Genomic DNA, 144,179 nt, shown 5'->3' on the forward strand with positions numbered 1-144,179 from the left:
GTGTGTGTCTAGGCATGGGCCATGTGGTAACTATGCACGGCTCTTCCAGGACTTGTCAAGCAGTTTGCCAAGATGCTGCTTCACTTGGCATCCCTGTCGGTGGTGCATAAGCACCCTGATCATTTCAAGGCCCAGCCAACATTTGCCATTGTTGCCTACGGATGACAGCTTCCCCAGTGGGTGGGAAGTGATAGCTCATGATTTTGATCTGGATTTCCCTAAAAGCAAGGAATCTTTTTATGTGCTTACTGGTGATTTGCATGTCTTCTTGGGGGAATGTATATTCAAGTATTTTTTTTTCCTTAAAAACAGCAAACAAACAACAATAACAAAAATGGGGCTGGAGAAATGGTTCAGTGGTTAAGAACATTTGCTGCTCTTCCAGAGGACCTGGGTTCAATTCCTAGCACCCATATGATGACTCAATAGTTACATGGGATCTGACACTCTCTTCTGACCTCCATGGCATGTATGTTATACACATGTATATATTGCAGGGAAAAGACCAATGCATATAAAATATAAAATTAAAAAAACAGGCAATTTTTCTTTGTGGTATTGAATTGTAAATTCAGTAACAATTATTCACAAAATCTGGACAGGAGATACTTAACAGAGACACAGTTTAAATTTTTTTTAAGATTTATTATTTTATGTGCTTGAGTATTTTGTGGAATGTATGTGTGTGCACCACATACGTGCCTGGTGCCTGTAGAGGTCAGAAGAGGGCATCGAATCCTCTGGATCTGAAGCTATGGATGGCTGTGAGCTTCTATTTGGTGCTGCAAACTGAGCTTGAGTTCTCTGGAAGAGCACCCAGAGTTCTTAAGTGCTGAGCCATCTCTCCTGACCCATAGAGACATATATTATAAATATTTCTGTCATTGGGTAGCCTTGGCTGTCTTGATGGCTTTATTTATTACTGGGTTTTTAACTTGGTAAGATCCAAGTCATCTTTCCCTCTAACTGCTCCTGAGCTTATCATGTCGGAAAGTCCCTGCCTACCCAAGGTCGTGGAAATTTATTCCCGTGACTTGTACAGGTATTATCACTGTAGCTCTCTGGTGATTGAAAGTCAAGGTTGATGACTTGGGAATGCCTTGACCTCCAGGCGAGATATACCGTGGCTTCTAAAGCCCGTCGTAAATCCCAGTCCTGTGAGGACCCAGGTGTGTCAGCTCACATTCCTTCTCCCATCCCCTGCGTGTTGCTCTGTAAAGCCATGACGAATGAACAGATAGATGCACGTGGACAGGCTAAACTCCAGGCGGGTTTACTGACGCAAAGGAGTTTTTCTTCTACCCAGTGCTGGCATGTTCATCTAACGAGCAGCTCAGTAAAGAGAGATGGAGAGGACCAGAGGATGGCTCTATGGATAAAGGGGCCTGCCACCAAGCCCGACGATCTGAGTTCAGTCCCCGGAACCCACAGTTGAAGGACAGAATACTCATTATGTAGCCCAGGCTGGCCTTGTACTTGTAACAATTCTCCTGCCTCAACCTCCTGAGCACTGGGATTTCGTAGGTGTTCACCACCACAACACCTGGTCAGAATAGTGACTTCTATATACAATGACACATACATTTTTTATTAAATATATTTTGTTATTTCAGACTATGTCTTATGTATGTTGGTATCATGTAATTTCTATGATATACTCATATACATACATTTATATAGTCTATATTTTATACAATATTGATTTTGGAATTTGTCACTGGAAAAAACTCCCATTAATCACAAATATTGAACTCCATAGTGATGTAAGAGAATAAGCATCAGGTTATACAATAGCACGCTCTTTATTTGTTTTGAATGTTGTGTGTAATGGGTGATGACTTGTATATTTTTTTACTTAAATAGTTGTCATTGCTAAAAATGTGGAAAATTTTATAAAAACAATGTACATAATTTGGGGAATTTGGAAATTTTGTTTTGTATTAAGAATGGAGAATTGTTACGTGGCCCAAACTGGCCTCCAATCTTCCCGACTTTGTTTCCAGAGCACTGGAATTATGGGTGGTCACTGTCTGGTTAGAACATCTATGATTTCAGAAGATTTTTATTTAATTTTATTTTATGTTTGTAAGCATTTGCCTAAATTATGGATATGTACCACAGGAATGCAGTACCTGCAGAGGCTAGAAGAGGGAGTCAGATCCCCTGGAGCAGGAGTTACAGGGGGCTGTGAACACCAGGTCCTTTGCAAGGGTGACTGTGATCTTACCTGCTGACCGTCTCTCCAGCCCATAATATTGATTTTTTTAGAGCATCCAAGACATAAACTATTTGTATTTCAAAATACCTCTCATCAATTATGGCTGCTCTTAGTGCTCAGATGTGAAAGTGCCCTGGAGAAATGCGTATAAATGCAACCAGAACCAAAACCTTTTTAGAACTAGATGGAACCTTAGGGGCTTGGTTTTAACCCTTTTATTTTACAGACTTAATATAAAACAGACCCAGGGATATTAGGCGCCACCACTAAGGTTGTCCAAATGCCGAAACCACGAACACTCAGAAACAAAGACCAAAGCACCGGCGTTTATGATGGCTAAAATAAATACTTTACAAAGAGGCGCACTAGTTCCATTTTACACTTCAGCACTCTTTGGGAATCTCACACAGGAGACGACTTCCCTGCTGAAATGTTTGTTTGCCCTCCTGTGAGGACAGTCGTGGTATTTCATCACCGTCAATCATAAGAAGCAGCGGAGGACCTGTGACTTGTGATGACAGCCCCACGGTGGATTCAAAACCCAATCCATAGGCATGCCTATTGTGAGTGTTAATCATGGCAGAAGACGCGGAGCTTGAGCCTCATGGCCCAGGGCAGCTGCTTCCTCCGCTTTGCTCTGTCTGTCTGCTGGAAAGCAGTCTGCATCCCGGTGGCTAAGGGGATGCTAATGAGCTGTCAATCTTGCCTGTAAATTGTTTTGACAACTGCTCCTGGAGAAGAATGCATAAGGGGGTGTTCTGTGCATCCAGCTCTTCCAGCACTGTGCCCGCCCTGCCATTTTCCTGCATGAGACACCCCAAGTTAGGGACTGTCCCTCTCCAGTCCTACTGGAGCTTCAGTGAGGGGATATTTTTAGATCCAATCACCACAGTGCTGGGCTGTGAAGCTTCAGTCTTCTCGGTGCTGAGAGGCCCCTTTGGCATGCTGCCTCTTTGGGCTTGCCAAGCACAGGCCTTACATATCTTAGAACAGAAAACTATGCCACTTGAACGTGCTCAGCCTTAAAAATAACCAGACAAAAGGATACAATTTAGACAAATAAAATGGCAATACTCGTACGTGACTAACTCATTTATGTTTTTGGTTTTTGCAACAAGGGTCTAACAGTAGCCCTGACTGGCTCAGAACTGGCCATGTAGGCCAGGTTGGCTTCCAGTCTCATGGAGATCCACCTGCCTCTGCTTCCTGAATGCTGGGGTGACACATGCATACCCGTCCCTATACACACATGCGTGCACGCACACGTACACACATACCCCTAAAGAAAACTGACTCTCTCTCCCAGCAGCCACCAACTGTCAATAACCCCTTAGCTCTGGCGGGAGCTCCTGAGCCTTTTTCCTCTCCATGCCGGAACGCTGGCTGGCTTGCTCTCGTGCAGGTCTTGTGCGGGCAGCCACAGCGGCTCTGGGGTCAGGGGTGCAGCAAGTGGAAGACAGTGTTTCACTCTGGTCCTTCCTAATCCCTAGCTCTTAACGATATTTCCATACCCTCTTCCGCGATGGTCCCTGAGCCCCGAGGGGAGAGGGTGTGATGTAGATGTGCCACTTGGGGTCGAGCTACACGTATTCTCTGTACTTCAGTTGATTCTGCTTTAACTGCTGTCTGCTGCACAAAGATGCTCCTCTGATGAGGTCTGAGAGCTGTACTAATCTGGGGTATAGAGAGATGAGTTTAGAGGGCAGTTTGATAATATGCTCATTAAGCAAAATAATAGTGGTTTCACCCCTATTAATAATAGTCCCATTATCTCCCCAGGCCTGATTTACAGTAGCAAACTTGTGTTTCCGTCTATGGATCAGGCCTTAAGCCAACTAAAGAGTGATTGGCTCCCCCCCCCCCCCAACATTTATAGCACTATCGCACCCACGGGTGTGTATCACCAGATTGGTCAGTATTGTAGCACATGGAATTCTCAGCTAGGTAAGAATGTTGATTCCGCTCCCACCCGGAGGTACTATAGCACTCTCTGGCACTATGACATCTATCTAGAATTGAGGAAGCTTCTTGGTCAGGATCAGCTAGATGCCTCCATGGCCCATGACAAAAGTATGTGATGTTTTTACAATAGAGTTTTACCATTAAGTGCCCATGGGCAATCAAGAGTAAGAGCAATAGTTTATATTGTTGGGAGGTCTCCAGGGCACGGCTGACTAGCAGTTTAAGGAGAGGTATTCCACACCTGGCCCAGGGCTTTTGATTTAGCAACTCATGGCTTCTGAAAAGAGTATTATCCTATGAGTAGGCTACCTCAATTAAACTCGTTTATATCATCTATCTATCTAACATCTAGTCATCTATTATCTATCTATCACCTATCTATCTACAAAAATACTAGGTTTCTATATGCCTTTTTTCAAACACCCTTAGTTATCTGTATCCCAAATCCCTACTCTTCTGTATTATTCCATCCCTCTTCGCCCCTTCCAGCCCTCTCTCTCCATCTCCCCCTTTCTCCTTTATAGACCATTTAAAAAAAAATAGTCTCACTATGTTGACCAGGCTGGCCTTGAACTCCAAGTTCAAATAATCCTCCCAGCCTCCTTAGTAGCTGAGATTACAGGCAAGCACCACCACGCCAGGCTCAGATAATTTTTTTTCCCTTGCTAGAGATTAAATCCAGGGCTTCCTGCACACTAATCAGGTGGTATACCCCTGACCCACACCCTTAGTCCCTGTGATTATTTTCACCAAAGCTCACTGTGGTCTTACATACAAGATTTGCTTATTCTTGAGTATTCAGTGTAGAAATGTTGGTACAGTGTATAAGCGAGCATGTTTGTGATATTGACGTTTCACAAAGGGCAGCAGAAAAGCAACTTACTGAAGGGTTTGATTGAGCATTTGATTTTAGGATGAATCTCTCCTGGCAGGGAGGCATAGTGGCCAGCAGCAGGCACAACAGCAGGAGTGGGAAGCTGTGAGCTCACATTCTCAAGTCCAAGCAGGAAGCAGAGAGAGCTAAACTAGATGTGGCAAGAGGCTTTTTAACCTCAAAGCCAAACCGTTCCCAGTGACGTACTTCCTCCAACAAGAAAGTAACTCCTAAACCTCCCCAGACAGTGCCACCAATTGAGGACCAAGTTTTCAAATGCCCGAGACCATGGAGAACATTCCTTATTCAAACTACCACAGGAATGGATTAATAAAAAAAAAATCTGAAAGAGCTCTTGGGATGGAAAAAAATAATAGAAAATGGACAATATCCCTTCTTAATTTTTTTTGTATGAGCCTGGGCTCATATTCCAGTCAAAGAGAAATGTATCTCAAGGTGAGGTTGGAAAATCAAATGCAGAGTTATCCAGCACAGCTTTGTGAACAGTTGTGGTATTTGCAGCCAGATATTCCTTTGATATGGAAGATATTTTCCTGTACCAAGTAGAATGATTAGCAGCCTGTCTGACCAGGACCGACTAAAGGCCAGGCCTGCTCTCAAGTCAATAATGATACTGGGGCTGCCTTGCAAAATGGATCCTGAAGGTAGAATGCCTTATTCAGTTTCACAATTAAAGTTAGTCGCAGCTGACTTACAGAGGCCTGTGTCAGTGCTTTCAAAGCCCTGACAGGTCATCGCCCAGCCTAGGACACCTGTATGGTTGCCTCATATTGTTGAAACAACCTTTGTGACAAAGGAATGCAATGCACTCTTATCATGAGTGCAAAAGAATTGATATTTCTGTTGGTAGTTCAAGGATGTTATGAGGAAATCAGAGTTTCAATCCCCTGGGCAGGACAGAGGAGGGAAGAAATGAGAATTTAAGGCATAGTCTTCCCAATGTGGAGGACAGAATCTAGGGCCTGCCTCCAGCTAATCCAGCACTCTGAGTCCCAGCCTTGGCCGTGGATAATATTTCTATTTTAGAGATGATATTTAAATGACCAAAGAGAGCATTATATTTCTTATTCAACAGTATTTATTTATGAGGAAGACACCTGTCTGTCACTGAAACACAAGGGTTAGTTTCTCTCTCATGAGGCTTAAGATACTTTTGGGGTATAAACCACACATGTTCAGGCGTTGCACTGCAGGAGGCAGTACCATGTAGTTGCAGATACAGGTTGTGATGAGACCCATAGAAAGAGGAAACGACCCATGTGGGCTCTGCTTTAGGACTGGAAAATGTCTTCCAACACTCATGTACTCTGAGACCTCAGAATGCCACCTTTCAATGGCATCTTTGCAGATGCAATTCGTTGAGACCATCCTGGTCTAGGGTGACTCTCAAAAACAGTGACTAGAGCCGGGTGGTGGTGGCGCACGCCTTTAATCCCAGCACTCGGGAGGCAGAGGCAGGCGGATCTCTTGTGAGTTCGAGGCCAGCCTGGTCTACAAGAGCTAGTTCCAGGACAGGCTCTAAAAAAGCTGCAGAGAAACCCTGTCTCGAAAAACAAAAAAAAAAAAAAAAAAAAACAAAAAAAAAAAAAAAAAACCAAAAAAAAAAAAAAAACAGTGACTAGTATTCTTCCCAAGAGGCTTGTGAAGGCAGAGGCTGCTGAAGGGATATGGTCTACAAGCTGCGGGGAGTACAGAGGCAAACCCAGAATGCGGAGAGAGACGTGCTATGCTCCTGGGCCCTCAGGATAAACCGACCCCACCCATACCCGCAGGCCGCTGAGAATGCCTGTGTGTTGTTTTAACCCATCGACTTTGCGATGCGCTGTTTTCTCCAGAAGCCACATAACTAAGGAAGGGCTCATCCAAAAGCTGGCTTCTAAAGGAAGACCATCTATGGGTGCAGAATAGAAAGGGTGATGGGAGACTCTCAGCCGAACAGCAAAAGAAGCAGCCCTGCATTTCCCATATAGAGATGGTTTATGCTGAGAATGTGTACAAAATGAGCAGTAGTCTACGGAGGAGGATGGCTCATCCTGTCTGCAGTTACCCCCGCAAAGGCAGAGCGAGCGACTTCTAACCGATTCACCTCCCAGTGTGGCCACCTCAGCGTAGCCTGTGGATTTCTGCACCTGATTCATCTTCGGTTCCCTCCCACACTGCTGCTGCTGCCTGCTGAAAAACATTTCACTTTGTCTTTGTTGCCGGTTGGATATGTTTTATTCATACCATCGTGGTGGTTGGTTAGCGAATTAATTCTGCCTTCGAGGACCGCGGAGATGGAACCTTCCCTTTGTGTTCTTGGGAACAAACCATGTAGGCTTTTGAGCCCGGCACACTGGAGCTTCTGAGAAAGGAGCGAATCCGGCTACTGAGGGGCAGCTGTGTGGGAAAGGCTGGACCTCTTACCTCATTCATTAACATGTTTGGCTCGGCTCACAGAATGCCAAGGAAAAATGAAGAATTTGTCATCTGTGTCTCATTTGGGATGGAATAAAGTTATCCTTGCTAGAATTGCTATTTTATCATTTGGAAGTTGCTCTTTTTTTTCTCCTTTTAAAATTCTATTTTTAAAATGTATTTATGTATTTTATGTGTATGGGTATTTTTCCTGCTTGCATGTCTGTGCACCACATGCATGCCAGGTGCCTGCAGAGGCAAGAAGAGGGCATCGAATCCCTTGGGACTAGAGTTATTGTGAGCTGCCATGTGAGTGCTGGAAAGAAAAGCCAGTGCTCTAAACTGCGGAGCCATCTCTCTAGCCCTCTTTCCCTTCTTTTTAAAAAATACTGTTTAATTTTTTTCGCAGGGGAGAGGGCCTGCCTGTGGGTTTGGGTATGGTGGCACATGCCTAGAATTCTGGGAAGCAGAGGCTGGAGTGGTAGCACTTCAAGGTTATTTCCAGTCACTTGGCAAGGTCAAGACAAGCTTGGGCAAAAGGAGCCTGTCTCAAACAAAACAAAATAAAACAAAACACCTGTGGCAGGCAGGAGCGACGACCCAAAGGATAAAATACTTGCTGTATAAGTTGAAAAATAAGTTTGGATCCCCAGCATGCGTGGAAGTGGTGGGTGAGGGTGGTGGTGGCACACACCTTTAATCCCAGCACTCAGGAGGCAGAGACAGGCAGATCTCTAAGTTCAAGACCAGCCTGGTCTACAGAACAAGTTCCAGGACAACCAGGACTACACTGAGACACCCTGTCTCAGAAAATAAGATTTACATCATTTGGTTGCTCGTGTGATTAAGATGTCATTCTTTGTTTGGGTGAATGATGTGCCGAGGGATGGAGGATAAGAAAGAAGGGCAAAGGGACCAAGCCAAGGAGAAACTGCTTCCTATTGAAAAATAATGTGTCGTCATAAGGAAAGAGACTTTGTTTCGTTTCCATTTTGTTGTTTTTAAGGTGAACAGTGCATTGTCTGAATAAGCAAGGTTATGAGGCAGGTTCCTTACTGTTGGGGCTACTTACTGTGACTGCACCTTTTTCAGAGCTGTTCTTGCCTGACAGTTCAGGGGGAATATTTAGGATGTGTGCTATATTTTTTTATGCAGCTCCTGTTTCATTCTTTCCCACACTGGGGATTGAACCTAGGACCTTGAACTTGCTAGGTAGGGGCTCACTAGATTGCCCAGTCTGTCCTTGTCCTTACTCAGGAGCCTGACAAGCACTTGAACTCAGGATCTTCCTGCTTCAGCCTCCCAAACAGATAGGGTGGCAGGCTTCTGTTATCAGGCCTAGCTCTCTTTATGCACACATAGACATGCTCTTCCCTTTACCTACTTACTCCAAGTCATGGTTCTCTTGAATGTGCTGACAGCTGGTAACTGTGGATTGGCCACCATGACAGCATTTACACTAGAATTAATGCTTGAGAGCATATATATATATATATATATATATATATGCTCTCAAGCATTAATATATATATATATTATATATATATATATATATATATATACCTGGTCTCATTCCTTAGATTTATTTATATAGATGAATACTTTGTATACACTTACATCTGCACATGAGATGACAGCATCCATCAGAAAATTGTGAGCTGCCATGTGGGTGCTGGGAATTGAACTCAGGACCTTTGGAAGAGCAGTGAGTGCTCTTAACCACTGAGCCATCTCTCCAGCCCCCTTGGTCTCTTTTAGTAGCTGGGCAATGTCTTCATCGCTGTTGGTGTTAGTTCCCACAGCTGGCTGTGAGCTCATCACCCCTGGCTCTGATGAGCATAAGTCATGCAGAGTAGCAGAACCTAGCAGAGAGCGAGGGCTGTCAGCATTCAGGGAGTCTGACGTTCGCTCGCACTGCCACTGAAGAGCAGTCTGAATTCTCCGACCTTAGGTATAAAGGATTTAATCTTTTGGGAGGGGGCTCTGTAAATATTGCTGTGGTTCTAATTACAACCACATGCTTTTAAAAGAAATATACAATGTCTGGGCTAATATGTATCTGCTTTAGTCCATTCGTGTCGAGAGTCAGGGAGACGCCATTTAGCCCCTTATAAAAACGATCTATTTGTGTTTAGGCATTGTTCTGGTCTTTGAGATCCTGCTCTGAAGAATGAGCCCTGAGCAGCATTGCCGTGTTAATGCACAAGGTCAAAAACTGACTAGAGCTGGGCCAGTTGACCTAAGCAGCATGACATTTCATTCATGTTGCAGATTTTGATAATGAGTGCATCTCATACTTCCATTTCCTAATACACAGACGTGAGTTGCTGTTGGGAGCTGCAGATCCTTGCTCTCACCACCATCCCCGACTTTCTTTGCCTGCCTAGACCCTTTGCCTGCTGAAGTGAATTGAGCAAAACACCCAAGCCTACAGCTGCTCTGAGCAGGAGACCTTGATTGCAGGCTGGTGGGCCTGCAGCTGAACGATCCTGAGAGCTGGGCGTGGCTAAGGATCCTTGTATACACTTCCCCTGAGCACAATAAAGTGGGCATTGGCATTCTTGTGTCAAGGATGACCTATGCCCGTGTCTCTCTCTGTGTGTCTCTGTCTATGTGTTTTTAAGTCTCCAGCCCAGTTCCTGGTTTGCGTACCGTCTTGTAGCAGCACTGGCAACTACAGGACCCCTTCGGGTTTTTACAGGTTGTGATGAAAGGGTCTCGATTCCTTCCCTGATTCATGGGCAACACATCTCACCATTTCAAAGAGGAAAACAACAGTACTTAACATACCACACAGGAAATCATCACTAATGAAATTATGCTACATTCTCAATAGCGTTCGTTTTTTTGGATTAAATAGTATTATTCATTCTGAAAAGTATCACAGGTTAAAGAATTGAGATGTGTCCAAACGGAGTACTCAGATCAAAAGTGCATGATGGCTGATTTAGAAACACCTAAGATACAGTCAGTGTAGTAGACTAAATAAACATCCCTTAACATCACACTGCATCTAAATCCTGGGAATTTTCAAGCATTGCCTTGTACGGAACTTCTGTGCCTATGACTATGCAACGAAGAGATTAACTGTGGCTTATCTGGGGATCCTCAGGGCAACTGTATGTCTTCTTTTAAAGAAAGAGCAGAGGGAAGTCTGACTACCTACAAAAGAGAAAGTGATGCGAAGGCAGAGCAGAGAGTGTGAAGATGCTGGCCTTGAAGTGTTGGGTGCCATGGTCACAAGCCAAGGAGTGCTGACAGTCTCCAGAAGCTGGAAGAAGGAAACGGTCTCCTCTAGTGGCCTCAGAGGAAGTATGGTCCTGCTGACACTTTAGCTTTGGCCTACTGATAATGATTTTGAACTCCAGCCTCTACATTTGTAAAAGGTTAAATTTCTGTTGTTTTTAAGACATCAAATCTGAAACAGTAGCCCCAGGAAAAAAATAATATCGTCATTTTAGATTAAAGACAGAAAGGACAGCCATTGACTTCTTTGTCAACCTTCTCCTGGAATGACGCTCCCTGGTTTCACAACGTCGCTTTTGACTTGATAGTTCCCTATTTTCCTTTTGGCAGTGGCATGTAGGTTTTCTTTTAAAATGATGACATCTGTGGCAATTTGGTGGTAGATAAGATGGTGGTCTCCCTTTTACTCCCACACATGATAACTCAGATGGTTTTGATGCATGGGTTAAGTTGTAAGGCATTGATCAAGTAAAGAGTCCAGCGCTGGCCCATATCATAATCCTATATACTCTAGTGACATGCTCGCACATATTTTTTTAGGTTTACAGACTCTTCCTTGAATAGTGAAATAAGCAAACCCTTGATGTTTTATTTCATTTTTCCATAGTCTCTATGGTGACCCAGTCATTTTTCAAGACCTTGACATGGGACATTATCTTCACTTGTCAATAATACTGATGAAACGATCAGCTACATTGCTCTTATTTACAGTAAGCGTATCCCAAGATCCATGCTGAGTGACATGTTTTCCAAATTCCAAGTACATTTCATGAACGTGTCTGTGTGGTGGGATATTTGCACACGGTGTGAAGATGTATTTGCTGTGGCTGGTGTAACAAAAAGCTGAATGGCCAAATAGCTAGGCAGGAAGAGGTTAGATGTGATACCTTTATCTTTCATCTCTGGCTGCATTTTTCTACAACTTAGGCAGCTGGGTTCCTGTCAGATATCTTTTCTGGGGAATGTGCAGAAGCGATCTCTAGTTCAACCCAGTCTATTTCCATCACCACAGTCCAGACATCTATTTGCTATCTTGTCTGTAAATATTGACTCAGTTCCCAAGGGCAAGGGTTGAGGTGTCACAGCTCCCTGGCATCAACCTAGGACCATGGCTGACAAATGCCCCCTGGTAAGGGATGAACGCAGCCACCCAGTTGCATCTGTCTCGCTGGAGTTTCATTTTAGTGCATGTGGCTGCCCTGCTCCTTTGCACACAACCTAAGTGGTCTATTTGCCAGACAGGTATAATGAATGGCCTTCACGGTGGACCCTTTCTTCTGCTCTTATTTTGCCTGAGACATGATCTCATGGTGTGGTCCTGGATGTCACTATGCAGATCAGCCTGGCCTTGAACTCACAGAAGTCTGCCTGCTTCTGCCTCAATGAATTTTGGCATTAAAGTGTGCGCCACCGTGCCCAGCAGCCCTGACCATGTGGACGGTGGTGGATTCTCTGAGGAGCTAAGAATCCCTCAGCCATAACTCTTCCGTGGTCAGCCTGGCCCAGCAATGGCGACGCGGGCTTCTCTCCGAGGGTGACGCTCTAGGGTCCGCAGTGAACCAGTGATTGACAGCGAGGCCAACACAGCCCGTCAGGGTCACTCCGCGGAGCCCCGTCGGGGCCCCGAGGGGTCGCGAGCCACGAGCTCCGCTTCGGGTCGGTGTCTGGGCGGCGGGCGCCCCGCCGACGTCACTTCCGGCCGGAGCCAAGATGGCAGCGGCGGGGCCGCGGACGCCGGAGCGACGGCGGCGGTGCCGTCGTCTCTGGGCTCGCTGAGGTGCTGGCACGTCGCTTTCTGGTGAGGGGCGGCGGAGCCTGGGCGGGCGGGCCTCGGGGGACGCCGCTCGGTGTCGGTGAGGAGCGTGGGCCACCGCGGCGGGGGCGACCGGGCCGGGCGCTAAGGGGACTGCGGGGCGGGCTGACGCGCCCCCTCCGAGCTTCCGCGGAACCGCTGGGGACCGGTGGCGAAAGCTGACCGACGCCTACGGGCGGCGGCGCGCGGCTCCCGCCCTGCGGCTCTCGAGTCCCCCGCGGCCAAGTTTGGGGTCCGCTTTGTGGCGGCGCGGCGGAGTCGGGGTGCGTGGCTTGCGGGCTTGGCGGAGTCCGCACGTGGGCCTCGGGCGGTCCCCATCGGCGGGGCTGTGCGCTCGGCTCTGCTCTTTTGTGTCCCGCCCGAGTGTCTGGGCGCATCTGCATCCCCCGACTTGGTTCTGTGCCTCGAGCCTTTGTGTTTTCCCGTATAGTTTTTGTGTGGCGTGAACCGGGCAGTGGTCCCCTTGAGTGTTTCCCATCGACCCACTGGTGCGTATGTGCGTGTGTCACAGGTGTGCACTAACATACGTATGACTGATTTCGTTTAGTCAAAAGATTGGTCTACCATGTCTCTGACTGAGGATGACAAGTGAGACACGAAATTCACCTAACAGGTCAGTGTTCTTCCACGATCCACGCGTGAAGCACCAGCCCACGGCCTGGTACCATTGGGTCGGACCTCTTGAGCATTGGGAACAATCCCACCGAGAACCGGGAAGCCCCGTTGTCCCTTACTATGCAGTTAGAATTTGCACCTAGAGAAATGGGGTTCCTCACACCCCCCATGTTTCATATTTTGAGGGTTTGGGTGTATTTGACCTGTGCACTTGCTTTTTGCTGAATCCCAGTGTCTTGCCCTTAGAACCCTTTAGCAAGACCCTGGAATGTTTCTGTCTGGAACAAAATGTCTCCAGAGCATGACTTAAGATGTATCTCAAAGTTTTTGTTTACTTCGGGATTATTGTTTAAAGTAACATTTTACAGCAAAGGGAATTTACCAATGGTTCTTTTACCTACAATAGCACAGACTACGGCTTCATCCGTCCTGCCCACGGTGGTATTTAAAAAGGGATAGGAAGTTTGCATCCAGATATTAAGGAGGAACTAAGAGTCATTATTTTGTTTTCTTCTCGGTAGAGTTCTGTTTTTGAGACCAAATGTAGCTGCTACCTTCCAGGCTTTCTTACAAACACCTTACTCGATAACAAAAATCTTTCCCATGTGAAATTTCAGCTTAGCTTTGAAGACCTTTATAGATCATTTTATAAGTCTCCTTTCTTTCAAGCCCTGGGAATAGAGCTGTAAACCCATTGTTGGAAGCAACACCCGATTGCATTTGGTGTTATTTTAGGGATCTATTATTTTGTTTTAGGCCGTTGATGCATTTAGGAAAGTTCCTAGACCCAGGGATAGAATGGCAGCGCTAAACGAATGTTTGCTGTTTGTTGATGGAAGAGCTGGCTTCATTTGGGTTTGTTTTGTATTTTTACACAGTGCTCAAGATACTAAGGGGCAACTTTGTAATAATGTATTGGATCTGTAAGCACAAAACAGCAAAGTAGTCTCACTGTATGACAGTTAGAAAACAGAAAAGCACAAAGAAGGAATAGAAACCAGGCATAACCTTCCGCCTCCACAGATAGCCATTGTTAACATTGTAGCAGATTGTCACCAGCCCCTCATGGTGTGCCTGCTTGCATTTCTTTATGCACACATATTCATTTATAGAAGCATTCGCGTCTGTATTACATCTTATACAGAATTGATATGTTGTGTGTATTGATGTAGCTTGTCTTCCATGATGCTGTTATAAGTGCATATCTGTCTTTAACTGTTCTTCAATTTGATGTTTAATGGCTGTCTGATATGTGGATGGGCTGTCATTTATCAACCAATTCCACATTGATCTGTAAGGCTTCTAAAGCCTGACATTTTTTTTTCATTAAAATTTGTATGTTTTTTTCTCTATGATGAACTTTAAAATTCTGTAGTTACCTAAGATGTGAAAACTGAAAAATCTGCTTTCATCTGTCTACACGTTTTTTTGTTCCAGCTACCTTTCTAAGAAGTAACAGTCCATTTCAGCTCCCTGTTTTCTCTGCTGCATCTGTGTAGCTCTCATGCATGTGCACGTAGTTTCTTTTGATGATTATTTTACATTGATTAGTTATTTATTCATGGGACTATTTCTTCAGAATGCTGCGATCTTTTCAAGTTTAGATCTGACTCAGACACCTTTCAGGGTCTGTTAAATAACAGTTGCCAGGGTGGAAAGCACCTTGGATTATTCACTGTCTTCTGACTAGCTCCATGTTAGTTTTAATATATGTACCAGAGGAAAAAAGCCCAGCGGCAAATCTGCAGCATTCTCTAGAAAGCTCCATAGTGGAAAACGGCAGAGTGTGTGGACATCGAGGAGGATATGTCAAACCTGCATGCAGAGACCATCTACAGGAACTTCTGGGTGTGAAGGGGAAAGTACCTGCCGAGCATGGCTTCTGCTCCTGCTGACGTGTATTTAGTGCCTTCATAATTTGTGTGCTGGCCATCAGCAATTACAGTGCCTGGTGCCATGGCCTCATGCTTGCCTTTTGAAGTTAGGAATTTTTAGTTAGAACTATAAAACATGGTTTTCATAGAGCAGGCTGGGGAAAGCCACTGAGTCTGTCAGTAGGGATAGCATATTTAGTTCCAATAAAACTTTATTTTTCAGCTACTGTACTGTTGACATTTGGACTGTGTATTTTACTGTGTCTTTGTTGGAGGTATCTCTCTTGTCCATGATGGACAAACCCACCCCATAAAGTGCCAGTGGTTCCTCGCTCAGTTGTGACAAGCCATGAAGTAAGTCACCAGACATTGCCAGGTGACCACTGGGGAGACAAAAATTGCATGATTCTCACTGCCTCATTGACTGAAAGTCCCTTGGCTGGGTGGTTGAATCATGGCAGCAGTTAAGGCTTCTCAAAGAGCTCTAAGAATAGATGCTATGGTTTATACCTTGAAGGAGGGAATGGGCTTCCTATCCAAATTCCTTTCAGCGTTGGCTTTTGTGATTACAGAGTAGCTCACTCTCTGCAGTTGAACATTGGCATCGTTTCGTGGCAAGAGATATGGTAGTGTGAGATAGCCTGGAGATTATGAAGTTTTCATGACATGGGATTGGCAGTCCCAGTATGCAGATTAAATTATTATGAAATTTAAATAAATTTGCATAGAGTTGATGGATGGTGAATAATTTAAGCATTTGGTCTATTATGCTGAATAGCATAGAAATAACTCTTTTCTTCTAGAAAATGAGACTTGAACCAACTCCTTGAAGATTGATAATGAAAGCCAAATTGTGCTTTTTCTAAATTCTCCTTTTTTCCCTTTCCTTAAAAACAAACAAACAAACAAAAAACCCAACCAGTGTGGGGTTATGCACAGAAACTTGTCCTAAGGAAGGAAAGCTTTCTTTTGGAATGCTTACCTGACTTCAATGCATTACATTTTAATAATAGGTAATTGATCTTCATGGGAAATGTGTCATTAATGCACTTTCCACTGGGGGAGAAAATGTCTCCAAATCTTTATTCTTAGTCATTCTAAGTAAAAATTGTATTGCTTGTGGTTCTTATTTATTTATTTATTTATTTATTTATGGTTTTGAAATGATATTTAGTCAGAATGCACCATTAAATAAAATATATGAAAAACCCCCCTGCCTTTGGAGCCGTATTTGATAATGAATGGTTTTTCTGAATTACAGAAATATCTGAAAAATTCCAGGGCAGTGAATGCATGTATCATTTAAGTATTTTTTCTTAAAGGGAATGGTCTTCTTCTCCACCTCCCCCAAGAGTGAGTTAGAGTCATTGTATATAGTCCACCTGGTTACTACAATGATAAATCCTTATTTCTTTCCTTACTTATACTATGTAAGTAGTAGTTATTCTTCAAATCTTGGCTCACGTCATACCCATATTATGTTCATATTTCTAGCCCCTTGGAATGTGCAATAAGAAGTTTTATTGAGTCTATATTTTCCAACTATTTTGGTGAAAAGAATATTTTATAATCCTTGCAATAAATCATATTAGGCTTTGCTTTAAAAGAGCTGAATTACTTCTTGGCACAGTGTGTCCGAAATATGGAAAGCTAAATGGAAACGTTAGCTTGATTACTGTGGGCAGCTCATCTGGAAATTGGTAAAACCTACATATTTTATATGTACTTACATGTAGGTTTTCTAAGACTGTCTCATGGGAAATTAATTTAAATGATACTTTCAAAAATGGAAAGGAATTGTGAGGTTTCCCAAACCTGTATGTACTTGAGCATGAATTCTGTATGTTTCCTAAGACTGTATTCAGACAATGTATATTAAGCATATTTTGGAGACCATAAAAATGACATTTAAATTGGTTCTCTGAGGCTTAAAGACTTTGCCATAATTCAACAAGTTCTTGGCTTGCAAGATACACTTGCAAGTAGAGGTTTTGAAAAGGAAGGCTCTTGGGGGTAAATTTAGATGCTTAATTGTGAAGCCCTGTTCCCAGGGTTAGAAGATAAGGGGAATATTGTATGCATATAGCCTCTGTAGCTTTGGAGCCTCTCCTGGATCTAGCTAGCTCTTACAGGCCCGGCTGGCCTCAAACTCATAGAGATCCGCCTGCTTCTGCTTCCCAAGTACTGGGATTAAAGGTGTGCACCACCACCGCCCGGCTTTCTTTTCTCTTCTTAATGTTTGCAAAGTGGGGACAGATAATACTTTTTACTCCTGGGGTATTTTGAGTTGAATAGGTAAAGAATCTGCAAGCAGGGCCATTAAGATGGCTCAGCATGTTAAGGCTCTTCAGGACCCAGTAGTAGAAAGGAGAAACCCAGGGGTTGTCCTTTGACCTGTGATGCCTTCACACACACACACACACACACTGTGATTTAAGAACACTTTAAAACCCGGGCCGTGGTGTCATGTGCCTTCAGTTCCAGCACTCGGGAGATAGAGGCAGGCGCATCTCTGTGAGTTTGAGGCCAGCCTGGTCTACAAGAGCTAGTTCCAGGCCAAGCTCCAAAACTACAGAGAAACCCTGTCTCAAAAAACCAAAAAAAAAAAAAAAAAAAAAAAATCACTTTAAAAGATGCAAGCAGTTTATTGTTTTTGAAAAACCAATATTATTGCTTTTGAAAACCAACATTTTCCTTAAATATTCCAGTGCAGTATGTCTTGAGAGATAATGTGACTATTGTTGAGAGAATTGTCCTTAGGCTTTTCGACCCCCATCCCTACACACACACACAACGCGCGCACACACACACACACACACACACACACACACACACACACACACACACACACCGGACATAGCACAAGAGGCGACTGTTCCACTCAATTCCATGCTTCCCACAAAGTCAAATCTGTGTCTTCTCCCTACGGAACATTTTCTCTGTTGACAGTCCTCTCTCTCGAGGCACCCCAGTGAGACTAAAAATATCTGCATCTCCATCTCTGACCTCCATGCTAGTCTGCAAGGAGACCAGTTTTCTCCTCTGACTGGTATAGCTTTCTTTGGGAATGTCCGCCCTCTTCTGAGCATCAGATGCCGACATGGAGCTCACCACTTTCCACTTCAGTCCATCCCTGTTCCCGACTGCTCTGTTTTTAAATGTCTTCACAGCCTCCCTGTTAGTCACCTTCTTTCCACACTAGATTATTTCCACCACTTCTTGTTTCCTGTTAACTGTAGTGTGGAGACTCTTTTTGTGTATGTGTCTTTCCAGTTATCTTGTGTGATTCAGGCTCTAATAGCTTACTAGCTTTGGTCTCTTTGCTTAAATTTTCCTTAGATATCAGACTATATTTTGTTTATGGTGTCTCCTCAGTTAGAAAGGCTCCCTTGCTCCTCCCAGGTGAATAAGGCCTTCCTAACAGACTGCCCTGAGACCATCTGCCTCCTGCAGGTGACCTGGCCTTTGCCTTTCAGCAATCCCGTTTCTAACTTAGCCTGCAGACCAACCTCCAGGGGTTGGGAGCAGGCTGAGAAGGCAACAGTATCTGGAGAGCCCTACTGTGCTGGGTTGTTTCAAGCTAGGGACATCTGGGAATGTCAACTGAGAAAGTACCTCTGCCAGACTGTTCTGTGGGCACGTCTGTGGGGCACTCTCTTGATTGTTAATTGATGTGGGAGGGTCCAGTCCACTGTGGACAGTGCCAGCCTGCGAAGAAAGCAGGCTGAGCAAGGTAGTAAGTAGCTTGCCTACATGATCTCTGTTTAAGTTCCTATCCTGACTTCTCTCAGTGATGGGCATAAGCGTAAGATGGAATGACTCCTTTGTCTCCAAGTTGCTCTTGATCAGCAACAGAAAGCAAACTAAGACATACCACAAGGTCAAGTTCAGATTTGCCCTGGAATGCAAAGCCCCCTGGAACTGTCCTCATCTTTTTTGTTCTTTCTATCTATACCTTTGCATGCAGGGCACTATTATACTGAACATAGCCGACCAATGTCAAGAGATTTCATGTTTTTATCAACTCCTAGACATTTATGTTGAATTGAGAACTATTGCCGGGTGGTAGTGGTGCACGCCTTTAATGCCAGCACTTGGGAGGCAGAGGCAGGTGGCTCTTTGTGAGTTCGAGGCCAGCCTGGTAAGTTATTTTGAGGAAATGTACCTATCTTAAAACAGTAACAACAATAAAACAACTTCTGTGTATTCAATCCTTAAGCTGTAGATAGATCATTGTATCCACTTTGTGGACCGTAGGTATTGCTGCTGTTTTTTAAGTGGTCTTGAGAACAGTGGTTGCCCATTTAGAGTGTAAACCCCAAACCTCAGATTATACAAACTAGCTTTCACTTTGAATAAAAAATCCCTCACTGAAGTGGCAGATGAATCCTGTGATGTCCATGTGGCCAGCACCGTGATCAAGCACAGTGCCAGCAGCAATAGTGGCCGATGTAGGTCACAGTTCTCGGCTTCTCACCTGTAGTCTCAGGAAACCCAGTGTGGGTCTGAGTTCTGTACTCGTTTAGTTTTCCTGTGTTCTGCAGTGTGTGGGGAAAACCTTGAGAGCTGCAAGCTGCCTCCGAAGCACGAGAGGATGAAACCTTTGGGGGTCTCCGAGGTAAATGTGCACCGGGGAGGACACACTCACCGTGTCCACATCGCTGCAGCCCTGGCTGCTTTCCAGTGTTTAACCACAAAAGCAGTGCTGTATTGGGAACTCTCGTGGGAAAAGTCACTTGAGGCAATCGGCTGAGACTTCGTAGGGTAACTGGAATGAGTGGTCACATTCCCTCCTCACTTTAGACATTTTTCATGAGGCTTGTCTTTGGAGGGTTAGTGAAGAATTGATTTTACTTCCTTTTCCAATAATTACAACTTTTTATACAACTAAGAAAATATCAGGAATCTTTTAATTGAAACTTCTTTATGCTGGTGCTGTTTTGCAGAATGTGCAGTTAGCAGTGGGTGGCAGTCCTTTGGGAGCCCTTGTAGCTCTGGATCTGTAGAGCCCCGGCAGAGCGCAGGGTTTGAGCAGAAAGCACAAGTGCTCCTGCCCCGTTCCCACCTCTATGCTCATCTTTACATCTGCAGTGTTTTTGACAGTTAGTTGTTAAAATAAGGAAAATTTTGGTTCAAGGATGTTTTGGTGGGGTAGGATTATTTCTCCCAGGAAAACTGACACTGATCTTGTTCTTGGTCCAGTTGATATCTGCTGCTGCAGTGAGAGCTAAGATAACCCATGGTGTAGTAGGCTGGACACCCACGGAGGAGGAAATCCCATGTCCAGTGACGTCCGCCATAGGTATATGATGAAGGGAGAATACTAATAGATGTCTTGACTCTCCATGGCAGATGATAATCTACAGTGGCCAACATTTATCTCTAAGCTTAGCTCTGTTAGTGGGTGCTAGGACCTTTTTTCCCCTTTGCAGTGCTGGGGCTTGGACCCATTATTTCATGCATGCTAGGCAAGTACTCTTCCACTGATCCACATCCCCAGCTTGGGAGTAATCTTTTGTGAAGAATTTCCCATTGTTTCTTTTAATCTTTATTATTTATTCTTTTTTCCTACCCAATTTTCTTTTTTTGTTTTTATTTTTTTTTGTTTTTACATCCAAACCAAAGTTCCCTCTACCTGTTTTCCTCTCAGCGTCCCTCCCCCCATCCTCTCCTCCTCTGTTTCTCTTCAGATACTGGTGAGCCTCCCATGGATATCAGCCAGCCATGGTATATCAAGCTACAGTGAGACTAGGAGCCTCCTGTTCTCTTAAGGCCAAATAAAGCAATCTGGTAGGAGGTGTGGGTCTTAAAAGCAGGTAGTGGAATCAGAGACAGCCCCCGCTCTCACTTAGGGGTCTCCCGCAAAGATCAAGCTACACAGCTGTAGCATATATGCAGAGGGCCCAGGTCAGTCCCATGCAGGCTCCCCGGTTGTCGTCCATTCGGTCTCTTTGAACTCATGTGAGCCAGGTTAGTTGTTGATTCAGTGAGTTTTCTTGTGTGCTCTTGATCCTTCTGGCTCTTACAATCCATTTTCCCCTCTTCTGCAGGATTCCCCAAGTTCCCCCTAATATTTGGCTGTGGGTCTCTACTTGTGTTTCCATCAGTTGCTGGGTAAAGTCTGATAACAGTTGACTGAGGCACCAGTCTATGAATATAGCAGAATATCATCAGGACTCCTTTCATTGACTTTTGCCAGTTGTATTTGGTTCTCTCCTAGGTCTCTGGGGTGTCTCACCTCTGGGTCCTTGCCCTCAGGGGTGAGCTTCCTTTTAGGATAAGTGTCTCCAGCTGGGCCAGTCATCAATTGGTCACTCCCACATTTTCTGCACCATCTTTACCCCAGCACATCTTGTAATTTCTTTTACCTACCTTCTTTCTTTTTTATTTGTGTGCGTGTGTGTGTGCGTGCGTGTGTGTGCACTTGTGTTCATAAGTGTATGCATATGGGCACAGAAGGAAGTGAGAGGACGACTTTGGTGTTGGTCCTCACCTTCTATCTTGTCTGAGGCAGGATTTCTTACTCGTTGCTGTGTATGCCAGGCTAGCTGGCTCGTGAGCTTCCCAGGACTCAATCTATCTCCACGTCCTGTCTCTGAGCAGGGATTACAGACAAGCATGCTAGCTATTGTGCCCAACTTTTAAAAGGGTTCTAGGAATTCAAACTCAGTTCCTCACATCTGCATGACAAGTAAGTATTTTACTCATTGAGCCATTTCCTCAGCCCACTCTATATTTCGAGAGAAGGTCTCTCACTTACAGGAGCTTGTTGATGGGTGAGGCAGTTCCCATACTTATTCAGCAAGCACTTTTATCAGTTGAGTTATTTACCCAGCCCCTTTTGTTTTAAAGCAGTGGTTCTCAGCCTTCCTAATGCTGCAACCCTTTAATACAGTTCCTCATGTTGTGGTGACCCCACCATAAAATTATTTTTGTTGCTATTTCATAACTGCAGTTTTGCTACTGTTATGGATTGTAGTGTAAGTATTTGTGTTTTTGGATGGTCTTAGGTCACCACTGTGAAGGGGTCATTTAACCCCCAAAGGGGTCATGACCCTACCGGATGAGAATCACTGTTATAGAGTAAAAAATTCCATTTGGTTGGAAAGCCCCTGGGTGCCTGCAGTCTAAATGCAGATTTATATTACTTTCTTAGGATGTCAACTGGTCTCTTAATTGACATTTTAATATGATGGTGTTTAATTGCTTAAGGCCCTCTAGAGTCGAGGGCTGTTGACCTCAGAGCTCTGTAACTTACATATTTTCAACAGAGCTCTTAATCAGCCCCATTTTCTCATTTGTGTCTGTAGCTCTGGGAAGAGGAGGCGGGGTTTTCAGTCTGCTGCATGGAAACAGTGTTCACCTGTATCAGCTCTCTAAGCCCCATGTCCTAAATCAGGTTTGTGTCTCAGAATACTCTGCTGTGCACAGTGAAGGATCCGGAGCCTGGGGCAGTTGCTGGTGCTCTGGGCCACGTGATAGAAATCAGTGTACTGCAGTGTGAGAACACTTGAGGGCTCTCTGTTACCAGCCTGTCCCCAGCCTCTGCACACGCTTGCTCTGTAGGCTGAGCAAGGGATCTGCTGCTGTCTCTGTGATCTCTACCACCTCTCTCTTTGGTATTGGGTGGAAGTCCTGGGGAGGGGGAGAAACAGGTTTCAGCAGAGGCCACACCCAGTCAGTCAGCTTTTGCTCAATCTTCGTGCTTTCCTGATCTACACACAAACACACAAGTCTCCCTGTTCTTAAAGCACTACACATTTCATTATAGTCCCTGCTGCAGTTTATGTAACCTGGAATACTGTCTGCATTTTCTTCTGTTTTGGCAGTACTGCTTTGTACATGCTCTGCAAACATGCCATCAACAAGCCACTCATATAATTTCTCTCTTCAAGAAAAAATTGGGGCTTTGTATTTTTAGGGTGAAACTTAAGTGATCTGTGAAATTATATTATTTTGGGAAAGGAAAATGGATGCGTTTTTCTCTGAGCAGGTGTAGCAGGTGAGTAGTGCCTGTTTCCTTCGTGGCCTGCTGGTGCCACCCTCATGGTAGGGATCCTGACGATTCTGGTGGTGTTTGTAAATTGATAAAATCTGGTTTTGAGAAGTCAGCATGGTTTTAATTTTTCATTTTTAAGTTTCTGGGTTGTGAGAGTGTTTTGGTCAGAGTAAACCAGTTAGGAAATCTGCTAGGCTAAAAGCTCCGTCTCCATATTGTTTGCTGCCATGATGTTTACTTGCCAAAAGAACTACTTTGTAGTGATTAGACTGTTTTATAATAATTTGTTATTATTAGACTTGTGAGACTCCTTTCACAAAGTGCTGTTTCCAGACCTTTCCCTTGTCCTACCTTGTCTGTGTTTATGGCAGTTCTGGCCTAGCTCTAGCAGTGTTTTAGTTCCTTGCACCTCATCTGTCTTCACTGCATTTTGGTCTAACTCTGGCACAGCATGCTGGCTCCTGTGCTGATGTCTGTTTTATTCTTTGCCTATGAGCTTCCGGAGTCTTACAACTCAGTAATCGCTACTGATTCTGGATGTTACTATGTGGGAAAAATTAGGCCAATGAGATGGCCTAGCAAGTAACAGCATTTGCCAGTAAGCCAGGTGACTGAACTTTGGTCCCTGGAAGTTTCTGGAAGGAAAGACTCTACTGACTCCCGCAGGTTGTCCTCTGACCCCTACATGCACACAGTGGCAAGCACACACATGCAGTAAATGAATGCAATTTAAAATGGCAGCCTTGAAGTTACAGTAGTTTTCAAATAAGAATAAAAGAGCTAAAGCGACCCAGAAATAACTACAATGAGGGATTTGTGGGTGAGCGCACTTTCATCATTTTTCCTTTCTTCTAGACTTTGAGTTTTTAAAAATGATTGCTTTTCCTCTAGCTTTGTAAAACTCCTAAGTTTGCAGATGTGCACAAAGTTAGCATAAGCAGTGTCACATGTGTTTGGTTTGTGCTGGCGTGTCTGACCTTAGATAGACTCTGCTCTGTTGCAGAGGACGCTGAGTGGCTATGGGTCTGTGCACACACCCAGGGGCTGGAATGTCACTTATCACTCCATTTTCAGGTCTCTGGAGCATGCTGCCAGTTGTTCAGATTGTTTTGTTACTGTGAGAAACCAGTAATTTTTAGTTTAGTTTTTTTGCTACTGAACCTTAATACTCAAGTCACCTTTATATATTAACAAGTTAATATTGGTAAGGATGATTTGCTCCGGAATTTGAAAGTAGTACTTTGAAAAGTATAGTTGGATGTGTCCAATCATAGTCTTTGCCTAGCATGCCAGAAGTCCTGGGTTTTATCCCTAGCACTTTATAAACTAGGCATGGCAGCACACATTATAATCCCAAATCTCCAAAGGCAGAGGTAGGAGGATCATTTTTTTTTTAAATATGTATATTGTCTCTTGTAGTCCAGGCCAGATACTGTTTTAAAAAAAGTTGCCGGCGAGATGGTTTGGTGATCAAGATCACTTGTTGCTTTTTCAGAGGACCCAGATTTAGCTCCCAACACCCATATGGTGGTTCACAACCATCCGTAACTCCAGCTTTAAAGGATTTGACATTCTTTTCTGATCTCTGTGGACACCAGGCACCTACTTACATGATGTGTGTGTGTGTGTGTGTGTGTGTGTATGTGTAACACACACATACATACATACTTAATATGTACACACATTTATTTATTCAGACAGAACACCCATATTCCTAAAGCAAAATAAATAAATCTAAGAAGGAAATAAGTGCATGCATGTGATTAGAACTTCAGAAACACAAGGTGGAGCTGAAGTGCAGGCCTTTTCAGAGGTCCCTGCTATTTGTGACTGACTGATTCACAGGCTCAGACTAATGCATCTGCCTATTGTACTTTTTCTACCTCTTTTCAGTATGTAGTAGTATTATGTAGAAAGTCAGAAGCACTGAAACTTTTAGTATTAAAAAAGAATTTGCTGGCCTGGAGAGCTGGCTCAGCAGCTCAGTACACTTGTTCTTATGAAGGACAGGAGCTGGTTCCCAGCACCTACGTGGTAGCTCACAATGGCTCTAACTCCACTTGCAGGAAATCCTGCTTCTAACCTCTGTGGGCACCAGGCATTCATGTGGTGTACATACCTACAAACTAAATCTTAAAAAAGTTACAAAAAAGCATTTGCTGGATTTTTTTTGTTTGTTTATTTGTTTTTTTTTTTTTTTTTTTTTTTTGAGACAGGGTTTCTCTGTGTAACACACTCTGACTGTTCTGAAACTTGCTCTGTAGATCATGCTGGCCTTGAACTCACAGTGATCCACCTGCTTCTACCTCCCAAGTGCTGGGATTAAAAGTGTGTGCCTCCACACCCTGTGCTGGAATGGTTTTGAAGATATATGTGAGAAGATTCTTCCCTGCCTCCGCACTGACAGGATCCATTGTGGACCTCTCATGGATAAACTTTGTCTTTGAGATGCCGTACATTAGCTAAGCAGGGATGGGCAAGTGGTGCTGTCCCAGTCAGTGCTAAGGTCAAAGTTCTGCCAGGGCTTTGGGGTTTTTGAGCAGTGCTGGTGGGTCCTTAAGAAAGTTACTTCAGAGTAGTGTTTGGACTTTGTCATTACTACAGATAGCACATGTGCTCCTATTCCACTAGTCACGTGATTCCTACAGACCCTTGTTCTCAGTTCCTTAGCTTATGTTTGGGAAGGTATGCAGGTTTTAAGTTGTGAAAATGACTGTGGCACCACTGGCATTGATGGGCCAGGGTAGTGCTAAATGCCTATAATGAAAGACAGTCTCAGGCCAGGGGCTGTTCAGTTCAGTACACAGTGATACTTATAGAGAGACTGCCCAAGTCTCCCTTTTGGTGTTATTAGAGATAGGGTCTTGCTAGATTGTTCAAACTTGTCTTTACCTTCTTAGACTCAAGAGTGATCCTCCTACCTGGTTTCCTGTGTAGCTAGGGTGACAGGCACACACTACAGTACATGCCTTTACTTTAGCATATTTTAGAGAGAATTTATTTGTATACATTTATGTGTGGGTGCATGCATGCCTGCCTCTCTCTCTCTCTCTCTCTCTCTCTCTCTCTCTCTCTCTCTCTCTCTCTCTCTCTCTCTGTGTGTGTGTGTGTGTGTGTGTGTGTGTGTGTGTAGGTCAAGACAACTGGAGGGATTAGGTCTTTCTGTTCACATGTGTTCCGGGGATTGAACTGAGGATATCAGGTCAGGCTTGGCAGTAAGTGCCTTTACCTACAGATCCATCTCCCTGGGTTTTGAAGTTTTAGGTATGTAATTTATCGTGTTGGGAATCAAGAGGGGAAAACGAGAAAAAAAAAGGATGCGTCTTTTAGCAGTTAGGATTAGAAGTGACAGAGAAGGGAGTCCCTTGAACTTATGTATGTAGTAAACTTTTAATAGAAGGTGTTAAGATCCTTATATTTTCCAGCAAGAAATTATGAGTGGGTATAGGTGGATATGGCTCTTTTGTTTCCTGGCCTCTCAGACCTGAATAATCTCACAGAAACTCTGTTAATTATAACACTGTTTGGCCTATTAGCTCAGGCTTCTTATTAACTAACTCTTACATCTTAAATTAACCCATTTCTATTATTTTATGTTTTACCACGAGGCTTGTGGTTTGTTATGTCTCATTTCTTAGGTGACTATGTGGCGTCTCCTTGACTCCATGTACTCTATATCTCTGTTCAGATTTCCTGCCTGGCTTTACTCTGCTAAGCCATTGACCAAAACAGCTTTATTCATCAACCAATAAAACAACCACATATACAGAAGGACATCCCACATCATCTCCCCTTTCCTGTCTAATTAAAAAGGTTTTAACTTTAACATAGTAAAATTACATATACAAAACAGTTATCAAGCAAGAATTATAGCTACAATATTTAGTCCAGTTACATTTGGCAAATTAAGGAAAATACTTTATGCTATCTTTGTGAGTCTAAAGTTTTATGTCTAATTTATCTTTTGTCATGACAAAGAAAACTATAACTATATGTCTTCAGCTCTTCAGTGACCCCAGAAAGATATATTACCTAAGTAAACAGGAAGTGTTTACTTTTCAAACACTTTCAAAACTCTAGAATTGACAAGAGACATCTTGCTGTCTGGACAGCTATCCAAAGTTCTTCTGTCACATTGGGGCATCCATCTTTAGTCTATTGGTCCATAGTATCCGGCAGACTTTTCCATGAAGCAGGAAATTTGAAAGTCTCTTTGGTTTATCTTGGCAGTGAGTCTGTCACTTTCTTCTGTATCCTGCACAATGTCTGACAATTTTTTCTGTGAAGCGGGAACACTGAAGGACCATCCCCTCTTCCAATTTTTTTTGGGGGGGGTTTTCGAGACAGGGTTTCTCTGTGGCTTTGGAGCCTGTCCTGGAACTAGCTCTGTAGACCAGGCTGGTCTCGAACTCACAGAGATCCGCCTGCCTCTGCCTCCCGAGTGCTGGGATTAAAGGCGTGCGCCATCATCGCCCGGCAGGACCATCCCATCTTTTGGTAAGTTCAGCAGTCATTTTTTGTGGGTCCTGCATGTCCAGTTTATATAGCATACCATAAAACAGTCCAGGCAAGAGCAGTTTCTTGCCCAAATGGCTAACAAACTCCATAAGGACCCTTTTTGATGCCCATCTTCCTCTTGAAGTAATTGGTGCTGCCAAAAGCAGACATGTCTCACTGTCCAGAAAAGTCTAAGTTCTTAAAAATTTTAAATGCCATATTCTGTAGGTCTTTGAAGCATTGAAGATTATTTATCTAACTGAAATATATCTCTTTATATCTGGAAAACCTAACATGACTAAGAATTTATTATAAATTACTATCTACTAAGCTGTATTTTTAAATTATATATTGCATTTTTAAATGAGCTGTACAAATACAATGCCTTAAAGAAAAGTAGAAATATGCATATAACTAAATTGACCTTAGATTTGTATCAATACACCAAAGTCCATACCAATGTAAAGTACTTATCTCTATATCATATTCCCCTTTAAATGAAAACAAACAAAACATTTATAAACAATCATTTTGGAAATTTGGGCATAATTTTCTCTAAACTGCTTCCTGCGTTTTGTTGAGCTAAGTATTTTTAGGATTTACAGAGAACTTTCAGGGGGTCTTGTTCTATCAAACCACATTAGCCTGGAAGGAATCTACAGGTTCTCATCTTTTGTGGAAACAAAAGCAGAACCTCTTTTCAAAGCAACATACCCTTAGCGTCAAATTTTGCAGTTAGGATACCTTTATGTTGGTTTAACTTAGCAGCCCCCTGAATCAAATGTGTCTCTGTAGTCAAAAAATTCAAAGAAAACACAATAATATACATTTCCAGACTCTGTATATTTTCCATCTTTACATGGCTTATTTTTCTTTACTCCTTTCTATACTCTTTTTCTTCTCTCTCCCAAGCCTATGTACTTTTAAAAAACATACTGTGACCCATTCAGAGGTTTATTTTTGTCTGAATCTGTCTTTATTGCACATCTTTTTTGACAAGGGGCATTTTAAAATGGTAAGAAGTGTGGTTGCAGTGGCCCTGGATGCTGACTGCCTCCCTTTATGTCAGCTCTGGGACCACTGGGTAGGAGCCACACTCATCACCTCAACTCTGGAAAGGAACATGCAGCACATAAGCCCCTTTTGTCTGAGTAAAAGCTAAATCTATCATGCAGTGTGCTACGTGGCCTGGACATGTCTTCATGTATGGCAGAGGGAATCCGCCATGCATTTATGCCTGGGTACACCTAGCAGACCCAATCCAGCTGCTTGCCCAGGCAGGGGTGCTTAGCGCCAGGCATGCTCTCAGCTACTTTCCTCCTAACACTGAGTGGGCACACAAGCACTGGGACCCAAAGTGTGTTGCTGGCCATGCATATTAGCCCCAAATGTATGGACTCCATTTGTAGATGGAGGCTGCTCTTTTGTTTCCTGGCTTTCTGGACCCAAATAAACACACTGAAGCTATATTAATTACAATACAGTAATTAATACTGATGTAATTAATACCGATGATGACTCAAGCATATGTCTCTTACACCTTGAATTAACCCATTTCTGTTAATTTGTGGATTGCCACAAGGCTGTGACTTACCAGAAAGGTTCTGGGTCTTTCTCCTTCGGCAGCTACATGGCATCTCCTTGTCTCTACCTGCTTTCTCTGTATATCTCTGTTCAGATTTCTTGCCTGGCTTTGCTCTGCTAAGCCATTGGCTGAAACAGCTTTATTCATTAACCAATGATAATAAAACATATCCACAGCATACAGAGGGGAATCCCACATCAAGTGGGCTTTTGTTTGGGCAAGGAGGAAGCAGGTAGTGTGGGAAGTCTTCATCATGTAACAATTTGAGTTACATAGTAGGTTTTTTTCCCCATTAGAAAAAGTTCCCACTTATTAAGTTAACGCATCAAAGAATGAAATGTTTTAAGTGCTGCACTGTCTTATCTGTCGAGTGTCAGATAGCAGATAACTTCTGTTCGGATTGTGCCTGTGAGCTAGCAACAAAGACTGAGGAAAAGGAAAGAAGAAAAATGTGAAATAGATAGGGAAAACCAGCTGCAAAGCAGATGGGAGGGGAACCCTAGGAAGCAGTACCCTCCCACCCCCAGTTTTGGGAGGATAGGGACCTAGGCTTCATCCCGACTTGCTCCTTCTTTCATAGTTCAACTTGCTATGCTGGCAGCTGAAGTTAGAGGCTCTAGTTTGCAACTGTACCCAGGATCCAGCCTCTTCTTTCTCTTTTTCCACCACGCCAAACCAGCATTGTCCTTTGCCTGACATTGCCGCTGTAGGCTGTTCACCTTGGTGCCCAAGCACCCAGATTTGCCGACTGTAGACTTCCAGCTCATTCTAGCTTCCTTGGTGCCCATTCTCTTCCTTCTTTTACCTTCTTGGTCACAGCTCTTCTTCCTCTCCCTAGACCAGCTTATTGGTTTGGCAGGTGTAGAGACAGGAGACTGCTCTCCATCTTCTTGACAAACCTCTTCTTGCTTTTTTGTATAGCACTTTCTTCATATTGCAGGTATTTCTGTATTTGCTCATTGTGGGCCTCTCCCTTAGAGGTTAGGGATGTTCCTTGTTTATGGCCCATGAGCAGTGCCTGACACATTGTCGGTGCTCAAGGTGGGAGGAGTGACAGGCTAGTGAAGACATACTCTCTTTTTTTTTTTTATAATTTTTAAAATTTATTTATTATGTATACAATATTCTGTCTGCGTCTATGTCTGCAGGCCAGAAAAGGGCACCAGATCTCATTACAGATGGCTGTGAGCCACCATGTGGTTGCTGGGAATTGAACTCAGGACCTTTGGAAGAGCAGGCAATGCTCTTAACCACTGAGCCATCTCTCCAGCCCCCAAGACATACTCTCTTGTATGGAATGAAGTGCTGCCTAATTTCTGGAATGTAAAACAAATCCCGCCAAGGTCTTTCATTGTCTTTTTTTTCTCTTTACAAAATACAGTGTTCAGAATTGGCAAATCTATATGACAAGAAGTGGTTTAGATGTTGCTGAGTGCTGCATGCTGAGGAGTAAGAGTTGGGGTGGATGTTGTCACTGCTAAGGTTTCCTTTTGTGCTGACAAAAATGTCCCATGAGTGATTGTGGTGATGGTTGCACAACTCTGTCAGCATGGCAAACACACACACACACACACACACACACTCTTCCCTTCCCCTTCTCTCTCTTTGAAGATTTATTTATTTCTTTTTATGTGGTTGAATGTTTTGCCTACATGTATGTTTGTGTACATACATTCATGTATGTGCATGCCTGATGCCTGCAGAGGTCAGAGGGGGTATTGGATTTCTTGAGTTACAGAAGGTTGTGAGCCGCTATTAGGTATTTGGAGTGGAAATTGGATCCTTTGCAAAAGCAACAAGTACTTTTAACTACTGAGGCATCGTCTCTTCAGTCTGGTAAATACTCTTGATCTGTGCGTTGTAATTGAGTTAGTTACATGATACACGAATAGCCCAGTAAAACTGTTAAATTGCAACACAAACCCAAACAAAATCAAATAGTAGCAAGCACCATACCATTAAGTAGTAGGAGAAACCAGGTTTGCATAGCATGACCGAGTTTTCTCAGTCAGCCCAAAGCTAGGTCTTGTTAGCTGAAGATGCCAGTGCTTCCCTCCAAACATCATCAGAGTAAGTATGTGAAGGCAGCAGGGGCCGCTGACCCTGGAAGAAGCTCCATATATAATTGTTACAGTGATGCTGTTGAGTCTTCAGAGAAGGAAAAACCAAACTGGGGGAAATGGCATGGAAGTCCAGTCCCTTCCACACATCTCCCATGGCCATATTCATAAACTCACATATAAAAGCTTGAAGAAGATAAGAGAAACCCGGAGCATGAGATATCACATAGGCCTAGAGGAGCTGATAGTTGCTAGTAAACCTTGTATGGGGGCCAGGTATGCATGTCTAAGAGACAATTAGTAACTCTTCATACCCCAGAGCCACTATTCAGAATAGCAGATTAAGTCTCAGGCAATAGGGTTAGTTCTGTTTACTGTATTGTATGTATCCTGGGGGAGGTCATATTGAATATCTATGAGAAACATGCTAAGTGTTAAACTTGAACGTAGTGATTCTCAACCTGTGGGTCAAGACCCTTTTGGGAGTTGAATCACCCTTTCATGTGGGTTGCCTAAGACCTTAAAAAACACATTGTGATTCATAATACTAGCAAAATTAGCGTTATGAAGTCGCAACAAAATAACTTTATGGTTGGGGTCACCACAAGGTGAGGAACTGTATTAAAGGGTCACAACATTAGAAGGTTGAGAACCACTTTGAAGGAACTGACACCATGGGTTGCCCTTCATTTACTTTAACATTTTCTCTATCAAATATACTGAGAGTTTATATTGGCTTGGCCACTGACCTGTGTAACAAGACGAATGCTGTGGAGGACATTCCTGGGATACAGTATACATAAAAATTAATTGATGAGCAGGGCCAGATTTAAATATAATACCTCGTTGTTAAATGTCATCAGGTAAGTATGGTCCAGCAGCTCAAGGAAAGGACAGAAAGTCAGCTCATCCTAGAAAACCTGCCAAGAATGGAGCCCATTAAAACACCATTGCTTCTGATGGGGCAGGCATTTGTCTGTCCTGTCTGGTGTGTGCTTTACATCACATACCCTTGTATTATTGACAGTCAGATCAGACAATTACCATATATATACTGTGGATCAAGGAAGTGCATGAGAAATAAGAGAACTACACACCATGGTGCGTGTGCGTGTGCTTTACTGGGGACGTTAATAATGCTACAGTGGAAGGGCTGCTGAAAGTGCCAGGATTTGTGTACATGAATGGCACTAACTGACTTGGGACATACATTGTATCTATATCTATATACTTTTAATTTACTTTTAAATCTCTAACAAATTAATTTTTTGGGGGGGGGGATACTATCTAATGTAATGTAGCTCAGGGTAGCCTTGAACTCCTGATTTTCCTGCCTCTAGTTTTCAAGTTCTGGGATTACAGTCATGAGCCACCAACATGAGCATACATTATATAGAAAGAACTATTTGCATAGACTTTTAAAAAGATAGTATAATGCAGTTTTAAAGTAGTGTTAATGTAACTCAGGCTGACCTTGAACTCCCAAGTCCTCCTGTCTCCACCTTTTCAAGTGCTGGAATTACAGTGTGACACCACACTTGGCTAGTAGATTATTATTTAGAAGTGAATGCAGTCACACACCATTTAAGGGTATGATCTGACATTGTATTATTGGGCAGTTTTATTTTTGAATGTCATAAATGTACTGGGACGACATTGCTGAGACCAGTGCTCACCACGAGGCAGCAGTTGTTGACTGCACTAGTGTAAGAGGTGTGTGACTGTGTGCCGTCTGTATTTACAGAAGAGCTTGTGTTGTCATGTCTCTCTATGCCGTGACTGTGTCAAACACAACACTGTAGCGAGGCATAATTGTCATTCTTTCCAGACCTCTTTTAAAAGCTTTGCATGATGCCTGCTTTTTATTCTTCCCTTTGAAGAGAATTTCATGTGGCCCTTTTTAGTCAGTCCACCTTTCTGCTTCAGGAGCTTGAAAAACAGAGTAATGGAGTCTAATTGTGTTTGCATGCAGCAAATACTGAAGCAAAAGAAGGACGCCTGAGTTGCACGCCACTTACTCCTCTAGGCTTTGTGCTTCTGACTATTAACAAAGCCAATTTATTTCTCCTTGGGAGTGATGCAATTCTTAACCAAAAATATGTCATTCTGATGGTTCTGCTTTGTTTGTAGAGTACAGTGAAGCCCTAGTAAGGTTTAGTGAGAAATGTATTTATTTTATTTTATTTTTTAAAGATTTATTTATATATTATATATACAATATTCTGCCTGCATGTATCCCTGTGGGACAGAAGAGGGCACCAGATCTCATTACAGATGGTTGTGAGCCACCATGTGGTCACTGGGAATTGAACTCAGGACCTCTGGAAAAACAGCCAGTGCTCTTAACCTCTAAGCCATTTCACCAGCGCCAGAAATGTATTTATTATGATAATGAATCTGAGAAGTTAGTTGTCCGTGTGGACTGAGGTTGACTGGCAGGGGTTGCTTTATGACTAGCTCTTGGAGCACTCTCTCTCTCTCTCTATATATATATATATATATAGTTCATATGTGGTTTTAAATCACTGTAAACTTGTAGGCAGGTGCATATTACAATTGTCTGTTTTTCTTTTTAGGGCTCATGTAATCAAAGAAGTTTCTTTGTTGTGTGTGTCTTTACAGAACACAACAGGAACTGAAAATGTATCAGGTGAGTTTAACAATAAAAATTTGTACAAATTCATGACCTAGATGTTAGTCCAGCTATTTGATTTTAAAACATAGAAACACACACACCCTCATTCCTTCCCCTTGGATGTTTGTGTTTGTTTCTAACACCATTATCCGTCCACTGCTTTCATAGTGTGAGTTTGTGTGTGGCATGGCATGTGTTGTGCATTGCTTGGTGTGGGTTGGTGTTTCTTTGGTTCCTGAGGAGACTGACTCTTAGGAACTCTAGCTCAGCCTTCCTTTCTTTTTTTTTTTTTTTTTTTTTTTTTGGTTTTTCGAGACAGGGTTTCCCTGTAGTTTCTAGAGCCTGTCCTGGAACTAGCTCTTGTAGACCAGGCTGGCCTCGAACTCAGAGATCCGCCTGCCTCTGCCTCCCGAGTGCTGGGATTAAAGGCGTGTGCCACCACTGCCCGGCCCAGCCTTCCTTCCTTTCTTTTTTTTGGTTTTTTTTTTTGGTTTTTTTGAGACAGGGTTTCTCTGTAGCTTTGGAGCCTGTCCTGGAACTAGCTCTTGTAGACCAGGCTGGTCTCGAACTCACAGAGATCCGCCTGCCTCTGCCTCCCGAGTGCAGCCTTCCTTTCTTTAACCTCTCTTCTGCCACATTCACTGTGAAGGTTCAGTGTATCTTTGTTTGATATATATTAAGCTTTTTATTTTCTGAACTTTTTATTTTGTAGTTTTCCAAGATTAAAAATCATTTTTAGAGACCACAACTGATCAAACAGAAACTTTCAAGTATTTGTCCTTGAAAGTCCTTTGTATATAATACAGAAGGCAGATACTGAAATGTAAGGTGCTTTTCTCTTGCAGGAGGGTGTGTGATTGCTGGGAGATTAAACTATTCTGCTCTGGATATTTCTGTAACCTAAAGGATGTTCTGATAGGTAGTCCTAACTTTGTGATTTTAAAGCATTCTAGAGCAATAGTCTTATTTTTTGTCTCATTCTCATAGTTGCAGACATTTATGGATGCCAGAAATATTCTCCCAAATTTTTTTGTAAGCATTTCTTTAATTCCAGCACTTGGGAGATACAGGCAGGTGGGTCTGTATGAGTTCAAAGCTGGGCTGAGCTGCAGAGCAAATTTAGGACGGCAAGGACTATAAAATAGAGAGCCCCTCAAAGAGAGAGAGAGAAATAAATACATAAATAAATAATTTATGGTTGTCAGAAACATTCTCTTAACACTTTTCATAAGCAACCTTTAAAGAGATAAAAAGCAAAGCAAAGATGTAAAGTGTGTAAATATTTTTTACTTCACAGCTTAAAACTCTCAAGACTTGAAACCAGTTTGTGTCTTATCAATTGAAGCTTTAGACACCTGTTTGCCATTTCCAGGTGCTTCTAATTAGAAACCACAAGTATCATTTTGTGAGGTGATGAGGTTTAATACATTCTGTCCTGTGTTGCATTGAGAGAGGTGAAATTGTTGGAGTGGATCATTTTGATTTCTTTTCATTGCTTTTATTATCAGAAATAAGTTTATTTGAATACAGAGGACTATACCTCATAAACCCGAGTCTGGTGAGCACATGGGCACATGGTCTCTATTACAGTAATAGTTGAAGATTTACTGACATGCTTTTGAAGGCAGATTATATTTGAAATGGTGAGGGGGTAGGGAATATATACCTCATGCATCAGAGGTTATTTATGTATGCATTTCATTTATTTTCTTATTTTAAGATTGATTCTTAATGTGAACCTGGCCACTCAAAGGCAGTGGCCTTTCTGCAGTGTGGGGCTTGTTAGAGGAGTCAGTCCTGGGCTAGAGTGCTGGTGACTTTCCACGGCGGACTTTGTTCTTGCTGTGTGCTGTGTTCATTCATCTGAGGAGCTGACGGTTGCGCTTAGGCTGAGTCGTGCGTTGATTTTCATTCCCTACTGAGTTAGTAAGGTATCAAGTGTGCTTGGGCCTTATTATTATTATTTTCTGGTACTTTGCATTTTGTTTTAATGTCCCAATTGTGTCAAACAAAGAGTGTGATACTGTTCCAGAAGAGTTGTAACAATAACCATTTTGTTTTTTGCCTCTTTAACAATCTCATTTTACATGTGACAAGTTTAATAATAGATCTATACAGGGCTTCCTTTGATGCCAAGTGCCAGGCATCAGGAGGAAAGGAATCATGTGTGTTCTAATGGCCAGCAGATTTCAGATTTGTGAGTAACTTAAGTGGGCTGGCAGTGAGAAAGGTTTTATTTGGATTATAAAACCTTTCTACTTTTCCTGGCTAAAACTTTTAGCATTCTAAAGAAATTAATTTTCTTTATTATGCTAAAATATTATGTTCATTAGTATTTTCCACTATTGTTAGTATAATAAAGATTACAATTATTCAGATAGTTTATGGCTTTTGTTTTCGCATTTATCACTATCATTGCCAACCAGATTATACTAAATTTTTCCAAATAACTGTACAATAACATTCAGGAAGAGAAAAGTTTGAACTCGAACAAGACTGATTTGTAACTAAAATCCACAGTTATTTTACGATTGGCTGGGATTTCCTCTGGGAAATGACTGGCACCTCTGCTGTGTTTCAGCAGACAAAGCTTCTCGTAAGCCGTGACCCCAGAGACATTAGCGCAGACTCATCTCTCTCCCATGAACGAGCTATTTGACACAGGGATGATCTGGCTAGGGTCACGTTGTTTATGAGAACCCTTTAGGAGGAGCAACAGAGTCCAAAGCCTGTCCATATTGTACACAGACCCGTCACACTGCTGTGTTGGTGTGTCCCAGGTCCCTCCTAGAGAGGTAGTTTGCTAGGCTCTCCCTCTGAAGCCATTTCTGGGGCTCCACATGCCCCAGAACATGAGTTCTTTATTTTTCTTCCTTGTCCCTGTTTCCCGTTTAGTATTTACTCTCTTGCCATCTCTTTCATCTTTAGTGGGAGCGCAGCTTGCCATGCAGGTGAGTCCCTGCTCCTCCTCACAGTTGGCCTGGCTGGCAGTCGGGGCCACGTCTGCCCTCATGTTTTATTCTCCTCACAGTTTGGATCTGCACTGACGCTCTACGCAAACCCTCCACGGCTGCTCCACGGCTGCTCCTGGGCTCTCAGTACGGCACACCCTGCTAAACTCACTTCTCTTGTAGTTCAAACCGCTGTAAACTGGAGATCATCTCTGATGTGCTCCTGGCTCCTAGGTTGTTTACTGGCGCAATGTAAATAGGCTCAAAGGGGCCTAAGTTAGATATGCTGTAGAGTTTAATTCCATTTTGTGCCTATTGAATTCTTAGCACACTTTCCAAGTACTCTGTTAAGAATGTTTATGCCGGGCATGGTGGCACATGCCTTTAATCCCAGCTCTCAAGAGGCAAAGGCAAGTGAATCTTTGTGACTTTGTGGCCAGCCTGGTCACAAAGAGAGTTCCAGGACAGCCAGGGCTGATACAAAGAGAAACCCTGTCTCAAAAAACAAAACAAAATAAACAAATAAGCAAAAACCCAAAACAAAAGCAAACAAAAATGCACGCAGATTCCCCTGTTAATACAGTATTTGTAAAACCCTGTGCAGGCATTAGAATTCCCATTTTATTTCTAAAGACATTGACGGTCAGAGAGATGGCCATTCCAGGGAGAAAAGGAGCTTCCAGTCAGCAGCCCTTCAGATGTAAAGCCTGCTACTGTAGCAGCCAGAATACTCTTGGCTGTGCAGAGGTAGCAGACAGCTCCCCAGCTCAGTGGCTTAGCACAGCGCCTACTTACTTCCTTGTCTTTTCTACAAACCCTGTGGGTTAGTGTGCTGCTATGCTGCTATAGTTACACAAGAACAAGGGACAGTGGAGGCTTACTAATTTACTGAGTTACAAGCTCCCCCCTCCCCGGAGTTTTTGTATAGCTCAAATTATTATTAATATTTGCAATATAGTGACTCTATTGGCAATATAATGACTATAGTCACAGTGTCTCCCTGTTCTAAGCAGTGACCTACGTATGCTACTGCTGTTAACCAGGACAATTTAGCTCTCTGCTAGTTTTAAAAACCAGTAAAACAATAAAGAAGCTGTGCCCACTCAGCATCACACATTCAGCTCTGGGCACTGTTTTAAGTCCTCTGCAGTCCCCTTATCTTCTTGGCTGTCCTGGGTTTTTGCTTGTTCCCATGCACAAAATACTTCCCAGCATGCTGTGGGCACCGCAGTGAACCAAGTAGATGAGGTTCTGCAGATTAAATGCAGAAAGGCAGGCAAGGCAGTTTCCAGCAGATAGGGAAAGAAGGGTGACAATCGCAGCAGCAAGTGCCAGGAGGTTACAAAGAAGACTGTTCCGCCAGGTCACTGTCTTAGAACCAAGATAATAGGCAGACTGACACACATTAAATCCTCGGGATAGGGGATGAATGTAGTGACATTTCAATTGTATTTTAATAAATAAATCTTGCCTGGGATTGGGAGAGTAAAACAGCCCCCCAGTCAAGCAGTGATAACATGCACCTTTAATCCCAGTAGCCACACTAGTTGCCATAGAAACCAGGTGGTTCATGCCTTTAATCCCAGCCCTAGAGAGGATTGTAAAATGGGAGGAAACAGCTCTCAGATGGTTTCATTCTGAGATTCTTGGAGGCAGGATCGCCATTTCTGGACTGAGGTCGAGGTAAGAGCCAGTGGCTGGCTGCTTTGCTTTCGGATCTTCAGGTTGAACCCCAGTTTCTCCGAGTTTTTCTTCATCGTGCTTCAGATGAGTTTGTTTTAAGAAGATTGGTGCCATCAGAGACTCTAGTACAGGGTGACATTGGCATGAGAGAGTCTGATATGGAAGGCATTTGTGTTTTATTGCAAGTGCCATCTGATTTACTCTAGAGCCAAGGGCAGGTGGCAGGGATGTGCTAACAACCCTGTTCATTACAGAGACCTGCACCATATTGGGGCACGGGCTATTTAAGGGACCTGCCAGCTTTTGGGAAGTGGCTACTTTTTTTTGTACTGTACATTTAATTTGATTGCTGTTTTTTTTTTCAAGATGGCATATAAGAATATTCTGTCTGTGAACTGTTACTACAATCAGTTGTTCCCTAGTTAAATGCAATTAAGTGCTGCTTTAGTGCCTTGAAGCTTCCTTGTTTCTTTTTCTCCATTGATTGTCCTAGTATTAGCTTAGAGCACCCCCTCCTCCAGCCCCCTTTTAAGGAGACTGAGTTTAGCTATGTAGATTGGTCTGGCCTCAAAGCTCAGTCTTGTTTTTAAGTGTAAACAGGCAAGAATCATCTGGGCGTTGGGTGCCCTAAGACACATCCTTGGGTATGTTTTGCTTATGGCAATGACTGTGGTGATAATTATTACCCATTGCAACAGTGATGTGCAGCTTTGTGTGAAGGATTCTTCTTTCAAATTTTAATTTATTTTTATTTTATATGTATGAGTGTTTGCCTGATGACCATGGAAACCAGAAGAGGGTGCCAGCTCATCTAAAGTGGCATTGTTGGTCCTCTGCAAGAGCAGCAGGTACTTTCAACCACTGAGCCTCCCCATCTCCAGAATATTCTTTTTTATGGGTTTTGTTTGTTTCGTTTTTATTTTTGTTTTTTTGAGACGGTGTTTCTTTGTGTAGTCCCTGGCTCTCCTGGAACCCACTCTGTAGACCGTTTGAAACTCACAGAGATCCACTTGCCTCTGCCTCCTGAGTGTTAAGATTAAAGGTGTGCACTACAACCACTTGGCTCCAAAGTATTCTTAATGTTAAACCCTGCTGAGTAAAATCCCCTGTAACCCACTCTTCTCCTTCAGTGTCTAGATCAGATTCTTTAAGTGTTTTGGTGGGTTAAAATTGCTACAGTAATTTGTGCTTACTCTCTGGGTAAAGTATGTAAGTGGGATTACTTATTTGTATACATTCTGTGACAGGCTAATAAAATTTGCTTATTCATATGTATGTGTGGTGTTGTGTGTGAGTATGTATATATAAGATACAAACTTTTTGTTTTTTTGAGACAAAAAGTCTCTCTACATAGCCCTTGTCCTGGAATTCACTGTATAGATGAGGACAGCCTCAAACTCACAGAGATCCCCCTGCCTCTGCCTCTCAAGTGCTGGAATAAAGGTGTATACCACCATGCCCAATCCTTATTCTTTTATTTTTAAAAGTCAGAGCCATTAGTTCATATTGTTCATGTAAAATGGTGGACGGAGCCGTCTGCAGTGGCTACCATTTCAGCAGTTACTTTACTGCTGGCAGCTGGCAGAGGGTGGAGAGCGGGGCTGGTTCTGAGGCCACGTGGAACCATAGCAAGGAGGTATGAGGTCGCTTCCTTGGGCCTCGTAAAAGACTAGAGGGGATTTTGCCTGAGGAATGGAAGAGTTTTGAGTAGAGGAATGTTTGAATTGGGTTAATAAATAAATCTTAATTAATGTATTTTATATTCTATTATATTGGTATTCCTGTCCTTTAAGTATGATATCTTAACAGATAGTTTTGGTTTAATGATGATTTAAAGATTAATATGTATTTAGGATTATAAATTATGAAATCAGTTAGATTTTTATGTCTTTGCCTGTATATTGACTTTTCTATCTGTAAATATGCATTATTTAAAAACTTTATCTTAGTTTCATACATTTAAAAATACTTACTCTATTTATGTATGTGTGCATGTGTCTATATGAAGGTGCCCAGGGAGGCATTGCATTCTGTGGAGCTACAGGTCTCCCAGCGGGGATGCTGGGATCCAGACTCTAGTCCTTGAGTCTGAGCAGCAAGCATTCTTGACTGCTGGCTCTCCAACCCCTGGTCACTGTGTTCTTGCAAGGAGATGTTAATAAGCATACTTGGATTTCCTCTTTCAGGTTTTCTTTACTATAGACATGGTGTTTATTCCATTTGTTCAGTTTTTAAAGTCTGATACTATTTTGTGCTTTAAAATATTTTCCTATCATCTTCATCCTTTTTAAAATTTAGGGCTGCTGAAGTTTGTCCTCTGTATTACTGTTTTCTGCAGTGTTAGTTGAGCCCTTTGATGTTTGCCGTAGGTTTTTCCATTGCAGTTGTGTGCTGTTAGTGCTCTCCTGTTTTCTCAGTATCTCATTAACGTTTTACCTCAAGTATTTATCTCTGAGCTTAAATTTTAAATTGTTTGATGCTAAATGAGACTCCTGGGCCATTTTTTTTCTCTAGATTTTCTCCCCAGGTGTGACTTGTGTATAGCATAGTGTATCCATTTGACAGGCATCTGCACTCATGGAGTTATGGCCATTTCCTGGCTCCAGGACATTCTGTTTCTCCAGGCTTCTCTTGCCGACTAGTCCTTCACGCTAGCAGCTCCTGATCAGCTCTGTGTTTCCACGGAGTGGTTAGTCCTGTTCTCGAGTGTCACAGACATGTAGTCAAACAGAACGTGTTCTGTGTTTATGTTCTGATGGTTTTGCAATCTGTCCAGGTGGTTGCCTGCATTGCAGCTTCATTTCCTTTGCAGTTTTTTTTTTTTTTTTTTTTTGAGACCATCTGAGTATTTAGCCAAGTCTGCACATAGGTCTGAGTCTACCAGGTGGTTAGCTATGTGGTGGCTTCTTGCTTTCGTTTTCATTATCTTCTTCCCTCTTTGTTCTAATACTAAAATTAGTCACTTAGCATATGAGACAAGTGTTAATAATTATAAATACAAATTTAATCTTCAGCCTTAAAAAGACTTCCGTAAGGAAGACCTAAATAAATGTATAGTTTCAGAAATTTATATTCTAATGATGGCACTTAAATCTCATTTTAAATCCTGTGTTCTGCTAGATAGCAGTTTTTATAAAACATGGGTTTTATAAATGAAATGAATGAAACTATTAGATTATCTGAAAACCAGAAAAAAAAAAACCCAACAACTTGGATTGTGTTTTTAAGTAATTGGAAAATTTTGCTTTTTTGTGTTATCTGGACGTGGATGACGTGGTAGACAAGGGTAGTACAGTTTCACTGCACCTCATCGTCGTGGTCTTTAGTCATTACCCATGCTCAGCTCTGAGCGCCACTCGCTCTGTCACCTGCCTGACTTCTTGGCTTTAGCTTGCTACCTGATGGGTGAGGATGGGCCTGTGGTTACAGTCAGTGGTAAGAAGATTAGTGTAAGGCTGCTGCCTGGGAAGTGGGAACACTGGGTAAATGATTACTGCTACTTCAGCCAGCAGCCACACTGCTTCTGCCTTCTAGTGCCTCTGTTGTTGTTAGTCTAAATCTTCATTTATCATTACTTGGTATGAGTGTGTAATGTGTGCTTGCTTGGGGGGCACATATGTTCCAGGCCGCCAGAGGACTTTGGGGAGTCTGTTCTTTCTTTCCACTGTGGTTTCTGGGATTTGAACTCAGGTCATCATGCTTGCATGGCAAGTGCTTTTCCCTGCGGAGTTGTCTTGCTGGCCCTCTAATATCTCCTAATCCCTCTCATTGCCAACTTGAGCTCAGACCTTTGCTTGTTCCATTACAGCAACCTCATGGGCTGTAATTCTGGCAGCTTTTCCACCGACCTTGTGTCCTGTGAGTACACGACATAAACTGATAGGAGCTCAGAAGGAGTGCTCAGAGCGGGCTGTTTCTCTTCACGAATAAGCTGGGCTTCAGGGGACTCTGCTTGTTGGGAAGAATGGAGGCAGGAGGAGTAGCAGTGTGAAGGCCTGCCTTAAGACAGACCCCCCCCCCCCGATTCAGAGGGGGAAGAACACAGGCTATGCCTGCTGTTTGTCAGGGGCCAGGGCAAGATGGGACCTCCCCCGACCCCCAGAATTATGAGATTTTTGTTTATTTGTTTCTTTTTTGCCTTTAAAGCATTCAGTAGACCAGATAAACCCCATCTGACAGTCCATCTGTAGCCTGTTTGCTAGCCTTGATGGAAATAGTTTAAAAAGTGGCAATTTAAACCTTGGCTCCAGGGGGGCAGGACCTTAAATTTGTATGAGTGTGTGTGTGTGTGTGTGTGTGTGTGTGTGTGTGTGTGTGTGTGTAATGTAGGGAGGGAGTGGATATGTAATTAGTGATCAAACCTAAGACCCTACCCATGCTATACATGAGCTTTACCAGTGAACCACATCCCCAACTCGGTTTATGACTCTTGCTGTTGTTAATATTGCTGGAGATACCTGCATGTCTCACATAAGCCTGTGGGCAGCAGACAGATCAGACCTGCCCTACTTCATTGACCCACTGAACATTTGCTGTGCATGTGTGGGCCAAGTGGAGATGACTTTACCATTTCAGGCTTCAGGGCAGCAGAGGCTGTGCCATGGATAAGATCCTCCGATACCGTGGACTTCAAAGCCACAGTCATCCTGTTTGTAGCCCACATTCCTTACTGGAATTCCTTGCCGCTCTGCTGACATAAGCTCAGGGATCCCTCTGCCTCTGCTGTGACTTCTGACACAAGCATCCACTTCTCCCTTAACGTCTGCTTCACTCGGGGATAATGGCATCTTGAGTTCTCTGCTTCCCAGGAAGCCTCTTCTGCACTCTCCCAGGGATCCATGTACTCTTCATCTATCCCTTTGTGTCTCAGACCTTGTCTTCTTACTCAGGGTTTCTATTGTTGTGAAGAGACACCTTGACCATGGTAACTCTTATAAAGGAAAGCATTTAATTGAACTGGTAGCTTATAGTTCAGAGGTTCAATCCATTATCATCATGGTGGGACATGGCAGTATACAGGCAGACATGGTGCTGGAGAAGAATCTTGTAGGCAATAGGAAGAGGACTGTGATACTGAGTGAAGTTTAAACAAAAGAGACCTCAGAGCCTGCTCCCACAGTGACACACTTCATTTAACAAGGCCACACCTACTTCAACAAGGCCATGCTTCTCAATAGTGCCACTCCCTGTGAGTTTATGGGGGCTAAGTGCATTCAGACTATCACAGATCTCTTGGGCGTTGAAGCTAGACCTTTGCTTATTTGTTCATAGCCCTTACTTCTTTGTGTTTCCTCTTCTGGGCCAGACACCAGGAACCTGCTCTTGATTAATACACCAGCCAGTAAGGACTTGCTAAATGCCAGCCGCGGGAAGTCCTACAGGGGAGGAAAGTGAAGCCAGGCTTGAAGAAGCCTGGTGATCCTGGTGAAGTGCACAGGCCAATAGTACAAATGCAAATTGGGACCTTTAGGTACTAGTCCTGCTGTGGTGTGTGGTTCTCCCCTGGGCTTGACAGTGGAGGGGGAAACTGTTCTGTTGCTTTCTTGTCCCTCCTGGGTCTGACTGCAACACTGACGGCAGAGCACTGTGCTTAGGACTGTGGAACACTGCACCGCATCCCAGATTGTTCTAGTTTGGTCTCTCAGAGGTTGGCAACAGCACCTTGGAATGCTGCATCATCCCATGTCTTCTTCCTCAGCTTCTCCAGGGGTAGCATGCACATAGCTCTAGTGGAATATCAAAACTTTGATTGGTTTGGTATAATGTTAGAATACAGGGTCTAGTCACAGATCAGAAAAGCTTGAGGAATTAAGCATCCCCACATTTGTTAGAATGATGATCTCATCACAGTTACAGCCTACAGAAAATCTCACTCTCCACACCTTAGGGTAAAAATGACAGATGATTTTTTGGTGTCATTATAATAGTAGGTCTGACTTTGTGAACCCCAGAAAGGGACCATCTGGGTTTTATCTGACTGCAATATCATACTGTGTAGTGTGGAAGTGATTCTTCATGACTGCCCTATGGCCCACCCTAGCCTGACTGTCTGGCTTGGATCACTTAGTTCTGCCACACACTGGCTGTGACTGTGGGCAATTTTCACTTTCTTCTGTAAAATATGGGTCATAAAAGTTTCTTTCTTTTTTTCTTCAGGTTGTAGCACAGTGAGTGAGTGAGACATTTTGTGCTTGGGTTGTCCTGGAGTAGTGTTTGTTGAGTTCACTTTGACTGTGGTTGTTACAGTGACAAAATGAAGGGACATTCATACAGCACCGAGCACACATTTGCTCAGAGGGAACAGTGAATCTTAGCCTCTCTCAGGTCCCCATCCGTCTAGCACGAGAAAGACATCTAGGGTCAAGGGACAGATGGCAGGAGAAAGCATATGGTTCTTCACAGTTCCCACTAAGGTCAGACATGTACCATCACATCTTTAAGGTTTCTTGGTTAGGCAGTGGTAACAGAGGTTCCCTGATGGGTGGTGAGCTTCATGAGACAGAGGTCTTGATTGGTGCTATTAATCATTGTTTCCTTGCCATCCAACACAGTGCCAGCATGAAATTGGCCCTCTTTGATTTGAGGTAGTAGAAAGTTGAGGGCATCAGACAACAGAAATCAATGAATTAGTTAAGACTCAGTAACTCACTAACTTACTTTACAAAGTTTAGGTTGAAAATATGTGAAAGGCAAACTTGCCTCTGAATTGAACAAGTATAGGCTTTTCTTTCCTGTGTTCTTTAAATAATAAGGTTTAACATCTATTTACGTAGTGCTTATCTTATACTGGGTGGGTTTAAAGTATATGAGAGGCTGTGTGGAGGTCACACACACACAGCCTGTGCTATTTATATGAGGAACTTGAGCATTTGGGGATTTTGTTACTAGAGGAGTATGGGTGTGAGTGGGATCAGCCCCTAAGAGTATCTATCGCAAATTGAAGATATTCCCACATACATGGAGAAATGTATCCTGAGAGATGACTCTGCTGGTTCAGTTCTGTCCCTCCGAAGAGAGGTGGGGCGGTGCTGGGAGAGAAGCAGCTCCGTAGTTCACAGTTGCTCTTGGGGAGGGTCTGGGCTTGGGTTCCAGCACCCACATGGCAACTCATAAATTTTTGTAACTCTAGTTCTAAAGGATCTGGCATGAGGTACATGTGCATACATGCAGGCAAACATACACATACATAAATATTTTTTTAAAGATGTTACATTAGTTATCCTACAAAGAGTCAGACACTTATTCAACAGACACAAACAAGCACCCCCTGTGTCTACAGTCAACACAAAGCCAGTGCCGTGAAGCACAGTCCACACGACAGACAAGTAGTAGGGAAAATTGCCTGAGGACTTTAAAGGAAAAAGCAAGGCAAGTGGGGTGGTGGAGCCCGCCTTCTACATCCTAAGCTATTTCTTGAGAATCTAAGAATGTGCTGAGCAATTTGCAGCCATGAAGGTTTTCCAGCAGTTAGGCAGATGGAAGGGGGAAGCCATGATTGACAGGCTCTGGAGTGTTTTGCTGTGAATTTAGTTGAATCTTACTTTCATTGAAGAAAACTACAGTGGACAGCAAAGAGAGCTTCTCCTTGAAAATGAGCCCACATTACGAATCGTAGGTCCTCTGGTCGTGGCAGCTCATCCTTGTAATCCCAGTACTTCCGGGGCTGAGGCAGGAAGATCTTAAGTTTGAGTCCAGCCAGTTTGAGTTTTGCTGTTTAGCAAAACCAAAACCAAAACCAAACCAAAACATTCGACATACCCCAGGTAACAGGTTGACCCAAAACAGGCTTAACCTCTGGCAGCTCTGCTGAGACCTTCATATTCACAGGTACTTCAGGAGTTTTAGTACACATCTCCATTGAAGTGACACATTTCCTATGGAAGACCATCCCTGCCTTGGGCAATACCTCCTGTGGCTGTTCCCATGAGTCTGGAAATTGTGGGGCAGAGGATCGTAGATGGTTCCCATGAGTATTAATGGAAACCCACAGTGACTATGAATTTGGGTTTCAAAGTTAGACCAGGGTTCAGAGTCAACTGTGAGCAACTTAGGCCACTTTCCTAAGCCTCAGTTTCCTTGGTGTGTGTGTGTGTGTGTGTGTGTGTGTGTGTGTGTGTGAGAGAGAGAGAGAGAGAGAGAGAGAGAACACATATATATATATACATATATATATATATATATATATATATATGTGCTGTATGTGTGTGAATGGATTATGGATTACCTCTTGGGGAGGATAGGTGGACCACAGCTAGAAAGAGAAGAAGAACTCTCATTGGTTATTCTAAGTGGCCAGCTGCACCCACTCATGATTCTGGCTGGTATTTATTGATGTTATTTAGTTTATTGGAGCCTTAGAAAAAAATCAAATTATAGGATCCTATCAGGTCAGTATTTTTCTCCCTTCGGCAGAAAGCTTATTAATTTTTCCAAATGCCCAGCTTGTAGATTAAAACATTTTTAAATGGAAATACCATATGTAGAAGTGAAAAAATGTCTGCTAAGTTTATTCATATTTTTAGCTCATTAGAGGTACAGGAGGCTGTTTTCTGGGGCAGTTTGAAACTTCCATTTTTAGAAAGTGTGTTGAGTGATTTGTTGAAAAGGATCTAAGTCAGAGCAGAACAAATTATTTGTGCTTCTGAAGCAAGCACACTGGTAGTTTGGCCTTGTCCCAGAGGTGACCCATCTGTGGATACCCTCTTGGGCTTTCTGGCTCCAAGCAGGCCAGAGAGTAGTCTATGAGGACTGAAATCGATTTTTGTTAAAACAGCCCATTCTTTTTAGACTGAAACTCCAGGAGTTTTGAGTTTGGATGACTTTTTTTTTTTCTTCCTTTGGATAGGGGAGCTTGGTACCTAACATTTTGTTGTTTTTGAGAAAGGGTGTCTCTGTTACATTATTTTGTAGTTCTGGCTATTCTGGAACTCTGTATGTAGACCAGGCTGGCTTTGAACTCACAGAGACATTCTTGTTTCTGCTTTCCAGTGCTGGGATTAAAGGCATGCACTACCATGCTACAGGTCTTGTGGTGGTGGCCCTTTAACCCCAGCACTTGGAATGAGAGATGGTGGATCTCTGAGTTTAGAGCCAGCTTGGTCTACATACTGAGTTCTGGGACAGCCTGGGCTACCCTGAGAGACCCTGTCTCAAAAAACAAGCAAACAAACAAGCAAACAAAGAAGAATTACAGATGCTTCTTTGCTGTGGGAAATTAATCTTTTTAGTTTTCTATGATTATTTGATTGAATTGCAAGTTATTCTAAAAGTTATATCCTTGTTCTTCTCATTGACACTAGTCCCTTATTCTTTACATAAATATCTAATACTAATCTTATTTCTTATGATTTTGATGAATTCCAGTCTAAATTTTGAGAGGTAATTGTATAACATTCTTTATTTCCTGTCAACTCTGAGATGTTATGCCTTTGGTGTCTAGTGACTTAGGACATCAGCCATTGCTTCTTCTTGGAAAGCCCCAGCTTCACTTGACAGTAAAACGGTCACTCTCTGTGGAATGTCCAAACTGCTCAAGTTGCTGGAGGGATTCAGGAGGGGGCAGCATCTAATTGGTCAAGTGGCCTTCATACAGTGTGCCAAAATTATTCTTTTAAGGTTGTGGTGTGCTGCACCATTTAGAAACGGGGTGAGCTGTACTTTGCTGCCTGATTCTGTCCGAAGTTAAAGAGCAGTGCATCGCTAAGGACTTAGATATTTTGAAACTGGATATAGGTGGCTGGAGCAAGATAGATTCCGGTTTACAGGTTGCTGGAGTTTCGTTATGAGACTCAGTGAGTGGCAGAGTAGCTCCAGAGCGGCTTAACGGCCTGTTCCAGTCTGCTTTGTACCCAGTTTTAGTTAGTATTCATCATTTGCTTACTGGATGAGAAACTAAAAAGCAATGCAGAACAAAACAAAAAGCACTGCTGGTTTTTTTTCTCCCTTTTCCTATGATTCTTCTTCTGACTTACAGAATACGGAGTCTGTGGCCGCCACTGAGACTCTGGCTGAGGTACCTGAACACGTGCTGCGAGGACTTCCAGAGGAAGTGAGGCTTTTACCATCTGCTGTTGACAAGACCCGAATCGGTGAGTATGCTCATCATAGGAGTCAGGCAGCAAAGAGCAGGCTGCTTCCTTTGGGAGCAGGGATCGTGTTAGATAAACATGCCAATAAAGGAAAGGTTGACCCTTACTTAAATTCTGTGATGTATAGTACTTTCCACATCAGATTCCAGGATGGACTTGGGTTATAAAAGGGAAACTAGCAGGGTTGTGGTGCTGCAAACCTTTAGTCCAGCACTCAGGGCGTAGAGGCTGGCGGATCTCTGTGAGTTCCAGGCTGGCCTGGTCTACAGAGTGAGTTTCTGGACATCCAGGGCTATGCAGAGAAGCCCTGTTTAAAAAAAACCAGGGAAAAAAAAGGAAACTAGCTCCCCCCAACACACACTGAACCTACATATTCTGTCCTTGGTTGTGTGCCCCAGTGTGCCCTCCTCTGCATGCCCATGAACCTTGTTCCACATATTGGGCTTCCTCTGATTTGCTGTGCCTTTAAGTGTGATTATGTTATCAGATTTATTCCCCTTTTAGTTGACTTCATATATGTATATGTGTATGCATATATATATATACATACACACACACATATCCCTGTTGCTTTACCCATATATTTATACTTAGTAACCCTCTAGAGATAACTGAATAAACAACATAAACTGGCTAGAGTTTCTTGTTGAATACACAAGCTTGTATGTATTTGATTTTTGTTTTGTGATTTACATAGATAGTTTTAGAGAGAAGGCTAAGAGTAGGTTGTTAAAATCTTGTAAGAATGTACTCTTGAGTAGATCACGCTTCCACCCTCCTGTTTGTCTTCTAGATGCTCTTCTGATGCTCAGTCAGTGTGTAACCTGGCAAGCACGTTCTCTAATTCTCATTGGAAGTTTGCTTAGTGAGCACTGGGGATTTATTTTGTCTTGTTTGAACACAGTGATTATCTCACAGCTCAGGCAGCTGGTCGCTAGTGTTCACAGGTGCAGCTCCAAACTGACTTGGTGGGAGTGGAGAGTATACGTCCTAGTCACACACCGCAGGGCTAGCCTCCACCTCTCGTTCTATAAATGAAGGACCCTGTCCAGAATGTGTGCTTCTCTTGATTCCCGGTCTCCAGTCATTCCATTGACTATGTCTTTATCCTGTCTGTGTGCTTTATGATAGGTGACTAAGTGATGGAAATAATCCCAAGGGACGCCATGGGTGAGCATGTATGTTGACTGAACTCTGAAAGCAAGCTATCCCATGAGCTATGTTTCATGAAACTAATGAGAGGAAAGGATTTTCCATTCTAACTAGGCAGATCAACTTTGAAAGTATTTATTAATAAAAACCAAGTCCTAACCATTATAAGAACAGCTTGTCTTTAGTAGGGTCAGTTTGAAGCCCATAGGCAGACTATGAAGAATTTAAGATTTTGTAGTTTTACTCCATTTCTTTATTCTTATGTTAGGTTTCAAGTTTTGTAATTGTACTATATATGGTCTATTTTACATACAAAAGTTAATATGAACTTTTAAAAATGATAAAACAATGCAGATTCTTTACAGACTAGTTAGAGAAAACTGAGGCGCTACAGAAGAAAACCCAGAATCCCCTGGAGGACTCTATTTGGTTTGACTGAACTTACTCATAGTTATCTTGCTGTTAGGGGCATCCTTGCTTTTTAATTGTTTTGTAAAGTTGAATGACATTAATGCTTCCAATATTTAAAATAACCACATTATATTATAAAAATATTGGTTTTGTTTTTCTAGGTGTCTGGGCCACTAAACCAATTTTAAAAGGGAAAAAGTTTGGGCCATTTGTTGGTGATAAGAAGAAACGATCTCAAGTTAGGAATAATGTGTACATGTGGGAGGTAAGAGACTTTCAAACATTTTAAAGAGGCTGCTACCTGTTCTCATATAATTTGACATCTCAAACATATGTTTTAGTATGTTCTTTAAAAATCTTTAAAAATGACAATATTAATTTTTCTGGGTGACTTATTTGCCTATGTGTGTGTAGTTTGAAGCTGCTTGGATGTTCTTGATTGTAAATATCACATTTACTTTTTGTATTCCTTGTCCAGGGCATTTTGCCTTGTACCCTAAGACCTTGACTTCCTGTGTGGTGGCCTGTCATTTTACAAATGACATGGATATAACCACAAAATACACTTCATAGGCTGCCAAGAACATATTAGATTCCTTTTTGTATGTAAGAGAGTAGTTTCTATGTCCCTGAAATACTGTAAACATGTAGCATGTGACACATTTACATTTAATTTTAAATTTTTTAATGATATATTTATTTTATGTGCATTGGTGTTTTTGCCGCAAGTTTAAGGGTGTTGGATACCGTGAAAATGGAGCTACAGACGGCTGTGAGCTGCCCTGTGAGTGCTGGGAATTGAACCCAGGTCGTCTGGAAGAGCAGCTGGTGCTCTTAACTACTGAATTGTCTTTATAGCCCTGAACTTTTAATTTTGTAAAAGGTTTTCATTCTACTTCATATTTTTTCAACAGCCCTGGAGGACAAAGCAGAGCAGTGGCTGCCTTTTAATAGAAGCTTCCAGAAAAAGAGGAGGTGCCCTTGCTCTGCAGGCCCAGGCCTGAATGGGACAGATGTAGTCCGAGCCATGTCTCTGGGGAACAGTGGGACAGTTACACATGTTCTTCCAGATTGCCTGGGCCAGGTCCTGCTTCTACATCAGCTTCCTGACTTCCTTAACCTATGGGCTGTGAAGTTTTCTGTTTAAAAAACCAGTCACTAAAAACACTTCATTAAGATGCTTGTGACTACATGTATTGATCGTGTTCTGGGGTTTGAATGGGAATCTCAGGTCAGTGCCCTGGGGAAGCCCCTTAGGGCTTTACAAGATTCATTTTGGAAAGAGAAGGAATCACATCTGTTTTATTCTTGTTGACAGTCAAATGTGTGGCCACATACTTCCCTACTCCCCCCCCCCCCAAGCTCAGGGCATGGGGGGGCTCTTAAGGCTCTAAAGGTTATAGCTTGATCTGACAGTTTAATCATTTTGTGTTTGTGTCTTTGTGAGTCTTTTGTCTGTGATAGTGTCTGACAGTGAACCCTGGGGACTTTAGAAAACAAGGATTTACCAAAAGAATCTGACTGGAGGTGAAATAAATTTGTAATTGTAGAAAAACTGTCTGGTCACAAAAAGTCTTCATATTAAGGATAGTACTTGTGTCATTAAAAAATGTGTTGTCTGTATAATATTGCTCTCAAATAAATCACAGTTTTAATTTTAAAAGGTTCCAAAGGAAGCTAACAGGAGTGCTCGACTTTGCTAGTGTTAATCATAGTGGGGAATAGCAGGGAGTCACATGCTTACTCGACGTCCTGTGTATACAGTAGAATAAATGCCATTGCTGCTTAAGTGAAGTCATGGCACCTTCTCTCCACTGTAACAGTTGGACGTGGCTGTATGAACCATCACTCATGTCTTATGGGAGTTACCGTCTGCACTGAAATTCACACCTAGTGTGGCTTGAGAGTTACTTGCAACCACGAGATTGTAGGGACTCCCTTCCTCTAGACACACATCATCTTAGTGCTAATAATTTAAGGTTCTTTACATGCACATGCTTTAGTGTGTAACTCATTATGGAAGTACCACTTCTTTTTAGTCAAGTTCGAGTTCATCTTGTTCTTGTGAAGATTGACTTTTCTTTGCAAGAAAGAAAAGTCAGGATCTTATTTACTTATTCTCACATCTGAAAAGGTTTTTCATTTAAAAAATGTTAAAATAGGATATAGATGACAGGTATATACCCATGCATATGGCAAGGCATCAGGAATATTACTTACAATGGGCATATTTCTCATAAGTTGAAAATCAAGGTAAACTATTTTCTATTAATTGCTTCTAACCCTGGTCTTATCCTCACATTTGCATCAGAAAATCTCCTAATGTCACAGAAAGAGTTTATCATCAGAGCTCCAATTTGGTGTTTTTTCTTCCATCAAAGCCCCTTAAGACCTTTTTAGAACATCTAAGCAGTAGAATCTTACACCAACTAGCTAATCTAAGACGAAGTGTTAATTGCCTTTCTTGAGCCCTTGACTGTCTGACTTTGTAAATCCTCAAGCTTCACTGAAAGCATTCACATCCTTTAAATGCTCAGGGTGAGTGCACAGAGCAGGTTCCTACAGAAAAGCCAGCATGCTTTGATCTGCCCCTAGCAGAACCCTGGGGACCTGACATGCTGGATTGCCTGCAACACTTCTCTTGACCACCTGGTGTGTTGTGCAATATCAGAATTTTGAAACCATTCCTGATTATAAAAAACTGTCCTTCCCTTTAAAGGCAGAACCTTGCTTTGTAGTCGAGGTTGACTTTGAACTAGGATCCTTTTACCTCTACCTCCCATGTGCTAGGATTGCAAGCATGGGCTACTATATTCCTAGCTGATAAAAAGTCTTTCAAGTTTAGGCTCATATTGCTGCTAATAAACAGTGTTTTTGGAATTATCTGAGTAAAAATTATTATAATAATCCTTTAAAAATAGATTATTTTATTTTACTTGTATTGTTTTGAAATAGAGCCTTGCTTGTAGATTAGTCAAAAGCTCAAATTCCTCCTGTATTAACCTCCTGAGTGCTGTTAATACAGGTACGAACTAACTATTAATTATATAACTTTAAGTTTTTAGAAGAGTGTTAGATTCAGAGAAAATTGATTGGAAGGTGGAGATTGTTTCTGTCTTGTTTTGTGCTGCTCTGATAAAATACCATAGCCAGGGTAGAGTCCCAAAGCTTATTGTGAAAGCCAAGAAGTCCAAGATCAAAGAACTATACATACTTGGTGAGGGACTTCTTAATCTATCATAGCATCACTGAAAGCATTACAGATCAAGACAGAGCCAGAGATGGAAGTTGTGGCCTCAAACTCTTTTAGAACTTGTGTTTCTCCATTCAGCCAGCCAGAGCTGCCACAATCTGGACATCCCTTTAAGTCTGTGTCTGTACACGGTATGTGCATTTGGGAGCCATTCCTACTCTGTATAACCCTACCTCTGCATAACTGCAGATTTTCCAACCATCAGCCTTCCCCCTAGAGTGAGACATTGGTTATTTTTACTAAACCTGCACCCAAGGGCTGTTATCATGCAAAGTTCATAGCTCGTGTTAACTTTTTCTTGGTATGTATTCTGAGTATTTAAAAAATGTTTTCTTCTGAAACGGTCTATATAGCCTGGCTGCCCTGAAACTTGCTAGGTAGACCAGGTTGGATTTGAACATATAGAGATATTCCTGCTACTGCTCCTTCATTGTAGGGATTAAAGACATGTGCCACCCAACCCAGCATATAAGTTTTAAAATTTAAACAAGGCCAACAAGATGCCTCATTATGTGAAGGTGCTGCCACCAAGCCTGATGACATGAGTTCCATCACTGAACCCACATGGTGGAAGGAGAAAACTGACTTCCCCAGGTGTTCTCTGCCTTCACACACACACACACACACACACACACACACACACAAATAAATGTAATTAAAACAACACCAACACAAAACTATATGTTTACTACAAACTATAATAGTATGGACAGTACAGAAAAAAACTCATCAAAAATTAAAATTTACTTAAACTCCCAGTACCCAGACATCTCTATGAGCATTCATTTAATTCTACATTTAAAATATGCTAAATTAAAGGACTTATTTTGGTCACACCCTTGTGTGGTGCAGTCTCTTTTTTCTCTGCCTAAGGCCTCTGCCATCCTTGTTTCTCACCCTAGTTCCTGTCCTTGCACCGTGTATTATAGGAATGTAATATGCTTGCTTCCTACCAACGTCCCAAGGATGTGTCTGTCAAGTACTTGGCCTATGCCATTTCTTCTGTGGCTGCTTATAATTCTGTTTGTATACCATCCACAATTATCTTGTTTTGGATATTTAGATAACTTTAATCTTTTGCTGAGTATGTACAGTCCTTCAAAGCGTAAACTCACTATGCATGCAATATGCTGACTTGTCCGATGTTTTTCTGAAGATATATTCCTAAAAGTGTAATTATTAAATCAAAGGTTATGTAAATTTCTATACATTTTTGGTCAGTTTTGCCCTAAAGCCCTTATTTGTATTGTAGTGATTTGTATAGTCAGCAAGAGTATATTTTTTTCTAGGGCTTTGAAACCCAGTATTTTTTTTAATCACTTTAAGAATATCTATTCTCTCTGGGTGGTGGTGGCGCACGCCTTTAATCCAAGCACTCGGAGGCAGAGTCAGGTGGATCTCTGTGAATTCAAGGCCAGCCTGGGTTATAAGAGCTATTTCCAGGACAGGCTCCAAAGCTACGGAGAAACCCTCCGAAAAACCAAAAATAACAACAACAAAAACCAAAACAAAAACAATAACAAAAACCCCCAAACTGTTCTTTTAAGTAAACAATCACTACTTCTGTTTGTGTTTTGCTCTTCTTGAGTCTAGGGCTGGAGAGATGGCTCAGAGGTTAAGAGCACTGACTGTTCTTCCAGAGGTCCTGGGTTTAATTCCCAGCAACCACATGATGGCTCACAAACCATCTGTAATGAGACCTGGTGCCCTCTTCTGGCCTGCAGGCAGAATATAGGCAGCAGACCACTACATAAATAATAAATCTTAAAAAAAGTTTTAAAAAAAATTATACAAAATTTTTGAGTCTAGAAGACAGGGAAGAAGTAGAAGAGCTTATCAGTTGTAATAGATACAGAAATGCTCTCTGCATAGCTCCAAGATTTTACTATACTTTTTTAAAAAGAAGGAAGCCCTCTTTTTATGAGTTCCCTGCATTGCGAATAAAATACATGTTGGTGTGTGAGCGGGACAGTGCTTGTTGTGTCCTTGTAATTGGATGTCACTTGAAGTGATGGCTCCTGATTCCAGTGTCCTTTCTTGTACTTGGCTGTCAGTTGCAAGCTGCCAGCAGATTCTGCAGAGTCTGTTTTCAGCAAGTCCTAGTCATGCTCATTGCTGTTCTCTAGCTATAGAATTCTGTCAGGGGAACTGTAGGAAAGGTTGTCTTTAGATCCCAGCCTACAGCCTGTGTTTTAAAGCTCCAAGACTAAGAAGCACCTTTACAGTTTCAAACTTTGTGGCACATGAAGATACTATGAATTTGAAGTTTCAATTCATGAGGAAAGTTTTATTTTATTTATGCACAGTCACATTCATTTGACGAGTCGAACAGTGGCAACAGGCTGTATGACCTGTAAGGTCAAAAATACTTAAAAAATGTATGGGTATTTTGCTTACATATGTGTCTGTGCACCACATTTGTACAGTGCCTGTGGAGGCCAGAGGAGGGTGTCAGATCTTCTGGAACAGGAGTTACAGACGTTGTGAGCCATTATGTGGTTGCTAGGAATCGAACCTAGGTCTTCTGGAAGAGCAGTTGGTGCTCTTTAACTATAGAGCCATCTTTCCTGCCCTCCCAAATACTTTCTTCACATTACTCTTTATAGAAAGTTTGCTGTTCTTGGCTGTGTGGAGAAGAAGCCAGAGGAGTGAATATGGAGCTGTGTAATGTTTCGGGTTCCCCGAGACGGTGATAGCCGTTTGCAGAACTTGCTACTCCACCTATAGAGATGGTTTTTGTAGTAACAGCAGAGCCAATCATGAATCATGCTGTTTCAGGAGTTTCAAGATAAATGAGGGTGCTGAAGTACAGAGGATTAAGTAATCTTTTCAAACAGGTTAACTATTACTTAGATTAGCAGCTTGGTATGGTGTAGCCCCACCCCCGTTGGAAGTTCATTTAATGTCTCTCTGTCAAGCCTTTCCTGCGTGTTGATCTTGGCTTATACACACGCTTTATAAACTCGTGGCCTTGTCTCACAGAGGTTGTTGGTCTGGAGTACAAGTACAAGTAAGTAGATGATAGGTCTGGATACCAAGGGGCTTGCTTGAGGCCCTCAAGCTGTTTAACCTGGAGTCAGAACCAAACTAAGCATTTGCGTTTTTGTCAGTACTCTTCCTCTAGCAAAGGCCACAGACAGAGTATTTCGTGGTATGGAGCCTTGTGTGTCATCACTATGAATGGATGATAAAGACAGGTTATCTGAAGTATAGAAAGGTTTGGTTTTGGCTCACAGTTCTTTGTGTGACCATCCAAATAAGTGGTCATGCAGCTTGGGCCGTTGGTGACAGTGGCATATCCTGGCAGGAGTACACATAAGAGCCCAAGTTTTCTTTCTCAGACTGAAGCAGAAACAGAGGGCTAGGCAGGGCCCCACACACAGTCCCTTCTGAGGTTATGGTACCCGTGGCCTAAGGACCTTCCACCAGACCCCACATCTCAAATGTCCATTATTTCTCAGTAGCACCCCATAGAGGAGGTACAGCCAGACCACCCACCCTCTTGCAAGCCTCCCCAGAAAGTGTGGAACTGCATACTGGGAAAGATTGCTGCCACTTCTTGTGGTTTATGGAATTCTTACACATCCATAGTCATGGGTAGAAATTCTGATTTAAGAACAAGAATAAACTATTTTGCCTACCCACTAGAATTTGATTAGGGACTTGCTGGGAACCTGTTTATATTTTGTAGAGCATCTGTTATTGGATGATTTCCCACAAACATTTATACAGTTGTATAGCTGAGACCTATTCCCAGTAATTTCAAAACAGGGTCAGTCATGTAAGCATGCTCAGACGGGATGGACAGCGGCTGGGCTTTGAGGACCTGAGAAGCCAAGCTGTTGCTACATTTCTGTTTTAGACTTGCCAGTACAGACAGCCTGTATGCTAGGAATTGTCCTCTAACGAATGGGCCTTTTCTGTTAAGATGTGCCACCACCTGTTAGACTTTGTTTCTCTATTGTTCAATGTTTAGAACATTTTAGAAGCCCTTGAGCTTCTAAAGTAATATGAGGCATGGAGCAGATGATAGTGATGATCTATTTTGTCTGTACCTCCCAGAAAGTTTCTTCTGCAGGGTAGCAGTCTGCTTATCCTTAATGAAACCTGCAGGCAGCCAGCTCTGTCACTGAAGTGCCACTGGGGGCTGAAGATGTCACAAAGATATGATATTTTTGTGGGTAGTATTAGTAAAATCCTTTAAGATTTGCAAAGATACATTTATTACCTTTTCATACAAATTGAGGTTACCTTTCTCTTTTTTGTCTTCATGGCTTTATTTTCAGGTTTAATGATATTTATAAAATGAGTTGCTAGAGATTATTCTCACTCAGTAAGACGATTTGAACCTAAACAGTGAAGAAAAACATTTGATCTTGTAAAGGATAAAATCATTTCTAAAAACTGTAGCTTGTATAAGTGTAGAACAGTTTAGAACAGTGGTTCCCCACCTTCCTAATGCTGCTTCCCTTTAATACAGTTCCTTGTGTGTGGTGTATGAATGTCCCAACCATAAAATTATTTCATTGCTACTTCATAACTGTAATTTTGCTATTGTTATGAATCACAATGTAAATATCTGTGTTTTCTGATGGTCTTAGGTGATCCCTGTGAAAAGGTCATTTGACCCCCAAAGGGGTCTTGACCCACAGGTTGAGAATCGCTGGTGTAGATCTTCATGCTATGGTTCAGCAATGAATCCTCAGGGAAGATACAGAGGCATGGAAAGGAGCCTCTGACAGTGTAGGCTGACTGGGGCTCCTGATGTGAGCACCTGGCCTCCTAGAGAGGGTCTGTCTCTGTTGTGAAGTGTTAGCAATGCTTGGCACCTACGCTGTAGGACGTCCGAACAATAGCCCAGGGGCGTGGTTTTGTCACTGCAGGCTGTAATGTTAGAGAGCTGGTTTAATCAAGTGTAGTACTCAACTTGATATTAGAGTTGACCCAGCATGAGACTTTGTCATTGTCTTGTCTCAGTTTTAGCCTGTGATGTCTGTGGCAATTTGCTATTGTTATTATTATTATATTATTATTATTATTGTTATTATTATTATAGTGTTATTATGAGTTAGGATGTAGGTAAATAGTTTGATGTGGGAGTGTCATCTGTCTATCTGTTATTTCATTGGTTAATTAATAAAGAAAACTGCTTGGCCTGATAGGGCAAAATTTAGATAGGTGGAATAGACCGAACAGAATGCAGTTGCCATGCCTCCTCTCTCCGAGACAGACGCGGGTTAAGATCTCTCCTGGTAAGCCATCCCTGGTGGTGCTACACAGATTACTAAATAGGAGTTAAAGCAAGATGTGAGAATTAGCCAATAAGAGGCTGAAACTAATTGGCCAGGCAGTGTTTAAATGAATACAATTTGTGTGTTGTTATTTCGGGTGTAAAGCTAGTCGTGCGGGAGCTGGGCGGGCACGCAGCCTGCTGCTCCTACTACAGTAGTTGAGAATTTAAGTGATGTTATGTTTCATAAAGTGAATGAAAGTTTTGTCCTACACTTTCATCATTAACTGGCATGCTTACAGAGTAATAAATAATTAAGGAAGAGATGATGTAGTTTGTTCTTTGCAAATGGCATAGAGATGCGACTTTGAGTGTGTCGTGTTCAAAGGGGCATGTGCACTGCATTTGAATTTTGACTATTTTAGAAGTTTTTTTTAAATGACTGAATTATATAGAATGGAAATTAAGTTACAGGACATTTATGCTGTGCTTGAAGAAGAGTTAGCACCCTGTCTATTCAATGAGAAACAGGAATGGCTTCCACAACCCTAACCTGGAGGAGTCAGGAGTAGGAAGAAAGCTGTGTGCTTTTGTGTAGTGCTGCTGGAGGTGACAGCAGGAGCAGCCTCCTGGATAAGCACTTTACCATGAGTTACACCCTAGCCATCAGAAGAAGGATTATAAAGAGGGGTTTGAGGTAAAACTCTCCTTCCCTGCTCCCTGTCTGCTTATCGGTTTCATTTGGATGTAAGGAAGAAATGAGATGATCAAGTTTGAGTCCTGGTAGTACTTTTAGTGGCTTGGCTATTCTACTAAAATTGCCCATCTACTGTTTCTTCATATATATAAAAAAGGGACTTAATAACATTTCATAGGGACTGGAGAGATGGTTCAGTGGTTGAGAATACATATTGCTGTTGCAGAAGTCTTAGATTCTGTTCCATTAACTCCAGCTCCAGGGGACCTGACACTTTCTAGCGTCTTTGGGCACAAGCACTTATGTGCACAGCTTACACCTTCCCTATAAATACAAACACATACACATCTATAAAAATTTAAATGTCAAAGGCATAATATTTATAGATTATTTTGTAGACCTTTACAAAGATGGAACAAAAATAATTTGTAAAACAGCCAGCTTACCCAGAGTTGGCACACGATGCTCTCTTCAGTCCTCTTTTCAAGGTTGAGGATGGAAGTCAGTTTGTTCAAGCTGTTCTTATGAGGGTGTACTCCAGTTCCCTTGCTTGGTAGAGGAGGCTGCTTTATGGATTGCCTCAGGATAAAGCTTTTGATTCTGTGTGCTATTCCTCTTTGGAATCAGGTGAGCCTATTTCATAGTCGTTATGGAGATGTGGAAATAGACTTCTTCAGTGTCTCTTGTTGGGTTTGAGCTAGGGAAGGAGGGTTGCCTTCCTTGTGACTGATGGAGGCAGTGATCATAGTCGGTTGTCCCTGCCCTTCCACTACCATTGTCTGATGTTAAGTTGCACTTCTGTATCTTAGCAATTAGTAGTTAAGCAAAAATTAGAGATATTTCTGTCAAACGCTGAATTTAAAGTGATTAGAAATGGATGTTTGATGAGCAAACATGGGAATTGTATCAAATCATTTTCTCATCTTAGTTCCCCACTAACAAATTAAAGCTCAGGGATAAGAACACTGCACACCTTTTCAATGTTATTTAAGACAGGGTCTATGTAGCCTGTCTTATAAAGCCCTGGAACTTATCATGTAGACCAGGCTGGCAGCCAGTTCACAGACATCTGCCTGCTTCCGTTTCCCAAATGATGAGTGCCAGGATTAAAGGTGTGTGCCACCGTTTCCCTTGGCATCCAGCAGACCTTGGGCGCTTCATGCAGATGCAGATGTAGATCTTCAGGACAGTTAGTAGTTTGCCCATTTCCTCTATCCGCACCCCAGTGTAAATGCTATTCCAGTAGAGGAGAGGCAGAAAGTACAGACAAACAAAAGAAGGAATACTGAGTTAGCCCATTTTCTCAAAGAAAAACATTAATGACATTTTCTTACCTTTAGTTTTAGATTATTTTCTCTTCATATATTCTTATGTTTAGGCTAAAAATAAATAGTTCATTCTTTTAATATGACTTGTCCAATCAGCAATGTATTTGTATATGTCTGACACTATAGAGTGAGACCTTCTCTCAAAAAACAAAGCAAAAAAACTAAACAAAGCCCCCCCCCCCTCCATATACCCTTCCCCAATCCCCCTGTTATATTCATCTATCTCTATGGAACTCTTTTCTTTATGAACATCACTGCACTTAGAACATTCCCTATTTCCATTGAGATACAACAAGGAATGCATAAAGAAAGAATATACTCAACTGGAACACTTGATTTTGCAGAGGTTTATGTTGACTTAAGAGTTAGGAAGTTTCAGCAGTGCCCAAGTTGTTATTAAAGCAGATGGATAGTCAAGCTGCCATCTTTACATTCCATTTGGTGGGTTTTCCTATCAGCTGCTGCTGTCTCTGTAGTCACATTGATACCTGGTGATACTGCCAGTGCATTGGTGGTGATCCAGTAGGACCCTGATGTTTACCGATATACATTCAAGATAAAAGAGAGAAAAAGACTATCTCTGAGCCTGGGGCCTAACCAGAGGATTGGCGGTGTTCATTGATCATTCGCTTCACTTTTCTATTTGATTGTGGCGGCAGGTGGGACGATCATCGCTCTCAAACATTTTAAAGTAGCTTTTGTTGTTTTGTGTATTGTGTTTAACAATTTTTCGACTGTTTCTTCATAACATACCATTTGAGGAGTGTTCTGTTTTGAAAAGGAAAGAGTGTATGTTTGTATGTCTGACCTCCCTTAGAAGAACTGAAGGAGGCTGGGGTGCTGGTGGGAAGAAAAGAGCCTGTAGTCTAACCTAGGCTGGTCAGGTAGTCAGGGAAACAGCCACAAATGGAGGTCAAACAAGCCTGGGGCTAAGACTGTCTTTCCTCCAGTCAAGTGATTTAGAAAGGAAGGCTGTTCTACCTTCAAGCCCTGATTTCCACATGTGGAAGGGGAAAATTGTAAGTAAGATCTGACACAGAGAGTGTAGCTTAGTAGTGTCAGTGTCTTGGAAGGCGAGAGCCAGACTTAGAGCCTCAGTCTCAAGGGCCCAGGCTTGATCAGGAGGTCAGCCTCCCAGCCATCAGTGGAGAGCAGGAGCGCTGACCTGACTAAAAGGGATTAATGTGATGGGAGAGGAAGAAAGAAATGAATGGAAGGAGTCAGGTGTGTGGGGAAGAGAGAGACACCCAGAATCCTTCTTTTCTTCCTAAAAAGAACACCTATTTGTAGTTTTGGTTCAGTGTCTACTCAGGCACTTTGCAGAATAAATGCATATATGTGTACATATGAATGTCAAACTCCTTGCAGAGTTGATGTTCTTTAAAATGAAGGCATGACTGGCTAAGTGTTTATTGGCAGCATCACAGGGGAGGAGCAAGCATGGATGGAAGTTCAGGGAAGCTTCCTAAGAAAGTAGATCCAGTGTCCTGGGTTTTCTGGTACTTCTCTGCAGCATCCCAGAACCTTACAACCATGTTGCAGAACCTTAGTTCTGATACATGTGCTGGTGTTGAGGGACAACCATCATAGCTTGTCACCTCCAAGCTGATTCACAACGTGTGCTCGTTTGTGAAGTCCCTGTAAATCATTCCAGAAAGAAGACTTCGGAACTGTATAGTCTAGCAGTACAGGCCTAGATTAAACTGACAGAATATCTGAGAAGGCATTTTGCTAAGTTACATTTGAGAGCATGTAGTTGTAATCTGTTTTCATGTACGGGAAATAATTGTAGATCGAGCATATGAACTTCAGTTTCTTGTATTTGGAGGGGGGGATCCTAAAGAATGAAAATATTTCACAGCTTCTGTTTCCTCACTGTAGTTTTGTGTATTGGTTCTTTATCTTGTTTCTCTGAAATGCTGTAGAGTGCTTGCATACAGTAAAAACAGATGTTTGGAAAGTTGAAGAAGAACCTTTTTAGGCATTCCTGTCCTAATACAAGCTCATTCTTCTCTGTCCATAGGTGTACTACCCAAATCTGGGGTGGATGTGCATTGATGCCACTGATCCGGAGAAGGGAAACTGGTTGCGCTATGTGAACTGGGCTTGCTCAGGTGAAGAGCAGAATTTATTTCCACTGGAAATCAACAGAGCCATTTACTATAAAACCTTAAAGGTAACAATGTTGGTGTTAATCTACTCCTGGCTACTCTGTGCATTTCTCTCAGTGTAGTCTAGCTGTGACTGACAAGAACAGCTCTGCAGACCTGGAATGGATTGTGTTTGAAGTGGCTCATCCACACACCCAAGGCTCTGTGTTAAACACATGGTTGCTGAGATCTAGCATATGTCAGGGAAGTAGAGCAGGAAGATTGTGTTGAGTAATTATAGACTGCATCTTTCTTGATACTGTTGATTATCTATGGCAGCTGCTCCCCTTCTCCTCCTCTGGCCCAGATGCATTGGGGATTGTCTGGCGGATTTCTCCTACCGTGTAGTGTCAGTACCGTGGTGGTGTGTGTTGACAGAAAGCACACTCATAGTGTTGGGTGCACGTGAAGCTTCGGGTTAGCTTCCCCTTTCCTTTGCTTGTATTCAGGATAGAATTTAGGATATATTTCTTCCTCCTGCCAAATATTTCTTGGGGACATTAGTTGTTGAGATTAAGAGGACAGCCATGCTCAGAGCTGGTGATGAGGGCACCCAGCACATTTGGGTTCTTACTACTAGGGTGCTTTTCATCTTAGCACGTTTCTGTGGTGAATAGGATCCTTTCTTCCTCTCTTGTTTTCACAGGTCATGTTTCTGTAGCAGACAGAGCTACATTCCACACATGGAATGTTCTAGAATGGAACAAATCTGTCCAAATTGCCGTAATGAACAAATAGCTCTTTAGTCGCTTGCGGCCTTCTGGGTCCCTCAGCAGTGGTCACCTGTGTTTTCCAGGATTCAGCATTTTCTGAGGCAGGCTTTGTGAATGACTTGTGTGGGAATTTGTTGTGTGAAATCTTGAAAATGCTAAGGAGTACAGAAAAAAATTAAAAATACTGTTTTTCTCTTTTGTAAGAGAGTGTCTGTAGCCCATAGTATGTGACATCTCAGTCACTGACAGTGTCAAGAGCCGTGTGGTGTTGGACAAACCAGTTTCTCTTCGGTACTGCTTGTCTATCAACGTTTAAGTTTTTTTTTTTATTTTTTTTTTTTAGTTTGATTTGCAGTACACAGATTCTAGGTTGTATTTTGCAATAAAGAACAACTTGAGTGGACATGAGTGTCCTTCTATATAGAGTTTGTACTGATTCTCACCCTCTCCATCTGTTGGTATTGGGTTCAAACCCAGGGCACTGAGCTTGACCCCCAGCCCTGTGCAGATGTTTAGCTCATCTCATCGTGAAGTACAAGTAGCTCTGCTGACACCCACAGATCAGTGAAAAGGGAGACAGGAGCTAGGGACAGGCGCTCCTGCCTTTGGAGGCCCGAGTGTTTCGTGGCAGCTGACGGAGGATCATGGTAAGGATGCATTTGTCCTCTTTCCCTTTCACTTTAAAAATTGCTTTTATATTTTCTAGAATCCTAATTATTTCAAGTAGCATTTAATACCATTTCATAAATACATGGCATAAAAGAGAAACAAACTAAAACTTATATGCTCTAAAAACAGTTTGAATTTTGAAAAGCAAACAAAACAGATTAGCTTATCAGAGTGCCAAAAGGCATTTGTGATGGCTGTTTTAGCTCATTAATAGATTTTTTTTTTTAAATTAGGGGTTTTGGTTAAGTTTAGCTGATGAAAAAAAGGATATGAGATATTGGTTCAAAAACAATAAAGTGGCAAATTTTAGCTATTTTTGGAGGAAAAAAGTAAACAGTGACTGGTTCTTCTATTTTAAACAACTTGAATATTTTGAAATAGTGAGAATTCTGTAGACAGTGAAGCAAAGCCATGCTTACTATCTAAACTAGAACCTTGTGGAAGTAAGGGATCATTCTGTTTTTAAACTGACATCTCTGATGGAATTTCCTCTTTAAAACAAAATCAGGGGCTGAGTGACACACCTTTAATTCCAGTGCTTGGGAGGTAGAGGCAGGTGGATCTTTGAGTTCAAAGCCAACCTGGTCTACCTAGAGAGTTCAAGGTCAGCCTATTGTTTCAAATCAATCAATCAAACAAACAAACAAACAAAAAACCCAACCAAACAAACATACAAGAACTTTAGGACCAAACTGAATCACGATTAATAAAATCTCAGAGAGAAAAATTAGGGTTCAACCTGAAGATCCGAAAAACAAAGCAGCCAGCCACTGCCTCTTACCTTGACCTCAATCCGAAATGGTGATCTTGCCTCCAGGAATCTCAGGATGAGACTGTGTCTGAGAACTGTTTTCTCCCATTTTGTAATCCTCTCTCGTTCTGGAAATAAAGGTGTGCACCACTGGGATTAAAGGCATGTACTGCCCAGTTTATATGGCAACTAGTGTGGCTAATGGGATTAAAGGTGTGTATTACCACTGCCTGGCTGTAAGGCTGACCAGTGTGGCTGATTTTACTTTCCTGATTCCCGTGTAAACTTAATACAGTTGAAATGCCACTACACCAAACTCTTACATAGCCACTGTACACTGGCATATCAGGAAGCCAGCACCTAGGCAATATTGTATTAACTGATCTGTCCACTCAGCCAAGATTGTATCTGTTGTTGCAATCATGTCCTTGTAGGAAAAGAATTCTGGCTCTCATTTGACTCTTAGGCTTGGTGTATTAGTCAGGGTTGTCTAGAGCCATACAATGTATGGAATGAATGTCCCTCCCCCCCCCCTCTCGTGTGTGTGTGTGTGTGTGTGTGTGTGTGTGTGTGAGTTTATTGGAATGACTTATAGGCTCACTCCAACAATGGCTAACTGTGAATGGAAAGTCCAAGAATCTAGTAGTTGCTCAGTCCTATGAGGCTGGGGGGTTCTCATCAGGTCGTCTGTCGATGCTGGACTCCCAAAGAAGTAGGCTCTAATGCAGTCAAGGAATGGATGGGCAAGCAGCAGAAGTTGTGGCTCAGATTAAAGGTGTGTCTTCCCACCTCAAGGTCTGGATTAAAGGAGTGTGTCATCCCGCCTCAAGATCCAGATCAAAAGCTTATGTCTTCTAGCCTCCAGATCCGGATCAAAAGCTTGTGTCTTCCAGCCTCCAGATCCGGATCAAAAGCTTGTGTCTTCCAGCCTCAAGATCCGGATCAAAAGCTTGTGTCTTCCAGCCTCCAGATCCGGATCAAAAGCTTGTGTCTTCCAGCCTCCAGATCTGGATCAAAAGCTTGTGTCTTCCAGCCTCAAGATCTGGATCAAAAACATGTTGTCTCTCCTGCCTCAAGATCCAGATCGAAAGAGTGCCCTCCATATCTGGATTATAGTTCATTTCAGATTTTCATGGCATTTCAAATGTATTTTAATAAATAAATTTAAATTACTTAATAAATTAAGTAAAGACTGGCTGAAGATCTGAAAGTAAAACAGTCCGACTGGTCAGCCTTACAGACCATGTTATGGGAACACACACCTTTAATCCCAGTAGCCACCCTAGTTGACATAGAAGTCAGGTGGTGTCACCTTTAATCCCAGCCATAGATAGGAATATAAGACTGTCAGATGCAGTCTTATTCTGAGATTCCAGGAGGCAGGATCGAGGTTGAGGTAAGAGACAGTGGCTGGCTGTTTGTTTTTTTGGATCTTCAGGTTGAACCCCAATTTCTGACCCTGAGTTTTTATTATTTGTGGTTCACCAGTTAGTCAAGTTGACAACCAAGAAAAATAGCCATCACTCTTAGACTGTTTGATAACATTTAAGTGCTGTGGGCTTCTGATTAGATCCCACGTATGCCTCCTGAGCATCTCAGAAGTGACCTGTTCTCTGTGCATGCTCTCAGGAGACAGGTGCTGTCCGTCTGACTCATTGGAGAGACATCTCCTCCCTTTGTGACTGGCAGCTGTTTGGGGAGAGAGGATTTTGACAGGAGGCAAGTGTTATGGAACTTTTCAGACTTTCACCTATTACCCTTAAGTCCACTGGGGAGTCTAGTCTGGGTCAATCCGTGCAGATGAGTGCCGTACGGGTTATTGTAATCCCTCATTCCCACTGGTCCTACATCTGTCAGAACATTCCTTTCAGTTGTCTTCCTTTGATCATCTGTGTCAGCATGTGGGCTGGAGATGGGCTTTTACTTCAGCTTTCTGAGCAGATAGGGTCCCCAAGAGTGAACGAGAACTCTAAGCCACCTCCCTAATTCTGCTTAGTACTCCCCCCCCCCCACCCTTTATTTTCTCGAGACACAGGGTTTTTCTGTAGCTTTGGAGGCTGACCTGGAACTAGCTCTGTAGACCAGGCTGGCCTCAAACGCAAAGAGATCCGCCTGCTGGGATTAAAGGTGTGCACCACCACTGCCCTGCTCAGGACTCACTTCTCTTCTCTAAATATTTCTTCGATATATTTTAGATGTAGTTGTATGATGGTGTGGGAGCGACTGTGAAAAGTTTGTTTTAGGAGCATAATGCCTAGGAGGTATAAGGCATTTCTGTAAGTAGAAATATTTTTACAGGCCTGAGCTAGTAGGTGACTGCTTTGAGGATGCTAGGTTGGGCTCCGCCTGAGATCAGCGCTTCTGTTATTATAAATAACGGTTGCGTGCATGATTAAGGTGCAGAGCGGTCCAGCTTAACTTGTGCTTGGAATTGGAACCTTTGGTGCTAACTCCTTTCTATGCTGTTTGCTTCTTAATGACTCTTTCAATTTCTCATCCACTCGAATTTCATGGGCAAAATGGTCCCGTGTTTTATTTTTTCTCTTGTGTGGGTGGCATGAGGCTTGGAGCTAGCTGTAAGAATCTAGTGGTGGAGGCTGAGCACTAGTCCCAGATCAGCCGGTACACGCACTCCTGCGAGCCTCCTTGACAAGTTACCAGGTCCTCCTGTTTGCCCTGAGTGTCTTGCCTTGGCCCTGCCAGCCAAGGAGTTTTCTGCTAGCCCGGGCCTCGGCTCCGCCTCCTGCCCGGGCGCGCGCCCGAGGGCCCGCCTCCTCCCTGCGCGCTCCCTGACCCCGCCTCCTCTCCGTGCGCGCCCGTGGCGGCGGCGCCCTCCCGACAGCTGTTTGCGGTCGCCGCGCCGCCCCCGCCAACAACCGCCTCTCTGATTGGTTCGCATCTTGTCTCGTCTCTCCTGCAGCCAATCGCGCCTGGCGAAGAGCTCCTGGTCTGGTACAATGGGGAAGACAACCCCGAGATAGCAGCTGCGATTGAGGAAGAGCGAGCCAGCGCCCGGAGCAAGCGGAGCTCTCCTAAGAGCCGCAGAGGTAGGAATCGCCGCCGCCGCTGGGCCCGGGCCGCACCCGCGCTGGCTCACGGGCTGAAGGCCGGGCGTCGCCCGTGGCGTCTCGGTGACCTTTTCCGGGCTCGGCCCGTCGTCCCCGCCCGGCCCGCTGCTGAATCACGGCGATCTCGGCACACTCGGGCTGTTTGCGAACTTGCGCCCGAGCGCCCGCGCGGCGGGAAGTGCGCGTGCGGCCGCCGAGTGCGGGCCCGGCCCTGCTCCCGGAATCGGGCCCGCCGCGCTGCGAGGGAGGGCCGCCCGCGCCTTCCGGCTCCGCTGACAGCGCAGGACGCGGCAGAGGAGAGAGACGGGAAGGGAGAGCCGGACCTGGGAGAGACAAAGATGGGGTGCACCAGGGGCCGACGGCGGTGAGCTGCCGCACAGGATGCGTTGGGCTTTGTGAAAGTTAAGGAGGCTTGCTGTGCCCTCAGTTTTTACAGTTTGGCGATAAACGATGTTTTGAACAGAAGGTAAAATGTAGTCACAGTTATAAAAGGGAGGGGATAATTTGTGGGTAGGAAAATAGTTTGGATGGCTATATCATATTTCCAGCTGGCATGCAGATACGTCGCTGAAATATTTTTACGAAAAACTTTAACGCGAATTTGGGACTCTTACTGAGCCTAGTTTGAAAACAGGCCAAGGCACGGTACGGTCGTTTTTACTAAAACAAGAACTTTGGGTCTCGTTTTTGTAATTGTTGTTTGTTTAGTTTTTTTGTGTGTGTTTGTTTTGTTCTTCCCTTAGATCTTAGTAAATTTTTTAAATCCGAACAAGCTCGTTCTTTTCCCGAACATTGCAAAGTATGTGTGGGAGTGAGGCTATAAATAAAAGCATAAACGTGGTTTTGGAAAACTCTCAAGCAATATTTGATGAGCTCATTGTGACTTTTCAATATTACATTCTTCGTATTTCACAGCAGAGTGTACTAGGCTCACCCGAGGATGGCTGGTAGGCCGCTTACTGACTACATTTTTCTATTGACGGTGATTTACTTGCTTCTTTAGGTCATTAAATACTTTGATTCTGGGTCAGATGATAAGAGTCTAGAAAATTCCAGCCCTCCGCCAAGTGTTTAAATGTGTGTTAAGATTTCTTTGGGCCAAGGCTTAACATTGTTTCTTCTCCATTATTTAACTTGTTTCTCTACTTAGTGGACATTTGGTTTGTAAACAACAGTCATGTTACCAGCCTTCCTAGATAAACTATGACTTGTGTGGAGTTCAAAACTTAGGGGACCTGGGGATTTTTTTACTGTGCCACTAAACTTAATTCTGACATTTAATCAGGTCTGTAATTGCTGGCATTCTCACTTTGCTTTGTGGTAAACTTGGGTGTGTGTTCAGACCCCGGTTCAGCATTCGTTTCCTTTAGTCATCCCTTACTGTTCTGTTCAGTTAGTTCAGTGTGGAGGAAAACCTGAAACTAATCCTGTATTAGTAATATACGGACATGCACATTTCATGGCTAGATTGCTGGTTTTACAGTGTTTACTAGTCCGTCTTTCTTACTGCCCCATTATTGTTTTGATAAGGAGTCTGGACAGCAGACAGCTCACTGAGTCGTTCTTGAGCTTTAATTAAAAGTTGTGAGCGAGGCTCATGCTCAGCACACACAGCCGCTCTGCTGTGGCGGCTTCCTTCAGAAGAGGCCTGCTTGCTGAATGTGACCTGAGAGCAGTGAGTCAAACCTTTCCTAACTAAGCTGTGAAGTTTGCTTCTCAGCTCGGAAGACCTGAAGGCAGAACTTTCTATTGTTAACTCAGTATGACTTTAGACATTTAAATAATAGCTTCTTTGGCAGGGGTATCAGAGGGAATCAGAGTAAATTGATTCGGGACATAGAGCTGACTGGTAGAGTTGGGCATAACCTCGTACCATTGAAACAAAGGACTGGATTCTTCACAGTTCTGGACCCCAGCTCCTTTGTATGACAGCTGCTGTGCCCACATCTGTGCATTGCATGCGGAACCTTTCAGAACTTATCAGATTGTTGGTGGGTCGTAGGACTGTTGGGTGTATTGGGTAAGGAAAGCCCTGGCTCCCGTGTCTGTCACAGACTGGCAGCCCTGTCCATGCTTTCCCTCTTTCTCACTCTGCCGTGTGTTAAGCTTTGCTCTGCGCTGTTCCTTGGTGAACACAAAAAAAGGCAGCAGTCATTCTCTAGGTGCTTGCCACCTAGACTTGGTGAGAGGGTGCATCAGTAAGGCATTGGTCAGCGCTTGGCTGGCTGGCAGGTGGTTGGCCCCCAGTAAATACTCAGTGTATAAAGAAAGAACAGCACACAATGCTTTGAAAAGATAGTTCATATTGTCCCTGACCAAGGAGCTTGCAATTTCCCCCATGGTCACTTTTTTTTTTTAACTGGAATGTTTTAAGTTCTCAGTTCTGTGTTTCTGCTCAATTGCATACATGCCTGAGCAGCCTCTGTAAGGATGAATGTCAGAAATGCCTTGGTTGGGATAGCTTAAAGCGTTCAGGTAGAAAGTGGGAGGGAAAGTCTTGGCTGTCTCTGGCTGTTTTACTATGAAATGTGTAGTCTGTAATGTAATAGAACAAAAGCCATGTGTAGACTTTTTACCACTTTCATGATTTCTGTCCCCTATCCATGACTGAGAAATGAAACAGTTTGCTAGCCTTAAGTAATGACTGTTGTTGAACCTTTCCCTGGCTTATTTAGTAGCGCAGGAGATGAAGCTCAGGGTCTTGTAGCGTTAATAAGCAAACACTGTGCCACCGCACGCAACGCTTTTCCGAGCCTTGACTGCAGTAGCAGTGGGTGTCAAGCCCCGCCTGAAGGAGCAACAGGAGCATTACCTAGATGGGCTTGGTGGAAGGAATGGGAAAGATGAGACACCAGGTGTGGGGCTGTGGCAAGTCCTGACCCTGTTTGGAGGTACACCTTTCCAGCTTGAAAAATGGGGGATTGGAAAGCCACTTGGGCTTTAGCTCCCTAACCTCTTGGTCGCTGAGAAGAACAAGTGGGTTAGCGAGAGGGGGAATGCTTTCTGAAGCTTGGGGACACTTGGAAACTGCAAGCGCCACGTCTTGGTGAGGACTTCTTCAGCCAGTGGGTGTTGTGACCACCTAAGCGAAACTAGCCATAAGTACTGGATTCTTCCCCGCTATCCTCACTAGGCCCTGCCTCGCTCCCCTTTAGCCCTTACTAAAGGCCTCTGTAACCCACTGACCTCACTGTCCCAGCAAGTTAGTACAGAAGAGTTATTCATAGCAGCAAGAAGTCCCTTGGATGGGGCCTCAGAGATGGATGGCGAAGAGGACTTCATCCTACAGCCATAGCAGGCTGCACTGGATGTGTCCTTAATGTCAGGAGATTCGGTCCTCCAGTTGATAACATCATCTAGTTATCTAGGTGACTTTCAACTACCAAATTTAAATTATGGTCGGTGTTAAGGAAATGGCAACATCTGTTTCCACATAGAATTGTTCAAATGAAAACTCTTGGTATAATGAAGAATACTCAAGTGTTTTGAAATCAAACATATCTGACATTCTTTCTCCAGAGATGCTGAACAGCTCAGGTTAGGTTAGGTCAGGAGAACTGAAAAGCTCCATTTGCAGAGACTCAGTCCAGATAGGGGTGTGATGAGAGATGAGAGCGGTTCTTGCTCTTGCAGAGTGACAGAGCATTGGCTATTGATGAGCAAGGCCTAGTAACATCAGTGTGGATAAGCAGTGGGTGGTGTGTGACACAACTGTTGTCAGGGCCTTCCCGCACCCGTGTCCTAAGTGATGGGAAGCTCTGGGCACTGCGGGCTCCATAGGCAGAGGAGCAGCATATGGTCTAGGGAAGCTTGTGCCTACATAGAGGCCCATGTGAGAATTTCTTGAATTGAGGAACACAGCTCTGTACATGGCTGTATTGGCCTCTTTCTTGCCAGGTACTGTATGGGTTGGTTGAGGGAATTCAGGAGATGACTAGATGCCAGCTCTGTGAGGTTCTTGGTCTCCATGATTGCAACCAAGTGCAAGCTATCCCTGTGTGTGGACTTGATACCAGTCAGCAGAGGCTGCCCTTTGGGGCTTCCTGATCTCCACAGGAAAGGTTTGGAGAAAGAGCAAGGCCTGAGTTTTCCCTGTGAGGGGCATTGTGAGACATGTAGGAAATGTGCAGAAGGAAGGGCGTGATGGTGGTACCCAGCCTCCTGAACAGACTTGCAGACTCCTAAGTACCCTACCAGAGATGCCTCTAACGCTGCATTTGTGGAGTGCTTTGTCCTAGCTCCAGGTGAAGAATGGGCATTTCTCAGGCAAGAGTTATGGACTTGTTTGAGATTACTTTGCTGATGGATATCAGCTTGAGCAGGGGTTGGGGAGGTGTCCATGCTATTGTAAATGAAATAGGTAGCAGTAAAAGGATTTGAAGTTAGTGTTCACAAGTACATGTTATAAAAGCAGAGAACACATGGGCTTCTACAAGTGATCTCTTGGTCCCTGCTAGCAATTGGCATCTCTGTTTCAGATTCCTTTGGAGCTGAGTGACAGGTCTGGTTGTGGTGCCTTATGGTGGTTAAATCCTGAACCTCCTAGTGCCTTATAGGCAGTTTTTGTCATGTTCATAGACTTAACTAGGCCCTCACCTCTTTACAGGTGTGGAACAGGACTTCTGGGAGCCAGAGGCAGTGTTCCTTCGTGTGCTTAGGGCTTCAGGCTTGTCATGTTGGGCTCAGTGGGCTGTCTTGTGTCTTATAGATCTGTGTCTCCTGAAGCCCTGGACTTGTTTAAGATTACCTGCCGTCCATCTATCTGAGATACCTTTGCTGAGCAGTGTATGTCTTGCCCACCTTGGCTGCTGTTGGCTGTGTCTGTGTCTGAATGCTCAGTATGGTTTCAGTTGAGCTTTCCACCAGGAGGCGGAAAACTTCTGTTACCTTTTCTAATTCTACTTGTGCCGTTACTGAGATACTCCAGATTTAGTCTAAATATTGAAAACTGTTTGCTTCTGTGCCTTACAATTGTGTGGAATAACCAGACTTTTCTGAACTGTTCTTCACAAGTACATTTTCTTTATGCTTGTTGTGTGTGTGTCTGTGTGTGTGTCTGTGTCTGTGTGTCTGTGCACATCCCAGGAGGTGAAATAGGGGTGGAGGTTAGAACACTTTGTAGAGGAGTCAGGGAATTGAACTCAGGTTGTCAGGCTTGGGAGCAAATGCCTTTACCTGCTGAGCCATCTCGCTCTCCAACCCAGAATCTTAATATATCAAAAACTATTTGAGACATCTAATTGAATATATTAGGAGCTGTGCTGTGTGCTGTGATTTGTCTATAGGTAAATTATAAGGTGTGACTTGTCTATACCGAAAAAGGAGTTGATTATAATTGCATTTTCTAGAAGGTAAAATAAGAAAGATCTTATAACGAGTTTAAATTAGTTTAGTTTTTAAAAAATCTGATTATAATCTGAATGTTAAAACCTCCAGTATGAACACTAGGTACTTTGCTTAAATAACTGATTTTTAAATTGGTTTTAAAACTAGTTGTGCTTTTTTCCTAGGCAGTTTCTCATTCCAGTACACAGATGGTGTTTAGATATGTGAACTCAGTGTTCCTAAGCATGGCAGAAAGGAGGGTGTGGTTTTATATTTGAAGTTGCTTCTAAGAAGAGCAGGAGCGAGCTGTAGTAGTGTATTGTATGCCCTTAATCCAGCACTCTGGAGGCAGAGACTGATGATGAATTTCTGAGTTCGAGGCCAGCCTGGTCTACAAAGAAAGTTCCAGGACTGCCAGGACTACATAGAGACCCTGTCTCAATAAACATACATACAAATAAAAATAAAGAAGGCAGGAATTGGCCGAGTGAGAAGAGAACACACTTTGGTGTTGGCCACCAATAGGCACGTCTTTGAGTGAAGACTGTGCAGAGCTGTGTTTCAGGTTTCCTGGCCTGGTACTGGATTCCCTATGTGTAGCCCATGCTGCCAGAAACAGGTTCAGAGTTTGATTTTTATTAACATTAATAATTGTTTGTGCTTACTCTAAGTGAAAGGGATAATACTGAAAGCAGCTGTTTTTGTTGTTTTGACCAAACAGATTTGATCCTTTGCAAACATTCTCTGCTGAATTAACTTATTAGGTGAGTTTTGATACAGACATATGTCAGGATTTGACACTCATTTCCATACCATGCCATAAAAATGATGCATCACCTGTACTGCTGCCGACGATGACAGCAGTTACTATTGTTTTATAGCTCTTTGCTTGGTGTTGCATATGCGTTATTACCAGTAACCCTGGAAAAAAGGGATCTTTATTCTTACTGAAGAAACTGATGTGCCTGTGCTGTTTGTGGCTCTGTCTTGCCTAAGTCCAATTTTTACCCTCAGCATTTCTGAATAGGAAAGGCTCATGGTGAACAGTTGACTTTGCTGATTAGCCAGGGTGAATTGGGCTACTTATTATCTGTACAAATCCAGATGAGGAGACAGTGATTGACTTAACGTCTTTGGTGTAGAAAGCCCAGTTAGAATGAGAGTTCATGGCAGAGTTATCTCAGCTCTGAGAGGTTAGGAGTCGAACTAGCTTCGTTCTTTTGAGTGTCCAAAATTAAACTGTAAAGACTATTTCCAGATTGCCTCAATTGGCATGTTTGCCAGCATGGGATTTTTAAATATTTTGTATTATCTTGGCATCAGTCATGAAGTCAGAAGAGCAGAGAAAGACCCTGCTGTCCTTCCCACTTCCTTGCCTCTTGGATAGAGTTGGCAGAGGGGAACAGACTGGGACCCTCATTTTGTCCTCCTGTTACTGACCAGTTCAAGGAAGAGCCATGTTTAGTATCCTGCAACACTCTTGAGGTCTTGTCCCCCTTCCACTGATAATATGTACTTTAAGTTTCCTTAGGTTGAAGATTAAGAATCATCAGCCTGCTTTAATAGGCAGTCTGAAAACTAAATCTAGAAACTGATTTAGTGCAGCTCTGATGTTGTGTGGCTGAAGTAGAAGGAAGCGATGCTTGCTGGTCTCCTCCCCTGTCTTAGGATGTAGATGGGTGTCCTGGTTTCTCTGTGTTTGTTTGAATGTTTATTTGTGAAGGGTGTCCCTCGTGTTTCACTTTGGCTTTTTGGAACAGGTGTGAGCATCTGAAGTGGCGTCTCCAGAGGTCTGGTTTGCTGATGCAGCCGTTTTTGTCCTAGCTGCTTGACTCATTCTGTAGGAAAGGCAGGAAAGGGGACTTTAGTAGGAAGAGTTGCCCTGACCTCTCCTGGACATGACTCCCTTACTCTTTCTTTTCTCTCTCTTGGCCTTCCCTCTTCTGGACTTCTCATGTAATCTAGACTGGATTTTAAACTTCTGATCTGCCTCACCTCCTAAGTGCTGGGATTATAGGCATGTGCCATTAGGCCTGGATGAACTGCAGTGGTAATTGAATTTTCTTAAGGTGCGCTGAAATTCATTTCTTTATTGTGTTTATTCCATAGTAGATTCAGTTTGTTTTTGAAGATGATCCTCCTGTTGGTTCATGCTGGCCTTGAACTCCAGTTCTTTCTACCCCTTTCTCTTAGTGTTGAAATGACAGTGCGCACCATTGTCCAGTAATTTAAAAAAATGTAATTCATTTTGTATGCGTGTCTGTATGCATAGTGTTTTGTTTGATTGGAACACTGGAGCGTGGACTCAGATCAGGCCTAGACACACTAAAATCTTCTACCATACCGCTGGGCTACTGCTTTCTTACATGGTGGCCTGCCACACAGGAGAATCTTTTTTTTTTTTTTCCCCATCTTTAATTCGAAATACAATGTGATAAATGTGAGTTTGGGAACTTTGGCTGAGGATATTCATTGCCCCTATAGAGTTGGGTAGCTAACATCTGACCGAGTGGCAAACATGCCTGATGGGCAGAGTAGAGCTTTAGCTTAATATTTGCATTCAGGTTCCAAATACCGTAAACTTTTCCTTTCTCTACTTCTCCAGAAAATCTGAGGGAGTGATTTTACTACAATGTCAAGAAACAGTGCTTATGTTAAGCCCTAGGGGAACAGAGAACTCTGAGGGCTCTGAAGCTGTGATTGTAGCTGTTCATTATTTTTGAATCTGGTTATGATTTGGAAATTTCAAAAGATCTTTTGGTTCACTGTGTATCCCATACTGGCCTTGAACTTGAAATCCTCTTCATCCCCCCACAGTGCTGGGGTTAAAGGTATGTGCTGCTGCTCTGGCTTCAAAGTACTTGATGGAAATTTTATTCACCAGCTGATGAATGGATAGTTGTCTTACATGTCTCAGCATACTACAACATTTGTTTTGAATGTACAGAAATATAATTTCAGAGGTAAGAACTTTTATGATAAAACAGTGATACTGTTTAAGTGTGATATATAAAAATTCTCTGGTTTCTGAAATGAGATGGAGTCTTTGCTTACATGATTCTTTGAACATCTTCAAGTTGGTGCTACTGGGTCTACGGTGTTGACTTGACCAAGACCAGTTTCACATTTAATGAATGAGCTCCATGTTAAACAGAGGATTGTCTCTGCTTTGGTTAGAGGAAAATCTTTCCTCCCGTGTTTATAATCCCAACTCTTGGACTGCAGTCTTTTGTGGGTTTCTTGACATCACATGCCACAAAAAATGAAGGCAAACTGGTTTGTTTGCCTGCATTTAGGTCTAAGAACGAACAGTATTACAGGCGTTGTTTGAAGCTGTAGTTGAACAGTTGAGGATGAACAACAGTTCAGTTTCTGGGCCTTTTGTTTTTACTGTTTTGCTTCTCAGGTTTGGCTTTCATTTTCTTGCCAGTTTGAGGTGTAGAATAGGCCTTTCTGGGCCTGCTGGCTGTTTATATATTTAATCTTGGGATTACTGTGGGATAGAGTGACGACTGCTAAAAGCTAAGTCCAAAGTCTCGAAAAATGAGGGTTTCACTCTGCTCCTCTGGTCCTCTGCCGTGAGGATGTTAAGTGCTGACAGGGCCGGGGGGTAGTGTGGAGACTCCCCCTAAATGGACAGGTTTGTACTGTGGGTGCCCTTGTGGTCAGTTTTTCTTGTGATTTTTCTAATATGGGGCAGCCTCTTGTTCTGTTTCCACAGACTAGATTGTGCAGTTCACAATGGAACCCACATCTAGACCACATAAAGGAGGATCAGGCTGTCATTAGCTGCAGTTGCTTGACTTTTTAAGAACCCAAAATTCCATGTGTACTCATCATTAGGAATTTTACCAATGGCTGCATGAACTATCACAGGAAGTGTCTTTTCCTTGTTGAGTTATAAATATGTTTGATGACAAGGTGGAATTTGAATGTTAAACTTTGATATCTATTTGCAGTTACAATCGCATCAAACTAAATTCGGTAATTGAAGATAAATATAAACTCTGCTAAGGTAGTAGTAGTATAGTACCTTATTCATATACATAATATGTATATATAATAGTTGTAGTAGTGTAGTTTACCCTGTTTCAAATTGAGTCCAAAGTGTGTGTTGTGTTTTGTATGTGTGTGTGTTAGGTGGAGGGGGAAGGGAAAATTGCAAACTTCTGTACCTCAGGTGTTAAAGGTGTGAAACTTGGACTGTTTTGCAATAAGAATAATGTACATAGCCTTGGAATTAGAAAACTCCTTGCTTTACAAACAATGTTGCTTTACATGTTTTTGCCTTTAGTTTACCTCTCTGTAAAATGGGGTAAGATGAGGTGGCTGTGATAGCTCATGCCACCTGAGCCAGCCTAGGCTACAAAGTGAGAGACCCCTTGTCTCAAAACAGCAAAAGCTATAGATGAGGATGAGTCTTCCCTTGCTGGTTGCTGTGCATGTTTGGTTTTTTTCCATAGTAATGGAGGAGTCATTGTGTGGGACTGTTAGTCCTTGGGCTTACCAACAAAACTCTAAGAAGTCAAGTTGCAGCATTTCAAACATGTACTTAAAAAATCTTTGGTTTTGCTTTGGCGATGTGGAATTAGTGAGTGAGGTCAGAGGACCTGTGGCATTTGACATGTCGCATATACCTGGCTGTCATTGGCTTGTCTTCTTTCTTTGTTTTACCTTGCTCATACCACTCCTAACTGCTGTGCATTTTAACCAGATTTTAGTGCATTAGACATTTTGGATGAAGTTTAGGTACATTTTCCCAGAAATCATTAGCCATGAAAGCAACTGTGGAAACATTTCAGATTCCTTTGTTCTCTTTCTGGGTGTGAAGTTAGGAAAATGGAAGAATGTAAAGAACCACTCTTTTAGAAGTTAGTGATAAAGTTGGGTTTAAGAGAAGCAAATTGATCTGACAGTTCTGAGAAGTTAGAGAACACACACGTGCTCTTCTGTGGATACTCAGTGCTTGCATGCACTTACAGCCTGACTCCAGTAAGAGTAGGCCCAGACCTTAGTGTGGATACAAAATGAGATTATGCCCAGCGTGACTAACTTGGTAGAGTGGCCTTCGGTTTTACCTGGTTTTCAAATGGGTCCAAGATATCCTTCCCTAAGGATTAAAAACCATGAAAGTGAAACTCAATATGTTTAATAAAACAACAACAAAACAGCTTAGGTTGAGGGCCAGAGAGGCGGCTCAGCAGAAAAAATGCTGATGACTTTAGTTCCATCTCTGGAAGCACATGGTGAAAAGAAAGCACCAGCTCCCAAAAGTTGTCCTCTGACTTCCACACGCATCGTGTACACACATGCATGCGCACACTAATATAAATGTAAAACAGATGTTCAAGTTAGGAAAAAAGATCAAAAGAAGATTAATATAGTCCATAAGTGTATAGACTGTACTTGTATCTTATACTTGTAAAGATAGAATGTACTTGTATCTTATACTGGTAGGGCCTTGGCATGCATTGATGGAGCATTAACGAGTATGGGATTCTTTTTTCTCTCCTGCTGCATTAGATTTGTACATGTCATAATTATATCAGGTTGGGTTCCTGTTCAGTGTAAAACTAATGAACAAAACAAATGGCTGATGGAGAAGTTTGCTAGAGGATGCATAAGAAGGAACATAGGCTGGCAGCTTAGACTCCCAAGTGTGGGGAATTCCATGTTTTGTTGAGTGGAATCTATTGTGGGTCCCCTTTACAGATGATCTGTTCTCAGGGTCTGTGAGCGGCTTTCTCTGTATGCTTGATCTTGCTTTCCTCTTGGTGTTAGTGTCAGCTTGTTAGACCACCAGCCTGTACCCAGGTGATTCCCATTTGCTTGCAACAGTGTTATTTCTTATTTCTCAGGTCATGGGCTGTGGTGCTGTACTTTCATGTAGGTTTGGGGTTTCTTTTGCTGAAGACCTAGGAACAGGCGATGTTTGGAACTGGGTCGAGAATGAGACACACCCTTTTCCTCAGTCCTTAGCACTGGTCCTGGAGCCCCCCCCCCCCCCCAACTCTAAACCTAAACTCTAAACTCTGGCAAGTCTTAATCTTAGCTGTCCTCCCATTCTTGGTACTGGCACTCTTTTACCCTCCTGATTTGGCAGAATAAGAAATATCTATTGACGATGATGTGGGATAATCCCCGAGACCGGTGCTGGAACTTGTTAGAGCTACTGTCACTTCTGGAGCTGCTTGCCTTGCCTGGTCTCCTGAGTCTTTTCAACAGCCCCTACTTCCTTCCCGTCCCTCCTTTGTCTGTCCTCCTTCCTCCAGCCAACTCTTCCCTTTTCAGTGAACTACAAATACTCATTGAACAACTTTTCTACACATTTGGCTTTTTGTTATCAGTAGGTTCTTTTGCGGAGGGCTCTAACTTCCTTCATGGAAGATCTCTCAGTAGTAATATATCTGTATTTTTTGTGGCTTCTAATAGTATCCTGTAGCTAATAAACACCCAAGAAAATCATTAAACTGTCTCTCTGCCATTGCATTAGAACCTTTATGAAGTGAGGAAAAAGCAGAGAAAAGACTTTTTAAACTTAGAAAGAACAAGCTTGTTCTGATTTCCTTGTGCATCTGAGAATATATGTTATTAAATGAATCAGACAAACTCTGATTTTAGGTGGAGAACTATAGGAAAAGTTTGGAACTGAGTTTCAGTGACATTCTCGTGTGTCCCAATGCTTTGTTTTGCTGAGGTGAACATGGCCAATATTCCTGTTGAAGCAATGATGTGCTGTGCTTTAGTTGTGATAGGGTAACAGACAGGCATGAAGGCTGCTTGATGACTGCTAACATGCCAGAGATAAGATTAGGTTGTGTTTTATTATTGGAGTTGGGCTAGAACAAAGTGCCTTACTCCATAATAGGGCCATGAGATGAAATGATTTTGTGTTTCTGTGAGGGATCCTGTGTCTGTAGCCCTCTGTCTAAACGTAGTAGAGCCAGTGGCCTACTTGCCGAGTTTTAGAAAATGCAAATAAAAGCTAGTTAACGCTGGGCGATGGTGGCGCACGCCTTTAATCCCAGCACTCGGGAGGCAGAGGCAGGCGGATCTCTGAGTTCGAGGCCAGCCTGGTCTACAAGAGCTAGTTCCAGGACAGGCTCTAGAAACTACAGGGGAACCCTGTCTCAAAAAACCAAAAAAAAAAAAAAAAAAAAAAAAAAGCTAGTTAACATGACTCATCCTAGCTGATGACTAAGTCCAGGACCCTCTCTGCTATCAGTGGGCACTCGGCATGATCGTTTTAGTGTGGATATTTCATCTAGATAATGATAGGTATAATAACTAAAGAACAGTGCAACAAGAACAAAGAATATATTTATATTCTGAACAGTTTTGTTGGGTATACAAGTAGGAGGGAGAAAACAGATGATTTGTTCAAAATGAAAAGTAGAGGTGTTTGCCAAAGGATTAAAAATGGTGTGTGTCAGTCTTACCCACAGAAATATTGATTCTATCTTGTTAATTTTGCTTTTGTGTGTATTTCATTTTGGAAATCACCCACTCATGAATTTTTCTTTGCATAATCATGACTGACAGGACCTCTTCCCTGGTGACTGCATGCCATGGCCACTGTTGATGGCCAGGGTGTGATGCTTTGTGACTTGCAGAAGCCCTTCTGGGCAGGCACAGTGTCTCAGACACTGGTCCTCATCAGTTCTGCCAGTTTCCTTATTCTCCCTTGAGTCACTTTTGGTGGCCTACAGATACACAGATACTGCAGTGGGCTGGGATCCTTTGTGGAGAACTTAGTTTCATATGTGTTCCTAGTGTTTCTCTGTCTCCATACCCACTGTAGACCATTAAACCACCTCCAGGGTAGGACAGGGTTGATACTTTGTCGCTTCCTGCCCACTTCTGTCTTAAATAACTCCGGCTAGTTGAGGTCTCAGCATTGTCTATATCTATTTATTCTTCCACCTTATTAACACAAAGGAGGTTTTAGCTTTAACAGTCTTACTGGAGCATGTACTTGGTGCTTTCTCCCAGGTAAACTTTTTTTCTGGTTTTTGGGACCTAAGCTTGTATCTCAGCCATGTCCTGAGTGTTCCTCAGTCAGTGCACAGCTAGCTTTTCCTTATAGAAATGTGAAAATTTTAATAAAAAAGTATAATGAACTTAAGTGCTTTAATTTGCTTGAGATACAGAAGGAGCTTATGTAAAATTAGAACCCAGAAAATGTCATTAGCAGGCTTCCTGGAACACAGAGGATGAAGGGGAAAATTGCACGGGACTTGAAGTTCCAGATTGGGTACTGACTTGGTGTGTTGTTGTGTCTTGAGGTAGTTCATATAATAATGTAAAGTTTAGAGCTGCATTTGAGGTTAGGGAGGTTCTCCTGCTCCATGGTGTTATGGTGGTTCTCGCCTTTACTACAGCAGCTCAGTTTCTCCCACGCCCATCTCCCGTGATGTGTTCACTGAGCCTCTGTGCCTCCCATCCTAGCTCTTGGTGTGTGTCGGAGTCTTTCTGTAACTTCGTATGACAGCATAGTTCCAGTCTTCAGATTTCCTAGGGACAGAAGACAGACAGACAGAACAGGGGTGAAGAGTGGATGGTAATGCTGTGAGACTGGGAAGAGGAATCCTAACGGTGGAAGATCACATTATCCCCTCTATCTTCAGGAGAAGACAAATTGAAAAAAACGCTGAACTTGAAAGTATGACGTCAGTGAGATCCATGAGAAACGATTTTGTTGGAGTGGTAGGAACAGACGTTGCTGGGAGGTAGGGCTTGCTGAATGGTGAGGACTAGAGGCAGCAGACAGTCCAGTGTGATGGCCTCTGACTCTGTTCAGGGCTGCTCAGACCTTCACTGACCTTTCATGGCAAAGTGCAGAGTCTCACAGGCAGTCCTTACTGTCTAGAGTCTGAGGATGGCCTCTGTGCTGTCTTAATTCTGTCGATACTGAAGAGATGGCTAGCTCCCCAGTAAGGAGACAGCACACAGGGTGTGCTTCCCTGTTGTGCTGATTAAACATCTATAAGTGAAACATTCTGTAGAGTTTCCTGTTGTTTGTCTAGTTTATTCGAATAGTTAGAACATAAGCCAGATTTGGGTTAAATTATTCATGTGCTGCCTTAAGCAGTTTTGATTTTGTAACTCCCACCCCGGGTACGAGCAGTGTAAGACTGTCTGTTGTCTAAGAAAGTAGCCATTACAACTGTTGAGTGTCTTTATATGGAGCTGTTTGACTAGAAGCGCCTGTTTCCTTGGTGAATCATGTTTGTTCCGAGCAGGGTTCTGTGTGGTTGACTGATACTTTGTGACGTAAGGGTAGAGTGAAAATGGAAGAGTGCTTCTTTCTAGCTGCTGTCCTCATGCTCAGTGGATAGGAGCTTCATCTATCAGGCTAGGGATGCATGTGCTGACTGAGCCACCACTGAGTTTATGAGACGGCAGCAAGAGACTGAAAGAGCACTTTGAATGGTATTGTCGTCACTAATTCTAGCTCCCGAGTGTGTAGTTGAAAGGCCTGGGTAGACACCTCCCATCTCTGATCTTTTTGGGTGTCTCTATGATATTAGAGGTATGAGTTGGTACTTTGAGTTCTAGAAGAATGGCCCTAGATGGTATGGCCATGGTGTGATACAACATAGACATGATACAGGCCCGACAACCTAATGTATTGATCCTAACTTCAGCAACTAACTTTTTTTTTTGTATATGATAGATTTGATGTAGTAGATAATTGCTCTTTGCCTTCTTTTTCTTTCTCTTTATGTGCACATTCCTTCTGCTCAGCACATCAGATATTGTCCCTCATGCTATTCTTTGGGGCCATTTCCATTTCACTTTCCTCATGTTCCTTCCTGTATCTTTCTTGTCTAGACCAAGTGGAGCAGCCAGCTGGCAGTAGCGCCATGTAGGACCCTGCAGGAGCCCCTGGTAAGTGCACTCGTGTACTTGCCAACCACCCAGTGGTACCTCTTGCTTCAGAGATAGAAGCTACAAGTCCTCTGTCCCCTTGAAGTTCTGATAAGTTATTGTGTTTTCTCTTGTAATCTCTTTAATGTAGCAGACAGAAACCTAGTACCTGGAGAGAACTTTTCTGATTAAGGAAATATGGCAGGTCCCATCTGTCCCAACAGTGCTGGTGTGTGACAACAGTTTCTCACAATAAGTGGGAGCAGAATTAATTTGTCACAAATGTATTTGTTCCTCTGGGTTCAAGCCTTCAGTTTCTCTCATAAAATAGCACTCTAATGGGACAGGCATATGGTTTTCTGGTATCCCCTTCATCTCTAGTCAGAGGACCTCAGGAGAAGTATCTTGATAAATGGTTCTGATAAACTTTAGACGTTAGTCCTAGCTTTCTGAACAAATGATACTTACTAGATTTCCTGTTGTCATATTGTTCACTAAGTTACCTCGGTGGTATCATTTTGCATCTATAGAATTGCATAATTTTTAATAAATGTATAGATCACAGATTCCTGTATGTGTGTTGTGACCTCAAATCTAATACATTGGTATGGTCCAGTACTCTGACATTTGAGGGCTCCTCCAGAAAACAGGGGAGGTTTTGCTGTGTTCTGAGTTTTAGGTTGTCACACTGGGAATCTTGTGGGTAGGGCGCCTCTGCCCCCTGCAAGATGCTGTGAAACGTACTCTGGTCAGTCAGCATTCTTCACGACAGAGCATTGTGACTGAGAGTGTCATTGTGCTATGCTTGAAGTCAGGCTAATTGCTCTGTCTGTGACTATGGTGTGCTCTTGTTCATCCTCTGAAGAAGGTTCAGGAGGTGCTCGTCCTCATGTGCTCTGTCCTCACAGTGGATTGATTGCATGTCCTGCTGTGACTTTAGGGTGAAGATAAAGTAACTTGTTGAAGAGGAGCCCAGAAGTGGACATGTGTATGAACTAGCTGTTTTAGTGGTGTTTTGTTTTGTTTTGTTTTTAAGGCAGGGGATACAATGTAAATAGCATTTGTCTTTCACATACTTAAACAGCTACATTTTGAGTGTATCACACTGCAGGTTTTATTATAATGGAAGCATATTTAATGTTTTCCATATGCCTGGTTTGCTTCATGTTTCTACTTGTGCTACTTGGGCATGGAACAGCACTTGGGTTGTCAAATCTTTGAATTGCCTTGGCAAAGTATTCTGGTCAACAGATTGACTCCTGCTTTTGTAGTAAATTTTACAGCATGACTTTTTTCTAATGTCCCTGAAGCTTATTGCAGAGGCCATGTTGAGATTACAGTTCTCCGTTTAAAAACTTGTAGACAGTTATAGTAAAGGGTTGTACCTATTTCTTAGCCTGCTTGAGGACATGGGGTAGTACTGACTATACTAAGTACTAGTAGTACTTTTTAGGAAAACACCTGTACCTAAATTTTGAGTGCACTGTCTGAAGGTTCCGCTGCCGGCCTGTGACAGTGGAGCAGTTCTACGGCATCATATCGTCAGATTGTCATTTGTGTTGGTGTGTGTGGTTGGCATGCGTTTTGTTTGGAGTTACTAATCTCACTCATTCAGACTGAACATCACACACAGGAAGGATATAGACATTGAGGATAAGGAACTGTTGAAAGGGGAAAGAGTGCAGATTCTGTTCAGCACAGATCCTTCAAGAGCCTTTGTCAGAAGTTAACAGTGTAAGGTTAATCCAGCGGGGAGTCCGAAGAGCCTCCCTCCCTCTGTGGAAGGTGCCTGTGTGTCTGCTATAGCATGTAGGGTAGAGACGGGAGTCTGCCTCCTGTGGTGCCAATTAGTATGATTCTTCACCTGGAGATGGGGTCACCATTGCCATGATCCTCCGCCCTTTGACTTCCGTTCACACCAGAGTGGTGGTGCTTCTGGTCGTGTGTGCTTGTGTTCCAAGCCATGTCAGCTACAGGTGGAAAAGAACACGCGGGCATACTGTAAGGAACTTCTAATCATACAGTTACAAGAACAATCCCACTCCCCAAAACAAAACAAAACAAACCCAAGCCTGTTTTCTTACTGGCTAAAGATTTAGGCACTTAAAATGATTATTTTAGGATTTTCCTTTTGAAGACGAACAAACGACTTGTTTTGTGCAGTTTGTTTTCTTCTATCTATTAAACTTTTATCAAAATCTTTTTAGTTAGTACTTTATTTATATTATAGTTGATTTCTGTATTTTTGTTTTATGCCATTTTGAGTTTCTGCTATCAGTTGTCTTCATTTTAGCTGACCATCCCCCTTATGGTCATCTGCTGTTGAGACTGTCGAATGTGATTTCTGTGTTGCAGTGATGGGTGGTTTCCTGTCTGTCTTCAGCTGAGGTGGATATAAAGGTGGTAGAAGGCTTGTTCATGGAAAGCAAGAAAACATTTTTCCCCCCGGGGTTTGGGGCTGGGCGGTGAGAACAGTGCTGGGAGAGAGTGGAGTGTTGGGGAAAGGGCTTGACCCCACCTGGACTGACTAACAGCTTGGGGTCAGTCCTACGGTGGTCTCACCTGTGTTCCTTTGGGGATTCAGTTCCTTGTTGTAACTTTTCAGTAGATGCCATGTTTTAATTTAGTCTTCTATGGTTTGGGATCATTTAGAATGCAGTTAGCATTTCCTGAACTGTTTGTGCCTCTCCCTATTTTAATGAAATAAGGGCTAAGCTGGCTGAAGTTATTCCTGATTCCTCTGCATTTGATGTTGGAGCCATGTTTATCCTTCATAATGCAGTGCAAATGTTTACTTCTAAAGTAGAAGCTGCAGTTAAGGCTTATCTATCCTATCTTAACTAGTAAAAGGTTCTAAGTGATACCTTATTGTTTCTCCCCAATATGCCTTTGCTCATATTATATGATTTCAAACTTCATTGATTCTAAAGTTTCTTTTATATCATTATTTATTAATTTGGCGGGAAGGGGGTGAGCCAGGGTTTCTCTGAGTAGCTCTGGCTAGTCTGGAACTTGCTCTGTAGACCGGGCTGACCTTGAAATCAGATCTGCCTGCCTCTGCCTCCTGAGTGCTGGAAGTAAAGGCATATGCTGCCACCACAACCTGGCCTGTTAGTAACATTTGAGAATACATTGTTCATTAGTTTGATAGCTATTACAGCTGTGAAACTAAGGACCAAGTGCCTAAAAATGTAGAACTTATGAATTTTTTTCCTCTGACAGGATTTGATGGTATTTATAGTCAGTCATCCATTCCTTTCTTTAGAATTGCCTGTAAATACAGTTGACTTTGCTTCAGTTAATAATCGTTCAAGGGTCAGAGTGGTCGTGAGTGAATGAGTAAATAGATATATGCTGTGTTTCAGGGAAGAAGAAATCCCAGGAGAACAAAAACAAAGGCATCAAAACCCAGGCCTCGCAGCTGAAGGCGAGTGAGCCAGACTCCACCTTTGCAAACATGAGAGGGTCTGCAGAAGGTAAGTGATCTAGAGCTTGGTGGTCTCAATATGTGTTCCTCATCTAACTTTTCATCTCAAGAACTATAGAGGGCCCAGGTAGCAAGAAAACTATCTGAGGCTTTATGTGGATGTAGTTATCCACATTGGGCATCATCCTGTAACATGAGGGGGCCAGGCCTGCTTGTTTGGGTTTTTGTCCCGCCCAGTACCCCACAACTGTTTAGCCCCCCAAAAAAATCACACAAAGATCTCTATAAGTTATAAAGCTGATTGGCCCATTAGCTCTAGCCTCTCACTGGCTAACTCTCACATCTTGATTAACCCATTTTTCTGATCTATGTTAGCCATGTGGCTCAGTACCTTTTTTTACTGGGGCAGATCACATCCTGCTGCTTTGGTGGTCTGGGCAGGAGTGGGAGGAATCAACTTCCTCCTTCCCAGAGTTCTCCTGTTCTCATTGTATCATTTCTATTTCCTGTCTGGTTTTCCCACCTTTACCTCCTGCCTGGCCAATCAGCGTTTATTTAAAACATGATTGACAGAATACAGACAATTCTCCCGCACCACTATACCCCACATCTTCTTCAAAATAAAATTATTATCCCCTTAAAATGAAGTAAAGCATGCTGCGTAGTTGCATTCATAAAGCTCAAGCCTTTAATCCCAGCACTAGAGAGGCAGAGGCAACAGGTCGGTCTCAAGGCCAGCCATGTGAGACTAGTCTATATAGTGAGACTGACTAAAAACTTATTTTATTCAAAAAAAATTGTGTGTGTGCGTGTTAAATGCTTTGAAAACAAATCTGTAATAACAAGCTAGGCTGGCAAGCCATGAAGATGCTCTAGGTTACTAGCAATGTGACATTCTGATCTGCTCAATGGTTACACAGATGCTATTTATTTAAGGAAATTGTCCTAATGATATACCTTATTTGTGTGTGTGTGTGTGTGTGTTTTATTAAACAGTTACTTACAAATATCAGATACCTTAGATTTTGTATAGCGATGTGAAAACTAGTTGGGTCATGATTTATATCTTTTATGTTTCTCTTCACAGAATCCTGTTCCCCCTCCCCAATAGATATCTCTGAGCATTGATATTCTAGATCTTTCATGATAGCAGTCAGCTTTCCCTGCTCAATGCAGCTGTGTTGCACGGAGAGGGCCACTTAATTCTTCCTGGCCACCTGGCTAGCTTAGCCCTGAAATAACCACACAGACATTGTATTAATTAAATCACTGCTTGGCCCATTGGTTCTAGCCTCTTATTGGCTAACTCTCACATCTTGATTTAACCCATTTCTGTTAATCTGTATATCGCCACGTGACAGTGGCTTACCAGGAAAGATTGAGCATGTCTGTCTCTGGCAGCTCCATGGCATTCCTACAATACAAAGACAAAAGGACTTTCTATACCACAGTTGATCTTCCATATTTGGGAATCTTATGTGTCTCAGTTACAGGTAAATTCACACAGAGACAGGAGCTTGCCCAAGATTGTTCATTATGACACAGGCAGATTTCAGAATATAGACTTGTGACTCTTGCAAGAAATATTTGTGTATATGTGTAGGGGTATCAATATTTTGAATACTTTTTATGGCCACTTAATTTGCCCCGTTGATGATGATGACACTCAAAAAAATCAGTTTTTGTGCCCTTCCTATAACTCAGAAATGGTTGGGTTCGTTGTGTACATGAGCTTTAGGGCGGCCAAGTGAGTCAGGTCGAAGGTCAGTGTGATTTTTAAACCAGAAGGAACTAACTAGAAAGAAGCGAGCTTCCTCTATCCCCACACCTCCCTTTATGTACTACACAGTGGGATAAGTGAGAGGAGTTCATTTTTCAGTCTTAATTCTAACTTTTGCCTTCTGAGAGCATATTTGCTAAGACATTTGTTTGAAAAATACAAACAATACTAAATAATTTTTATTTTAAAGCGGAGTTTGAAAATGTAAGAGTCACTGTTTCTTGTACCATTAAACCATGATAGACATTTGATGTTCAGGCCCATTTTTTGGTACTGCTGGTCAGTGTGAGGATCTCTTTGCCTAGTACAGCTGCTGACCCAAGGTCTCCTAGCCCTTATGTTTGAAAGCCCAAGAAGACAGATACTGCTCTATGGGCCTACCTTGTTAGAGTATGCACATTAAGCACCTGTTACTTTAGACCCGTGGTTTCCAACCTGTGGGACCCCATTGAAGGTTACGTATCAGATATCGACATACTAGATATTTACATTACAATTCATAGTAGTAGCAAAATTACAGTTGTGAAGTAGCAAAGAAATAATTTATGGTTAGGGGTCACCACAAAATGAGGAACTGTATTAAAGAGTCAAAGAATTAGGAAGGTTGAGAACCTCTGCTTAGGCAGTGTCAAACCAGATTAATTGTAGACAGCTTTTAAAACTAAGGAAACCCACAGATTACCATTATTGACGACTCTCCCGGCTTGTTGAGAACACACAGAAAATATGAAATGCGCCTACAGGAGAGAAGGCTGGTTTCTATTTAGAAACAGGAGCCTATTGCTAATGAGGTAGCAGCAGATGGTAGAAGGAGGACCCCTGTTTCTAGGAAATAACAAGAGGGCTAGGCCCAGGTGCTTAGGTGAACTTGTGCTTTTACCTTTGTATTTGCAGAGCTTGTAGCACTTGTCTGCTCTTGAGTGTTTCCTTGCTCCAGTGGTTCTGTGTGGACAGCCTGCTACATCCTGACAGTTTGGTTGGACTGCTCTCTTCTACCTCTCTCTCGGCCTGTTGTCCAACAGCGCCTTTCCCACCTTAGTTTCAGTTTTCAGAAAAGCCTTCTTGTCCATCTCTTCACCCATCCCATAGTTGAGTTTCCCAGATGACTCTTTCCTACATTCAGGTGCTGTACTGGATGCTTTTTGTCCTTCATTTTGATGATCCCATTGCTTTTCTCTCTCTCTCCATCCTTGATGGCTTTAGCCTGCGTAGCACACTTTCATTATAGAATAGTTTGTTGCTTGCTGTGTGTAGTTTCTGCCAGAATAAAACTTGTCCTTGGTAATAATTTTATCCTGCTGTAAACTTAGGATGTGTGTGGGAGGTAGGGCTTAGGGTCCTGACAGTCTGGGTGACCCATGCTGTCTACTATGCATGCTCCATGGGGATCTCCCAGGAAGCTTGAGTTGGCCAGTTTACTTGGTGTAGAAAAATATATCTCTGCCTCTTTTGCAGTCTTCTGGATTCTGAGAGTGACCATGGGAGAACAGGCTGAATTCAGTAGCATAGCAGTTGGTCCTCCTTACAGGGCAGGTGACATTGTGGACCATCCTACCAGCATTCACCCCGGTAGCATAAGATCTGATCTGGAAAAGTCTTCTGTTCTCTTCCACCTACAAGCCCATTCTCTTCCTTTATAGAAACCTTGAAAGAGCTCCTAATAGTCCTTCCATTTCCTTCCTTCCCTTTGAGGATTTGTCCTCACTGTTCTGCTGTGGCTGTTGTCTTGGTCCCCAGACCTCCCTGTTGGCAAATGGGGCATATACCAGTTTTAGTCCTTTATTTACCCAGCATCCTGCAGCTCTGGACTGAGTGGACCATTTCTTATTGTGACTTGTTTCTTAGCCTAAAGACCATTCATCACTCAGTCCTACTTTGTGTTCTGTTGCTGTGATAAAACAACCAAAAGCAACTTGGTGGTACAACCAGTTTATTTGGCTTATGTACTACGGCACGTTAATGAGGGAAGCCAAGGCAGGAGGAACTCTGCTTATTGAATTGCTTCAAGTCTCAAATTCAGTTTTTTGTTTGTTTGTTTTTTTTTAATTTAGCCTGGGACCACATGCCCAGGGGTTGTACTGCCCACGGTGGGCTGGACCCTCCAACATCAACCATCAATCAAAAAAATGCCTCACAAATATGTCTGCAGGCTAATGTAATGGAGGCACTTTTCTCAGTTGATGTTCCTTCTTCCCTGATAGGTCAAGCTGACAAAAGACATTCGCTATCACATCCACTCAGTGTAGATAGTCCTTCCCTGTCTATTCACTTTCTAGTTAGTCTGAAGTTCATTGCTCATTAACCATTTTCCCCTGAGTACTTGGGTATAGGCAGCCTCTGTGTTGTTGACCTCGAGATTCTTAGGAAATTCTGCTTCGTACATTACTATACCCTAAACTTTAGCTCATCCTAAGTAAACTCATGCTTTCTCTCTGCCATATGTAAGCAGGGTTATTGCAGTTTCCTGCAGTCTTCTGGCTTCTCACCACAGCCAGTCAATAAGCACGTTTTGTCAGCTTCATTTTTACAATCCATGTACCCCGGGTCTGATTAATTCCACCACCTTCCTCACCCTACTACCTGCATGTCACCATCCTGCACCTCTCCTAGAGCACAGAGCTCTTCTTGCTCACCCCCCTTCTTTGCCCACCTAGGTTTTCTATTTCCTTCTAGTGAACAAAATGATTCTCTTTAAAGTGGAATCATATGACTTCTCCGTTAGAACCACCTCCCTGTTGACTTGGGATAATGGCCAGCTTCTCATGATCTCTAGGTCCTTGGTTACCTCTAGTCTCGTCTCCTGGCACCTATTCCCAACCTTGAAGCTGCTTAGTACCATCATGATTGATTGATTGATTGATTGATTGATTGATTGATTGATTTAGGTTTTTTCAAGACAGGGTTTCTCTGCAGCTTTTTTTTTTTTTTTTTTTTTTTTTTTAGAGCCTGTCCTGGACCTAGCTCTTGTAGACCAGGCTGGCCTCGGCCTCGAACTCACAGAGATCCGCCTGCCTCTGCCTCCCGAGTGCTTGGATTAAAGGCGTGCGCCACCATCGCCCGGCTTACCATCATGATTTAGAGCTCATGTATTTGCTGCTGCTTCTACCCAATGCATTCTGTCTGCCAGATGATTGCGTGGCTTGTTTGCTTTGTCTCTTCAACTGTGGCTTCATTAGCAAGCCCTCCTCGGGACTGTCTACTTTAGGTGGAAATGAGCACCCAGAAGTGATTGGAGATTGCTGTTTTCTTCAGTGAAGTGCTCCTGATTCATAACAATTGGGTTAGGCTTCTAAGAGACAGAAAGTTTCCTTGAACTGACTATATCATTCTAGAATGAGTTCTAGATCCATCCTTCAGGTACAGTGTCAAGAATCTAATTTGATAGGTTTAGCAGGTTCTTTGAATCATGAGAAATTAATTATAACTAGTTTCCTTACAGTTAACACCGACTGTTCCAATACTGTTGTAGGCACTATAGTTTATAAACAAAAAGCTCAGTACCCTGTGGATCTGCTTGTCCTGAAGTGTCAAGTGTTTCCTCATCCTAAGCAGGCCCTTTCATTTGTTAAGTCAGTGGAAGGGATTTGCAGCCAGCTCACCTCTATAAACGGGATGTTCTTGCTTACACATCTTAGTGCCTTCTAGCAATAAAGTCATAGGAGTTGATCACACAGCAGCCAGTGTGGTCTTATATCTGTGCTTCTGCTCTTCTGTGCTTCCTAGGTCCAAAGGAAGAGGATGAGAGGCTTTTGGCTTCTGCACCTGAGCAGCCAGCCCTTCTTCCCGAGGTGATCAACCAGGATGCAGTTCCACAGGTGACCACCCCTCTCCCCACCTGTGAACCACAGCCAGAGCCAGAGGGAAAACAAGAAGTCACAGATTGTGAGATCAATGATCTGGAGGAAGAGGAAGAAGAGGAGGAGGATGAGGAGGAGGAATTGGAAGAGGAAGAAGAGGAGTTGGAAGAAGATGGGGAAGAAGAAGCTGGCATACCCAATGAAAGCTCTGTAAAAGAGCCAGAAATACGGTGTGAAGAAAAGCCAGAGGATTTATTAGAAGAACCACAGAGCATCTCAAATGAGACTTCTGAAGACTCTCCAGACACGGCCCCTGTTCCTCACATCCCCAGAACTAGAGAGGAGGCCAACGGTGATGTGTTTGAAACGTTTATGTTTCCATGTCAGCATTGTGAACGAAAGTTTGCAACCAAGCAGGGGCTTGAGCGGCACATGCACATCCACATGTCTACAATCAATCATGCTTTCAAGTGCAAGTACTGTGGGAAAGCGTTCGGTACACAGATTAACAGGAGGCGGCATGAACGTCGCCATGAAGCGGGGTTAAAGAGGAGACCCAGCATGACACTACAGCCCTCAGAGGACCTAGATGATGGCAAGGGAGATAATGTCACTTCTAAAAATGAGTCAAGTTCACCTCAACTTGGACAAGACTCTCTGATACTGAACTCAGAAAAAACTTCCCAGGAAATAGTAAATTCATCTAGTGTGGAAGAGAATGGCGAAGTTAAAGAACTTCATCCATGCAAATACTGCAAGAAGGTATTTGGAACTCACACCAATATGAGACGACATCAGCGCAGAGTTCATGAACGCCACATGATTCCCAAAGGCGTCCGTCGAAAAGGAGGACTCCTGGAGGAGCCTCACCCACCAGCAGAGCAGGCACCACCTTCCCAGAACGTTTATGTACCAAGCACAGAGCCGGAGGAGGAAGGAGATGCTGATGATGTTTACATCATGGACATTTCAAGCAACATCTCTGAAAACCTAAATTACTATATTGATGGTAAGATTCAGACCAACAGCAGCACTAGTAATTGTGATGTGATTGAGATGGAGTCTAATTCTGCTCACTTGTATGGCATAGATTGTCTGCTTGCTCCAGTAACAGTAGAAATTACTCAAAATATAAAGAGTACCCAGGTCTCTGTAAACGATGAACTTCCTAAAGAGTCTCCCAGTAGCACAAATTGTGAATCAAAGAAACGGAGAACTGCCAGTCCACCTGTGCTCCCCAAAATTAAAGCTGAGGCAGATTCTGACTCCACAGCGCCCTCATGTTCCTTAAGTTTGCCTCTGAGCATATCAACAACAGAGGTGGTGTCTTTCCATAAAGAGAAGGGTGTCTATTTGTCTTCAAAGCTCAAACAGCTTCTTCAGACCCAGGACAAACTGACTCCTCCTGCAGGGATTTCAGCAGCTGAGATCCCTAAGTTGGGTCCTGTGTGTGTATCTGCTCCTGCATCCATGTTACCTGTGACCTCTAGTCGATTTAAGAGGCGCACCAGCTCTCCACCCAGTTCTCCACAGCACAGTCCTGCCCTTCGAGACTTTGGTGGGAAACCAAGTGATGGGAAAGCAGCATGGACAGACACAAGTCTGACTTCCAAGAAACCCAAATTAGAAAGTCGTAGTGACTCACCAGCCTGGAGCTTGTCTGGGAGAGATGAGAGAGACACTGGAAGCCCTCCTTGCTTTGATGAATACAAACTAACAAAAGAATGGGCAGCCAGTTCTCCTTTTAGCAGTGTGTGCAACCAACAGCCATTGGATTTATCCAGTGGAGTCAAACAGAAGTCAGAGGGTACAGGCAAGACTCCAGTCCCGTGGGAATCTGTGTTGGATCTCAGTGTGCATAAAAAGCCTTGTGATGCTGAAGGCAAGGAATTCAAAGAGAACCATTCAGCACAGCCAGCATGTGGTGCTGCAAAGAAGAAGAAACCAACCACCTGCATGTTGCAAAAGGTTCTTCTCAATGAATATAATGGTGTTAGCTTACCTACAGAAACCACACCAGAGGTGACCAGGAGCCCAAGTCCTTGTAAATCCCTAGATACACAGCCAGATCCTGAACTTGGTCCTGACTCGAGTTGCTCAGCCCCTACTGTTGAGTCCCCACCTGAAGTTGATGGCCCTTCATCACCCTCTCTTCAGACAGCCTCCATATCTTCGAGTCAGCTGCCTCCTCTCTTGATCCCCACAGAGCCTTCTTCCCCGCCCCCCTGCCCTCCTGTGTTAACAGTTGCCACTCCACCACCTCCCCTCCTTCCAAATGTTCCCCTCCCCACTCCCTCTTCTGATGCATCGCCTCAGCAGTGCCCCTCTCCATTCTCCAACACCACTGCCCAGTCTCCCCTTCCAATTCTTTCCCCAACAGTGTCCCCTTCACCCTCTCCCATTCCTCCTGTGGAGCCACTCATGTCTGCTGCTTCCCCTGGTCCTCCAACACTTTCTTCCTCCACTTCCTCCTCCTCCTCTTCCTCTTCCTTCTCTTCCTCTTCATGCTCCTCCACATCCCCCTCCCCACCCCCTCTCTCGGCAGTGTCGTCTGTGGTGTCCTCTGGGGACAACCTGGAAGCACTTCTCCCTGCAATAACTTTTAAACAGGAGGAGTCGGAGAGTGAAGGTCTGAAACCCAAGGAAGAGGCCCCGCCCACAGGTGGGCCGAGTGTTGTCCACGAAACATTCAGCAAAAGCTTTGTTTGCAATGTCTGTGAATCACCTTTTCTTTCCATTAAAGATCTAACCAAGCATTTATCTGTTCATGCTGAAGAATGGCCCTTCAAATGTGAGTTTTGCGTGCAGCTTTTTAAGGCGAAGACTGACCTGTCAGAGCATAGGCTTCTGCTTCACGGAGTTGAGAATATCTTCGTGTGTTCCGTATGTAAGAAAGAATTTGCCTTCTTATGCAATTTACAGCAGCACCAACGAGATCTCCACCCAGATGAGGAGTGCACACATCACGAGTTTGAAAGTGGGACCCTGAGACCCCAGAACTTCACAGACCCCAGCAAGGCCCGTGTGGAGCATATGCAGAATTTGTCAGAAGAGCCTTTGGAAACTTCCAGAGAGGAGGAGTTAAATGATTCCTCTGAAGAGCTTTACACAACCATCAAAATAATGGCTTCTGGAGTAAAGACGAAAGATCCAGACATTCGACTTGGTCTCAATCAGCACTACCCAAGCTTTAAACCACCTCCATTTCAGTACCACCATCGAAACCCCATGGGGATTGGCGTAACGGCCACAAACTTCACCACCCACAATATTCCACAGACATTCACTACTGCCATTCGCTGTACAAAGTGTGGAAAGGGGGTTGATAATATGCCTGAGCTGCATAAACATATCCTGGCATGTGCATCTGCAAGTGACAAGAAGAGGTACACTCCTAAGAAAAACCCAGTGCCCCTGAAACAAACTGTGCATCCCAAAAATGGAGTGGTGGTTTTAGACAACTCTGGGAAAAATGCCTTCAGACGGATGGGGCAGCCCAAGAGACTGAGCTTCAATGTTGAACTCAGCAAAATGTCTCCAAATAAGCTCAAGCTAAGTGCACTGAAGAAAAAAAACCAGCTAGTACAGAAAGCGATCCTTCAGAAGAACAGATCTGCAAAGCAGAAGACAGACCCAAAGGACACTTCGGAGGTATCCTCTCATATCTGCCCTTACTGTGACAGGGAGTTCACGTACATCGGCAGCCTGAATAAGCATGCTGCTTTCAGCTGTCCTAAAAAACCCCTCTCTCCTTCCAAAAGAAAAGTTTCCCATTCGTCTAAGAAAGGTAGCCATGCATCACCTGCCAGCAGTGACAGAAACAACAGCAGCAGTACCCGGAGACGGACCGCAGACACGGAGATTAAGATGCAGAGCACACAGGCACCGTTGGGCAAGACCAGAGCTCGGAGCTCAGGCCCTGCCCAAGCCTCACTGCCCTCCTCATCCTTCAGATCCAGACAGAATGTCAAGTTTGCAGCTTCAGTCAAATCCAAAAAAGCAAGCTCTTCATCCTTGAGGAACTCCAGTCCTATAAGAATGGCCAAAGTTACTAATGTTGAGGGCAAAAAATCCAAAGCTGTTGCCAAGAGTCATTCTGCTCAGCTCTCAAGCAAATCCTCCCGAAACCTGCACTTGAAAGTGCAGAAGAGCAAAGCTGTTCTACAAAGCAAGACTGCTTTGGCCAGTAAGAAAAGAACAGACCGGTTCGTAGTAAAGTCTAGAGAGCGGAGTGGGGGCCCAATCACCAGAAGCCTTCAGCTGGCAGCTGCTGCGGACCTGAGTGAAAGCAGGAGAGAGGACAGCAGTGCCAGGCATGAGCTGAAGGACTTGAGGTAAGCCCGGACTCGGGGAGGTGAGGACCGCCAGGACAGCTGTAGCCGGCCTGGAGGATGTTTTGTTTCCCCTCCTATAAAACGTTGACACGAGCCTTTTAGCAAAGTGGCAGTTGCATAATTTGTAGTATACCCTTGCTGCTTTGACTGCTGTACAGATGAATAAATACGTTTTATTTCAGACTTAGTACTCACAAAGTGGTACATTTCTTTAATTTGTGGATGGAACTTGAACCCATTTCCCCATGTGAAAAGATAAGGTCTGTGAATTCACATCTTGGGCAGTGTTTTAGTGTCACTCATGTTGGTTCCTGGCCCTACGTTCCTTAGGGTGAAGTGGGTCACAAGTCCATTAGCAACCGCAGTACACTCTTAAAATAGTTTGTGACTTAAGCACAGTTGCTAATGTCTACAGACTCTTTATTATTAATGCTTCCATTTGCTTGTGTTTAAATTTTAAATTTGTTCCACATTGCTTAAATAAAATACCATATATCTTAAAAATGCCTTATGTTCCCCCTCCAGCCCTCTGCTTCCAGCCTTAGCGTGACCAGCAGTCAAGGTTCTAATGGGCAAGAAGAGTGGACTCGGCACTGAGATTGCAGGGAGGCAGGGCCCTGTGGCCCTGAGGCTCAGTGCCTTCCCCAGTAACATTAGGTTTCACTTCATCTCACTTGACCTTACTGCCTTATTCCATGTTCTCCCCATATTAGAAATGGTTCTCAGGGACAGACAGGATGATGTGGCCCTAGTTTGAACTGTTACATTGACTTCTCAGGCTGAGTTGATATACACTTGGAAATCCCAAATAATGTCCCAATGTCTCTCTCCAGTCCATGGCCATCAGAAGGCATATACTTGGACATCTTGTATGCGGCCTGTCTTCATTCTGGGCTGTCATGGCTATAATTCTGGGTGTTGGAAGCAGACAAAATTAGGGACAGCTGTGGAGTGACTTGTTTTAGAGACCTAAGCACGCAGTTCCATTGTCACTGTATGACTGATCATAGAGTTCTTGGGCCCCGTGTGCCTTGAAGCATAGCGAAACAAAGCTCTATACAGTGGGTACCAGCAAAGGCTGATTTCAACAATTCACTGTAGGACTGAATGATTGGAATTTTTTGAAGGTACTTCAAAACACGCTGAGTGTTAATTGCTATAGATCTGGTCATCTTTGACCATACCGGTGCATTGTGGAGTTGGCTGTGGGGATAGAAAGCACTGTTTTCAGTTGTCTGCACGCCCTTATTATTATTGGCCTCTGTTCTAGGGAATTCTGCACAAACAGAACATAACTGAACCATCATTTTTGTGGGTTACCATTAAGAACACCTCCAAGTGGTTGATGCTTTAGAATGTCCTGTTCTAGTATTTTCTAAAAGCTTCTCCTCTTTCATACTGGATCCTGTTGAGACTTTCCAGGAGTAAATGTATGAAAAGGTAAGAGCTGAGTATGAAGTTCACTCACGCTCTTACTGGTATTGTAAAGACTTCTTAACTCCCCAAATGTATCTTCTTTATTCCAGGAAACTTTAAACTATTCTGATAGTTAACAGAGTTACATTGCTGGAGTTAAAGTTGACCTAAAAGTGTCACTTAAAGCAACAGATAACGAAAACATAGACGATGCAATAGATGTCCCTGGTGGCAGATCTGCAGAATGGGGGCATCATCCAAGGCACTTACCATGGGGCTACAACTTAGTGAATTGTTTTGGACAATTAAAAACCGAATGTCCAATGGGACATGATGTTTGACTGTTTAGACATAAGACTGGCTGTTTCTGCAGAGTGTGTTTAGTTACTAGTATCCCATAGCAAATGTAAACAACAGTAGGATTCTTGGCTGCTGGCATATGTACACCAGGTGTCTTCTAACTCAGGGCTGATACAGGCTAGACTGAGTTCATTCTCAGAAGCTTGTGTGTTGCATGCTGACAAGGAAGGAACATTTACTGACAGTGGTTCTCTGTTCCAGTGTTTCTCTCAGTTGGCTTAGAGGAGACTCCATGATGCAAGCAACTGTTGTTCATGGAGCTCCCGGGGCAGTGATTTGCTGTCCTCAGCTCTGCAGAACTTGCAGCTCACTCCTGCCTGCTTGTTAATTGCAGCAAACCATAATTATTTGAAAGACAGTGTAGGGTTCTGTATTTTTTTTCATGGACATGGCTGCCATGCATAACCAGAACACAGCATTGAGCACAGGAATCCACATATTATCAGTTGACCACTTCCTGAAGCACCAGCTGATAGGCCATTCTGGGGGTAAAAAGCTATGCACTCCAAATGCTTTTCTCACAACAAAACCACATATGCACATATGCACCAAAAAACAAAACAAAACAGGTGAGCCTTGCCCTGGGTGTGTAGCACAGTCTGCCTGGGCCTTCTTGCTGCTGCCTTTGAATATGTTTTGAGGACTCCTTTCCAGAAAGGAAGTCAGACTCTTACTGTACTCTCCCCTGTAACCCAAAGGCTGCTCTATCTAAGCAGTGTTTCGTTTTCCACAGCACCCCATCCTCCACCACCAATGTCCAGAAGTTAGAAAGCTAGAAAAGAAGCAACTTTGGGACAGATTCTCCGCCACTACCAAGTGCTGAGTTAACAAAGTACCCCTCTCCCCTGACAGCCTCACCCACTGTGGGTAGGAAACAGCCCTACATCTTGGGAGCCAGCGTGGTGTTTCTAAAACTGTTAGAGTCATGTATGTGTTTCTGTCTTGGCGACATTTGTCTTAGAGTCACTTCACCTTTTTCTTTAACATGGTCAGTTCATATAAGGTTGTCTTATGTTGTCATGTATCTTCAGTTTTCTTATTTTCTAGGAACTTCCTGTAGAAAAACTCCCACCCCCACAAAACAAACCTTAACTGACTAAATGATATTACATGCTCAACTTAGGATAAGCACTACGGCAAAGGATACGAACTCTACCCAGCTTGCAAGACCAGTTTAAGCTGACTCAAAAGCTGTACAACAGCTGCTTGCCAGCAGGCTTCTTTCCCTGGTTAGGGTTAGGCATCCATCTCTTTGGTGTGCTCACATGTGTACTGGGCTCTTGGGGGATTGAGATCCAAAGAGAAGGGTGCCGTAAGACGGGCTAGATGGACTGGCTCCTTCCTCCTCGCCGTACTGGCAGCACAGCTCTGAGTCTGGCAGAGAGCAGATAAGGGAGTGATCAAACTGAACCTTGCAAAACAAGTGCTCTTGTTTCATCAGTGGTCCTCATAGTTTCAGGGATGACAGATCGGGTGCACTCACCTCAAAATGCTTGCTTACACACCAGCCCTTGATGCCTTTCTTTGGTGTGTATTATACAGAGAGGCATTTAGCTGATCTCTACCCTTGCCCTTTTTAGAAAAAAAAAAAAAAATCACAAGCAGATTGCCAGCACAATGCAGAGGAAACCAGATTGGATATGGACTCCTTTTTATGCCTCTGTTAGTGTCATGTTTATCTACCCGGGTGGACGCTATCCTCTCGCTGCCCGGCATCAATTTAGAGCTGTTATATTTGAGATGCTATGTAGCAGTGTGTCAGTATGGAAAGCTTCCAGGCCTGTATAGCTGTCTGTATCAGCACACCAGGCCTTACACTTCAGTCTCAGTAGATTGAAAGCAGGGTTGGCCTCTTCCTTCCGAAGTAGATCAGTACCACTTCTCCATGAGCCCTGATGCCCCGAGGTTCATGACTGAGTTGGTGGAAAATGGCTACGTTTTATTCATGCTGTGTTTTGTACTTAACCTTAAAAGTAATCTACCTCTTAAAATTTGTAGTTTAATACTTGTTTGAATTTGTGCCACTTTAACCTTTCACTACCATTCCCATTTTGTTACATTTCTGTTAAGGAGACTTTATGTTGAAATACTGTATAAAGCATTTGTAGCCGTTTAAAAATAAAATATTTAAAATTATTTAAATTGTTTTGGGTGCTTCAATTGTATTAATGTAATTTACATCTTATATTTTTGTTCACATTGTTAATCTGGACAGTGTCTGCTGTACTGAAGTTTGCTGTTAGTTATTTTATTGCTTCTTGTTGCAGAGTACCATAAAGACTATTCTAATGGAAACATTAAATTTACTATTTGACCTATGAAAGGGATTGTTCATTGATTTTAACCAATGTAGCCTTGACAGAGTTTACTACAGACACACAAGAGTGACGTTTGCTATTTTGCCCTCTTAGAATGGATACATCCTCTACTTGTTAGATGGCTAAGAAATATTTTTTCCATGTTATTTAAAACACCTGATAACTAGGGGGAAATTGGATGATACATTCTATATCATTGTAACCAATAAACATGTTGTAAACACCTGTGAAAGGACTGTATTTTGTCCATAATGGGGAGCAGCAGGCTACTCGGACCTTGTTTGGTGTGTGTGTATCTATGTAGTCAGCCATCGCCTGGGACCTCTCCACCATGTCCTTGCGGCATCGGCTGAGTTCTGTTAATTGCAGTCGCTTCCTTTCAGAGAGTAGACGCGTAGCCGGATCAAGAGTGTGGATTGTGAGAGCAGTTCAGAGGACTGAGGGTGTTACCTGAGATCTCAGCTGCATCTGTGCTGTCTGCATTTTTAATTTGCAGATTGACTTTTATAGTTCTCCCAGGCATGAATGAAAGAAGCTTGTGTTTCTTCCAGGGGGCATTTCCAGTAGCCAGACACTCTATCACTTTGTATCCTAGAGCCCACTATCTGACCTTCCTCTAGGGAGAAGACCGCCGGCCTGACAACCCGCCAGGTGTTCACAAGTCTACCTACCAGGCTCTAAGAAACCCAGGGAGTAGGAGGAGAGCGTGATGAAGGTTGAACATCCCTTCAGCAGTTGTTCTTGTAAATGCTGTACACAAGTGCACACAGATGTACCGCAGTGCCCTGCCAGGAAACCAGATCTTGAAGGCACTCTAAGAAGCAGCATCCCTCCCTCCCTGTCCATTTAGCTTACATTCATCGGACCCTTGTCCTTTCCTAGTGTTTGGTGACTTAGCCTTGCTGTTTCCTGAATTTTAGTTTCCAGTGTGCAGAAAGCAAGGAGTGGACTGTTGCAGACCTGCATGGTGCCCCACCCGCACTGCTCCTGATCTCCATGATGTCCGTGGCTCTGACAGGTGCTGGAACCTCAGGCACATTACCAAATAGAAGCGTTGCCAAGAAGCCATGGCGTCCATGTCCATCTGGTAAAGCAGGAGCCGTTCCATTCCAGTTCCTCTTACCCTCTATGCAGTCTGCATAAAGACTGAAACAGCTTTTAAACATTAAAAAGCTAAATGACCAGAGATTTCTGTCCCTTTGACTGTCTAGAGGCGCCTCATGTCCTTTCTGGTGGTGAATCTAGTGCTGGTTGTTGTGAGCTGGATTGTAGCAAGTTCTTCCTGGCAAGAGTTTCTAGAGTTAGCTTGGTTTTGCATCTTTAGCATGTGCCAGGCCCTGGTCTAGGTGTATCGCTGTATGTTAGCAACCAGAATGAACAGAAATTCTGGCACTGGGAAGGTGTGGTGCTGTGGCATCATTGATCCCAACATTCGAAAGGCAGAGACTAGAGAGGGCTACTTAGCCCTCTGTCCCAAAAAGCAGAGCAAAAATTTGCGACTTCTGTGAGTCTTTTCCTGGTGATCTTTCCTGTGGTGTCATACTTCCTATTTGGAGTGTTGTTCTCATGTCATAGTCCCCAAAGCTGATTGATGAGAAAGGAGCAACCAGCTTGCTGCTGAGTGCTGATGACTGGGGATGGAGATGTAAACGCTACTAATGACGTCCAAGCTCACTTTGGATGTGTTGCGTGCAGTTGGGTAGTGAGGTTCGCTCACTTTGACTAGATTGACGTCTATAGGAAACCTCACTCAGGGTAGTTTACTTTGAAAATGCATTATTAGAACACAGTAAATGGAGAGGATTATGTGAATACACAGGCCACATTGCAGGTGCCCTAACCACTTGACTAAGGAGAATAGTCTTATTGGCTTTCCAGTTCTGGCAACACCCCCCCCCCCAAGCTTTTCTTCCCTGATGCTAGACTGTGACTGTCACTTCCCATCTAGTCCCAATTTTCTGTTAGAGTGCTGTTGTGTATTTGGAAGTGTGGGCAGGGCACGCATCCCTTCTGGCCCAGGGTTTTAGTAGTTCACTGGAAGAGCCCTCATCAACGTAGACCATGAGATCCGGGAATGCTGGACAGTTTCTACTTTAAACGTTCTGGCTAATTTCAGCCCACAAACAAGTGTTTGAGTGTGTAGCTCCATATCTTTAGGGTCTGTGGGTTTTAAACCACATGCAGGATATGACCATTCTGTAGGATACACAGAAGACACCGAACCCTGAGCACTGGTGGCACAGGACTGGGTGTGTGGAGCCCCCTCAGACTGAGGACCCTTTTAAGCCACTCCGTGCCTTGAGCCTTCCTGCCGCAGACCTTGTCGTTCACCCGGACCTTCTGGAGTTGGTCCTAATCACGCCCACTTAGCAGGGGAATCCCACGTCAACCTTCAGTGCACAGTGCTATGAAATACCAAATAGGTCCATGTTGAGGGTAAAGATGACATCTGTGTTGCATAAAATTACAAATAAAAAGCATCCAGTGTCATACAGGAAAAAATGGGACAGAACTTGGGGTTTGTGAGTGGGTGTGGCTAGGAAGGCATGGACTGCTGCAGACGGTAGCCTTGAGGTCGTGCTTTAGGCCTCTACCTCACCTGCTGCTCATCACTTACCTTGTCTCCCTCCCTTCACAGTGCCCTTTTCTCCTCCAGGATCTCAGGAGCCATCCTGGTACCTTCTCCACTAGACTTGGGCGTTAGTAAACATAGATCACTATAGGGCCGAAGGCCTGCCCTGGCTGGCAGTTCTAGTTCTGCCCCTTCTCCCTCATCCTGTTCCTCCTTTCAGAGGAGGCAGGAGCCGAGTTCATGCGTGTAAAAGCAAGTCTGTTACACCACACCCTTTGTGTTTGACAGTTGTCTATTTTGGTTTTTCGGGACAGTTATTCTTAAGTCAGGCGCGGGACTGCCAGCAGACCATGGCCTGCTGTGTATTAACCCCCAAGAAGGCTGGTCTAGACTCGTCCCACCTCAGCAAACTGTCTGACATGCTCAATCAGATCTTCCTGTGGTATTGTTTTAAAGATTATTTCAAGATTGTCTTGTGTGTGAGAGTTTTGCCTGTGTTGATGCATTACAGTGGTGCATGCTTGCGGGGTGCTCTTCTAACAGTGGTGAGCTGTCATGTGGTAACTGAACCAGCGCCCCTCCGCTCCATTTTAATAGGGTGGTAGGGCCTTAAGGGTCTCTATGAGCTTCATTTACTTCTGATTAAGCCTGAGGACTAATGATGGGGGGTAAGCTCACATGACTGCATTGAATTACTTAATGCAATTCCAAAAAATGAGATTTAATTTCGAGCCATGAGGGTCTTGGAAATACTTGTGTAATTGGATTTGTGTGCACTGTGGTTTCTGCCTCCCTTGTGCTGACTGGGTGTCATTTTCAAGCCGTTGATGTAGAGTGATAGGAAACCCAGGCAGATGTTACAAGAAGCTTAGACATCTTATGGAAGACTTTAGTGTTCAGCTGCCAAGCCACAGCAGAAAGCCAGCCAAAGAAGCAGCTTCTCCAGGGGTCCTGTGATAGGTTCTCCGTGAGATGTTGGATGGAGCAGGACTGATGTCATCTGGGGAGCCACAGAGTCCGGGACTGAAATGCAAGTTTATATCCTGGGTGGGGATCTATCAGTGTTCAGACAGACATTTACTGTGTATTTTGGAGTTGGACTTTAATAATCTATTGAGTCTTAGCATCGATATAAATGTAAATTTTAAATAGGACTCACTCCATAGCATCCTAGACTTTGTGAGGCACATGTGGTTAGCAACAAGAATGTATGTCGGCTTCCATATGTCTTCACAGTGGTGCTTAGGGGCAGTGTCCATATAAAGCAGATTGACTCGGCTGCGGGGATGCATTTCAGCATTCCTTATTGGGATGACGTTCTCTAAGCCTCGTTGCTTTAGTTTGGTTGTTGTAGCATCCTCTTCTCGCTCTCTGTCATCAGGCCCAGCCCTCGCCAGCCCAGCTAGGCTGCAGGAGCATTTTCAGATGGCTTCTGTTTCCGTGTGATGACTGGATGTCCTCCCCTAGCTCCTGCTAACCAGAAAACATCAGTGTAGGCCATCAGATGTCGGGCTGTATTCTGTTTCTTGCTGTGGAGCCAGAGAGCATTCCTGTGCCCCAGGGCTTAGAGATGACCGCTGGGATACACCAGTCCTGTTGAGTTGAGCAGGAGTAACCACTTCCTTGTATGACAGGCAACTCTTCTGAGTACATAGTGGAACCTCACTCTGAGCTCTTGTGGGACCTGAGTTCTCATTACAGGTAACCCAGAAGGAAAGATGACAGTATTTGAATCCTGTCCCACATTGGTGTAAGGGGACTTCACACCTTGCAGTTTGATCTCCAAGCTGTTGTGCTGGGCTGCAGTGCGGAGCCACTTGGTTGTTTTGTATTAAATTCACTTCATTTATATAGCTGTGCCTGATGCGGCTTGATACCCATGTCACTGTCCAGAACTTGTTTTTGTTTCGGTGGAGTTGGAGGAGCCAGCTGAATTACTATGCTTCCCTTGGTTCTGTCAGTAATGAGCGTTTGCTGGCCAAGCCTGGGTTGCCTGCTGGGTAGAGTGAGGCCTCCACCCATGGACTGTGAATGTTAATGAAGGTGACACAGACTTCTAGGAAGGCAACTTAGTAACTGTTAACACCCACCAAGGTAACGTAACTATCAGGCAACATTCAGGAACTGGCTCCCTGTGAACTGGGTGGGATGCCCTTGAGCAGTCTTCTGTAGTGATGGTCACTGAGGGACTCCGTGAGGGTGGAAGCTGCTGAAGAAGGTCCTTAACGTGGTCAGTGGCGTTAGGTTTGAGCCCAGGCTGGTGATTGGTGTAACTGTTGCACAGAATGACATCTGGAGCTATGGCTGACACCTGCTTAGGTGAGGGTAGTATTTTCCTGAGTATGACCAGTCTCGTTAATTTCTGCTAAAACACTATCATTTAGTGACTGTGTGCCAGGGCCCCAAGAAGTTTATGTATCTGAATGTGGGTGACAGTTGTGTGGCTTAGGCAATTTGTGGCACCACTAGCAGTGGAACCAGTATTTATTCCTAATACATGAACTTGCTCTTTTCAGACCTGAATTCTAACAGGCAGGTTTTGACCTTAGCCAAGCCTCGGGAGTCAAGCTACCCACATGGGCTTGCAGTGTTCTGCTATGTCCTCCCAACATTGGGTTCATCTCCTACCTTAGTCCTGACGCTTGGCATCCATGGGCTCCCTTTCCAGTGCTGCCACCCAGAATGCATTGCAGGGGATCCCACTCCTCCTGTGTCTTCAGATTTTCATCCAGAATAAGGAAGGACCTTCTGGTCGACTTCCACATTGGCTGATTTCACAATGCTGTACGCACTCGACTGGGCTGTGTTTGGACATGTTTCCAAAGCCTCAATCCACAGTCAGTGTCACCCACCTTGGTGATGTCCCCATCACACCTGTGAGTCAGAGCTGCTATAATAAGGCAGCTGACAGGATCAAAGGGTGATGCCGCCGATGAAGGAAACAGGTCTCCTCAGTCACTGGATGTCACGTGTCCCCTGTTGCCCAAGGAGTTGAATCATGGGTGCTGGGACAGTAGGAATGTCCCAGAAAATATGACACTAGCTGTGGACAGAACGACACGGTTGAGACTCATTTGCCTTTGGTGTCACCCCAGCGCTCTGTAATCCACGGTTATAGTCGGATGCTTCTGTAAATCCTGAGCCCCCAGTGTTTGCTTCCCAGGAGTCATTAATGAAAGTAGCATTGTTCATGAGTACAGGTGCAAGGTGACTGCTTGCTTATGTCCCAGCACTCAGGAGGCAGGGGGCTTCCCTGGCCAGCTAGCCAAGACTCCTTAGTGACTTCAGGCCAAGGAGAGATCCCGTTTTAAAAACTCAAGGGGGATAGCACCAGAGAAAGGGCACCTAAGGCTGCACGCTCTTGGGTACAAAACACACACACATACACACACACAATTAAACCCTATGTTCTTCCTCTTGAGGCCCCGAGTAGATTCATCTTCTGAGAGAACTTCTCATGTGTGCAGTGTTTGATCTTTGCTCACGGCTACATCCCATAGTGCCAGTGAGTTATTTGGCAGATAAATGGGGGAAACAAGTCAGGTCAGCAATGAGCTGCTTGCTATCCTTGGGACTCCATACTGCTTCAGCCCTTGTTCTTTGGGCCAGGTGCTCACCCTATCTGAAATGCTGGCATACCCATCTCACAGTTCTTGGTGAATATTAAATTCCAGGGAACAAGTCCCCCGGCATGCCTTTAGCAAGGGCAGATAAGGGGAAGGACGCATGCGGGGGTGGGGAGTGGGGAGGAGTATGTCATTCTATACTTGCTTCCACCTAGCTGCAAACTGTTGACTCTCCAAGTTGAGTAGCATCTAACTGGGCCAGGCCGTCTGTCCCCAGCCAGGAGGAGACTTTCTGGAAGGTCTCCTCCACCCAGTGAGCTGGTGGAGCAGCCCAGGGTGGGACCGTGACCTGAGGCCACATCATCGCCAGTGTGTGGAGCAGGTTAAACTGTTGAGGTTGGCGCCAGACTGGGTGAGGGCTTTGGGGAAAGGCGCAGAAGCTGAAGGCGGGACCTGGCCCCCGTCCCATAATTTCCTTGCTCTTTGGCAGCTCCTTTCCCATTGACTAATGCCCATGCAATCACATTGTGAGCGTGCCTTTGCAATGACGGTGCCAGCCCTGTGGCTGGGACACTGCCAGCCGGGGACACAGGGCTTCTCCATGGAGGCGGGAGTAGAAAGTCCTGCATGAGCTACTCAGCTCTGAAAGATCCGCCTTGGGCTTGTTCTTGGGATGAACCATCTTCAACACTGGCATCTGACGCCAAGTTCTGGAGTCCCAGAGCTAGCACTGACGCCACACAAAGCTCACGAGAACCTTTGTACCAACAACAGCAAATCCTGTGAAGGGTTGAGCCTTGCTTTGTCCCTGGTGCTGACCTCACCTTAAACGTCGTTGGCTAAGCTCATCTTTAAAAGACAGGTGCTAATGATATCTCACATATCCAAAGAGCTGTCACTGAAATGTGTTTCCATGTGATGTCTAGGGAAGAGGAACACCACACTGAAGAACGCTTCATCACCACCACTGTGAGGCCTGCATCAGGGGAACATATAGGCTTAGGAGCACATGTTTCTGGGTTCAGATCTTGATTGCTTCCCTGTAACCTTTGACAGCCGGTGCCTTCACTAAGCGGAACCTCTTCTACCCCCCACCCCCTAAAACAAGATCATGGCGGCCCGGCCTTGCAGGACAGAATTGAAGGAACTCCTGCAAGGGACCTAAAATAGCACCCTCCCCCACCCCCAGTGTGTAGGTCATGGATGTTGTTCCACCACCACCCCTGCTTGAAATACTCATTTTGTAGGTGAGTGTCCTGTGGCTCAGAGAGAGAGAGAGAGGTAGCGTTTGGAGGCCCTCAGAGGCAGAGCTAGGCCTGAGTGTGGGCATAGTTCTTGCAGTTCCCCATCTCTGGACTCCCAGCCCAAGAGGCTTTATGTGAATGGGAGGGGCCTACAAATGCCAACTGACCCACATTCCTGGAAGTGACTGATGACTCCTTTGTCCAGTCTGCAGGGAATGTCTGCTTAGTCGCAGGCCTGTCTTCCCTTGCCTTCCCGAGATTATCCTGTACTGATTTCCAGTGGACTGTGCCACACAGGTATAGAATTGGGTAAGACCTCTAAAGTGAGGCCCAATGTAGTCTGCATTAAAAGGTGTGAGCCAGGGGAAAGCTAGGCAGAAACCCAGCAGACACCCTCATGCTGTGGTGAACACCTGTCCCTTGAAGTCAGCTCCTCCCTCCCAGGTCCCCACCCTGCTCCCATGACCTAGTCTATGCCAACAAGTGCTTTTCCCTAGTCCTCTCTTGAAGTCACTGGCCAGAATTTATCTCTGCCAGCTGTGGAATCAGTTCCCAAGGTTAACACCGGCCTCTCAGAGATAGCACGTGGTGGGCCTGGGGCTTGGTGTTGTGACACCGTAATGGTGGTCACCGTTAACTGCCTGTCCCCAAGACAGTTTATCCCTTGACCCAGCTCACTCCTGCTGTTCCTACATCCCATTGTACCCTCGGCCCCTGGACCCTTCCTCCTCCATCTCTTGTGTGCTGACAAGTTCAAGATGCATGTTCTCAACTGGGTCCTGGGTCAGCCACGTACCAGACACACTTGGGTGCCTGGTCAGCATTTCCAGTTGAATATGCTCCCGGCTGTCCCGGCTGTCCCGGCTGTCCCTGGACTCCCCTCCCCATGTCAGCAGGATGGACACATCCCGCTCTGGAGCTAAGCTAGACTGCATGCCTCTTCATATCCGTGTCCAACGCTGGCATTTCCAGAAGCCATGTCTCCCTCTGCCATGACCTCAGTGTGTCCTAATTGGCCCCTTCTCACAGGTCGGCCTCCAGCAGTCCAAAAAGGCCAGACCTGCACACTTCTGCCTGGATGGCATCAGGTCCCTCGAAACTGGTCTCCCCAGTTCTGTCCCTGGAAACCTGCAGTTGTCACGTCAGGGACAAGTAAGCTCTCATTTCCCTGGGTCCTACAAGATCCTCCCCACTGCTCCGCTTTACCTGTCTGGGTTTTAGACATGCCTCACTTCAGGTGCACTTGCCGTTCCCCCTGTAAGGACCAAGTGTCTCCGAGATCCCTGTGTGGCAGCTCACACACAGCTGCATCTGAAGCCCTTCCTCTTTCACTTTGTGGCCCTCTCCTGCCCTCCACCATCCCTGGGACTCTCCGCTTGGCTTCTTTTCTGTCCACAGTGATCACTCCATCATTAAGGTCCGAGGAGCCTTGTGTGTTTGTTTGCTTTGCGCGTTATGTATAGCGCACGAGCCCAGGGAGCCAGGTTCTGACACCCTATGCTTCCAGGCCTCCTGCTGTGCTGGACAGTGGTCTTTGTGTATTCCAGGTCTGGACAGTGAAGGTACTGATGGGTGCTGTTCTTTTGCCATGCCACCTAGCAATGTTTATAGTTGAAATTTGCTCGCTGACTTGGTGTCTTTTGCCCATTTTAAGTTTTTTTTAATGATTTTTGATGGAATTGCCTATCTTCTACTTATTTATTTGGGTCTCATGTGACCCAAGGTGGCCTCGAACTCCTGTAGCTTAGGATGACCTTGACCCTCTCTGGGTGTCTTGCCTCCCCAGCAGCGTGCTGAGATGACAGCCTGTATCAGCACATTGGGTTTTAGGTGGTGCTGGACTCTAACCCATGGCTCCCAGCAAGCTAGGCAAGCACTCTACTGACTGGGCCACACTCACACCCCCTGTTAGAGGTTTATTTTATTTCTGTAGTTTTTGCTGTTGCTGTAGCTTTCCTTCACCTTGGTTTCAGCTTTCCCTTGTGTCTGAGAAAGCACCAGAGAGGAGAAGGTTGGGTGCTGTGACCTCACCTCTTCCCTAGCTCCCAAGGCTCAGTGTTGCTGGAGCACCAGGGCAACCAACTGCTGGGGCTCTGTCACCTCATAGGAGGCACCCTGGACAAACAAGCAGACTGAGTCCCTCAGGGCTCATGTGCTGCTGTCAGCTTGAGACTTGTCCTTGCTCCTGGCTATTCCTCTGTTCCAGCATCACCTCTCACCGTCTTTGCCCCACCTCTGACCTCACTCCCGTTGCTCCTGTGCAATCCTTCTTATCTGGATGTCTTTCACATGGATTCCTGGGCGCTGAGAGGGAACCTAGTCCTTTGGGGGCCTGAGGCCTGAGCCCTAGCACCCAATTCCCTTGGACACGGAGCTGGTCCTTTTTAGGTCCCAGGATGCCTGTAGAGCAGCAGCCTGGATGCTTGGGAGGTTATTTGCGTGTATTAGTGGCGGGAGGGGTAGGTGCCATGAAGGGGTGTCATTACCTGTGTGCCCTTTGGGGGAAAGATCACAGTAGAGCAGGCTGGAGGGAAGTCTTCATGGCTACGGAAAGCCCTGAGAGGAAGCATTGCAGGAGACCCGGGGAAAGGTGGTCATTGAGGAGGGTGAGCCCCTGACATCAGCAGAAGAGGGGACAGGAAGACTCCCATGGATCTGGCTCTCAGGATATCAAGAGAGTACCGGTCACCAAGAAAAAGAGACAAGGGGTGTGTCACAAGTAGAGGTCAGGACCTGACTTTAAGGGGATTCTCAAATGTTCAGGCAATGCCCCCTCTGCATCCAGGTGTGGTCTAGGCCTGGACACTGGGGTCGTCTCTGGGAGGCTGTGGATGAGGTCATCTGGGGAGGATGTCGAGGTCAGAGGTGACAGGCTTGGAGTCAGAGCTAGGTTCAGACCTCAGCTTCCCAAGCTTACCCCAAATCAATTTTGGTAGCTTCCTACAGCTGGACTCAGGAACTCATAAGATCCATAGCTACTGGACCAGCTCGCCAGTGTCATTCCGGAGACACTGGGCATACAACCCCTCAGGACCAAGGCGTCTATCCTGTAGATGACTCTTACCCATTCCTCATGGGAGACACCAGAGACATCGAGGAGGTTACCGTTGTCCACCGCAGTCAGGGAATGCAAGGCTTGGGCTCTGCCACCCCAAGAAAGCCGCTGTCCTTGTGTCTTGTGTCCATTTTTTCATCTATAAGATGAATATAGAGTCATTTGCTTTTCCTAACTCCTAGGATGGAGGATCTAGAGAGAAGGAATATGGGGTTCACAGGGGTCATATGAATGTGGCTGAAATTGTCTTCCCTTTAAGCCAGATGTGCCTGGGGGTAATGACAGAGAGGCCCTTCCTGTGGGCTGCCGAGAAACACCAGGGTGAATGCCCAGGACTGGGGAGAAAGTGCGCCGTCTTGTGGAAATGGCTGTGGTTGCCGCTGCCTGGGAGGAGAGAGAGGTGGAGCCTGCAGAATTTTAGTGTCTAGCGGCTGGTTTTATATGTTTGATATATAAACAAGAAAGAGTGACTACAGAGGGAAGCTGAGCATGCAATGAGATATTAAGAGAAAGAAAACATTCGGAGTTCTTAATCTAGCCCAGGCTGTTAAGCTAAGTTGCACAGGCTGACCCAAAACTCATGTGGTCCTCCTGCTCCCGTGTGTGGGGTTGCTAGCATGAGCCACCAGGCCTGGCTCATTTGGTCTCTTAAGTCACATTTTACAACAGCCATATATATGTACAGAAATAAACAGAGTTTGTATTGGGCTTAGTACTGTCTGTTCTCGGCACCCAACATGCATGGGGTGTCTTGGAGCAAATCCCTCATGGCTAGGGGTGCTTCTGTATTAGACTTTGGCTGCATAGCTCTTTGCTTCCCTGGGCTTTGTGGGATGCTTCATAACTTTCTGAGCATTGCTCAGCATATGCAGACAGCAGCGCCCCCTCCAGTTGTGACAGCCCAAATATCTCCAGACATTCCCAAAGCCAGGCCCTGGTTAAAGAATACTGACTCTCACCCCCCTGTTTGCCAGCTCCCGGGTGGACCCTGCTCTCATCTCCTGCGACCCCTGGCACTGCCAGCTTCAAGCAGGTGGAATAGAGAAGTGCTGGCCCTGCCCACTTCCGCCGTCAGCACCTCACCAACCTGCTCTCCCCAGTCCCTGTTCACGCCGTGTTCTGTGCCCACAGAGACAGTTGATGATCCGCAGTCTCCCTGTGCCTCCATTTGCCCTTCTGTGAAGTTGAGATAGTACGGGTCTGACTCAGCAGCCTGCACGAAGAGGAAGGTTGACGGTCTACATGAAATACCCTATAGCTGTTTGTTCACTTTGAGACAGTTTCACCATATGCTGGATATAATTCATGCTAGCCCTAATTTCACCAGCCTCCTGCCTCAGCCTCCTGGGTTGCTGGAGTTACAGGCACACCTAGCCATTCCTGTGTTTCTTGTGCTAAGCCAACGGGGGAGCAGCTAAGAAGATGTGACCTTGGGCTCTTAGTGCTCAGAAGGAAGGCAGCGCCTATATCCTACCGTTCAGTGTGATGAGAGCTACAACCTGCGGGGGGGGGGGGGGAGACACAAGGGGAGATGGGCAGGGTGGACTCACAGGAGGCCAGGAGGGCAGACTTCCCAGAGAAGGCGGGAACCCAACTGGGCAGAAGTCAATGAGGAGGAGGAGGAGTAATAGGCGGGAAGCAAAAGAAAGCTTTTCTTGGGGAAAAAAAAAAACAAAAAACGAATTCCAATTAGTAGGCTGCCATAATCACACAAAGCTCTACCATGTCAAAGGGGCCTGGGCTTACATTTCCATTAGGAAGTCCCATCACCCCCCACCCCCCGCATGAAAGGAAGGACCATCGTGCTTGGGCCTGGGAGATACAGGCAGCAAAGACATCTGTGCACCTTCAGTGATTCCGGAGACCCCCAACTGGTTCCTGATGTGACCCGTGCTGTTCCTTTCCATACAGCTACAGTCTCCGCCTGGCATCCCGATGCACCTCCTCAGCAGCCCCGTACATCACCAGACAATGCAGAAAGGTCAAGACCTCAGCAGCAACTCAGTTCCAGGGACCCTTCTTCAAAGAGTAGGCACTTTGTCTGCTCCATGACAGGTAGGAGGCAGAGGCACCCTGGCACCGTCTGGGTGGCTCTTGGGTCTGGGGGTGGGTTCCGAGGTAGTTCTTGGGTGGGTGAGTGGGAGAGATTGCATGTCAAGGACCCTCCATGCTGGCTTGGGGCCTTCTGCAGGCATGAGTTTTATGACTTAGTGTGTAGACCTTGGACCACCAGGGTTCAAACCCCAGCTCTGCCATTCACTGACTGTCAGTTTCTCCAGATTGCAGCGTCCACATGTATGCATGGGGACTTAGAGCTTCCAGAGTGGCTAAGAACCAGGATGATGGCTGTCTGGGGGGAGATAGCCTGAAACTGGGGTGGCTCAGGGTGGATTGGGTGTCATCTTTTGCATCTTCATGTGATGCTCAATATATGCTATGAAAATGTATCAAATGGGGCTTTTACCTTTATGCCTTTTATACTTTATCAAACTGCTTAATGTAATAATTAGATGGGGAACCATGAACAGCCATGGAAGGCAGGGAGCATGTGGCCACTATTGTCATTTTCTCTTTGTTTCTCCTCAGCACCTGAAGTGACCTGGAATCAGTGAAGCCAAAGGGACCAGCATTCTGCCCTGCAGAGAGTACTGACCTCTCCGAGCTGTGAAAGCAAGAGAGCAAGAATGAGAGAGTTGAGAGAGAGAGAGAGAGAGAGAGAGAGAGAGAGAGAGAGAGAGAGAGAGAGAGAGAGAGAGAGAGAGAGAGAGAGAGAGAGAGAGAGAGAGAGAGAGAGAGAATGTGGTCTTCAAGCCAAGGTCCCAGCCTTGGAAGCAGGAAGGCGGCAGCGTTCACGTCGTCCTCCAGATGATCCTTGGACATGGCCCAGAACCGCGCTCTGTGGTGCAGCCATCCTGCCCGGAGGGGCATCTCCTTCTATGCAATTTTTTAAAGAGTTCCTTCACCCTGCTTTGTGCTTCTTGAGCTGTTTGGCCCTGAGGGGCGGGGAGGGATCCTATCTAAGGATGACCTTTTGGAGGCCAAGTTCCCCTTCATGCCGCCCCCTCCCTCACCGACCTTCTCCTCACACTCTCTGGGAATCAATAGCAAATAGCATATAGATCCATCAGGGCTGAGCCTGAACCTTGGCCCTCGCACTTGGAAACCCCCCTTTCTCCCTGAGCAGCTGGAGCTGCCAGCTCTCAAGTCTTTTCCTCCTTTGAAGTTCTAGATCCACTGCTCTGAAGTCTCTGCTGGGAACCCTAGAGCCCATGTGCCCAGGAGGCAGACTCTGCCCATTATCAGACCTCATCTCTTGTTTAGAAGAAGCGGTGGTTAGGGACTGTGAGGTGGTGTGACTGGCTCCCCTCTGCCCTTCTTGGTCTCATTTGGTAGGACCTCCTGCGCTGTTAGCATCTGAACTTTTCAAGTTAGCTGCAAAGGGAAGCAAAGGAAAAAAAATAAAAAGGGAAATGAGAAAATATGAGCAGGTGAAGAAAACAAAGCCACGTGGGAGTTTATGAACGGGTGATCTTCAGATGCCACAGAACCACCTGCTGACCCTCTGCTCTGGTGGACACGTGGAGTCTGAGAGACGTGGGACTGAGTTCAGAGTTCAGACCTGGGTCACTGAGGTCCTTGGGTTTTGTGCCTTTGGGGCAGAGGATGCCTGAGACAATTTCGGTGCTGTTTCCTCAGCTCCATTCTGGTCCAAACATGTCAAAGTGGGAGGACAGAACTTGGGAGAGTTGTCATACATGAAAGGGGTTTTCTTTTTCAGGGCTACTATGGTTGATCTTACAACTCTGTAAATATGTATGTAGACACTTTTCAAAGCACGTATTTATGGCCCCGACTGTAAATGTTCCATTTTTAAAGTTTTATAACGTGCGTTATTTAATTAATCAGTCGACTGGTTGCAGTAAGGGGACAGACTAGTCCAGGAAAAGGAGTCTCCCTCGAGACCCTCACATGGGCAGAAAGGCACCCATCCTTGTCCAGTGTTCCGGTTTTCCTATTTACCCACCCAGCTAAACTCTGCTCTTCCCCTTTTTATTTCTTCAACTGGAATTTTTCCTTTTCCACCCCCTGCAGTTAGTCCTTGCAAGCATGGGCTCGTGGCTGTTGCTAACCCCACCGACACAGGATGCCCCCCAAGCTGTTCATGCGGACTGTATCTCAGCCTCTCCCGGTAGCCAGAAAAACTCACGAAACCTTGGCAAGCTGCTTTTAGCCAAACTTTGGAAAACTCTGGAAAATGTTGCCGGGCTCATGGGGGATTTTCTCTCTCTCTGTCTCTCTCTGTCTCTCTCTGTCTCTCTGTCTCTCTCTGTCTTTCTGCATGTGCAGATTGTGCTGGGTCACCCTTCACACTTCCCAGGTTGTCAGGAAAACGAGGAGAAAGTTGTCAAGAGTGGTGTTTCCTGGTCAGTGGAGGTCCTCCACCCGGTTCCAGGTCACACCAGAAGACAGTTATGTGTCTGCCATGTGAAGAGCGTGACCAATAAAAGTGCAGAGCGATTGTGAAGCACAAGTGTGAGCACGGTCATTTTCCCTCCTCTGTGCTGGGGGAGCAAGGGTGGGGCCGACTCTGAACTGGGAACAAGAGAAATCAGAGGCTTATAGAGGCCACTGGTGGGCGTGTCCTTGTGCTGAGCAAGGTTTCTGTGCCTCCAGGTCCCTTATCCTTCTGCTGGACTGTTAAATTCCCATATCGTGCTAGGGACTGGGCAGCCTCCTCCTGGTTGTGTGTGTGTGTGTGTGTGTGTGTGTGTGAGAGAGAGAGAGAGAGAGAGAGAGAGAGAGAGAGAGAGAGAGAGAGAGAGAGAGCGCTAACTGGAGTTACATATGGTTGTAAACCACATGTGGGTACTGGGAAATGAACCGAGAGCCTCTGCAAGAGCAACTCCTGCTCTTAAGTCCTGAGCCATCTCACCAGCCCCTCCAACATACCTTTAAGAGTACATTTTAATTTTTTCTGTTTATTGAGATATAATTTGCTTTGGATACAATAGACTTACATAAGTTCACAGATCAATGTTTGGTATTGTGTTAGGAGCAGATCTTCGCTGATAGATCTGTATGAGGATAGGAGAAAGAGTCCAGAGTCCTATATCTTTACCTCAATACTCTTTAAAAAGCAGAAGTGCTGCATCAGGGTTCTCCAGAGAAATGGGGCAAACTGGAGGTTTCCGTATATGTAAAAGGGAGGCACCACAATCTGCTATCTGCAAGGTTGGGGTGGCCTAGAAGCTGTGCAGAGATGTCATTCAGTCTGGGTCCAAGGGGCCTGAGAACCAGGGGTGCCTATGGGAACTGGGGCAGGAGAGGAGGTGAGCTACATCAGCCCCTCAAGTGTGTGTGGGGGTACTGTTCCAGTTCCCTTCTGTTGCTGTGTTCGAACACGTTCCAAAGCAAGTAGGTGGGCTAGGGTTTATTGGCTTAAACTTGTAGGCTACAACCCATTGATGGAAATCGGTACGGGAACCATGAAGGACTGCTGTGGTGATATTTTGTTTGTGATCTCACAAATCTCGCCTGAAAATCAGGGTGCAGAGCTAAGCCACTAGTTAGCCATAACGGCCAGACAGTGGTGGCACACACCTTTAATCTCAGCACTTGGGAGGCAGAAGATGACGGATCTCTGTGAGTTCAAGGCCAGCCTGGGCTACACAAGATTGATCCAGTCTAAAAGAGAAACAGAGCCATCATCCTGGGCACTTGGGAGGAGAGGAAACCTAGAGGGGCTGTGGACAAAATCCTGAGTGTATGCGTGGTTGACATGAGCACAGCCATGTCAAAGACAACAATGCCTTAGACCCATGGGAATGGCAGGGCCTTCCTCTGGTCTGAGTAGCCACGTTGACAGTGTATGCAGAAAGTATCAACCACTTCTTCATGGACACGGCAGTCAGAGACTGCTCCCTACAATGTACCCCTGCCAGGATTGGCTAAACCTGCCTTTCATTCAGCTGCATGTAATAAACACCGAATTCCCAGCTTCTGGTGCATCCCCAGGCAAACGTTATTTGTTAAAGCGCCATCAGAAACAGTGCTGGCTCACTTACAGGCTCACGCTTAGGTAGCTTTCTTGTACAGCCCAGGGAACGATGTGGCCCACGGCAGGTTGGGCCCTCCTATGTCATTTATGAGGATAGCTTGTGCGCATGTCCACAGACCAGCATGATAAAGCCACCGACTCAACGGAGACTCTGTAAAAGCAGGATGTTTATACTAGATCAGGTTGATAGCTCATGCTAAGACAGGCAGAGTTCTTCCTGGTCACTTTTGGTCTATTTAGACATAGATTTGTCTAAATATTATGGACAATGTATTTGCCCATAGATTGGACAAGCCCCGACAGGCTGAGGACATCCTCCAAGACTGAAGTGATAATCTCATCTGAAGACCTCATAGATACCTTGAAATCAGGTTCAACCTGATCCCATGTCCACTTCCACCCAGATGTGAGGTTGGTCACCACATACAACCTCCTACTCTCTGGAGCAAAGAGAAAGTGAAGGTGAACCCCCTCACGTGAAATCCATACATTCAGCCCCTGACCCTGGACTTCATGCCTGAGTCCACATCAGCCTCCACTCTGGGGCCACACAGTTGTGGCAAGGAGAATGCCGGCAGGCTTCATGCCAGGAGACTTCGTGCTGGCCGGCTTTGTGCCGGCAGACTTCGTTCCGGCAGACTTCATGCAGGATAAACTAGAACAGTTGTGGAGATTTGAATGTTACTGGCCCCCATAAGCTCATAGGAAGTAGCACTACTAGGAGGTGTGGCTTTGTTGGAGGAAGTGTGTCACTGTGGAGGTGGGCTTTGAGGTTTCCTATGCCCAGGATACCGCCAGTGTGTCAGTGGACTTCCTGTTGCCTGCAAGATGTAGGCCTCTCAGCTACCTCTCCAGCACCATGTCTGTCTGCACACCACTGTGCTCCTCACCATGGTGATGATGGACTGAACCCCTGAAGCTGTAAGTGAGCCCCCTCAATGAGCTATTTTCTTTGTTAGAGCTGCCGTGGTCATGGCGTCTCTTCACAGCAATGGAAACCCTAAGACGACATTCCACATGATAAAGGTGAAGCCTGTCCTGTGGGTATTGAGAGCTTGGAGTTGACTGCCTAGGATTCCTAGATGAGGAGACACAGGGGCTCTGGCTGATGCTGATAAGGTCTCAACCAATCTCCATATTGGGCATCAGAAGCAATTTCTCTGTATAGCAATGCTGCGTGACAGACTTTTCCCTAGGGACAGATGCAACACAGTTTACTCGTCCTAGAAAGGGAGCCCATGACAGAGAAAAATAATGATTATACTTAAACAAACTTGGTGAACTAATGAGGTTTTTATAATTTTTTATTTTATGCAAATGGGTGTTTTATCTGTATACATCTGTGCACCACATGAATGCAGAGCCTGGGTAGGCCAGAAGAGGGCACCAGATCCCTTAAAACTGGAAACACAGATGATTGTGAGTTGCCACGTGGTGCTGGGATTTGAACCTCAATACTCTACAAGAGCAGTCAGTGCTTAAGCGCTGAGCCATTGCTGTTCCCGATGAACTAATGGGTTTTTAATGAGGCTACTAACCGGAGCATGAATGAGGGGTTACAGGAGCAAGGATGATACAAGAGATGCTGCATCTCCGAAAATCCCACCACAGCGTGGGCGATGGCTCACTTAATGGCACATCAAAACCGCAAGCCTGGGGCTCTTTGCACCACTTACAGGCAGCTGGACAGGTCTGAGAACTCTACTGGCAACTGTTTCCTCCAAGCAGCAAGGCTTCTCGGGGTCTCATCCCCAAGAGTTTGCTGTGTCTTTAGAGATGGTGTGTGGGCTGCTTTCTTATCAGCTTGGCACATGCTGGAGTTATTTGGGAAGAGGGAACCTCAAGTGAGGAAACGTTCCCACCCGATTAGTCTGTGAGCAAGTCTGTGAGACATTTTCTTGATGTGGGAGGACCCAGTCCATTGTGGGTGGAGCCACTGACAGGTGCCACCCCTGGGCAGGTAGTCCCGGATGGTATATAAAAAGCAGACTACGCAAGCCATGGGGAGCAAACCAGTAAACTTCTGTTTCTATGTCCAGGTTCCTGTCCCGACTTTCCTGGGTGATAGAGTACAAAGCTGTCAGATGAAATAAGCCCTATTCGGGGCTGGAGAGATGGCTCATTGCCTGCTCTTCCAAAGGTCCTGAGTTCAATTCCCAACAATCACATGGTGGCTCACAACCATCTGCAATGAGGTCTGGTGCCCTCTTCTGGCCTTCAGGCATACATACAGACAGAATATTGTATACATAATAAATAATTTTTTTAAAAAAAGAAATAAGCCCTATCCTCCCCAAGTTGCTTTTGGTCATGGTGGGCTTCTTTAAATCCAAAGTATATACACAGCTTCTTCTTCATGGATGAGTACAATCAGAGACTGCTCCCTACAATGTACCCCTACCAGGACTGGCTAACCTGCCTCTTTGTTCAGTTGCATGCAATAAACACACCAAGTTCCTAGCTTCTGGTACATCTCCATCAGAGCACACACTCCACCTAATCCCATCTTTTCTGTACATTCTGTCTGCCATTTCTTCATTTTCAATTGTCCAAAGTCAGATCAATCCCAAAGCTGCACAGGTCATGGTAGGATACCCAGCAGTTCATCCAAGGCTGTGACATTGTCTCTTGACAGCAAAAGGGGTCCTTCCTTGGAGTTGGGGGTCCAGGATGCTGGGCAGAGCAGGACAGGAGGACAGGTAGAGCCAGGAGTTCCTGAGCCTGTGCTCTCTACCTTGGAAAGGGAGGCTTGAAATGGCCCTTGGGTGTGTAGCAAAGGAGAAAGGCCACAGTCTGGGGTAGGCACCCAACTCCATCTGGTCTACCTGGTCCCTTGGTTGAAGCTCTGTTGTGCTAGGGGAGCAGAAGCTCGGGTGCTGTGTGGTGTTGCTAGCCACACAGCTGAGCAGAGAGCTGCTAACTTTTAGAATCCGCATAGGAGACTCATGCTTCAAGCCCAACCTGGCCTCTGCCCCTTTGCAATGATAACAGGGCTGTATGTAGTGGTTCCCCAGACTGCCAGGAAATGGAACTTGTTGCCTGGCCCCAGGGGTGGAGTTTGGAGTGAACCTCTGTTGTAAAGAAGGTTGCTTGGTTGGTCCAGCCACTTGGCAGCTCAGACCCAAAATAACCACACAGAAACTGTATTATTTAAATCACTACTTGGCTCATTAGCTCTAGCTTCTTATTGGCTAACTCTTACATATTAATTTAACCCATCTCCATTAATCTGTGCATCACCACGAGGTTGTGGCTTACCAGCAAGTTTTCAGCATGTCTGTCTCCAGTGGTGGCTCCATGGCTTCTCTCTGACTCTGCCTCCTCTCTCCTCTCTTCAGTTTAGTTTTCCCCACCTAGCTCTGTTCCCCTATAGCTCTGCTATAGGCCCAAAGCAGTTCCTTTATTAACCAATGGTATTCACAGCATACACAGGGGAATCTCACATCAAATCTCCCTTCTCCTCCTTTATGACTGTCCCTTACACTCTGACAATCAGCCAGGGAATGTGGGCAGGTTTTCTGAGATGCTTAGGCAGGAGCTAGTATGTCTGGCCATGTGGCAACTGCCGCTCAGCTTCCACAGAAAGAGCTGAGTGAGAAGTGGCACTCACAGGAATATTAATTATTTTAAAATTAGTTCTTCTTACATTTGTTTATCTTGTGCGTTTGTGCACAAGGGGTTGCTTCTCTCTTTCCACCATTTGGGCCTTGGGAATTTAACTCATGCTATCATGCTTGGCAGCAAACTTCTTACCCACTGATCCACCTCACCCTTCCAACTCAAGGGAATCTGAAACTGAATGTTTCTATTGGCACCACAGGCATCTTTCTGACCATTCCCTCTTGGACCTTCTAGTTTTCTGTATGTAATTCTGACCAAAATTGCACATGGTCTTGAGGTCTTGGGAGGTGCTAGTGCGTATAGACGGGAAGGTTGACTGCTTGGTGGGGGAGGGGGCTGGATAAAGGCAGCTCTGGGAAAGTCACCGTTTATGCTGGGGTGAGACTTTCAAATAATAACAGCTGCTTTGGGGTCACCCATGCCTTTCTAAGCAACCCCTCCCCCATGTTCTGTAAGTAAAGTCAATAAACTCATTGGTGTCCCAAGTTGGACTTCAGTGCGATTGTGTTTGGGTTTGCTGTTGGTGCCCCAGAAGTACACATTTGTCTGTATCTTCCCACAGCAGCTGCCAGATAAGATACAGGATGCCCAATCACAGGTGAATTTTAGAAAACCTTGAAAAGACTTTGCAATGCAAATATGCCCCTAATATCACACGGGGCACACTTACACTATAAGAGCTGTTTATGTGACTTCCAATGTGCCTGGGCATCCCTTGTTTCCCTGTGTGGCAGTCCTGTGCAGAGGTCTAAACGCCCTTAATGTCGTCCCTCTCTTTTGGGTCAGCTTGATTTCTACAGTTGACTGTGTGTCCTCCATGGTCAGCTGGCCCTCAGCCCAGCAGCTGGGCCGGTTTCTCCTCTGCTCTTAAAAGCAGCTCCTGCCTTGAATGTGAAGGTCACTGGATGTCAAGTGGGGCCCTAAGACTCTTAAAGAGTGTTCAAGTGACTCTCGACACCTGCCACTTACATCTTGGGATTGTGGCTCTGCCTTCTGCTTGAGGCATGGGGTTTAATTTCGGTTTTGAATCCGTAGTGCCCTCTCTTGCCATCTGATACAAAGACCTAGGTAGAAGGATGAGTAAGAGGATCTGTTTTGGCAATGGCTGGCAGGATGTTGCAAAATAAAACCATTTGCGGGCAAGAAAGGGCTTCACCAGCTGTGAGCTCCCTTCCCTGTGCAGGGACACGCTGAGGAGTGGCTTCTAGCCAGCTGTTGCTGAGGGCTCCTGAGAGCGGCCATTAGAAGCATCTGCTCTGCAACAACCGAGTGTTGTTAAGTGCTGTAAGGAGGACTGCCAGCCAAGGAGAGGGAAGCAGGGTTGGTGTACAGAAGACCATGAGACCAGAACAGTGCGGCCTGCCTACCTGGTCATCTCTCTCTCTCTCTGTGACTTCTCAGGCTTTAGTTATGCCTGCCCTACCTCCTAATGCCCACATAACCCACCCTAGCACCAAGCCACTGTGTCAATTCTTGTGTGAGTACCAAAACACTGCTTCCGTTTTTAAATAAGAAAATTTGTTATTACTAACTGAAAAAAAAATAGAGAAAACATAAGGAAATCTCCAATCTCTAGGTTTTTCTGGGTATAAACACTAGCAATAACTGTGCCCTCAACTGATGTGTGGGCCTGGGGTGCCATTGTGCCTCCTGTGCCTCTGTTTCCTTATCTGTATTAGCATGCTGTTGGGAAAAAAATTTTTTTTAAACAAAAGCACTTTGACCCCAGCCCCAGGTACAAACTGTTAGTGGCGATGTATCCATACTGATTTTTAAACTGTCAGGGCAGGGATGTGGCTCAGTTGTTAGAGTGCTTGCCTAGCATGCATGACCAAGTCATGGGTTCTAGTCCCAGCAGGGCATAGACCAGATGCGGTAGTGCACAACTGTGATTCTAGCACCAGGGAGGTGGGAGCAGGAGAATCAGAATTCTAGGTCATCCTTGGCTACAAGACTAGATCAAGGCTAGCCTGAGCTACCAAAGACCCTCAAACGAACTAACTCTTAGACTGCCATTGCCTTTACAGTTCCTTCAGTGATGGTGATGGGAGATCCTACTATGGGCAGTGTTCAGATTCCTTCTGAGTTTTCAGATGAACTCAGGCAGGACACTCCTATGTTGTCTTGCTTGTAGCCTGATGTTCTGTATCCAAATGGGATGATCATGTTGATGGGAATTATAGAGAAACCTTGCCAAATATGCAGCAGTCCAGGGCCAGCCTTTTGGAACTGGGAAGCGAGGCTTTCATTGGTGCTCTGCTGTGTGATGGTTTTCTCTTTTGGCTTTTTATGGGGCTCACCACCTAGCTCCCAAATAAATCATATAATGGAGGCGTATTCTTAGTTGTGAATGCCCGGCCTTAGCTTGGCTTGTTTCCAGCCAGCTTTTCTTAACTAATTAACCTTTTGCCTCTGGCCTTTACCTTTCTATCACTTCTGTATATATAAATTTCACTCTTACTCAGTGGCTGACTGGGTGGCTGCCCCGGATGTCCTCCGCTCCTTGTTCTTTTGCCCCTCTTTCTGCCCAGATGTCTCTTCCTATTTATACTCTTTTCCTGCCAGCCCCACCTATCCTTGATCCTGCCTGCTATTGGCCGTTCAGCTCTTCATTAGCCCATCAGGTGTTTTAGACAGGCAAAGAATCACAGCTTCACAGAGTAAAACAGTTGCAGCATTAAACAAAAACAACACACCTTAAAATAATATCCCCCAACATTTCCCCCTTTTCGCTTTCTAAACAAAAATGGAAAGTTTTAACTTTAACATAGAAAGACTGTATACAATAAGAACAATTATCAAGTAAAGATTACATTCACAATGTACTGAATTCCATTTCATTTGTGTCTTGTAAATTTAAAGAAAATGCTCCATAATCTATCGTATCTTAGTCAATCCAAACTTTTATTACTAACTTACTTTCTATCATATCTAAGGAAAACTGCAACTATAGCTATCTAGTCTTCAACTCCATCAAAGGCACAAGGTGGTTATAAATTAAGTAAACAAAATGTGCATTGCAAATGACTTCCTAGAACTCTAGAAATGACAGAGGCATCTGCCTGCCTGGACAGTTACCCAAAGTTCCTTTACAATATTGGGGCATTCTTCTTCAGCCTACAAGCCCATAGTAACTGGTAGACTTTTCAGTAAAGCAGAAAATTTGGAAGACTGTTCAAACTATATTGGCAATGTGTGTCAGTCACTTTCCTCTGTGTCCTGTAGAATGTCTGGCAGTTTTTCTGTGAAGTAGGAACCCTGAATGACCATCCTACCTTGTTTTGGCAAAGTTTGCAGCAGTCATTTTCGTGTGGGTCCTGCATGTTCAGCCTGCACAGCACATAGTCAGCAGTCAAAGGCAGGGGCAGTTTCTTTGCTCAGTGGCTAACCTTGCCACAATGAAAGCCAACTCCATAAGGAGTTTCTTCAATGCCCACATCTCCTCTGAAGTAAATTAGTGCTGCCAGGAGCAGATGTGTCTCATTGTCATGAGAAACTTTAAATTAACAAAACATTTTAATTTCCATATTCTATAGGTCTTTAAAGTATTTGAAGACCATTTACCTAAAATATATCTCTCTATGATCTGGAAAACATACCTAGCATATCTACAAGTTTGTTATAGATGACTAACTACTCACCTGTGTTTCTTGGTTATCCTAAATAGCTTATAATTATAGTTTTCAAAAGCCAGAATTTTACCTTACATTTTTAAATGAGATGCATAGGTACAACACCTTGAACAAGAACATAAACATATAAATAATATGTTGTAACAAAAATAACCTTAAATTGTTATCATTATACAAAAGTCCTTTAAACAAGAGTAGAAACATATATACAGTGTAGCAAAATTGACTTTGAATTTGTATCCATTTACTAAAATCCATGCTAAGGCAAAATATCTGAGATTAACAGGTTTTTTTAATTCTATATTCTTATATTCCTCTAAATATAACAAACACTCACGACCAACAAGATAACCAAAGACTACCCATACCCCCTTTTCTCTTGGGAATGTGGATGTTGTGTTCTTTAGGCTGCTTCCTGCTGAATGTGGACAAAGTATTTTTGGGGTCCCAGAGAGAAAATTTGACAAAATGGCCAAGTCCTGGGAAGACCAGTTATAATCTTTGTTGATAGATATCACTTGTCAAGATTCAGGAGGTCTCCCCTGATCAACCAGATCCAAATCAACCTGGAATGAATCCACAGCCTCTTATTTCCTGTGGAAACAAAAGCAAAACCTCTTCTCCAAAGCATTTTTTTTGTTTCTATTTATAGACAAGTACATTTTCTGACTTTTTAAAAGTTAAGCCATTCTTAAAATATCTAGGCTGGTTTATTTCAACAGTCTCTCTTTCAATTCTAGGTCTCTTAGCAGCTGTCCTTTGCTTTTCAGCCATCAAAAAATTAAAAATCAACATACAGGGGGGGCTGGAGAGATGGCTCAGGGGTTAAGAGCACTGCCTGCTCTTCCAAAGGTCTGAGTTCAATTCCCAGCAACCACATGGTGGCTCACAACCATCTGTAGTGAGGTCTGGTGCCCACTTCTGGCCTTCAGGCATACACACAGACAGAATATTGCATACATAATAAATAAATAAATAAATAAATAAATAAATAAATAAATAAATCAACATACAGGATCCAGACTCCCTGTGTGTTTTCTGTCTTTACATGGCTTTTTTCTTTTACCTTACTTTTACTGTCTCTTTAAAGACTTTATTATTTTAAATCTATTTATAATCTATTTCTTTTTATGACTGCCTATACCCATTTTTTTCTTTCTTAAGCCTACGTACATTGTAAAACACACTAGAATATGTTTAGAGTTTTTTTTCTTTTCTGTCTGTACCTCTTTTAAAAACTGCATATCCTTTAACCTTCTTTAACCGCATGACCAAACTTTAGACTGTTACACCTGGGTTCCCCGTGTGCTCTAGCAGCTGGCTTCGCCCACTCCAGTAGGGTCCTGAAAGCCAAGCCCAAAGCTTGCAACCAGGTATGAGGTAAGTGACTAGGAACTGCATTCACTTATCCTAGCTGTGGGAGCCCGCACTTGCATTGCCAGGAGTGGTTTTTACTTAGTTTCTAGTTTCTATTTAGCACTGCTGGCTAAACATCAGTGCTTCTTAAAGGAGCACTTTTTCTTTCTTTCTTCCTTCTTTTTTATTCCTTCCTCCTTTCTCTCCCGTCCTCCCTCCGTCCCTCCCTCCCTTCCAGCTTTCTCAGGCTATAGATGGATGTTCGAGCCCCAAGTTGGTATGCCAAAATGTTTTGTAATGTTTTATTCTTTTGACTTTTTTGCAGGGCTCACCATCCAGTTCCCAAATAAATCACACATGGAGGCTTAATTTTATAAATGCCTGGCTGTAGCTTGGCTTGTTTCTTGCCAGCTTTTCTTAACTCAGTAACCCATCTACCTTTTGCCTCTGGCCTTTACCTTTCTCTCACTTCTGTGTATCTGACTTTCACTCTTACTCTGTGACTGTCTGGGTGGCTGCCCCTGATGTCCTCCTCTCCATGTTCTCTTGCTCCTCTTCATTCTCAGAGTTCTCCTCCTGCCTGCCAGCCCCGCCTATCCTTGCTCTTTCCTTGCTATTGGCCATTCAGGTCTTCATTAGACCTTCAGGTGTTTTGGACAGGCAAAGAATCACAGCTTCAGAGAGTTAAATAAATGCAGTATAAACAAAAACAACACACCTTAACATTATATTCCCCAACAGAGCTCCCAGACTTACAGAAAGAGAGACAGGCTCAAAGAGGATGCCTCCACTGAACTCTCACAGGGGAAGCAAGCCGCCAGGACTCCTAAAGAGCAAGGGAATTAGACTGTGCCACCTTCCGCAGGAAGTGTTCTCCAGTTGCTGAAACTCCCTATAGCACAAAGATCTTCCTGGCTTCCTAAGGTCCTGCAACTTGCCTGATGTCCTTCAAAATCCCACGTCCATGCTCTCTACATTGAGATGCTACAGAGCCCCTGCTGGCTGAGAGCAGAAGGGACTTCAAGGGTGTCCTCCTGGCATAGGTGCCATAGGTGTCATTCAGGTGAAAGCTGGCACCCAGAGGTCTATTCCTAGCTAGGTCCTGGGTCCAATGGGAATGACATCATCATCCATGTGCCCCCTGCCCTTGGCATGGCTGTAGGGAGCTTCTCTACAGAGTGGGGGTGCAGATAATCTTTTCTTCCCTCCATTTATCTTTTCCCTTTGTATTTGGATCATTAATGGGAAACATCCAAACACAATACAAGCCAAGAATCCTGATTTCTATGACAAGCAGGGTCTTGTGCCACCCTCAAGCACTGGATAGGAACGAGAGGCTGTTGAAGAGAACAGACACGGGGTTCATGCTGTGCTACTGAATTAGATCCCATCTTCCCAGTGTCTGGAAGGATCCCTCTGAACGAGGAGGCTCAGGTAGACATGTCTGGCACTAGCAATGTGTGCACTGATCTGAGGAGCCACTGCTGCTTCTGAAGGTCTGATAACATGGGCTTTAGCTCCTCTGTGAGGGGCGGTGGGGAGCAGGAGCCCTGCAGGGCCTATGGAGAAAGAGGGGGCAGATGGCACCCTTAACTTACCTTGAATGACCAAAGTTGAATTCTTCTATTTGTTCCATATCTCCAAACACCATCTTCCTCAAAATATATGTGCACATGTATACATGTATGCATACACGTGCACGCATACTTTCACATACACACATTCATGAATGCACGCCTTCACAATCACACAGATACATACACACACAAGTTCACAAGTACACAGGTTCACATACATGCACATGTTAACACTTGCCAAAATCTACATGCAGAAACACATATATGCAAATATGCAGAAGGAGCGGCGGGCTGTGTCCCGCCACCCGGCTAGCTTTACCCAAAATAATTACACGGAAACTGTATTCTTTTAAACACTGCCTGGCCCATTAATTTGTAGCCTCTTATTGGTTAATTCTCACATCTTCCTTTAACCCATATTTAGTAATCTGTGTAGCACCACGAGGTGTGGCTTACCAGGAGAGATCTTAACCTGCATCCATCTCGGAGAGGAGAAGCATGGTGACTGCATATGGCGACTGCCTGAAGCGTCTCCCCACTCCTGCTACCCAGCATTCTGTTCTGTCTACTCTGCCTACCTAATTTTCTGTTCTCTTAAAGGGCCAAGGCAGTATCTTTATTAATAATGAAAGTAACACATAGACACTCCTCCATCACAAATATTTTTTCACATGCACACTCAGAAATACACACATTCACTGCCTCTGGTGAGCCCTCTCTCATACACGTGCTTCCCGGACACATGTATGTTTCCAGTTGCACCTGCTGAGACAGTGGTTGGGGGAGAACCTGCCATTAACCTTGCCTGCCAATAATATAGGGTCCTGGTCTTTGCCAGATCCTGGAAGATTTTTCTGATTAGTTTTTTTAAAAATCAATTTGATACAAGACACAGTCATTTGGGAAGAGGGAATCTCAATGGGTAAAATCTTCCCATTGGACTATGGGGCAAACCTGTGGGGTATTTTCTTGGTTAATGGTTGATGTGGGAGGGTCCAGTTCATGGTACCACTCCTAGGCAGGTGGTCCTGGGCTATATAAGGAAACAGGCTGAGCAACCATAACAAGCATGTCAGAAAGCAGCACTCCCCCATGACCTCTACCTCAGCTCTTGCCTTGTGCTCCTGTCCTGACTTCCCTCAGTGATGGATGCGACCTGAGAATTGTAAACTGAAACAGTCTTTCTTCCCTAAGTTGCTTCTGGTCCCTGTGTTTAATCACAGAAATAGAAAGGTTTCAGCATGTCTGTCTCCAGTGGCACCTCCATGGCTTCTCTCTGACTCCGCCTCCTTTCTCCCAGCATTCCATTTAGTTTTCCCCGCCTATCTAAGTTCTGCCCTATAAACAGGCCAAGGAAGTTTCTTTATTCACCAATGATATTCACAGCCTACAGAGGGGAATTCCACATCACCAATTTTTTGTTTGTTTTCCAAGACAGGATTTCTCTATGTAGCTTTTGGGGCCTGCCCTAGAAATGGTTCTGTAGACCAGGCTGGCCTCGAACTCACAGAGATCTGCCTGTTTCTGCCTCCTGAGTGCTGGAATTAAAGGCATGTATCACCACTGCTCCAGCCAGCACCAATTCTTGACCTAAGGCCTGTGCTCTCTATGTTCTTCTGAACAGAGTGCCCCCTTAAAGACTGAGACGGGAGCAGTCACAAGTAGTGGAGCCCTGCCTCTTGCTAAGAGCAAGATCTTAATGTAGAGAATGTGAGGTTGTGTGTGGTACAGGGTGGTACCAATGTAGAACTGTCCCCAAATGCTTACAGTGTTTCCTTCAACACAGGACTTGATGTATAGCCTTAGGGACACACGTGGCACCAATGATAGGAGGGCACAAAATGGTCTGATTGGGGATGTCTAATTGCTTTTTAAACATAAAAACATTTCAGGGATGGAGTCTCGATGAGAGTGTCATGGGGTTGAGCTTTGACTTCCTCTGAACACCATGCTGAGATCAAAACTGGCTTGTGCCCTATTGAGAGTACATATAGATGATATGTACCTCCTCCTCATGAGAACCAAATGACAAACCAAAATATGAGTCCATCAAGATTCACCCTGGGGAACCAGTTGGGTATCCTTAGGAGCATGGGTGAAGGGTCATTTGCTGGAATGTGAGTGACTCCCTAAGAAGCTACACTGGAAAACGTTTCCCAGCATGGATAATGGCTTATGTATATGGTACATCTTTCAGTTAACCTCTCCTCCTATATACCTAGCACTATATACCCTGAGGCTTCAGGTCACATGCAGTGGGGCCACAATTGCAAACAAATGGTTGGGAAGGAGTGGCTGGAATCTCAAGCAAGGGTCCAATGACCCACCCCCTTCTTCTAGGATGGGATGCTAATGGTCTACAGTCCCATTCCTGATGGTCTGCTGCAAGAAGGCACAGCTGAGCTGGTGAAGACAGCTCTTTGGGGGAGGGACGAAAGAAGTGGTCTTTACTGATTGCAAGAGATGATGGAGCCTGTGTGTGTTCCTGCTCTTAGAATTTCTGCCACCACTTGAAACCCTGTTCTTACCCCTGCTTCTTCTTGGTACTTGTTCCAAACTTCCTGTTTCTCCTCACCCTGTCCTGTTACTATGAGGCATGTCAGCTCCTGAGTCTTCAGAAGATGTTTTGCCAGATGGCCTAGCCAATTCCTTCTACCTCAGCATCCACTTCTGGTGCTTTAGTGGATGCTTTTACCCTGGACCCTGGAGCTTCACAGTTCTGCTGGCTGGAATTCCAACATCAAGGTGATGGTAAGTAGAGTCCTCCTGTGGTTTCCCTCCTTGGCTTGCAGATGACTGCCTAGTTCCCATATCCTTGTATGGTCACCTCTGTGTGTGAGCACAATGTGGCTGGTCTTTTCTCCCGGGTACGCTAGTCTTGTGGGTCAGGGTACACCCATCCATATAGCCTCATTCAGCCCTACTGACATCCTTAAATGCCTGCTCTCCAAATAGAGTCCAAATTTGCAGGGTGTGCTGCACAGGTTTATGTCAACTTGATACAAGCTAAAGTCATCTGAGAAGAGGGAGCCTCAATTAAGAAAATGCTTCCACAGCTCAGACTACAGGGAAGCCTGTAGAGTATTTTATTAATTAGTGATTAATGTGAGAGGACCCAGCCCATTGTGAGTGGGGCCATTACTGAGTTGCTGGTCCTGGGTGCTATAAGAAAGCAGGTTGAAGCCGGGCGGTGGTGGCGCCCGCCTTTAATCCCAGCACTTAAGAGGCAGAGGCAGGCAGATTTCTGAGTTCGAGGCCAGCCTGGTTTACAAGAGCTAGTTCCAGGACAGGCTCTAGAAACTACAGGGAAACCCTGTCTCAAAAAACATAAAACAAACAAAAAAAAAAAACAAAAAAAAAGAAAGCAGGTTGAGCAAGTGATGGGGAGCAAGCCAGTTAGCAGCACTCCTCCATGGCCTCTGCATCAGTTGCTGCCCCAGGTTCCTGCCCTGCTTGAGTTCCTGCCCTCACTGCTTTTGATGAAATATTATATGGACCCATGAGTGAAATATACCCTTTCCTCCCCAAGTTGCTTTTGGTCATGGTGTTTTATCACAGAAATAGTAGTAACATTAACTAAAATACAGGGTTTTGACAAATAAGATTTCAACTTACAAACCTGCAGATGGGACAGCTCAGTCCGCAGGACAGATATTCTGAGACCTCTTGTCGAGTTGAGGTGACAGAGAGGTGCATGAAGCCAGGTCTCTGGTGGGGCTCCGGAGTCTATGTAGACGTTGGTCCTCACTTTGTTAAAGCTACCCAATAGTTTCTCTGACTCCAATAGACACACATGCTGTTGGGTGAGGCCCCAAGATCCTATTAACTATGAGGATGCAGAGAAAAGTTCACACCCCAGTCAAGGGTCAGAGAAGACATCTCGAAACAAAACAAACAAATTGACTGTAGGTGAGACTGTAGCTCAGCTGAGAGGGCGCTTGCCTGATGTGGGGGAGGCCTTGGGTTCAGGTCTCAGCACTCTACAAAGAATGCAAAAGCCAGAATGACATAATGAGGAACACAGTTATCTGTGTTAAGGGGTAAGAAGAAACAAACAAGAGATCTGCAGGTTCAGAGGCCCCAAGGCATCATAATTCCTCTTTCTCTACACTGCCAACTCTTCCCTGGTGGTCTCTAAGCGCGACAGAGCATTTCCCCAGGGATTTATCCTTCTTAAGACCAGAGCCCATGTGTGTGTTCTCCATCCATTTGGAGACCTTGAGCATCTCAAGGTCAACTGAGCATCGTGGAAATCCTCAGCCCTGACTAACCTGCTCTCTCCTATGAGGTTGTGGGATTAAACGGAATCACAAGCCTCCTGCGTGGAGATGTGACAGGAAGAAAAATGTCCCCAGGGCCTTGAGAATTTTATTTCTCTCTTCTGCAGTGACTGTGGGAGCAGCCTCAGCCGTGAGCCACTGGAACCAATTGGCAGTGACGTTAGTCACAAATCATGACCTGACATTTATTGCAGCTGAGATTCCAGTAGATTGATTATTTAGGAAAAGAACTAAGACCAGGATGGCCAAGCCGCTGCCTCATGAAAAATCTGCCCTTGTCACTTGTCATCCAGATGGAAGAGGGGGCTCAAATTGGGAAAGAGGAAAAAGCGCTTTCAAGTGTAGATCTTGTGGGTGCCTCAAGGGACAGCAGGCAGCTCTGGTGTGTCATCTCTGATCTATTGGTGGCTCTTCATTCATGTGAAAATCTGCACCCGCCTGGAGCTCTTTGGAAGGAAGAATTCTTCGTTGCCTCAAGCTAGGTCGCCCCTGGTTAGGCTAATGAGAGCAGAGCCAATACCTCTGCTTCAAGGGTGGGCACTGATGGATGAACATTCCCTTTAATGCAGTGTTCTTCCCACCCAGATTCCCTTGTCTCCATGAGGTCCTTCCCTCCACAGTGAGGCATATGAAAGCCCTGGGGAGATGTCTGGCCTCCTTTCAGGGAGGCACTGGGCTCCTTGCTGCTTTACAGTCCAAGTCTAGAGGAAACAGGCCTAGGAGGAAATCCAAGACTGCTGTGACTTCAGCTCAGGGCAGGAGACATATAGCAGTTTACAGTGAGTGGCATAAGACCCTGTAGCCAGACTTTGTTTGGACAGCCAGCTCCCAAATCATGACACAGAGACTTAATAATTATGAAAGCTTGGCCTTAGCTTAGGCTTGATTCCAACTAGCTCTTAAAACTTAAATTAACCCATTTATATTAATCTGTGGCTCATTACCTCTCTTCCATACTCTATGTCCCACTTCCTCCATGCCTGGCTGGTGAATCTTCCCAGAGTTCCTATCTCTGCCTGGAAGTTCCACCCATTCTCTCCTGCCTAACGATTGGTTGCTCAGCCCTTTATTAAACCAATTAGAAATTTCTTTGTCAGAGACACATCTTCACAGTGTACAAAAAGATTATCTCACAATAATACCTTCCAGGACTGTCGTCTTCAGTGGCAGGTAGGGGTCAGGCAGGCCCAGCTTAGAGGGGATTCATTCATAACTGAACTCTGCTTGAACTGGGATGAGTTACTGGCCCTCTGTGACACGGCTGTCCTTCTAAGGTCAGGGGCTTGCATGGTTGACTGTGCCAGTCAGTCTTCTTTGGGGCCATGACAAACACCTCTAACTGGACAGCATACACTACAGGCCTGTATCTCCCCGTGATCTGGAGGCTGAAGTCCAGGAACAGCCGAGTTGGTAGAGCTAGCTGCAGAGGAGTGCTCTTTCTGGCTTGCCAGTGATTACCTTCTTGCTGTGCCCTTCCACATATTTGTCTCATCCAGGGACACCTCTGCTCCTCTTTATCTTCTCATAAGGATGTCAGGTGGTTGGCTCTGGTCCACTCTTAGGGCTTCATGAATCTTAAAGATCTTCTGATGGACCCTGCTCCAAAATAACATCACACAAAGGTAGACAGGGTGAGTTTAGGGTTTCCACAAGGGAATTTGGGAGGAAACACAATAAAAAGGAGGTGCTTGACTCCTCTGTGGGGCAGGTGAGTCACTGGGTAATGCCCCATTCTCACTTGGAGGATTCACATAACAGTGAGCTATGAGCTTTGTGACACTAGCTGTGTCCCCATTGTGTGCTGCAGTATAAGGAACTCATGGTCTTTCCCACTAAATGCCCCCCCCCACTTCCTTTACCACCTTAATTTGAAAAAAATGTTTTTTTTATTGCAGTTGCTTATTCCTTGTGTGCATGTGTACATGTATACATGCACACATGTGCCAGGATGCTCATGTGAAGGTCACAGAACAACATGTAGGAGTTGGTTTTTTCTTTTCATCATGTGGTCCTGGGGAAAGGAATTTGGGACATTAAAGTTGGCAGGAGGTGCCTTTACCCGCAGAGCCATCTCCTCGGTCCCCACTTTGTTTTCTGAGCCAGGGTATGTCACGGGCCTGGAACTGGTTTTCCAGTGAGTCCTTGGGATCCATTTATCTCTGCTTGATTAAAGGTAGGTGCTTGACTATAAGCATTCACCACCATATTTGGTATTAAAATTTTTTGTATTAATTTTTAATTTATATGTGTAAGACTTTTGCCTGTGTGTATGTCTAAACAACACATAGGTGCAGTATTTGAGGAGGCCAGAAGAGGATATTGGATTCCCTAGAACTGGAGCTATAGACAGTTGTGAGCCGTCATGTGGGTGCTGGGAATTGAACCCAGGTCCTCTGGAAGAGCAGCCAGCACTCTTAACTGCTGATCGATCTCTTCAGTCTCTGGTGTGTGTGTGTGTGTGTGTGTGTGTGTGTGTGTTTTGGGGTGTTGTTCAAAGCTCTATAATCTGACAAGCCATGCTCAGTACCCAGGCTTTAATTAAGATTTTGGGACCACTGAGGTGTTAGTGAGTAAAATTACTTGCTGCCAAGCCTGACTGCCTGAGTTCCACCCCAGAACTCACGTGGTGGAAGGAGAGATCCAACTCCTAAAACTTGGCCTGTGACTATAATACACACAAAATGGCAAGCATTCCCCAACACTCCCATCTCTCCACATGCAGACAATAAGGAAAAAAAGTAAATGATGGTGGTGTACTCATTTGCAGAAGTTTTTACGTCACTATGCTAGGTTTTAATGTAACTATCTGGGCATAATCCAGGGCTGTTCTAAGCAGACAAGGAGGTAAGATTGCAAGGAATGCTGGAACTTGGAACTTGACTCCATGGGAATTTCTAAACATAAACCTGTCTCCTCTGGGATCAGGCTGTGTCGCCAGGCGTGTTATTAAAGTGGTAATTGCTCAGTTTGCTTTCTATACAGCAGCTAATGCTGTTAGTCTGGAAATAGACACCTGTACTGGATGCATCTTTTATGAGCCCCCATGGCCTTTTGTGCTTTTCCCTACTTTAGCTACTGGGTGCCAAATGACCATTTCTGGGCAGAAGACACCTGGGGGCGTGCTTCACCATCATGACCAATGCAAAGCAACACCGCACTCGGCTCCCGTTGTTTCTTTCAGGCTGCGATGCTGAGGGGTTAAAGGCAGGAGGAACTGGGTCTCAGGCAGGACTTGAGTGAGTGCTTATAGCGGACTCACGTGGCACAGTGACTTCCGGGCTATCCTATCTGCGAACATGACTCACGTGACACAGTGACTTCCGTGCTGTCCTATCTGCGAACATGGTATATGAGGAGGTGCGTTTTGTCTGCCATGCTCTTGCCCTTCCTTTAGACTCTGATTAACTCCAGTTTCTCAGCTGTGATTTTGACCTCACAGTCTCATGGAAGTCAGCCCTGGCAACCCTGAGTGAACCAGGCAGCTCTAGTGACTTTGCGTCATTTCCGGCTTGAGGCCGCTCTGAATAATGAATGGTTCCGGGAATGTTGGGCGGATGTCCTCACGCTCTCTTCTGAACACACCTAGAAGGCTTGCTCGGTGTTCTTCTTCCATTCCGTTGCTGTGATAAAACACCGACTAAAAGCAGCTTGGGGAGAAAAGGGTTTATTTCAGCTTTATAAATCCCAGCCCATGCTTAAAGGGAAGCCAGGGCAGGCTCTGAAGCAGAAAACACGGAGGAAGGTTGCTTGCTGGTTCGCCCAAAGGCATGTGCTCAGCCCCTTCTTATACAGCTCAGGGCTGCACTTAGGGAAATATGCCACCTAGAGTGGGCTTCTCCCTCCTACACAATTAATTGTCACAGACAATTCTCACAGATGTGATCACAGGTCAGTCCCTCAAGGGAGGCTCTCAGATGACCCTGGACTATTATCAGGTTGACACTTAAAGCTAGGACACGGGGTCACAGAGTAGGGGATGCTCAACTTGAACATTAAATGCCACACGGTTTCCTAAGGGAATTGCTGTATACTTCCACCAGCCACATACGAGAATTCCAGTGTGTTCTGCCTTTGCAAATACCTGGCAGTGTTAGTCTTGAATGCTTGCTATCCTGGTAAGTACATGTTTAGAGTTCATTCTTATGTTAATTTGCTTTCATAGTGTCTGTTTTAAATACCCATGTGTTAGTCAGCTTACCATCCCCATATTAAAAGACCTGAGGTAGTTAATTATTTATCAGGAGACTGTTTTTATCCCCGGCTGTGGCTTCGGAGGCACCTTCATGATTGGTTGACCCCATTGTTTTAGACCTATGGTGAGGTAGCATGCCATGAAAGGAGAGATCGACGGAACAAAACTGCTCAGCTTGTGGACAGATTGCAAAGGGGAGGGGGAAGGGAATAGACCTAGGTCTCACAGTCTCCTTTATGGTCACAATGCCAGGGACTCCAAGACCTCACATTAGGCTACTTCTTCAAGGTCCCATCACCAGCCAGTAGCGGTGGAAAGAGCCTTTAACATGGCTTCCGGGGGCATCTCAGAACCAGATGTGGCATATCATCCTGCAAAGTGCCCGTCCAGGTTTCTTCTCTGTGCTGTAAGAGTTACCTGTCCTACGGATCAGAAGGAATTCTTTCTGTAACAAGAGTACACATCTGTTCTCATTAGCCTAGAGTCAACGGGGAAGACAGCCTCAATGGAAGGATTGCCCAGACTGGCCTGTGGGCAGTCGATGAGAGACCCACCTTAATTGTTCATTGTTGTAGGGGGCCAAGTCCAGTGGGTTCCACCATTCCCTAGGAAAGTGGTCCTGGGCTATATAAGAAAGCTGGCTGAGGCTGAGAGAGCCAGTAAGCAGCTTTGCTACATGATCTCTAAATCCAGGTTCTTGCCCTGAGTTCCTGACATGGCTTCCATGGATGATGGATTGTGGCATGAAGGGAGTTCTCGACCAAACAGACCCTTTCCTTCCCTAGTTGCTTCTGGCCAGGGTGTTTAATTACAGTAGAAAGGAAGCTAGGACAGCATCTTTTCTTGGTTATAGGTATTTCCGGTTTTATCATCAAGGGACCACATTAGGAGAGTAGAAAGGCAGGACGGAAGGCGTGTGCATCTGTACCATACATATTTGAGGCTAGAAATTCACATGGGGTGTCTTTCCCGATTGCTTTTTGCCTCTGTTTTTTGAGACAGTGTCTCTCTGAACCTGGGTCTCACTGGTAGTTAGGTTGGTTGGCTGGTGAGTTTGGTGCAGCCTCCTATCTCTGCCTACTTGGGGTTGAAATTCCAGATGTGTACCACCATGCATGGCATTGTGTGTGTGTGTGTGTGTGTGTGTGTGTGTGTGTGTGGTGTGCTAGGGATATGACCTCAGTTAACTTGGCTTAGATTTTACATGGGAATCCATAAGTCACCCACTTTGACTTTTGTCTATGTCATGAGGACAGAGAAGTCAGATTTTGCATCTTCCCATAAGGATTTCCAGCTGATTGAGCAGCAGGGAGCCCACTATTGGGTGTGGCATCTTTGTCATAACGTCATGGAGACTCAGCTGCCAGAACCCTTATTGTCATCTTACCATCTGTGCCTCTTTGGGTAACCACTTCACTTTGCTGTTGGTGGTGGTGTATCTGTGTGGGAATCTGCACTTATGTATGCCTTCAGTTACTAGGCTGGCCGCCTGGTGCCGAGGCCACAGGCAGACATGGCTACCCCCAGATTTTCACATGTGGGATGTGAACTCAGATCCTCATGTTTACATGTGAGGTGTTTTACACTTTGGGTCATCTTCCCAGTTTGTGAGTTTTCTACAATAATTATGTCAAGTACAAATGCTGGAGTTCGTTTTTCTCTTTCAAGCCTTGGGTCTCATCTCTCTCACTGACCCTCCTTCTGCCCTTGTGGGGAGGCTCTTGACATGTTACCATCAAGATGTGTTCCTTAGTGGAACTCTTTATTTTGTTAAGAAAGTTGTCCTTGGGGGCTGGAGAGACTCAGAGGGAGAGTTAAGAGCATTGGCTGCTCTTCCAGAGGAGCCAGGATTCAATTCTTAGCACCCGCATGGTGGTTTGTAATAATCAGCAACTCCAGTTCCCGAGGATCTGACACCCTCTTCCGGCCTCCACAGGCATTTGTGCACACATAGAGCCCAGACATTCATGCAGGCAAGACACACATACACATAAAAGTGAAATAAATAAATCTTTTAAAAACCAGAAAATTGTACTTTATTCCTTTGACAGCTCTTCTGAGACTTGAACTAGTCTAGCACATGAACAATTTTTTTCTGTGTCATTCTTTATTTTCTTTGTAGAAAAGAAACGGTGGTCACAAATCATCTGTTTACATCCCTTGTCAACATGCTAATTATGCTCAATGTTTTAGCATATCATCTAGTTTTTGGTTAGTTCTGTTTTTCACGTGTATGTTTATTTTCCTTGTAATACATTCCTGTTTTGCTTCACATTTTGAGGCTCGTTGGGTTGTTTCTTTATGAAGAAGGGTGCTTCAGTCTGCCTCAGCTGCTGTTTGTCTTCTGGCCAACCGAATAGCAATAGACTAGCTTTCCTCCTCCTCCTTACAATTTTCCTTTCCTGCTCTACTCCTCTCCCCTTTCCTCTTCAGTCTCCTCTCCTCCCCTCTTTCCCTCCCTCTCCTCTCTTCCCCTCCTCCTCCCCCTCTTTCCCTCCTCACCTTTCCTCACCCCTTCCTACCCTTCCCATCTTCTTCCTTCTCCTTCTCTAACTCCCACCCCATATCCTATCTTTGGAGACAGGGTCTTATTATGTAGCCCATGATGGCTTTGAACTTGTGTTCTTCCTGCTTCAGAACACTGTGTGCTAGGCTGACAGTTATGCCCACCCCTGCCTAATCCTATACCAGCTTTCTTAGTGATTCAGCTTTCTCTCTCTTCCTGACATTTTTTTACATTATTTTTATACTCATTTTTTCTATTAGCATGGTATGATTATACATTTTTAAATAGTTTTCAGTGACTAAGAGATTAAAGTATGCCTCTGACTTATCAAAGGTTTGTATAAATTAATACCTTCTTTTTAAAATGGACAATGGAAGGACCTTAGGCTAGTCTAATTTCATTTACATTGTTCCAATGTCTAGGCTGTTTTTGTTCTGTATTTTATTTCTATATGTACTTAAAATACTATAGTGCATTAACATACTAGCATAGAATAAAATAATGTTAATCAAGAATAACCATAATTTATAAAGCCTGTAAGCACTGACATATATTAATACCCCCACGTGTATGGGGAGTATAGGTTTGAGGCCCCACCCCCAGCTTTTCTTTCTCTTTTGGTGACTATCACATCTTTGGTGGGGTGTTGCTTGAGACTGTAGGCACAGTGCTTCTCTCCATTCCCCCGTCCGCTCTTGAGCACTGCCAGTTCTTGTGTGAGCCATAACTAAGGAAGTTTGCTGTCAGAAGGCCAACTTCCCATCGTAGCATTGTGCACATTTCTGGTTTGGCATCCTGCTACACAGAAAATCGCTTGCTTCCAGTTCTCTGAATGCTTATGAATTTGTTTATTTATGCCTGTACATGCATGCTAATTCGCCCACTCATTCACCCATCCATTCACACAGGCTCTGCTACCTTTAAGCCTAGTCCTTGGCCCCATATCAAGACATTGCCTTGGTAGTGCTGTGAAGAAATCCGAGCCCTCTTACATGGCTGGCAGGAACGCAAAATGATGACGCCGCTGGAAAGTGGGCAGTTCCCCAAACAGCTAAACATAGAATCACCACATGACCTAGAGAGTCCACTCCTAGATACATACCCGAGGGAGATGACAATAAATGCCTGCACCAAAAAGTAGATGTAAGTGTTGACAACAGCGTGAATAATGTAGAAGTGATATGATGTAATATGAATAGCATACTGTCAGTTGGTGGAATGTCCACATGTCTAGCCTCAGACAAAAGGAGAAGCAGAAAGGAGTTCGTGCATGCCATCTTAGTCACTGTTCTGTTGCTCTGAAGAGACACCATGACCAAGGCAACGCTTCTAAAAGAAAGCATTTAGTCGGGGGCTGGCTTTTAGTTTCAGAAGCTTAGTTTATTATCATCATGGCAGGGAGCCTGGCTGCATTAGACAGGCATGGTGCTGGAGAAGTAGTTGAGAGTTTTACTTCATGATCCCTGGGCAGCAGGTAGAGATGGAGGGAGGGAGGGGTGTGGGCTTTTTAAATCTCAAAACTGACCTCCTAGTGACACACTTCCTCCTTCAAAGCCACATCTCCGAATCCTTCGGAACACGTCACCAAACAGGGACTAAGCCATGTATGAGCCTATGGAGGCCGATCTCATTCAAACCATCACATGTACATAGATTATGGTTATTCATAAAAATGAGTTAGGTGTTTCTGTATGCTCCAACTTGGGTAAGCCTTGAGGATGCTGAGCTAAGCAGAGGAAGTAAAACAGATAGAAGTTTATTACATTATCATTATTAGTATTATTAATTATTAATAATTATTAAGATTATAATTATTCTGTACATATTACAGAATTCTGTTCATGTGAAAATCCATATCAGGGAAGTGAATAGACTTGGAAAAGTAAGAGCTTCTCGGGCTTGGAGGGAGCTGGGGGTTGGGGTCAGAAACAGAAGAGTATAGTTTTCTTTGTGCATATTTTGTGCGTGTATAGATGTGCTTGTGTATGCAGGTGTGTGTGTATACCAAAGTAAAACCTCATATTGTGTTTCTCAGGAGCCATCTACCTTATTTTTGGAAACAGGTTCTCTTAGTAGGACCTGGGGTTTGCTGACTGAACTACACCAGCTAGCCAATGAACCCCAGGGATCCACCTGTTGCCACCTTCCAGCTCTGGGCTTACAAGGGCAGCCACCATGCCTGGATTTTCACATGGTGGCTGAGGACTGAATTCAAGTCTTCATGCAGCAAGCACTTTATGGCTGAACCATTTCCCCCACCTCCGTGGTGTTTTAATGATGCTAGCTGTGTCTTGGTTGTGCATATACTAAAACCATGGAACTATATACTTTAACTAGAAGAATGATATGGCATATGAATTATGCTAATAAAACATTTGAAGGGACATTCATCATTGTGATTTTCCAGATAACTAGAGGCATTATGGGACCTCCGTGACCTAGCTGTCACCCAGCTTCTCAACGGAACAGGCAGTTGCAAGTGGGAAAGCCATGTGGCATGAAGGTAGATGACCTTCACATAGCCACGCAACATGGCTGGGGAATCTTGGCAAAGTGCACACATTTTTCTAAATTCGCATCTCCTCTCTGGGAAGGGCTGCATGAGCATCTGTTATCACATGGGAATGTAGAGCTCACTTTCCAGGAGTTGCATATGAAAGCAGATGACCTGTCAAGCCTGACTTGACCTGTGGAATCAGTCCTTAGCTCTCAAGGGTTGCTGAATCTAAGCAAGGTCAAGAGAGCCCTTTAGGGAAAGTCAAGTTAGAATCTTATCAGACTGAAAAGGTGCCCAGGGAATGCTTAGAAATGTGGATCTGTGCACTGATTTGATCCAGTACACAGTCCTTATAAGTCCTAAGTGGGCCTTAAAACCTTCTCAGCATAACATGGCATTTTAAACTGGCCTGTCACAAAGGGCTTGATTGTGCCAAGATCCTCTCCACCAGCACAATCTTCCTCCTTCTATAGGGGTAGCTCTTCCTTCCTTCTTAGCCAGCTCTGATGCCCTGTCCCTCAGAGTGCTATTCAAGTACGAGCCCTCACCTAGGCTGCATCAAGACCTCCCAAGGCTGTGATGTACTGTGTGATATGCTTGTCCACATGGATGGCTAATAGCTCCTTATGTTTATCAGAGTTAGACAGACAGAAAACATCTTATCTTTCCCAGTATCTCCACTTTTGGGGGGTCCCCATTTTCCATCTACTTGTGCCTAGAGTTGGGTATCAATTAGCCATTTAACCAATGATCTAGCAAAGCTAGAACAAGAGCCCTTTCCATTGGCCAATGACTGCCCTAATCGTGGTTTCCTCTCTGCTTTCCTTTCTGGAGCTGTTTCTAACCCTTAACTCATCCTTGTCTGGGAGGCGTAAGCTGGATCCATAGGAAGGGGGTCTCTGCTGCCCCAGTTGCCCTAGCCTGAGGCAAGAAGTCTCCATGCTGGAAATCTGACCTATTGGAAACCCAGACTTTTTAAGATGTTGATTACTGGGCTAGGAAATAGCTCAGCTGATAAAGTGCTGCTTGTGCAAACAGAACTGAAATTTGATTCCCCAGAAGCTATATGAAAACTGGGTATGGCAGCATGGGTTCATAACTCCTGCACTGGGAACGTGGAGAGATGGAGATTTGGGGGAATCACTGGCCAGCTAGCTTGGGTGATGTGATGTGAATGAGAAATGTCCCTCATAGGCTCAAGTGTTTGAACTTTTAGTCCTCAGTTGACAGAACTGTTTGGGAAAGTCAGGAGGAAGCTTTGGGAGGAAGAAAGAGCCGTGACAGAAGAAGCACATCACCAGGGATGGACTCTGAGAGTTTAGAGCCTTATTCCACTTCCAGTTCCTTCTCTGTGCTTCCTGTCTGTGTATGGAATGTGATCAGCCAGCTCCCCGACTCTGTGGTGTGAATTCTAATTGTTCTTAATAGTAAAAACCTGGAGTCAGATAGTAGGGGATGAAAGCTGAGAGAGCAGAGAGGCAGTGTAGCCAGCCACTAGAGAGTCCTTTTACTTCTATGAATCCTCAGACTGAAGGGGCGATCCTGTCTCTATGAATCCTCAGACTGCATTGATGTGGGAGATCCTCTGTGTGCTGTGATTACCATTAGTGAATAAAGAAACTGCTTTGGACCTATAGCAAGGCAGAACTTAGGTAGGCACCATTGCCTGGCCTCTGTGGCTAACTAGTGGCTTGGCTCTGCACTCTGATCTCCAGGCAAGCTTTATCTGTTAGATCACAGACAAAATATCACTACCTGACTCTCAGGCAGGGCTTCTGCTCCTGCTTTCATGTCTTCCCTGCTATGATAGACTGTCTCCCCTCTGGCCTGTAAGCTAAAATTAGACCCTTCTTCCCAAAGTTGCCTTTTATCAGGGAATCTTATCATGGCAGCAGCAGACATGGAATTCATACACCAGATGAACAGTTGAGTTCTGGGTCAATGAAGAGACCCTGTCTCAAAAAACAAATGGCTGGCATCAGATATTAACCCTGTATATAAACAAACATGCATGTAGCTGGGGGGTGATGGTGCACGCCTTTAATTCCAGCACTCAGGAGGTAGAGGCAGGCAGATCTCTGTGAGTTCAAGGCCAACATGGTCAACAGAGTGAGTTCCAGGACTGGCTTCATAACTACTGAGTAACCCTGTCTGGAAACAAACAAACAAACAAACAAACAAAACGAAAAAACAATACATGTGTACACACATGAACACATGTGCACACATACACAGAAATGTTGGTTTAAAATGCTAGCATTGATAGCACAGTATTGGAATCCATAGAATGGAAGAGAAATCATCCCACATCTGTTGAAATAGGGATACATGATGATATTGAAGCCACAGAGGGGCAGGCTGGGTAGGGCCTCAGTCAGCTACCACAGGCTGGGTGGCTTAGACAGCAACAACTGTTTCCTGCTATTCTTCAGATGGGAACTCTGAACTGAATGTGCCAGCATGTTCTGGTTCCGGGGAGGACCTTCTTCTAAGGTGGTAGACCGCCTACTTCTCACTGTGTTCACATGGCGGAGAGAGCAAAGGGGATCTCTGGTGTCTTTTTGTAAGGGCACTGACCCCATTCACAAGGACCCCACCCTCTGAATCTGATTGGTCTCCCCAGTACCCTAGCCTCTAGAAGCCTCATATTTGGTGTTATGATTTTAATATAAAACACTGTAGGGAGGGCACAATCAGTCCATTGCAGAGGAGAAAAAGATGGTTTGAAGAAAATTGGTTCATAATATTAGGGGTGGTAGAACCTGCCACTATTTAATACCAGATCTCTAAGTAGGCCTCCCATAGACTAAAAACACTCTGTATGTGTCTTAGTTTTGTTTCCCATTGCTGTGACAAAATGTCATGGAAAGAAACACCTTGGAGGGGAAAGGGTTCAGCGCCCAATCCCAGGTTACACAGTTCATCATGGTAGGGAAGTCAATGTGGTAAGAAACTGAAGCCACTAGTCACAGCACATTTACAGCCAAGTGCAGAGGGCAACGAATCAATGTATTCCACATCTACACTCTGCTCCCCTTTGCAACATCCTTTGCCACTTCTTTATTTCTCTGTGTGTGCATGTGCACATGCCATGGCGTAATGTGATCAGAAGACAACTCGTGGGGCTTGGTTTTCTCCTCCCGCCATGTATTTCCCAGGAACTGAACTTGGGCTGTTAGGCTTTGAGGCACAAGTGTCCTTACCAACTGTGCTATCTATCTAGATGGCACCCTTTCTGTACTCCTATACAGTTCAGATTCTTCTGCCTAGGGAATGGTGCCACCCATGGTGTGGGTGGGATCTTCTCACCTCAGTTAATATGATCAAGATAATTTCCCATAGACACGCCCACAAGGCCAACCCAATCTAGACAGCCCCTCGGGGAGACTCTCTTCCAGGGCGTTTCTAGATTTTACTGAGATGAAAACTAAAATTTACCATCACAGTACGAGAGGT

General features: G+C 44.4%; 1 protein-coding gene across 9 annotated transcripts; it reads left to right on the top strand.

Annotated features, from left to right (window-relative positions):
* Window positions 1-12,396: 12,396 nt before the first annotated feature.
* On the top strand, window positions 12,397-115,532 carry Prdm2 (PR/SET domain 2). Of its 9 annotated transcripts, XM_038332552.1 has the most exons (11): window positions 12,397-12,516; window positions 33,738-33,811; window positions 48,404-48,518; window positions 50,243-50,346; window positions 62,613-62,765; window positions 67,793-67,919; window positions 86,501-86,611; window positions 92,066-96,473; window positions 101,488-101,654; window positions 112,916-113,059; window positions 113,591-115,532. In XM_038332552.1, the coding sequence occupies exons 2-11, from the start codon at window positions 33,803-33,805 to the stop codon at window positions 113,614-113,616; spliced, it is 5,364 nt and encodes a 1,787-aa protein (XP_038188480.1). In that variant the 5' UTR covers window positions 12,397-12,516; window positions 33,738-33,802; the 3' UTR covers window positions 113,617-115,532. The 9 variants fall into 9 exon arrangements, with proteins under 9 accessions (XP_038188480.1, XP_038188481.1, XP_038188482.1 ...); XM_038332553.1 differs by lacking the exon at window positions 101,488-101,654; XM_038332558.1 differs by lacking the exon at window positions 33,738-33,811 and having other exon boundaries at window positions 12,423-12,516.
* Window positions 115,533-144,179: the final 28,647 nt, after the last annotated feature.

Source organism: Arvicola amphibius, chromosome 6, assembly GCF_903992535.2.
Source record: "Arvicola amphibius chromosome 6, mArvAmp1.2, whole genome shotgun sequence".
NCBI lineage: Eukaryota > Metazoa > Chordata > Mammalia > Rodentia > Cricetidae > Arvicola > Arvicola amphibius.

What these genes read in the sequence shown, in the direction of transcription:
- Prdm2 (XM_038332552.1), top strand. An exon ending in ATAATGTGTACATGTGGGAG is followed by an intron (nt 50,347 to 62,612) that starts GTAAGAGACTTT and finishes CTCTGTCCATAG; the next exon opens with GTGTACTACCCAAATCTGGG. An exon ending in ATGGCGTCCATGTCCATCTG is followed by an intron (nt 101,655 to 112,915) that starts GTAAAGCAGGAG and finishes CTTTCCATACAG; the next exon opens with CTACAGTCTCCGCCTGGCAT.